The 121,896-nt window shown below is 38.7% G+C and overlaps 1 protein-coding gene across 2 annotated transcripts; it reads right to left on the minus strand.

Moving 5' to 3' along the window:
* Positions 1-2,348: 2,348 nt before the first annotated feature.
* TGFBR3 (transforming growth factor beta receptor 3) lies at positions 2,349-111,121 on the minus strand. Of its 2 annotated transcripts, none has more exons than XM_065741474.1 (17): positions 110,945-111,121; positions 98,503-98,675; positions 69,151-69,335; positions 50,893-51,030; positions 38,824-39,007; positions 33,087-33,255; positions 30,693-30,840; positions 25,846-26,035; positions 24,429-24,736; positions 23,499-23,648; positions 21,653-21,784; positions 21,208-21,384; positions 17,171-17,470; positions 16,014-16,131; positions 11,841-11,876; positions 9,630-9,737; positions 2,349-3,480 (listed from the first exon to the last, which is right to left on the minus strand). In XM_065741474.1, exons 2-17 carry the CDS (start codon positions 98,561-98,563, stop codon positions 3,362-3,364), a joined length of 2,523 nt encoding a protein of 840 aa, XP_065597546.1. In that variant the 5' UTR covers positions 98,564-98,675; positions 110,945-111,121; the 3' UTR covers positions 2,349-3,361. The 2 variants fall into 2 exon arrangements, with proteins under 2 accessions (XP_065597546.1, XP_065597536.1); XM_065741464.1 differs by having other exon boundaries at positions 24,429-24,739; positions 110,945-111,120.
* Between the last annotated feature and the right edge of the window lie 10,775 nt (positions 111,122-121,896).

Consider the following 121,896-nt stretch of genomic DNA (forward strand, 5'->3'; position numbering starts at 1 on the left):
CTGTGTGTAGAACTGGTAGGTACATGGCTGCAAAATATTGTTAACTCTGTGAACATCCCCATGAATGACAAACAACAACATGGCAGAGCAGTCACCTCACAGGAAGGGCTGTCAGCACAGCCAAGAGTACAGTCTTCTTGTGAAGCATGAGGTAGATATACGTAACAGAAAGAATGGTACATACAACAAATGGTTAGAAAAAGGCAGGGGAAAGTTTACAATCATCAACATCTACAGACATTTTGGAAAATCCATTTCCATGCAGAAAATGCTACAAAAACATTCTAACACATAAAGCTCTGACTTCTTGAAACATGGATATAGTAATGTCCAACACCAAATGCTGTAACAGGTTAGTGATTAGGCAGCGAATGCCACAACAAGCAGTATGCTTTGGAGTTTAAGAATGTTACTAATAGCTTTCAGAGAAAAGGTGTCCCTTTTAAACCCAGTCCTCCCATTCTTGCATAAGAAGTTCCTTCAGAGTAAATTTGATTACACTAAAAGTTACCACTGTGTTGAGAGCCAGCATGCAGCCAGCCCCTCAAAACCCTGCTTTAATGGCCTGTGCTGGGACATCAGTGGTACAGAGGTGGCTCTCCACAGCAGGCAGACATTTGCCACGTGAAATTCAGTACGACAAGCCCAGGTTCTATGGACTTGGGAAATGAGTGTCTCTGTAGTTACACATTCAGATAGCCTGCCACACCAAATACAGAAACTTGCAGTAGATACGAATGGCTGCTATAAAAGCAGAGCTTACAGGTGTATCAGTACTCTGAATCACAGGCAACTTAACAGCTGCTGGAAAGTACTATACATTTTTTGTAATAAAGCTATTGGAACATTCATTTCTCTCTCTCGAATCAGAAATGCCTCTTCCATCTTCTAAAGAATTATATTTATTTTTGGTAATCTCCAATAGCCAATTAATTCAGATTGATTAAAGTTTCTGAATTAAACAGCTAAGTACACCCAGTTCAGTTAATTAAAATATTTGAAATAGAAGCCAATAAACTGAATCTTTGAACTTAATATATTTTTGGTTTATCCAACAGTAAATATAAATCTCTACATCATTTTAAAATTAGAGTTTTTTTTTTTATAAAAACATTGTTAATGCAGCACATTTCTCTCAAAAATATAAAAGTCATCTATTTTACATAGAAGTTTTTAACCCATCCCACTCAACAACCAAATCTAATAACTTCTTATGAGAAACTACTTAATAAAATATCTGAAGGAAAGGGTTAAAATGGGGAAAGAATTTACAGAGTACGTAAATTTCACAGTAACTGAAATTAAACATTTCATATAGAGTAGCTTACATTTATCTAAAACATTTAAATATATCTTTATACACAAATTTAATGTAGTAAAATATAGCTATGATTGAATTTAAAGACTCTAGTCTTCTCTGAAGACATCTTTAAAGACTTTACACATAGAATATGCTTTTACAATACATTCTGCTGAAGGTTAGGCAAAGCGCTTTCTTTTCGACCACACAGGTAGCACCCTCATCCTCCTGACACCTCAGAACCAATCCTGCACACCCTGTGCATGGGTACAACCACACTTGCATGACAATTCCTGCTGGTGTTTCCAGGACTACTCATTGGCCTAGTAACACAAATCAGTCTTCACATGTGTAACTCTATGCACTGGACGTCTCTATTGACTCTGAGAGTATCAGTAAGCTGTAGAGCTGAGCATGTTTATGCACTACCAAGATGATGCATGTAGCTACCCATAGGCATAAATGTTTGCAGGATTAGTAACAAATCTGATTCAAATAGAGCAATACTCTTCTACCCAACTCTGGGCGCTTAACATCCATTGCATATCTTGCACTTTGACCGCCCTGGCATCAGCAAGGCACAAGTGTAGAATCAGCAAAAGAAATCTGCAGCTCAGACTTCAGAGCAGACTATCACTCTAGTGTAATGAATTCCCTTCTCCTCTTGCAAAACACAGGTAATCTTTACCAAAATCAGTGAAAGTTACTCATCCTATTTTTAGAGGAAAACAATGCTCATTATTCCATAAAGGAGAAAGATCAGTAGGACACATTAAAATTAAAAAGTGGCAACATAACAGTCAAAAAATCACACAAAAATTACACACTGTTTCTTCTCATTTGGCATCTAGTCAAAGGTCAGGCTGTGGCAATAAACTAAAAAAAAAATCCTCAGATAATTAGTACCTTTTTCCACTACTTTGGGACTGTTGAATTGTAATCTTCATATAATGATTTGGCACAAACAACTGCACACACATCTTAAGAGAAAAGCTTAGTTTCATAGGTGGCATTTTACAAAAACAATAGGCTCTACTGCACGTTCTCTTATTTCAAGGGGAATTTGGGGGGAGCTAAAGGAGTAGAACAGCCACCTTTTTTTTAATCTCCTCTACCTACCCATTACAAACTGTAGAGCCAATTGTTTCAGATATAATCAATTTTATGTTTTACCCACGGAAGGCATGCTGAGCTAATTTTGCAGTTGCTGAATTAACAAGTTTGGACCTAAATATTCAGACACACATCTATTTGTATAAGGACACTGCCATTAAATGGACACACACATTTATACTAGTGCACAAGAACATTATTTGTCTCAATGTTTGTGTGTGTTTGTATTTGGTATAGTAGATTAAAGAACATCTCTTATTAAAGAGCTTTGGCCTGAAAAACAGGAAAGGGAATGTTAGAGTGTGCTCTTCTCCAAAAACCAAATCAACGTGTATTAAAACAGAAATAATTGGAACAAACCTGAAGCTGCAAACACAACAGAAAAGCAAATGAGATGCTGTAGCTGTAAGCTTAACAAGACAAAGGTTACCCATAAGTTGCTAACATAGCTGTAGTAATAAAATGTTATTAACCGAAGAGTTTTGACCTTGAGGCTTTCTTGCTTACACAAATAGAAATCTTTTGACCTAAGATAATTTTTGTTCTGCTTATCTTTTTGAAACCCCTTAATGAATACCTTGTGTCAATAAGAAGGTTTAGGGAAAGAAAACGTCATAACAGACAAAGCAGCATTTTTCCAAACTGGCAAAGATTTCACATTGAGGGCCCAGAGACCCCTAGAACAGATTGCAGTACTATAACATTAGTAGCTTTGTCACATGTAGCACAACACGCTGTAGATCCAAAAGGCTGTGCTTACCCATGTACACACACACATAGTGGCTTCCACAGAAGAAAATAAGTCTTCTTTTGTGTGTGTAGAACAAGCTATCCTCACTTTTTCATAAAGGAACCAAACTTGGAGCTTTAAAATGCTGATGTCAACAATACACAGTCATCTGAACCTCTGCACTCCTCTGCTGATCCTCAGTGCTGCTCTCCCCACAGTTAGGTTGCACTGCTGCTGGAACAAGGGGTGCTCTGTGTGCTGCCGATGCTGTGTGCTGCGCTGCTGTTCTCAGAGGCTGGTGGGGATGTAGGGACCTGCCGTCTTCCAGCTGTTTCTCCTGAGGGAAAAAGGAGAGGAAAAAAGGAGATGGGAGGAGAGAAACGGAGAATGTTAGTTGTCATAGAAAATATTCCATTCCTTCCTAGTTTTTCCTCTGGTGGTTTTTTTCTCCATACAACTAATGCTTTGGGTGTCAGACCCCAAAGTACTGCTGAAAATGTGACTGTACTTTGTTACCTTAGTATCACTATGCACATGGGGAACATAGTATTGCTGTTTTCTTGATCACTGTAAAAGCAGCAAATTGAAATGACCAAAATGGACAGTGTCCACCTTCTGTCACCAGCCATCACTCAAGTGTGTCTCATTACGTGATTCAGGCAACTTCATAGCTTTTTCTGTTCCACGGAGAAAGGCTGGTGAAATGCAGACTTTTGTTCCAACGCACATTTGCTATATCTGAGAAGCTGGAGCTAAAGACAAAGTTCATCAGTCAGCAGGATACCACATATCCTGAGACGTGATCCATTTTCTTAGTGTAGGAAAACAACAGGCTATGCTGCAATCTTGACTTGATGTACTCCGAATGTAACATGTAGGAAGTTCCCTTACAACTGCCACAGTATGTGCAGCACTTACAACTCAGTGAGAACAAGCCTCACCGCTTCTTGTAAATTGTTTATTGACAATAAATTAAAAGCCTATTGTTAACTGGATTGCCAAATCAAGCACTCAGGAGTTAAAGCCAGATTTACGACTCCTGGTAAAACCTAGATTTTGTCTGCTGTCTTCATGTCCCTTCTGCACATGTGGTAGGGATCCTCTGGAAGAAATCCAGCTCTTACTGGATTGTATCATAAAGTAAATGCCCAAAACATCACATTGAGGTCACATAGGAAATCATAAATAATATTTAAAAAAAAAAGCCCCAGTTATTTATTTTAAAGTTTCAGTGCTCACTATTGCAACCTCATTTGTAGCAGTATTGCAAAACAGCCTCTTCAGAACAGATGTGAAAATGAAGTTTATGTGATTTACACTGTCACTGCATGGAACTAGATCTTTAAGGTCCCTTCCAACCTGAGCCATTTTGTGACTCTATAATCATAGACTGGAGATTAAGTCTGAGATCTCAGCACAGTCACAGAGAAATCATTGCCACATGAAGCCATGGAACAACCCATGGCAACTAACAGACACAGCCACCCTCTCAGCGAAGGCGCAAGAAGGAACAGTTTTGCAGGATCATGGGCAGAAATAATCAGGAAGAGCCAAAGGCTGGTGGAACTCCTGCGTCATGAGTTGAGGGGGACTGCAGAGCTGCTGCCAAATGCCTTGCTGGAGGTTATCTGATCCCATGGGCTAGGTCTGCCAGTAGCTGGAGAAAGGTAGAGTCCAATTCTTTCCTGCTCAGAGCAAGCACTTCAGTGACAGGGTCACAGAGCAGGGACAGGCTCTCCTGTAGATGCCTCATGGCATGCTCCATGCCCAGCTTCTAGCATCCTGTGCTCCTCAGGAAGGGACCCAGGAGACTGTGTGTGCTTAACATGTTGCATCTCAGGCCAAAGCCAACAGACTTGCACCAGATAAAGAAAACATACTTCTGCTGGCTGCAGGGTCCTCAGAGCCTACTCTGAACAAGGGAGGTCTGAGGATTTCTCACAGCAGAGACTGCAAGTGTTCTTTGTAATGGGAATTGCTGGGGTCACTGCATGCTTGTGCTGCAGCCACAGCTGTAAGCCCAGGCACAGCTCCGGAGCACACAGAGCTGCCCTGCATCCCGCTTCTCTCTTGGGATAGGGAAAGAAGAAGGGACAGAAAAAAAACAAATCAACTAAGCCACTAAAACTCATTGCCCAGGAGGCCAAACAAATGCTGAGTAGAGCCTTGACTTTTGTGAGTGGATTCTGTTCTCCACAGTGTAAGAAATATTCACATAGCTCATCAGCAAAATGCAGACTTCTGCTTACAGGCAACAAGTCAGAATCCAGCCCCAGCCATCTGCACATAAAATGTGTTTCACCTCTAACTTGCATTAGAAACAGCTTTATAACTCATCAGAATAAGCTGTATCAAATCAGTGCTTTGTGTTACCATACTGTAAAGACTTTCATAAGCCTCGTTTGGAAAGCTTCCCCCTCCTAGCTGCTCTCCTCTCCTCCAGTTGTTTGTGCATGAGACCTCCTTCCTTGATACAAAAGGATATATTTACAGAGGCAGCAATAAACAAACTGCCTTTCACTAAGACAAAATAAGTGAAGGAAAAACATCAGAAGGCAGCAGAGGGCTAACCCCAGCTGGCAGCACAGGAGGACGCAGCTCCGGCCGGGCTCCCCTAGTGGGGCCCCTGCCTCCCCCCCGCTGTCACCCACTTACAAACCGCAGTTACACGGCTCTGCGTCAGTGTGTCAGAGCAATCTGGATGTATTTAACCAGAAATTCATTTATAAGCTAAACGTGTGTTGTTTTCTTTACAGAAAAGTGACAGGCACCACGTGAGTCTGTGCAATCCCTACGGCACTACCTGCTCCTTTCAGTTCATCTTGGAAGCGTCCTAAAGGCACTTCCCTTCAGTTTGGGATGGCAGCCCGTCCCTCACTGGCATCCCCCACTGGAATTCAATTTCCTCCTCAGTGCCATCTCTAGAGCATTATTGGCAGCTCGCACGTACCCCAATCAGCTGTGGAATAAATTTTCAAGGACTGAAGAAAAGAAACTTTGTCACTGTGCTGTTACAAACACAGACCAGCAACTGTACATGGACTGGCTGATTTTTCCTACATCTTATTTCCTAAACACCCAGCAAAGCTGCAACACAGTATTTTTAAAGAATATTCATGAAATGGACTTAAAAGAAATGTAAATTATTGCTTAAGAGGCATTTCCCATCTGTCGTCTTGTAAACAGATTAATGTATCCAACATTACTGAACCAGGACTACTCAAAATGGACATGTCTATTGACAGTAAACAAGCTTTTACTCATCCGAGCGCGACAACATGCACTTTATTATTCACACTTAGGAAAGCTGCCAGTTGTACTCCCTGTCCAGGAAGTCTGAATGTTTGCTTTTCTATCTCCATTTGCCAAATATAATTGGTTGCTATGTCAGTTTATTTTAAATCAGATCCCATTAAAAAAAAAAAAGAGAAGTGGGGGAGGCTTTTAACTTCTCAGATTTTGGAACATTCTATCCTTTCAACTTGCAGCACTGTCTGAAGCAGAAAAAAGCACTTCCTTAGAGAATGAAGTGATTGACATTCTCTGTAACAGCTTTCTGTTTACACCTTTAAGCAGCCTCGCTAACTCAGATTTATGCATGTGCTTTCCTTAACACAGCCAATTATTCCTTTTAAGACAGACACTTAATATTTTCATAGCTAATTCTGAAAGGTTTCTGAAATTAAGACACTGCAAGAATTTTTGTTTCTTCATTTAATTGTAGCAAATCTCTGCTGCTTTCCCTTTGTTCTTAAGCCCTCTCCAGTCATATTGCTGTCAGCTGATTTTCATGGCCTTTAATCAACTGGACAAAGGATCAAAAGTAGGGAGCCCCTTTTGCAGAAGGTAGGCTAAAATACCTCCTCCAAGGTTATAATGATAGCTTCTCTCTTCTCCTCTCTTACTACCTGTTTACCTTAGGACAACTGTACTCTGCAATGAATTGTTTCAGAAAGCCTGGCACAATTTTAAAGCACAATTTTGATGCTTTTGGAAGAAATCTTTTATTTTTTAATCACTGAAAACAGCAAAAGTCCTAAATGAGAGAAAAACAAAACATAATTCCTGCTCAATATTTTGAGATTAAATTCTACTTATTTTTAGTTCTTTTTTTGTTGGCAACTGAAGTTTTGATGGTAACAGCCAATACAAATGAATAAAGGAGCTCACACATACAAAGCTTTCTCCATGCTACAATGTGTCTGCCAATAGAGCCATAGTGGTGAAATCTATCAGCAAACCTTATTATTGGCAAACTGGCATTCTCCATCAGTAGCAGCTTTTCCCTGTTCTCTGGGTATCACTAAAATACACAATTTTGATGTTAGCTCTTTTTCCAATTTTTGGAATAAATAACAGGTTAGAATAGAAATGTAGTGTTACTTGCAACAAAAGATGAGAAGATTTTTCAAAGAACAATACAACAGAGTGTGAATTCTGTAACAGCAAAAGACGGCCACTCCATAGATGATATTTAGATAACTTTTTTTTCCTCCTTATTTTCATAAGTCTGCAGTTGTTTCTCAGGTGTTTCCACTGTAGCTGGATTATCTCGTCTGTCACAGCAGTTGTCCTCTAAGAGACAGTTCCTGCCAGAGCCTCCACTGTACTCTGCTGAAGTTCTGCTTTGTAGATACAAGTTGTTAGTTGTGGAAAATTTCTGTGTGCAGGAAAGTGGGCTCACTTTCAAAATCCAACCCAGATAACTTCCTAGATAATTTTCGCATCTTACTGCTGCATTTCTCTGATGTGATGAGTTACAGTGTATCCTTCCTTTTTTTTTTTTTTCTTCTTCTAAGTATTTTTTTTCTCTTAGTCAGGCCTTTTTCTCCACTTATTTTCATCTCTTAAACACAAAGCCAGAGCAGCTGTCTTCTTCTCTACTTTTACATGGTAACTATGACTGATGTACTTTGTTAATGTAATAGTTTTAATGGGATTGGTCCAAGTCTTGCTGTTACTGAAGGATTATCACTGCTTCGGAGTTTTCTGTTATTACTGACACATAACATGTGTCTACAGTTGATTCTGTATATGAACAGAATCTCAACTTCCACAAACACAGAACCAACTATGTTAATTTAACAACTGTTTTACTGTTTTTGTTAGTAAGTGTTGCCTATTTGGAAATTACCTATTTACCCATCAAAATTACATTTACATTTCTTGCATAATGTTACATTAGTATAAGGGGCAGGGTAATACTGTTTATACTTATGATCCCAGCATTTACAGTTTCCATATTTGCCTCTGAATTCCAAAGAAGTTTCATGCACAGCTGATGCATTGGGAAGTATTAAAATGCTTATATAAAGTTGTTGCACTGTCAACTGGAAATAAAACAGATTTTTTCCAAATCAACATAAGCTCCTGGGTCATAATATTTACAGCAGCACTGACCCAACAGGGCCGGATTCTTAAACTTATGTAGTTTCCATAAGGTTTTAAATGCAGAGAAAAACCCACAGTACCCTGTAACGTGCTATGGGATGATCCTAGGGCTCCAGAGCTGCACAGTTTTGGAATAAATGACCTCACATTCTCCCCCCACCTCCCAGAGATCTTGGCAGACTCTTGCAGTGTCAAAAATGGAAGTAGCTGAGAGTCCAGCAGGCTATAGAGATCCTGAGATACTCAATAATCCACAAGCAGTCAAGGTCACACACCCCAAAGCAAGCCCTTATCTCTGTCCAGCCTCTGTCCACATCAAGTCATGAAACAGACAGCTCCCTAAACAAACTCTGCTTCTTATGGTGTTGGATTTCTGATAACTCACTATAGTACAGAAAAAAGTGAGAGAAAGAGACACTAAGAGGTACATCAATTTCAGGCACATTTTTGGTTGCTTGCTTGGGTTAAACTAAATGAGATTACCCACGACTTCTACCATCTTGTGCAACAACTGATGAGCAATAAATGGCCAAGGCAAAATTTCTATGTAACCAAGAGAAACATTTTAAGCCTAGTCATATTCAGAAAACGTCAAAGCAAGTAAGGCATTCTTCCAGACATTTAGCCCACTGGTCACATCACATCCTGAGTCACAGAAATCTAATTTAGTAACTTAAAAAATAAAAACAACACTAATAAATCAGAAAAAGTAGTATGCAAACCAAAAGAGAAACATTAACGGATATACTAATTAATTTGAAACACAGAGATGCTACTAATGATAATGCACAACCCAGGAAAACTCAGTTTTACTCTCAAGATCCCAGGTCAAGACTCACATTTAAGATATTTTTAAAAATTTAAAATATTTCCATAATACATAACATCTCCTATTAAGGCAGGGCAGGTACCCATCTGTTCATTAATATCAACAGGTTCCTGCAAGGAACTGCCCACAGAGAACAGCGAGTGAGAAACAAGGGCAAGATGGCTATTTGCTAGCTCCCTTCCCCTCCCTCACTGCAAGGACTCACACCACACTACGTTTCCTGCATCATGATCTACACAGAAGTCACTAACAACACTTATGCTTACCTGTGTGAGAGTAGATGAACCACAGTGCCCCTGTTAGCAGGGCTCCAATTACAAATGCTGCAAAGGCAATGCCCACGACGGTCAGGGTGTCCAAGCCATACAACACAGCTAAAAAGCAAACACACACAAAAAGGGCTTTTAATGTTGCCAGTGACAAACAGTGTTTAACAACACTTACTCTTCAACTTTCATGGAAAAAGTTGTTTAGTTTTTATTTTAGTTTAAGTTCATAGATAATTAAGCACCATTTTAAGGAACAGTGCAGCGGATTAGCATCAAGGAAATAAAAACGATGCTGTTGGAGACTGGCTTCATTCCAACTGCTCTACATCACAAAGCAAAGCTTCAGCTCTGCACACCCAAATGTGGAACACATTGCAAAAATTAAGCATTTTCAGTTGGCTCTTAATAAGTTACTTTCAATGAAATATCCTTTTATCTTAAAAATGTGTTTCACAGAGGCAGAGATTTTTCAGCAAAAGATTATTTTAATTAAAATGCCCTAATATTCAAGCAAACTTTTCCCAACATCTCCTGCAAGTTCAGTCTGAATTCTAGGTGGAGAACGGAACTGCTGTTAAGAGGAAAGAGATGCCAACAAAAAGTCAGCAAAAACATAAATAGAAACAATTGAAAAGATTGCCAGATGTGAAAAACAATAACTGAAATTAATTCCAGAACACAGAAATAGAACACTACCCCCACCACACACACAAGATCACTTTCTAGGGGAGAGGCAATTCTGTAGTACCATTCCAAGGGTAACAGCATCTGTTTCCTTGATACAGTGCCCCAGAGCTGAACATCAAAAAAGCTTCCAGCTTTCATCTTTTTCTTTTTGGTTATTAGAAATGTTTCAAAAACACTCTTTAATCAGCCATTTGGGGGAAATCTTCTCTTACAAGATGGATTACTAGTTTCAGTATTTTTTAATGTCTCCCAGTACACGAAATGGCTTAGGCCAACAAATAACATTTCACTGACTAAAGCTGGCTAGGAAATGAAATGACTAGATCTTCTCAGTAGTATCCTTCAGGAGAATTCCACTTCTTAAAACACAACCAGCACCCTCACTTTAGAAATAACCACACACGTTCCTGCATTCAACAGATATTCTCACAGACATCCCTCAGCTCCTGAGATCCTCAGGGCCATTTCCATTCAATGTCATCTCCAGCAGTTTCTGTTGGCAAGGGCCTTCAGAATCCAGTCTGGGCACCTGTGACCAAGTCTGCATGTGCAAAACTAGATGGATAGTGGCTTAGAAGGCTTTTCTCCCATTTCTAATATGGGACTATTTTTTTTCTCCCATTTCTAATATGGGACTATTTCTCATTCCTTCATCTGTACTTGGTCTTTTTTAAATGCAAAACAGAAAAGAACCTCCTCAGCTGAGCTGTTCTTTTTCCATAAGGCACCAGCCCCATATACTTTCCTCTGAGAAGACATAGTGAAGATGAGAAAGTCATCTAGAGGCTAATGCAGTAGAATCATAATTTTTCATTACCTTTGTTAGAGTAAATTCAGTCCCAAAGCTAAGAGGACAAAAATAGAGGGGGGAAAAAAACACCTTCTTTGCACTTCCTCTTCTAATTTCCCCTCTTCTCCATTCATTCCTGATTTTAGCTGCAAATCACCTTCACCTTCCTGTTTATTCTTGCCCCCTAGTGCTGCTTCTCTCCTTTTCTCCCTCTCCAGGGTCAGTCATTGACCACAGCGAAAAATAAAATTCATTATATCAAGACAGCAGGGCAAAAACAAATAAATGAACCCACATCAACTCAGTGATCTCATCTAGAGCATGAGTTACAATTGCTGGTGCCATAGTAATTGAAGATGCCAGCAATTGCAGTGCAATGTAGGAGTGAGGCTTGCAATACAATACAGGAGCTCCTTAAGATGGTATTGCTGTTGAAACTCTTGTATTGGGAAGCAGTAGCCTTGGCAGAGATGGGGGAAATAACACACACATTGGCAAATAAGTCATAAGTCCAAGCAGTGTTTTCCCAAATCCAGTTTTCACATATACATACAATTACAGCCCTTCTCTCTAAAGATCAGTGGGAATGCCTTTAGCAGCACCTAGCAGAACTCTCTCCTGTCCCAGAATTTAACAAACTCACCCACAAACACATCATTCAGAAAGCTTGAAGATAATTTTCTTAGACAAAAGTTTAAGGCTTTAAAGAAATAGGTTGATGAGTTACTTACATGGCTGCCTCACGTTTGATTTTGGAAGAGAAGAATCTGTTTTAAAACAAATAAAAAAATTAGAAAGTTTTACACAGAGCCTCCAAACTATGAAAGTAAACTTCAGGATCTGATCAGGCAGAAATAATTAACTGCAATCTTTAAAACCAAAAACTTTGGGAAAACCAGTCCAAATCTTGCTCAGCCTAGAAAAATTCCATTCATATATTACCATTCCTCAGAGAAACATCATAGCATGAACTACATTCACGCAACGTGTGATTTGCTGGCAAGTATGTTACAACTTCCCACCCAGATATCATCAGTGCTAACCTGCAGTAAGTCTAATAACTCGTATGAGGAGCTCTTAAATGAGCACAGATTACAAGGGCTGTCCTAAAGCCATTGCTTTCATCTGGCTACTGACCAGTCACAAACATGAGACACCAGCATGCTAAATCACCAAAACCAAACCAGAACAACAAATGGCTATCATCTCTGAAGGAAAAATCACTATTGTGGCATAATATACATTTGTCCATCCAAACTGCATGAATACATGTTGATTCATGCATTGGCCTAATTCCTAGTAGGTATTCTGTTTTGAACACTGTTTTTTTTTTTTGTTTGTTTGTTTTTTTAGTGGTGGTGGGTTGTCTGGTTTGGTTTAAATACATACAAGAAGTCAAAGATCATAGCTATTAAACTAAAGTTATTATTCTTGGCATTATCATCATTGTTATCAGCATGTAGCAGAAAGAGATTAAGTAAATACACATTAAGAAATGAAGAATTCTCTCTTCTTTTGCTTAACTGTCTCCTCTTATCTTTCTCCAAGAATGCCACCTCAAGCAGAAGAGCCAGAGATTCTGGCTTCAGATCTATGTCTTTGTTTGGTTAGCTGCAGAGTTTGCTTCTGTACTGCCCAGTAACCTAGGGATCTTATATAAATTCTGGCAATATTTGAGAATATTCAGTGCAATAGTGCAAAACGATTTGTTAAGACAGTGCCCCAGTACTTATTTTTATATCTTCAGGGACCAAAAAGTAAAACAAGTGCATTTGCAACATAAACACAGTGGTGCAAAAAAAAACTGAAAATAAATGTTATTTGTTTAAAGTGTTCATAAACCAAGAGAGTTTTCCTAGCTTCTTAAACTCAAGCAGCAGTACTAAACTGACAGCAATATCCTATAAGGGCATTACACTCTCAGACACGTGTGCCTACAGTATCCAAATAGCATTTTATCCTTAAACTACATTACATTCAGTTGTTCTAATGCATGGTTATCTCCTTCAGCCACTCTCAGCAGGATAGTAAGAAACAGGTGGAACAGTAGTAGGAAACAGGTGAGAGAAGAGGGCTTGGGGAAGCTTTTCCACACATAACTGAATGTAACATTTTGGAGGAAGGCTGGACTGAAACCAGGGAGCAATCCACAGTACAAACATGGCTAAAGGCACTATCTGTCTAAATACTCTACTGGCCCCAAGTGCCAACAACATGCCTTCCAAGATAAGAGGAGAATTAATTTTCCACATACGTTCTATCATTGGCCTCCATACAAAGAATATAAAGGCCCCTAATCAATAAAAGGCCATGTAGCTCACTATCAGTTCCCCCTACTGATTCAGTTTTTTCATGTTATTTTAATGTGGGTTGCTCAGAGCAACATGGGAGCAGTGGGAATCCTTGAAGTCCAGAGAAAGCAGCTACTGGCTTTTAAACACTTATGATGCTCTATACTTTTTCAGAACAGAGGCACCTGTTAGCTGTTCAGCTTGACTTCCTTTTGCTGAAATAACAATCTGAAGTTTCAGAAATTTGAATAATGAATTTGGTAGACTATTTCAACAGAAGGGCAAATATTTCCAAGAATTTAAATGGCTACAGCTATGTGCATTTCACTGAATTGGGACAGGGATGACACATATGGAAAGAACATGACATGAAGCTTTTAGACACTTCCACTGAGATCCACCGTAACAGTGTATGTAACTGAGCCTGTATAAAACAGTAATAATACTAGTAAGGGAGAAACAATTAGTCTCATACAGATAAGACAGTTGGGATTTCTATCAGGATCAATGACAGTCGTAAGATCTGAAGAAAAAAATAAACTAAACATTACAAAGGTAAGACTTTTGAAATTACAAGTACATGACTCCTTCACTTGGCTTACAGAGCAGCTGCAATACTGGTTATGGTCTACAACAATGAAAGCTGACCTGTTCATGTGAAAAATAATTATGAACACCACCTCTGAGATGTAAATTCCTCTGTTCAGTAATGCAATGTGATTTATTCTGCAAATCTTACTTAGATGCATCGGTCTGTACTTTTAGAAAGGCGTCATTTGATTCACTGCTGAACAACTGCATACCAACAAAGCCGCGTTGTTAATGTGCCACTTTGTATTACGTCTGAAAGCTGTGACATGCTGGGGGAGATTTCCATGGAACATCCCACAATTAGACTAAATCACCCACGATGCAACAAAATACTCTATCACATCGTTGTCTTGCAACTAATCTTTATAAATTTAGCTCTTCTTTGCACACTAAGACCTTGTGCCTCTCACAAAGGCAACATTCTCAGCGCAGTCCTAGATGAGAGCTGCACACAATGCTCCACACATCAGAAGGGCAAGAGAGCTCAGAGTATAAGTCCGTTTATTGAAAGATGAACTTCAGTTAGGGGATTTACTCATCTCCAATAGAAAACCAAATGAAAAAACATGAGCTCTGTAAAAAGGAAGAGCACAGAATCAGGCCCAAAGTAGAGATTTAAGCTGTGTCACATCGACAAATCTATTACTTCCTTTTAATTCACTGTGGATTTTACCTGTATTAACAAGAAACTTGTAAAATAAATCATTAGCTGTCCTTTAAAGTTAAATAGAAACATTCGTTCCTTAAGTTCCATAGCAATGCTGTACTATAAATTCTTTGAAAACTAAAAATCTCACACTGTACAATGGAGGTTAAAAGACTTCTCATCCCCATCCTTAGACATGACCTGAAAAGCATTCAAAAATTTCAAGTGGCCTTTGTACACAATTGTAAGATTTTGATATGGACATAAAGCTACTAGAGCTTACTAATTAAACTGCCATGCTTATACAAAAGGAAAAGATAATGCACGTACATCTTCTCCTTCTATGAATACATCAAATCATGACTGATGCTGTTGTCAGAGGGATTCATCAAGAAATTTCAAACTAAATGAAACTGGAAGTAGTTCTCAGTTTCTGTTACTTTAGAAAAGCACAGGGCATATCCTTAAGCTAGAGTATATTCTCACGATGCCATTTTTGTCAGCTGAGCACTGCTGTTTCACAAAACTAGAGCTCCTCAGAGGTTCCAAACTGTCTGTAGATAGATACAGCTTTCACTAACATGAATTAGAGAACTTCTCTACTAGATACGGGTGCAGAACTGAGTTTAGTTCACTTGTATTTGCTACCCTTCAGATTAAAGCAAATCTTTACATTAAGGTACTAAAACCATGCTTATTATTTCTAAAATATGACAGACACACACACAAAAAAATCTATCATATTAGAGATGCATGCTGCTCGGAACTATGTAGGTTTAGGATGGGAAAATTATCTTTCAGTTTTCTTGTACTTGAAAGAGACATTAAAGATAAGCAACAACAAGTTGCTCCAACAATTAAACCAAAAGCAGTAATAAAATTACTCCATGAAAGATGTGAATGCTTATCAAAAACCTCCACTGAAATAAACGTACCTGAAGTGTATAAAAAGGGAGTTGCATAAAAGCTCATCTTTTTCTCTTTATTGTCCAACAATCTAATAAGTTTCTTTCCAGTGGCCACCCACTTGCTTTACAAACTTACTGGGCTTTAGCATTCTCAAAACTTTGTAATTCTACTGCTGTTATTCCTAGATACATACTTATAGACACAATAAAGAAGTGGTACAGCAGGGGACAGATTACTGCCATTGACCTCTGAGCAACAAGAAGTTGCTGGAAACACTAGTGGGCAACAAATTGCCATGATGAATTCTGCCAGGGAAAAGTCTAAACAAATAACAAGTTACTGACCCTGTACTACCACAAGATGCTTCATTCTTGGAGTACTTTTCTTTTAACCCCATTTCAAATGGCTATATATAACACAATATAATATATACAGTTTTATTAAACAAGTGAAGCCCATTTTCACACCTTCTGATTTTCCCTCATGAGTTATTACAAGAGGCTTGGTGAAGGTTTTTTTGTTGTGCATCATGGCCAAGATCATATCCACATTCAGAGAAGTACAAGCTTCATCAGGAGGAACACACTGCAGATGGAAAGAACAGTGAGTGAGGTCAGAGTTGCTCAAACATCAGTGTCTGTCAGTCCAGCTCTGCCAGCTGCACAGTTGTTTCCTTATAAGTTTTATCAAATACTGTTTACTAAAAAACATAGGAGAACTTCCAAAAAATATCTGCATGACATACAGGCAAAAATAATCCTTCAGAGAGCTTCAGGATGCAACCTCTGCATTCACTAAGAATCCTCCAAGGCTTCTAAGTGTTATTATTTTATTTCTAGAGTGTTATTATTGAAGTTCAGTTGTAGTAATTATTTTTCTTTAGGATAACATTTTATAAAAACAGTTTAAAAAACTGTAGCTATAAATACATACTGCCCAGTAATGACAAATAATATTTAAAACATATATTTTGAGGGCAGTCTGCAGAAGTCATCAAAAATAAATATGAATTCAAAGTTCTTGGAATACATTCTCTGGTAATGAATTTAAACCATAATCATTACTCATAAAGCAAAATTTGGTGATTATCTTCTGTAAAATTTCAGACAGAATGCGAATTTTATTTAGAATCAGTAAAGTAGTGCAGGACTGTTTGCTGTAAAAACACATGAGATGATGTAGTACCGAAATGTAGCAGACATACTGGTACTGAGTTACTTTCTACCCAAGCTGTACTGAGATAAGCTTATCTCACAATTCATGAAAGGACAGTCAAACACACTTGCAAGATTACCGAGTATCACACGTGGGTTTGGAAGTTAAAGCTACCATTGTCTGCCATGATGTTATGTGAGATCAATAGCAAAGATAAATCTGAACCAATTGAATAATGAAAAGCAATTTCCATTTATCCCACAGAATGAGATTTAAATAGAATCTGTAATTTTGTGGTCAAAACATATAGCATCATAACTCAAAATATTCAACCAAGAAATTTCATGTTCATTATATAAATCCAATGGAAATCCATTTAGTCTCTTCAGATTAAAGTTCAGATTTAAAAAAAACGCACAGCTTATTTTTACCAAAATCATAAGTTTAGACTTTAAGAGAAAATACTGACCTTAGGCAGTCTTTGTGTATCTTTGTCCTTATTTGTACACAAAGTTAACTCACAGTGAAGAAAGAGCAGTGAAATGTTGAATATTGGTTTAAACACAAAACTAAATCTTTTTCTATCCTTCTGTGCATGTGCTATTGGGAAGTTCAACTTCTCAGTGCTGTAGAATTTAACAGATTCATCCTTAGGACAAATATTTTCTATAATAGTGTAATCAGACATTCTATCTGGATTTGAAAATGGGGAAACAAAGCATGTTTGAATGGCAAAGCCTAAGGATCTGTCAGCTTTAGTCACAGACACCTGCAATAAAAAGAAAGACACAGTAAGTTCTCCAAAATGACATTTTTAGTTCATGTTTCATTCTTATTTTTGACATTTGTTTAAAGTAATGATCCAGATCCACTTTCCAGTTGAACTGTTTCAAAAGCTAAATGTTAAGAGTAGGCTGTCACACAGAGAGAGAAAAATCTATGGTTTCAAAACTAGCAGCTTTTTAATAGCATTACCCTGCATAACAACAGCAATTCCCCATCTTCAAAATAAAATTAAAAAAAAAAAAACAACAGCAAAAAACAAACAAACAAACAGTCCAGGCAAGATCACAGAATTGCAGGCATTGGAAGGATGAAGTTGACTACAACTACACATAGTGCTGCTTCCCTTAAAGCCAGACAGATCATGAGAACTCTATGAAAGGCAATTACTAATCATATGTCTTTATTGAAAGCTTTACTGATGACCAAAAATAAAATAAAATAAAATAAAATAAAATAAATAATAAATAAAAATAAAAATAAAATAAAATAGGAAAAAGAATAAAGAAAAATAAGAAAAAAAAGGAAGGAAAAAATGAAAGAAAAAGGAAAAAAGGAAAAATAAAAAGAGAAATTAAAAAAAAAAAAAGTAACACAAAGAAAGCCACACACAACAGAGAACCCAGCTTCAGCCAAGAGAGGAATGCAGAGGCAGCGTTGAGGTCAAGGTCTGACATGAAGGTGGCATTCCAGGACTGTGGGGTTGTCAACAGTTTGTGGGATGGTTGGGCCCGATACCGTGACAATTGAGGCAGGGGACTCACAGGCCCACACCCCAGGGAAGGGGAAGGGGGAAAGGGAAAAAAGGAGAAGGGAGATGGGCCTAAGAACAGAACAGTGGCAACGATCTGAGGAGGAAAGCTAATTTACTAAATAAGATATCAGAAAGCAAAATAACACAATATAATTGGAAATGAGGCTAATGGATCAAATAAAATGAGCAAGAGAGAGAGTGTCTGATAAACCGAAGGCCTTACGCTAACGCTGAAGGCGGAAGGCTGCAACAAACACCCACTGCTGAGCTCGGTCCCAAAGGGAAGAGAGAGTCCTGTGACTGCAGACAGTTTTTATCTTTCCCTCTGAGCGTAAATATGTAAAAATACAAAGCATCGCACAGTCCTCTGGGGAATGTAGTAGTTCCCTTCTGAGACAGGTACACCCAGAACTATCAATCATCCATGCAGCTAGAACATTAACTCTTTAACTCCCAATACACTACATGATGTCATGATGTGGAATACCAATAATAAAACAAAAATCCTAAAACCATAACATTCCACACCCCTTATTCAACATCATTACATCATGCTTAATATATACACAGAAACAATTAAATGCAACAGGTGTGACACACTAATCATTGCAGGTGCAATTGTTTTACTGATGTGCTCAACAGATTTTGAGAAACCTTTTCCCAAGTAGCATATTTTGTCATTGTCACGAAGCTCTAGAGCTTCATAGATTCCAGTTGAGGCACCACTGGGAACAGCAGCTCTGAACAGACCCTTGTTGGTGTAGAGGTCCACCTCAATCATGGGATTTCCATGAGAATCAAAGATTTCATGGACTTGGATCTTGTGACACGCGTGACACACGTAACAGGAGTGTGGACAGTCTACTATGAAGCCTTAATTTATGGTCAAGTATGAGTCTGAAATCAATATTCTTTCATGAAAAATAAGTAAAACGACCAACTTGCAGGGCACTGACATGCCTCAGTTGAACTGGATAGAGACAACAAATAGACAGAATTATAAGGAAATAAAAATGGAGTTTGTAACAATTGAAGCATGCTACTCTTAATAAATAACAGGACCACTTAACACAATGTGATGAAAACAGTTCCACAACTAATAATTTTCTCCTTAGAAATAAGAAATGTGCACGTAATTCTTATGTGCTACAAGAATATTTAAGAAAGCCTTCCAAATTTTCCAGTGGTCTATACAGAAATTTATGGACATTAAGCTGTGCAGTGAAGAATGGCATTTCCCTTTTTCCACCAAGCGAGCAATATCAAAGATGAAAGGATGGGCTGAAGCACCTAAACAGGAGAGATCATCTCATAAAAAGAACAAGTGGATGGTATTAACTAGTTAAAAAAAGTCATGATGACAAGGAGGACAAGCATATTACAGGGTTCTGAAACAACATGGTGTAAATAAAAAGATGCACAGTATCTCAAGGAAGCAAAAAGAATCAGACTAGGAAGGTGAGACCAAGATAAGGTAAGAAAATGAAATCTGTGGAAAAAAATCCCAAAATATTTAGGCTCCAACAAAGAACTCTGAGCAGAGAAGGAAAAGACAGAGGGAGTTCTTACAGATTAAGGCCTAAATAATTAACTGATCAAAGATAGTGGGGAGTTCCATTTGCTTTTTTAATAACAACAACAACAACGTAAAAAAATCTGTCAGAAATGAAATTACAGAACTCTAAAACTGATATCAATTTTCCATTGTGCAAGAAGGAGAAACATAAAAAAAGAAGGGTTTTTGCCAGGACAGGTGGTGAAGAAATCAGCACATCTGTCTGAATAAACAGCTCCAGAACCAGATCAGTTCCAGGAGCTAGGAGCCAAAGGGATTCATCCCAGATTGCTGAAGGAAGCAGAAGGTTTTATCCAAATGAAAAAATATATATATATCATGTCTTCCATGAACATATTCTTAACTGATGAGGATATACCTTCTTTTTGTTTCAGCTGTCTTAAGTACTTTTCACTATCACATTGTTTAAAGTCTTTTCCACAGAGAACAGTCAACTAAACATCCACAGAACACACAAAATAAACTACCACCAACTAAACATCACAAATATCATTCCCAGGTCTATTTGCTAAGAATCTCTGATGAGAGTGTTAGAGACAAGTATATCTGTTTAAAGAAAGCTTCAGATGTAATGCACTTCAATTTAACTCTGAGGGTATGATAAAGGCAAAGCTTCTGTGGTACTCTTTCCACTGTTTAGATGGTATTTTACTCTCAAAAAAAAGTAAGAGAAAATGGAAAAAAAACCCAACCCAACAAAAAACAAAGACCTTCACAGACTATCGGCTGTTCAGCCACCCTTAACTGAACAGAAGTTTTAAAAGAAAAAGGAAGCAGAAAACTACTCAAGTAACTGATACTACAATGCAGTAGGAGCTGAGAGGAAACAAGAATCTGGAGCTCTGGTACCACATTCACACTTCTGTTTCCACCATGCAGTGCCCTGGTGCTGTACCATACTACAAAGATTCAAACTCATTTAAAATAACTACTTTGGGATGAATCACAGAATCCTTATGACCTTTCTCTGAAGAAGTAGAAACCTCTTAGCTGGGTAGAGAATGAGAAAGACTCACCATACACTGGAACAGTGATTACAACTACTTATGTTAAATGAGCCACTATGCTTATGGTTGCTGACTTTGATGGGGTTATTTATTTTGTACCCTTAGATGCCAAGTGTTAGCACAAGAAAACAGGTGTTTGTAAGTACACCAGAGACAGATCAGAGTCTGTATTAACTTTGTAACTTGAGAACATTAGCATGTAAAAACAGAAACTCACAACCATTTTTTTGCACATCTTGTATATGAGGTTCAACCACATTACCTAATAAAATGAACCACAAAGTCATCAACAAAACATGCCAGATCAGAGCAAAAACTTAAGAGACTGCTTTTAGGTTCTGCTTAGTAAAGCAGATATGAAAAGAATGGTCCCGTACTTAAATTACCTCTACATATATTGGCCCATTTTCAGCAACAGAGAAGAGTCCTTGGGAGGGAGCAAGGAACAGATCTGTTTTGTAGAGCTCCATGTTGAAAGTCACATTGGTGATGTGTGGTTCATGAGGCCAGAACATGGCAGGATTAAAAAAGTCTTTCTCTGGTTGACGCAGAGTGCAATTAAACTGAAATTACAAAAAAAAGATAAAACAAAAGTACAAATGCATCCTGAGTTAGAAGTGGTAGCAGGGTAAGCACAAATTTGAGTATGCAGTAATGCTCTTCCCACACTTGTTTTACTTAGTACAACCCTTCAGCAGGGTCACAGGAAATTGAAGTGGGAGAAAAGTGGTAAAGACAAGTTAATTGCTATATTTTTAATGTAATTTCTGTGAACTGTCTATTACAACAGGTTTTTCTCAGTTGCCAGGTGCAAATCCAAGAGTAACGTACCGCTATTTCAGGCCAGCTTGAGAAAGTAACATCTCCCTCATCAGCATCCCCTGGAAATCCATTATCACCTGATTCCATATCATCATCATCAAAGCTGCTGCCTTCGGCTGGTGATGATAGCTGAATGACAATCTGCACGTAATGTATTGCAAATGCATAAAATTAGATGATAATTGAGCACTCCCTCTTTACAGTTATTATTTTCTTCTCTCTTCAAAACAATGTGAAAGCCAAAAGAAGAGCACCAGCTTAAAATATGGTGAAAGAACATCCTACACACTCAGCACAAAACTGTTTAAAACACATAGGGTATGTTTAGTGAAAGCCCTTCAGTTTATTTCCAGAATTCAGAAACAGCAAAGACATAAAACATGCTGGCCTGGATGCTGGCATCTAAATGAGCATTCCAGTATTTCCATTCTATTTCTGGCATGTCTATAACCAACACTAATTAGGAAAAAAGCTTTCTAAAGTGATTTTTCACAACTCACTGTTTTCCTTGAAGCACACATGAAAAAAGATCACTGCAAGTATTAGGGTTATTAAAGGCTTTTCTGTCATTTGCACTTTTATTTTTTGAGATGCATACCCAAATAAATTATGTCTTTTTTTTTTTTTTTAATTTGAATTTCTACACACTCTTCTGCTCCTCCTTAGCACACTTTTCCATTTCCTCACTTGACAATTCCAGCTTTCTTTTTAGCAGTGTTCTGCACTCTGCTAATAACATACACCCTGGAACTTCACAGCTCATCCCTGTGCCTCTAAGACTTCATATTTGTTTTCCTGGACACAGAGCAACCACTAAGAAGTGACATATCCTCTTTGAGACTCCACTGGTACCATGCACGATTCTGATTTTAACCAAGCAACGAAGGCTCTTGAAAGTCATGATGGAGAAAGGAGAGAAGCAGTAAATATCCATTTCAGTTTGGGCCACAACAGAATATAATACAGGAACAATGACAGTTCTTAGCTCTTGACATGTGCTATTCTACAGGTTGGAGACGTTTCAATCTGCAGTCTCATTTTAGGACTTTTCATATGTTAGGCACTGCAGATCTGCCAGTTTTAGTCAGGCAAGGTCAGATCAGATTGCCTTAGCAGTGTTTGGGTTGGACCACAGGCTTTCCATTATTTGCCAAAGATATGCACTGGAAAGCTCAGCAAGAGAAATGTGTCATTACTTCCCAACCCAGATCAGTCGCAACATTTTTAATGTCATACGCTGAGACAGCGTGGAAGTGGTAGAATTTAAGGGGGCACCTCAACATCATCACTCACATAAAAAACACTCAGAGCTTCTTCATCATGTACATCAACAGAGAGCAAATATGAATCCAAAATACAAGAGAGAAGAATGCACTCTGTTCCTCATTTTTGAAAGCCTTTTCACTCACTATTCTGAAAGGAAAAAAATATCTCAAATAATTTAGTGTGTGAGTTAAATAGTATTGCTCTCTGCAATCACAGAACTTCATTCTTATCCCTTCTTAGAGCAACATACCTACTTCTTAAGCGTGGGTATCTCTAACTGCACAGGGAAAGCAGATGTAACTTCTCCAAGACTGGTACAGATGGTTCCCAAAGTTCAGCCATGTAATTTTGTAAAAGCATGCAACTTCAATTCCTTTTTCCTATGGGATACTATCTCACCACAAGGTCAGATGGAACGTATAGCCTTCATACATTCTTCAATGCAGGGACCGTAGCTACAACTAGGTTTGAGCTCAACAGGAAAAGGTCAGGATGCCTCCTTCCTGCTAAGGCTAAAAGCTAACTACAGTGGCTTCCTTGTATCACTATGTCGTGCAGCAGAGAAGGCTCCACTTTGTAAAATACTCACAGAGTTAAAATAAACAATCTTGTCCAAGATATATGATGTCCGAGTCCCACATTTGTTCGGCAAAGACTCCAGAATGAAATGGGTACCATTCATCCTGGCTTTGCAAGAGTGATCCAGCAATGAGAGTTCAGTCCTTGTGTAGCCGCTTGCCTAGAACAAAGATGCTTTGTAAATGGCTGCAACCTCTGCTGAAATTGTGTTAGACCCTTGCTTAAAGTACAGCTCAGAATCCTTTTCATGACTACTGATAAGAGGAAATGAAGTTAATTGTACTGACATCCACGGAAGGTCAACCTCAAAATGTTGTTATACTTGACAGACAGGGAATAAGTGTAACATGGAACAAAGGAAACAACAGGTTCATTATTAATCTACTGACAGAAACTCTATTTGGTCTCAAACTAAAAATGCTTTAGTCTGTATCAATCTATTTTCCACAATGCAAATGGGCTCAAGCAACCTATCAGCTGGTAGATGGTGAAGACAAAATAAAATACCGCATAATGGGTAATAGCAGACTATATCGTTTCACCCTCTAGCTCTCCATTCCCTTAGCTGCCTCTTCACAGGTCTATTCAGATCTTACACAGTTATCAAAAGCAGTTTCTTCATACTTTGGAAATTAAAAACTGATCAATGGTTGAATACAGTAGTTTTCTACAGCACAATTCTGTGAAGTTGTAATCAGAAATCCCTCTACAAACTACTGTATTACTGAGAAGAGGAAACAAGACCCAGAGTTATGGCAAAGAATAGGTTCAGTACAGTTTCCCCATCAGAGTACTGGGGAGGGGGTGTGACATGGGGAGGTGAGGAGGATGGAAATTGCTGTGGATCTTAGACTACTTATTTTTCAATCAAAATACAAATATAAAAAATGGTCTGATCAAAAAAGTCTGCCCAAATTTGAGGATAAGAGACCACACTTACCTGCAGAGAGTCTTTTTCTACAGCCACTGTCATAACTTTGTCATCACACTTTATTGACAGGGCTACATCAGCACTGCCTTGAACTTCTTCAGGTTCTTTGTGTTTTGAGAGGGAATGCTCGAAGTCATGATTAATTAACGTGTCCACTGAATCCCTGGATGGGAAAATTCCTTCTCCCCCTGTGTCGTGTCCTCCTCTATTAATGTGAAAAGGAAATGTCAGGCCATCGCTTAATGCGGGATTCTTTGCACCATGCAGCAACTCTGTAAGCTCTGGAGGAGGAGAATGGTCTTCTTCATCATTCATCTCTTCTAAAGGTAGAAAAAAAAGTTCATTTTTATTAGGTATTTTTCCTGAAAGTATTCAGAACTGCAGTACTTTCATGTAAAAAAAAACAAAATCCAGAAAGGAGTTTCTGAAAGACATCCAACATCCTTCGTATTTTGTTAGCCACAATTCCTCCACTAGGTATATTTATTCTCTAGAAATATACTTCACTAATAGTTAAAAACAGTCTTTGAATGGGCCTCATTGTATGCAAAAGGCCACCACAAGCAAAAAGAAAAAACCATACCCCAAAAATACTCTAATTCAGTGCTGCTAAAGTTATCAGTCAGTCCTATGAGCCTATGAAATTCTTCTGTTACCTGAAAACACAAATTCCACTGTTGTGGAACTACTTATATAACCAGAGTGAAGTTTAATTAGAGTTAACTTTAAGATGAGGAAATGAGAACACTTTATCTTCTGGCTTGCAGGCTATACTGCTCAGGATTGAAATCTCAACACCTCATCCAAGTAAATAATTATCTGGAAACCAGGAGAGTGGTAAGTGATAAAATTTACATGAATATAAACTTTATCAAAAAAGGGTATTTTTAGGGCCATAAATTCAGAAACATCACCAAAGGACATGCAACTCTACTAGGCTAAATAATTTTTTTTAATGGTTGCATTTCTTCAATTTGCTCAGACTTTTCTGGTAACCAAGATTTTTCACTCCACAATTTAAATGTTCTTTTAGTTGTCTGAAGAAACACATTCATATTTTTGATAAAAATCAAAACTGCACATATTATCAAATAAAAGATGCAGTTGATGAAGTCTCATTCCAATGAACACCAAGTATTGTCAAGCTTCTGAATTGAACAAAGTATAACCATTTAATTCCACCAGCACTTTAAGACATAACACAATTTGTCTGGAATTTTCTAATCAAGAAAACACAGATTTATTTATTTCACTTTTAAATGAGTGTTTACACATACAACCAGCATGCTTTGCAATGAGCAGTGAAAACAGTACAATCCACAACTACAATGGTCCAAAAAATGAGAAAGGATTTTTTGAAGCATCACACACCTGGGAAGACAGTGCTTATTTCTTCTATATGATAAAAGTCCATCTCCAAGCTCACCTGTATGTTCAAGTTGCAGATGAAATCTGTTAGCAACAGGGGCTTTTGTATAGGAAGTAACTGGACTATATTTATGGTCATACGCCCACTTGATCAAACTCTCGTGTGACGAAGGAATATCGGGTATTACTGATTTACTCATAATCATGGATCGTTCTGCTTCCTTTCCAAAACCAATACTATTCGATGTCTGCAAACAAAGAAAAGCACGGTTCATTACTTACCATTTAAGGATACTTAACATGGATTAGGGACAGTGATTTCATATTTTGTTGAGAATTTTTTTTCTCTTAGTAATAGCAAATTGAGATCACCTAGGTAATAAAATAAACTACCACCTTAAAAAGAGAACAGCTGCACACATGGAAAAAGTTTTCTTGTCCAAATAAGCAAGTTGAAAGGATATATGACAAGTATCTCTATCTGTCAAAGGGGTAGATAGAAAATATTCACTGATATTACATTTCAATTTTTTTTTTTTAAAGTGCTTGGCACCTTACTTTTAAATACACATTCCCACAAAGCTAAAGGTACATGAATTTATTTTTACATTTACAGTTTTATTATTATCACTGTAACAATTCCATTATGAACTATATAACTAGCTGAAAATACTCAGAACAGGAAAGGGCATGATGACCCACACAACAATTCCTCCAATTTGACTGAACTGCTTTTTCTATACTTAGATAAAATCTTGCAATGTACAGCACACTTTCAATTTCCATGCCTTATTATATTCTCCATCATAGAGGCTGTACATTATTTATCTTTAGCTCTCTCCTTCATTTCCTTCTAATGACCCAGCTCCACATTCTTTAAACACTCAAAACTTAACAGAAGTTAAAGGGAAGTTTAGGTGCACAGTTTCTGGTTGAGGATACTGTTACACCAGTTGTCAAAGACCAGTAAAGGCACTGAAGAGAAGAAACAAAAAGGAAGCAATGAGTACCCTAATTTCAGTAACTTATTACTGTTCTGGGTCAAATAATATTTTATTTTCCAATAGATACAAATCTGGATATGATTTATCACACATTTTCATATTACCTCACAGCTTCAACCAGCTGGAATTACTATGCCATCCCAATGTTGCTGGATCTCCCTCTCTACTTTCCTCGTTTTTGTTTTTTTTTTTTTTTTTTGTCAAAATGAGAAAATGAGACAGCTGAACAAATATTATCCAAGAACTTTTCTGTCCTATCTGGCACCTGACCATTTTCAGGGCTTGTTTATACCTCTCCATGGCACAGTGCGCCTGTAAAAGTTCAGTCTTGCTGTCACAGTGTTATTCGTGACAGTGACACAAGGGAAACCAAGAAAGGAGAGAGAAAAAACCTGCACTGTCAGTGGCCACGCGGCCACCCGAGCAGAGCCTTGCGCTCCGGGGTGAGGGAACGGAGGGAAGAGATGGGTCTACAAAAAAAACCGGCACGATTTGTGAAGGAACGGTAACTTTACTAAATCTAATAAAATCGAGCAATTGAGAGAGAGAGAAAAGTTTCCAAACCAAAACTGAGAGCTTACGTTGGGGAGGAGCTGTAGGGAAAGCACACGTGCTGAACCTCCGCCGGCAGCCGAGAGAGAGCGGCCCGGCGTCCGGTGCGGGGCTCCAACCTCGGCCGCTCCGCAACAGCATTAACTCCTTAACTGCCTGCATGATGTTCTCATGTGGAATACCGGTATCGAAACCACAAACCCACAACACTTGCATCAACAAAATGCAACAAAACCAAGCACAAAGGCTTCCAGAAATACCTTCCTTCATGTGCCTGCCCTGTCAACACCCTTGCACAGTGCAGGTCATCAACGCGGAGCCACCTAGAAAGCTATTCCAAATGGAGAGATCCTTACAGAATCTGGCAGGCAGTCTTCCTTATTTAAATAACAATTCCACCAAGCTGGAATCTTCAGAGATTTATTATTCTGAGCTTTTTACCTCTTTCACTCTTGCCCCCCCCCCCCCCCCCCAGTACATATAGAACTGGTCAAATCTTTCTGCAATTTCACTTCTTTGTCCACTGTACAATCTATGGCTGTGTAAGAAGACACCCCCTCTGAAGGGAGCAACATGAAGTGCAGATAGCCCAGCAAGCAAAGAAACTGAAGCTGATGTAAGGACATAAGGCTGCAAACGGGATCTGAAAACAGCCCATGAAAAATACACTGCACATATACTATATGCAATTATTTTACCTAGACATTTCACTCTTTACTCAATTTAGTGTCCATCAATTTTCAAGAAGCATGGCAAGCTGGGAAATGATAAATGATCATTTCTTATCTATGAATCTGGACTTTAACCCACACTCTCGGGGCTGAGACAGCGCAGCATTAACCTTTCACTCTCAGTTTGCCAATCCCCTCAAGACTCATACTGAGGGCAAGATGTTAGGAAAATCGAAGTGCATGGAACCTATTCAACTAATAAAAAAGAACATTGTGAAACATTACCTAATTGTTTAGTAATGTTTCTGCGTATTGTCTAAATTTGGGCTTGGAAAGGCCTTTAGCTTAACAGAAATACGAACAGATCCTAAATACTCGATGTACATGCTTTTTGATAATAAGGAGTTGTTTAGTTCCCTCCCCTATATAAAGCAGAATAAACACATTTGGAAAATTAGTGATCCATGGATGAAGCAGGAAACATTCACAAATCCTAACACAAACATACAGGCTGTAACATACTGTCATTTTCATATATTGTATTACTTTATCGGGGATATTATTATTCTTTATCATATATTGTATTACTTTTATCTACTTTTATACTTAGATCAGCTAAGTAAAACAGTATTTTTGCCACTCATTGGAGAATTTTTTCACTTATACTTTTTATTTACACTTCCAATAATTATTAATGGTGAACTTGAAGAAAACATACTAATATTTCTTTATTATTCTCAATAAAATTACAGCATTTTAGATGTTTTAAAATCCCCTAAAAATATTCTCTCTGAAAATTCATATCTACAAAGAGGTAGCTTCATGGCTTTGAAACGTGTCACTGAAGTGAACTAGTGCACAATTCTCTACCCTGTGAAAGAACTATTTAGTCTAAATATACAACGGTGAATTTTATGCAATAATCTAGAATAAAACTTTCAAGTGCAATATTATTTTTTGATTTTCTGTTTACAAATGTGCTAATCTTGAGCGACTACCTTTGATCTTACTCTTTTAGGACCTACTAGAGCAGCCCTATCTGTCCATGAGATCAAGATGTGCCAGGGATCAGAAGGAGATTTCATTATCAACACCAGAAAGTCTTTTCAGACAATTTCCTAAGCAGCACCATCATTTGTTTCCTTTTAAATCTCTCACTCTTAAAACCAAAGATCAAATCTTAAATGTAATGAGTGGTAAGCAGATTTATGAGGGCTGCTCTGAAAGTAATGCCTCCTATTTTGTGTTGTTGGCTCACAAAGTCAGAGATGGATGTTGGTAGTATGGCAGCAGTGGCCGAACCTTCCCAACAATATTCTGTTACAGTTTGTTGCCATGCAACAGAAGGCAGCAGAGGAGCAGCATGACAGAATGGCATGTAACATGGAAGTATATATGAAGCAAAGGTGTATCACTGAATTCCTCCATGCAGAAAAAATGGCACCCAGTGACATTCACTGCCACTTGCTGAACATTTATGGAGACCAAACAGTGGATGTGAGAACAGTGAGGTGGTGAGTGATGCATTTCAGCAGTGGTGATAGCAACAGTAGGTCACCTCTACTGGCAATGTGTATGAGCATGGCATGGAGGCTATTGTTCATTGCTGGTGAAAACACATAGCTAATGGTGATGATATGCTGAAAAGAAGTGCTTTGTAGCTCAGAATTTGCTCTAATAGTGGTATTGTGTTGTTTGTATCTGTTGTATATGGAAATAAATAGGAGGCATTACTTTCAAAGAGACATATGTAGATCGAACAGCCTTTGGACCCTCTCAGTATTGACCTGCATGCATTCAACAGAGAAAACTACCAAATAAATTCTTACAAACATAAATAGCTAGAGTTTGACAATGCATCTTAGTTATTGCCAAACTGTTAATCAATAGGGCACTGACTGGTCCTGAGCCAACATTAAGCTCAACTTTACAATGCACTTAACTGACTACTTAAGAAAGAAATAAACCCAATCTAACTTTAATCTAGTTTTGTTTTTTTTTTTTTGGAGAAGTGTATTTTCTTAGTAGAAACAACGCTGAGTCACAGAGCCTGTGCCAAAAACCATTCTGAATTGGAGCTTCCAATTATGTATAAGTATGGTTTCAAATGCTCAGCTTTACAGACCCTGGTTTTAAATTTCATAAAACCCATTATTTGTGGTCAGAGCAGAGTTGAGGTCAATTTGACCAAACACTGGCTAGGGACAGAAATACTGGCAGAGAAGAAGGCTAGAGTCCACTAAAATCACAAGTGTAAGGTGCAAAGCAGTTTCCACTTCTAAGGCAACATGGGTGTGTGACTTCTATCTAGAATTATCCATTCTGCTTTCACAGGCATCTTTCCAACTTCTTAGATGAACCTGTAGATCCACTCACCAAAGTAACAGCAAAAAAGGAGATGAAGATTCAACTCAATGTGGACAATACTTCAACAGAAATCAAGAAAACAGACTCTAAATTCTTGCATTATCTACTTGGCTTCTGGGATATGTTGGTCAGTATGTAAAAGAGGAAAAAAATACATACAGTTTCTATACTTACCCTTTGAAACATTCATTTGCATCAGTAGCTAAGAATACATTCAAAAATCAATATGAACTAGTAGTATATCACATTCTAATGGATTCTATACTGTTGATGCATAATAGCTCTCAAAAAATAAGGGTGCAATAACTTACAATGACTTCCAGCTTTCCTTGGACATCATGTGACTTGATAACCCAGTTGACCGATTTTTTACACTTAAGGATAAGTACCACATTTCTGTCAAGTTTGGCGCCTGGTTGAGATGGTTTAATGTCAACGATTATATCCACCTGGAAGGCACTGAGTGTGGAAAATAGAGAGAAAGTAAGACCAGAGTGCCAGAAATTTCCAGCTATCAACCTTCTTCCAAATCCATCATGTTTCCACTGTCTGGCCAGCTGATTAAAATGCTGGAGGTTATCCCAGACAACACAACATGTGCAAAACAGATTGTTATTCCATATACTCTTAAATGATTTTGCATAGCAATAGATACAAGTATTTTTTAGACAAATTTTTTTGTTTGTGTCTTTGTTCAGAAGAAGCATGCTACTGATTTCAACTATTATTTAATTTAGAGCAGGTTAGTTATATGACAAGCAGTTTGCTTTACACTCTTATTTTGCTGCAACAGTGCCTAAACATAGCTTTAGTTTCCACTGGGTATAACTGTATTAAAGTTCAAAATAGTATCTTAAAAAAGCAAAGAGACTAGCAAGTTAATACCAAAAAACACACAAATACTGTATCAGGCAATGTCTCTGTCTATGCAGTTAATCATGGAAATTACTTTGCTTAGTATGCGCATGTGTTGAGGAATTAAGCCATCCTATTTAGTTTCAAATACTTCTGGATATATAGTTTAAAAAGACGAGAAAACAGATGTAGAGCCTTCTGATCACTGGAAAATAGATGAACACTATCCAGATTTTCAAGACTTCAGTACAGTAAGTAGAGCAATAGCATTTCATCATGCAAAATATTAATTCGACATAAAAATCTTTACTTTCAGATCACCTTACGGGAACATACATCTAAGAATGTGCTCATCTCCAAATATAAAGTTTCAACTAATACTCTGCATTGAGACTTTATATCTTGGGATCTATTATTTCATATCGTGTAGCTTTACACACACTCAACTCAGCTTCTGTGCAAATAGACTTTGTAAAGATAGCTGTGGAACTAACTATGAAGCAAGCAGAAATTTAACATACTTGTTGTCTTTTTTAATACTGTAACACTTAAATATTTTGCAGTGTTATCATCTAAAAAAAACAATTCCTATAGTGCACTCTCAGCCAACACCAAACGCTCAGAGGAATAGAAAGAGGGCCTTCATCACTCTGTAACACTGGAAGAAACTTATGGCAATGATGCTGCAAACTAACACCACGATTCAAAATAGGGCCACTACCCACTGCCACACACAGGCAAACCATTTAGACTTAACTACTTGCCTTTTATCACCTCAGATTGCTAGGCAAGAGAGTATTTTCAGGCTCTGAGTTCAGCATCGTGCAATGAAATCATTAATCTCCTTCCACCTCTGTCTCCCTGTGTGATTTCCTGATTAGGAATGGGAAATGTAATGCATGAGGAGCAGAAGTGGACAATACTGGAAAGCCAAAGTCTGCAGAAAGCAGATGGCATTTTAATTCTACCTCATCTCTGATGAAATTGTGCTTTTCTTCTTGCAGAACTAAGTTTCATAGCAAATTTCTGTTCTAGCAACAATTCTAAGCACTCATGAAGAGCTCTTTCAGGTGTGATTATCTGAAGCAAACACCATTCATATGAACATGTTCCCACTATGATCCAAAAAAGACAGGCAAAGGATGAACGCTTTGACCATCTTACTTCCCAAGTTTACAGTACTTTTGACAATTTAGATAACTGTAATAACATATTCAAAGAGCTATGTAATTTTCCCTAACTACTTATAAACCTTTTAAAAATCAGTGGACTGTGGTCAATCCTTTTTCTTACAGATTATCAAACTATGCCTTAATGTCAACCAGAAATGTTACAGAAAACATTGCTATGATTCTGCAGAACTGTGGCACACTTACCACAGACCACACATCACTTGTGACCTCTAGATCACTGTTTAGGAATCAGCACCCTTGGTCTGCTGTTAGCCATCAATGCCTATGACAGGAAAAGATTACTTAAATTCCTCTCTACCTCCCCGTTCAGCAGATTTATTGTAATCCCTGTCAGACTCTGTTCTTATTTGTACTTCCTTGTTTGTTTCATTGAAAAATATCAACTGATTGAGCAAGACTTCTGTCCACAGGAGGAGGGCAGAGTAAAATCCATTAACACTGCATTACAGTCTCATCCAGAAAAATCCTTGAATCATGAAGCAGAATCCAGAGCCTTTACATGGTAAAGAACTATTTTCTACTTAAGGCAAAGTAGTAAGGTCCAAGCTCTTCCTGTAATGATGAAATGACTGAAATGGCTACTTTCATTTGAATTCCAATATAAAAGTGAAATATCTAGCTGTGATTTCGGATTTGATACTTTTCATGATACATTACCTGTATGGATTGGAATTTGGAGTGATTAACTCAATGATGTGAACTTCCCTTTCTTGGACCAAGTTAGACATTAGGCACCCCTCCGCTCTTTTTGGTTGGAGGTATCCCGCAAGGTAATTTAAAGAGAGAAAATTCTTTTCTATGTTGCATGTGGGAGGAAAAACTTGATCTGAAGAAAAAAAAGAAAAGAAAGCATAAGTAGCTTCATTCACAGTTATCAACTTACATTCATATATGTACAGCATCTACTTCAATGCAGCACTGTATTTTATGATGTAGATCTCCAGCACAAGAGGTACATCCACTACCCATCTCAAGTACTTTGAAGAAATCATCATAAAGTTGAAAGGGAGATAACTGTTGCAAAAATACAGCACTCCTCTGATGTAAAATACATACTTTTAAACTACAGATTTAAATATTTAATGAACTCCCTTCCTTCGCCCCCCCCAAAAAAACCAAAAATAATACTGTAGGAAAGTACATGAACATTTTCCAAAAATGAATAACATATTTAATTTGCTTCTCTCATATTTCTTTTGAAATTAACTCAGATAGAACTTATGTGTTAAATCCTCCCTTTACAATTTTTTTGTTATTGAAAAAACTTGCCATATTTAAAAGATCACAGAAAATATATTCCATTTCCATATTCAGAATATTTTCCTATATTTTGTGTAGTCAGAATCAGCTTTGTATAGAAATATCACAGTTCTCTTGTGCACAAAAAATTGAATATAGCAAGAAAAGGACGAAATAAATGATTGATAGAATACACATAACTGAAGTGAGGGAATCCTAGAGTTAACTGTTTTAACGGTTTAGCTGATCATGTGCATAAATTTCTGTACAAAATCAAACAAAAAAAAAATAGTCACTCAGTATGAAGTCCTCATCCGCAGCCTGGATTGCTGCACTCCAAGAAGCAGCATATATAAATAATTTATTTCTGAGATAGCTTTACATATGAATTACCATAATGCACAGAAGGACTAAGTATCATTCTCAAGACAAAGTCTTATAGGAACAGAATTCCAAACTGTTGCTACTTCAATCTCTGCTTTACAAAGAAGGCTTTCCTACTGAGATCAACAGCACAACAGAAAAAAGAATTAAAATAACATAGAATATTATGCATATAAAGCTGTGGACAAACTCCTAGAAACTGAGTGGAGACCACTGTTTGCATTTGCTTCCTAAATCAGTGCTGAAATGTTATCCCTGAAGTGTATTTGCATGTGGCACACAACTTTTCAGAGAGCTCAGAGATTCCTGTGACCCCAGCTATAGTGGAAACAATTAGGAGAATTTCTTCTCCTGATCTTACACAAAGCCGCCTTTGAATATTAACCTTGTTGCCTTCTGTACAGAACCCGTCAAAGCTGCATGAGGCAGTAACTCCTCATACTGTGCAAGCAAAGCCCTCCTCCAACATCTGGTGTGTGCCCTGCCAGATTAGCCTTGAATGCAGCTGCACTCCTGCCAACTCCTCCCACAACAGCACAGAATGGAAAGTGATCCCAAATGATCTACACTAAGCCTGAACTTATATATATGTACATACTTGCACACAGATAACATGTATTTGCTTCTCAGTTGCCATGCTACAACACAGTTAAACCCATAAAGCATTAACCTCTAAGCAGCATGTGGGTAATCACCACACATGCTACCACTGGCCATGGCACAGCACTCCTGCTCCCAGCCCTTCCCTGCCGCGTCGGCACAGCTCAGGGAACTGCTGCTCTCGCCGCTAGCACCGATGCTCCCCAGCCTGGGCCCCCGCTCCTCACACGCCTTTCTTCTGTGCTCATTTTAACTCTGTCAGTAGATGCTTGATATACACATTCACTTCTCCCCATCTTAACCAAAACGCATTTACTCTTGTCAACCAGTGACCAAGATTTGGGCTGTAAGAGAAAGGGAGATTCATTTCTTCTTTCTTTAGTCACCACACATTTTATTCTTCTTTTTCTTCCTTCCGGAGCTGCTTGCTTACTTTAAAAAGGTGCTTCACATGTCTGCACTTAAACTGATTAGAACAGTCCCCATGAGTCCATGTAGAAGCCCTAGGCCTCCCTCATCTCCCCAGACACCAAAGTGAGGCACCCCTGGCATAGCACCAGGAGAGCTGCAGGCCTGCAAGCTGGGGAGCCCTGCTTGCCACAGGTGTGCAGCCCTGCCTCTGCCCCCAGCTGCAGGCTGCTCCCAGGAACAGCACTGCACAATGGAGCTGGAGTTCCTGTGGGCGACACCCAGTTTCAAAGAGGACAGACAGTGTCTATTCTCTTCTATACACTTTAGGTGACACACGCAGGTTCTTGGCTAAACTGGATAAAACTTGAATACCCAGCTTTAACTCAGGAGATTTTTGTGCAAATGAGAGCTGTTAATCAGGTGTCACTCTCCAAGACATGCACTCTTCGCAGCAGCAGCTTAATTCAGCAATAAAAATCCCATCCAAGCAGGACTCACCTTTCAAAACTCTAAGCTAGGGATGAGCAAGGTATCTGGGATTTTCCCCTACCACTCCAATGCAGGGCTTTTTCAGGAGCATTTTACAGTTCACTAGCCCTTAGCGCTATAGAGATCAGCACATCAACTTTGAAGTGGTACCATGTTATAAAAAAAGGAAAGGACTGCAGTCTTTGCAGGGAGAGCGGAAGCTCTTAGCAGCACTCACCATGAAGTGGTGAGCTGGAGCAATAGCAGGACAAACCACAGGACTGAGCACAAATCTACAGAAGTAAGCCCAGCAATTCTGCACAGGGCACCAACTCAACAACAGGACTGAAGCTCCAGCTTCTGCCAGGACAGGAGCACAGTGTTATGTCATAAACAGAATGTGACTTTTTCATACCTGTTATTGTTGTAGATGATTCTTTGTTTAGAAATATGTTGAAAATAAGCTACCCTCCATGCTAGCACACCTAGGCTAGCACACCTGCCCTGGATTTAAATTGGTGACACCAGAAACATTAGGTAACATTTAGCTAGCCAACTGATATGTCTACCTCACATGTATAGTTAAATCTTATTGAGGCACAAGGAACTATACTGGCTTCTCTTATACAGAAAAATATGCTCTAACATCACTTCTACTGTGCACAGTCCAGCCTTCTAGGATCTGATAACAATTATCACAAATATCACTTTGTCCTCTCTTTTATCACAAAAGTCCAGCTGACCATGACACAGCTACTTTGTGGGCCTCCCGGCTCATAACCCTCATTCTGGCCTGTTCAAGTTTCCACTGTGCTCACCACCCCTGCAGAGCTGGATCAGCCACACTCAGGCTCTAGATGGGTGGAATCAATAAAATACAGGTATGCCTGGCCCCAACTCAGTTTTGACAGGCTTCCACACTCAGATGCCTTTCACTCATAGCTTCAAAACTGATTTAAGAGACTCATGCCAGAGGCATCACTTTTATTCTATGAAAGATCATCCTCCAGATTTTTTTCCTCCAGCTTGAATTTTCTTTCCTTTGTATTCAGCTAGAGTACCAACTTCTAAAATGTTAGGTCTTCCAGTTTCGGATTTTTCTAACTTGAATAAAGATGAAATGGCAGTAATCAGTTAATTTTCTACATTAGAAAGTATGTGTCAGCTGTGTAGCTATGAATGACTTCATGCAGCCTCTTATAAATCATGAGTAACACTAGCTGTGAATTCAGATTGACAACTGAGGGTACCTGACTGCATAGCGTGATTTTCATAGGAAAAGCCTGAGCTGTCCATCAGCATACACTGTGGTTTGTAGAATTCACTGATTCTATTGTTCACTCTGCAGAGAAGCAGATCAGGTCCACGTCCCACGTGTTTTTCATAGAACTTCTTGCATGACTGCTGCAGTTCAAGAACCGACCCTCTCCCTATCCAGGAAAACACATGCATGATCTCTCCACATCACCCCCCACCCCTTTAATTCTGCCAAGAATTCAAGTCTAAATCAAATATGATTACAGTTGAACTAGTTTGTAGGAGCCTTCTCAGAAACTTATGTTGGTTGCTTGCCAAGTTACATTTTGTGTACTTAACTCCTAATTAAGCTGTGCTTAAATATATTCTAAACATGATGCAAAGCTCTCATATTTAGCTGTTGAGTTTGACCAGAGGTGTGCAAAACAAACAATTTTATCTGTTTTTTGACATACCTAATTATTTTGACATACCTAATTAAATGCTTATCTCTGTAACACAGAGACCACTACTCCCAAATGTGTGTTCCAAGAGGACTCCAATAACCTAATAAATGTTATTTCTGACATTAAAATACAAGACCAGTGCCAAGCAGAAAAAAAACCACGCAGGGGAATCCTGCACAAATCCAGCAGGTTTTCGGTAAAACCAACACAGCCATGCTCTGATTTGGGGGAACAAGCCTCACGCTTCAGGAAATCTAATGATCATATGCAGGTGTTTTTTCCACAGAAGACATTAGATTTTTTTTTTCCTGGTAGCTGAGTAGTATCACTTAGCAGGAGTTTCTTGAGAAATATTGCTCAAGTGCTACTTTGTTAAACAATCTGCTGGTGCTGGTCAAGCTGAGTCCCCCAGTACCTTTTGGCTGTTGTTAAAGTGTTGGACTGATTTATAGTATTTCAAAACAGCTGGATCTCTAGCTGCAGTGCAAAGAACACCCCCACTTCATATTGTTTTTGGTTTAGCCTCGACTTGAATGACATCTTCAAAGAACTAAAACAACACTGTACAGGCCTTTAAGTAATGAACACTGAAATCCTATGATGTTCGTTCCATGCCTGCAAATAAAGCAAATGTCACCCCCATCATCTTGTACTTTAAAGGAAAGTTCCTTAAAGGAAAGTTCCTTTTGCTGATAAATTCCTTTCGCTATCTATATATGTTCCAGAAAACAAATTTGAATAAAGATAATTGAATAAAGATAAGTAGTTTATAAAACTCTCCTTAACTGACAGCCTTATTCCAAGATCACAGTGAAGTGAAGAGCTGTGGCTGCTGGGTTATCCATGGCTTAAGAGCAGCTCAGTATCTTGCAGAAGATACCTTTAGCATGGTAATGTAACCATGAGCCAGAAAATACTGCACAGGCTCATATTTTTATATTTTTCTGATATTGTTCAGTTGCACAGCTACAGCCAAAGACCCACTCCAGTGTGGGGCACTGGAGTACTTTCCCAGCTTCCTTTAGCCCAGCTCACAGGGATAGAAAATCTTGTTCCTTAGGGTAAAAATACATAAAGACATAATACCAGACTGAGGTGACTTATCTCCATGAGAAAGCAATAATTCTTCGCTCAAAATAGTCTGGATCCTAATACAAGGGAATAAGAAAAATAGAAGAGAACTCAGGTATTTCTAGAAATAGCCCTCTTCCTTAGGTTCTCAACTTTAGTCTTGTACTTGAATGCATCCAAACAATTGCCATGAGTAGTATATTCCTTTTAAAACGTGAGTATTTGATTCTTTTAAGATTATGGCCAATGATCTTGTGCCTGCATTTATAAAAATGCATAAAATTATGGCACCAAAATCCATTGAAAGATGACTAAACCTAAGGTCTGTTAGATTTGATTTCATTTCTCTGCCTCAACCCTTTCATAATGTCTCTCTTTGGAAAATGAGAGGTTTGTTTAATGATCAAAATAAAGAAAACCATGAAATACTACTACAACGAAATTTATTCTCAAGATGGAGAAGTTCCAAGTGTTCTGTTGAGTTTTTTTTTCCCCTGTTTTCTTTTTGTTTGTTTTACCTTCTCCTACTTTAATATAGATGTTTCTTGATATTTTGAGTTCAGTGAAAGATGTAACTGCTCCATATTCCTTCTGGGCCCACTGTAACAGATGTTCATTTCTCTCAGGAAGATTCTTTTCTTCCATTTCTGCTGACAAAGAGAAATTTCCCTTCTCAAACCAAACAATGGAACCTGAAGACACCTGATGGAAATAAAAACATAATTTCAATGTGGTACATTTATCTATACAGACAGACAGCCTATTTAAGCAACACACTCTGGCACATCCAAATGCATGTTTACAGCTTGCAACTTCATGCCAAAATTTCATACATTTTTCCATTAGCATAATGATTATTAGCAGAGATTATTTATTTTAATGTAGCTGTTTTAAACACCACAGTGTTTCCAACCTATCAACTTGGCTGTAATGCACATGGCAGTTGAATTACAGCGTCTCTGAACCACACTCAGATGTTGGGCTACTGACAGAAGTAGTTTAATAATGCTGCATGTGGAAGATGAATAGGAGAAGGGGAGGACTGGAAGACAACAGGGAACAACAGAGAACAGGTAACTGAAGGGAGAGAAGTATGTGAAGCTCAACAAACCTGGGAACTACTGAAGTAGTTTCCAAATCAGAAAGAACATGAGTTCAAGCTCAGTGAAAAGACCAATGGAGAGACGCAGTAAGAAAAGAAACAGGCTATGGAAATATTCACTGTTGCTTCATTTAGAATAAGAAAAGAAATATGATCTAGAATGTAAAGCAGACGATTTGCATCTTTAGAAAAATCATTATAAATAGGTTGCATTAACTTTGACCAGAAAAACTAAAACAGTGCTTAAAATCGTCAAAATGTGGAGTATATATATGTCTTGTACCTCAGCACAAGTCACACAGAAGCCTGGAAGTAGAAAATATCCCAGCGTTAATATATATTGCTGCAACATAATGGCTTTCTTGTAAACTTTATTTCTTTGTCAAAAGAAGTCTAATTACTTCCCTGAATTCAAAACAGTGCTGATCAAAAGAGTGAAAAACATACTGCAACAATTTCCAATGCCTTCTGAGTATTATTTACATGCTATAGCAGGATAATGGTGACAAGTACCCTTCTAAGCTTTCAAACAATTTATCAATAGCAATTATTTAAACAGATCATCTGAAGCCAAGCTCCAGTTAGATAAAATTACCTAACAGCAACCAACCATTACAATCTCTGTATATATTTGTTGACTTCACAGCACTATTTTGAGATGTATGTGCTAAACAAGTTGATATAGAACAAGTATTTGTCTAAGTAGACATAAATTACGCCCTTGGCATGTGCAAAGAATTTCAAAAGTTCTTCCCCATGCTTCCAGCCATTATGCTGGCATTTATTATCCACGTATCACACTCTGCTCAAAAGAAGAACCAGAACAGCAAAGTTTAAACTAATATTTGTTCCAATTCTGAAAGATTTTCCTTAGTTGTTTTTCATATGACTATCAGAACGCATTTCCCTTAAATTAGTCTTTATTTTGTGTAATACGGAATCTACCACACTTCCCAAATAAGAAAGCAGACTGTAACATAAGAGAAAACCTAGATCTTTCTAGGAAATTTTCCTAAAATACTAGGATAAGTCAGCAACACATTTAGTTTTAAAAAGTAGCACTTAGCAAATAGTATTCACTTCATAATTCCATTACTTAGAAGCAGTTATACCATGAACTGGCTTTCATGGAGAATATAATGATTCTAACACTGGATTTCATAGCGTGCCCAGTCTTACAGGACACAGACCTCACTGTCAGCTCGATACAGGTCATGCAGAGACATCCTACACAGCACCACTTAACTATGCTGTCTTTTCTATCCAAACACACAAGACATCTTTGTAGTGCTCTGGCCTAAAAAATAAAATTCCCTGTGCATAAAAATTGCTGGAATTAATTAAGAATTTCATCAGTTATTTTACAAAAAAATTCCTACAGTGCATCTAAGAATGACAGTAATTCATTTTCATTTACACTATTTCATACTGGCCCTGGTATTTTTCATGGTCAGTATCAAAGAAAAGAATCATCAGTGTAATCTTTTAAGACATTTGAGGAAAAGTTCAGGAGGAAAATATTAATACTTCTAGAATATTGTCTAAAGAAATGTATTTGCTTGCAATAATGCATTTTCACTGTATCTTCTACTTAGGATTTGAAATATTTAAGTGCCTCTTAGCAACAGGTTTTTCCTCAAAGCTCTCAATTCTCCATTTATTTCATTAAATTTATTTATTATTTATTTAATTAAAACTTGAAAACATTCAGCATAATTCTGGGGCAAGACAAATTGTCTTCCTGCAAGACAAATCCTATCAATGAACCCCCAGATTTCTGTTTTACTAGGGAGAAAGTGAGAGAAAAAAAGCAGTATCACCAAGGTGTCTTGGCACAAACATCCACAACTAATAATCAGATAGTGAACATCTTTATATAGACACGAAGCTTACCATTGTTTGTTTTTTAATCACATACTGAAGTCAAGTAGAAATAGTGGTTTCAGTATTACATTTTTAAAAGAAGTGCACAGTTCTGCTGTTCCTGCCAATGTCAAGATTTTTACTACATGGACCTAAGGCAAGGTTAAGTGGGCCAAGCACGTTATTTTTTCTGGAAAGAATTCAACAAGGTCTTCCAAAAAAGGCGACCATCACTGTTTCAACACCTGCCTTGAACATTAACTACTTACTCTTCAGAACAAACCGAAAGCAGCCCTCTTGGAAGTACTTTGGGCATGGAAGCCAGAGCATTCAAACCAAAGAATGTTTTACACGCTTAGAAATATGACAACAATTTTAACGTGAGCACTCATTATCCAGCCTAATGGGTGATTAAGAAACTGCAGCCACGTTCACTCTTATCTTCTGACTTCACCTCCTTCAGTGGTTTCAGAGGTTATGGAGTGGAAAAAGTGCCCCAGCTCTATCTCTTCCTGTTGTTGTCCAGGCATTAAAGATGACTGCAAGAGAAACATCTCCTGTTGCTGAGGTCATCTACACACCTTGCCACATTTCTGAGGCTAAATGAGCAACTTCCAAGTCTGATGTGGAAAATCAGTTTGCAGGCCCAAAACACTGTCCACAGACAGCAGTATTCCACAGCAAGGAACACAGTTCAAAAGGCTCTGCAGTCAGCAGGAACAAGGATCAATTGCAGCACCTTGCAATTTGCTACCAAAATCTGAGCTTTCTATCAAGCAATAAAACATATTTATGAACCTACTTTGATTACACATACTGATACCTAGATATAACTTGGTGGTCCCCAGTTCTGACCAATGGGAGAAAGAGTAATTTTCTTTGCACTGTACAGAGGCAAGAAAACTTCAAGGATGTCTCATCTTGGAAAAAAAAATCCTTTAAGTGTCTCCGAAGAAAACTTTCCAGTCTCACAAAAATTGTTCTTGCAGTGCTGCCAAGGCACCTTGGGACATCATCTACCTGGCATAAGTGCCAAATTGCACAAGTTACTGCTCGTCGGAAGGAACACCTCAGAACCTGCTGTAAGTCATCTCACTGGTAAGCATGTGCACTACAGCCACTCAAAACAGTGACTTCTGTTTCTTATTTTACTTATTTCCTTCTCTCTTTAAAGTTTTGTTGCTTTTTTTTTCTTTTCTTTGAACCTGATCCATTGGGGATATATATATATTGTTTGCTTTATGACATTTTAAGTATTTAATGTAACTGTAACTCAGAACACCCAAGTAGGAAGCAAGCTCATAACTTAGCCTTGAGAAGAGGCAGGCACCTTTGGAAACTGACTCCCAATACACAGTTAAGTGTCCACAGCATGAACCAACCCCTCCCCTCACAGCAACATCCACTCACCAAGAACCCTCCAGTACAATTATCCAACAAAGCCATCCATAATGGGGCAAACAAATCAGCAGAAGAAAAGCAGCACCCTTCATGTCTCTAGATAGTGTCAGACCTATGGCAGAACATGTCAGAGAGGAGTAAATCTACTCAGAGTAGAAGTAAAAATCTTGACCAGACTTTCATAGCAGTCTACACAAAGTCAGGACTCAGTTTTTTCTTTTGATAACATACTATGACAGACTCCAAACCCCTTACAGAGAAAAAGCAAAGCCACAAATGGAGAAATGTCAGGTACTCTGAAACTCAAAAAATATTACCTTCATTGCTCAAAAAATCAGCATGCAGCATACAATAATCACAAAGGGAGCTGCTTTTGAAATAAGACAACATAAAGCATGTCTATCAGCTTTGCATTATTCCCTACAAACTTCAGAGATAAGATGCTTTCAGATAGCAGTATTTTTTTTCATTTTTGGTTTAGTGTTCTCATGACCACTTACAATCATGACAAAGTTTCACTCCCATTTCTCACTGTTTTTAAAACAAATGTGAAAGAATCAGCCTTATCTTATCTGCAGACTTTAATTCTGCTTCTGCAGGGATGTTGAGTCCACCAACTATCAAAGAACCTGATAGGAATTAAGGCTCCTCAACACTTCCTCAGGATGAATGCAGAACCTTGTGGGATAACTCTGGCACATTTATATGCATCTGGAAAGAAAATCTAGAAATTTTCCATCTAAGTTGAAACCATATCAAAGCAAGTGCAACTTTTGAAACCACCATGGGAAGAACCATGATAAAAATGAAAAAAATGACACGAAGGTGAAATCTGTCCCCAGAGTTTAGGGCTCAGCAGGAGTTTAACATATACAGGTTCACTTACCTCACAGTAATCTAACACCATCTTAATAGGTTCAACACATTGAGTTGATCTGAACAAAATAATGTACCAGAAGCTTTTTCAGGGATTTTGTTTCAAGACAGATTAAATCTAGCAGAAGGAGAGAAAGGGTGAATTCAATCATATCTAGGCAACTGCAGCTATAGTTTCCACTGGAATCAGTGACTCAATAACAACCTGTTGTGATTTATTATCTCTGTGTCACTAACACCAGTAGTCTGCCAAAATGTGCTGCTTGCTTCTGTTAACTTCCACTAGCAAAACCCCCATCAACTGGAGCAAGTGAGGACAGGAAGAAACTGTGACAATACAGGAGAGACAAAAATGAGCACAGGAATCTGGCTCCAGACACTTCAGCCCATTGCAGAAAGGGTCCACTACAATCTCCAGAAGCCAGAATGTTATTTCTTTCCTCGGTCTTGCAACTTGATTTTTCATAAAACCCAAGATGAACACAAAGCCTTTGTTGAAGCAGCAACTCGTGAAGACAGCCCAGCCTTGAAGCTTAATGAAACAGCAGGAAATGAAGCCTGAGTTTTGAAAAATGGCTTAAATCACCTGGGCCATGAGAGAATCTAATAGGAGCTGTGATAGCATTAGCAAACCAAGCTCCAAAAAAGAACTGGGCCTGACCATCCCATGAAAGGAGGAACTAAGGCATAAAGACTTGCATAGCTTCATCTGGTATCTACCAGCAACTTGGGAATTTTGAAATATTTTTTCCCAGATGAAAGTGCTTTACGCTGAAAGCAAAAGATACTTCCGTGTTGTAAAGAAGTCCCCTGTTTTGGGACATCATGCTACCACATACAGACTTATTTGCCATGAACTACACCTAGCTTTATAAGTTAATAATATTCATTCTCTTCTCTAACCTTTCATGAAGTAAGTTTGAATCAAAACAATCCAGGTATTTAAAGATGCTTCACTAGGGCTATGGTGCTCTTTCACCCTCCACTTTACTGAATGCACACAATGCATCACTGTTAAGTACGTATTAAGCGCTCTGTCATTTTCTGCTATCTCTACTTCTTACAAAACCCTTCCAGTTGATTGCCAAGAACAGCTCTTATATGTAGCCTCTGAAATTTCTAGGAGTAAAACAGTTACACAGACTAGAAAAGCAGGATTTTGTCAGGAGGTGAATCAAGCCAAATGAGAAAGTCTCTAAGGCATTCTACTATTGTGACAAACATAATAAAAGTTACTGTTTACAAAACACTGCTTTTAATTAGACACTTAATGTTATTTTCACATTCTTTCAAAAAAAGCACGGAAATGGTATGGGAAGGGGGAATATGAACTCTGCCAAGTGGAAAAGGGTAACTATGGGATTATTTCCTGCTTCTAAGTAGAACTATGAAGATTTAAACAAAAAACAAATACAGGATTCTATAGAAATGCAACCGTCCTTATAAATTTCTCTTCACACTGTCACAACACCGAAAATCTACAGCATTTTATTTTGAATAGTGAAAGGTCACTGTTTATTCTAAATTTATCACTAGTCATGCACTTCTTATCCTTTCTCACTCTTCTAGCAGAGCACTCTGTTCGCATCTGGGTCTGTTTAGCAAGTGATTGGAAACTTAGTCTCCTGATTTCCCGTTAAATACTAGGCACAGGAAAACAAATAGCACTTGTTTTTCAGAGCGTTTTGTCAGTCATCCAAAATCTAGTGCAAACCATAGAGCAGCTTGTGGTTTGGTGGCAGGGACCCAAAATATGTGAACCATATTTTCACGAAGTGAAAGGAATAAACTAGCTATTGGCTGAAGAAATAAGAACATCCTTTTTCTTCTTCTTAGAAATACACAAATGACTAATAATTAAATTCATCATTCTATCACTTATTTTTCTTTACAGCTTTTTCTTTTCTTCTTCTCAAATATCAAGACAAAATCACATGATGTGGTTTTACATTTATTATTACTACTGTTGCTTCTTCCATTTTACCAATTTCTTGTCAGGTTATTCACTTCTTAAGTGCTTTTGCATCTGTAACTCTTATTCAGCCAATTACCTGAATACCTAACAGAGGAAGAGCTGAAGCAGCGCATCCTTAACCAAATAATATAAGCACTACTAAAGTAGATAGTTAAGAATTTTGGGGGGGAGGAGGAGGAGGTGGGAAATCTAACAGCAATTTCTCTCAGGAAAGCAAAAAGGATTGGGGTCCATTTTTTTTGCATTTAATTCTGATTAGTTTCACTTGCCCAATAAAGACATTCCTATGCTATAAAGGCAATTCAGAAAGCTAACAAATCTGAAGAGAGAAATCACTAGTGAGCAGCATCTGCAAAACCCTCATTCTGGGCAGCTTCATAAACTTTCTGGTTTTCTGCCAAGACATGTTCTTAATAAACTGCTTTTAGGGAAGGAGTAAAATAATGACTTCAGGGGAAGAGAGGAAATTATTTTGTTATATAGAAATTTAAGTGTGGTGGTGGGAAAAGTCTGGTTGGGTTTTTCTGCAAAATTGGCCTGTAAAAGGATCAAAGAAGTATTTTCTGCAGGTGCTGCCTAACTTACATAAAATTGAGATCTGTTGTAATCTAGCCAGGCTAATCTCTGGTAAAGATGTACCCTCTCTCTCGCTGTCTCTTTCCGGTACAATTCTGATGTTACTTCCTAGTGAAAAGCAGCATTTAGCACAAGTGCTAAATATTCCCTTTGCTGAACTAAACAGACCTTCCATCTGTGTGCTGCTCTTTCTAGAGGGGGCTGATGGTCCACCAGCCCAGGAACTCTCCAGCCAGAAAGTGCCCAATCCTCAGGCATGTATTTCTGTGACACGTAAGAATATCCAATCATATTAATATGACTAGATACATCAGTAGTCAAAGTGGTGATTTTCAGTGACTTAGGTCAGGCAGTCACACCGTTTAGGTGTTCCCAGATTGAAATACCATGATAATTAGGTAGGTTAATTTTCAGCATGATGAGAATAAACTCAGGACCTACTGTACTAAAATCACAGTTATTTTGCTGGCACCACCTATTTAACCCATCAAGATATATATATAACTCACACAGACTCTTTGAAAATAATCTTGTCTAAGCCAGATGTAACCTTAACACTGTACTACACAGTCACCATGTAATCACTTTCTCTAACTCATGCAGAAATTTGCCCTTTTTGACACTCCCACAGCTTCAACAACCTATCTCCATCCTTCTGCTTTCTCCCAGGTAACCTGAGAGAACTCAGCTGCAACAGGGGAAAACAGCTCAGAAGAAGCATCTGTTATCTAATTTAAATAGTGTTTTTTTTTTTCATTTTTATTTTTAAGCATGTAAAGCAAAAAAGAATTATCTGTAGTTTACAAGAACACTTGTGCACTAAAACATGGCTATTAGTTTTCACGCCTGACCTCTTTATCTTGCACAGCACAGAAATATTATGTACACCAGAGAAACAGCATTACAGTTCTATAATCATTACTGCATCACTTTTGACTTGAGAATACAAAACACGTATATTTTAATACTTCTTTTTTCTGCCTCTCCTCCTTATGATTAAGCATATGAATAACTGCCTTTTGACTCTCAGTATAGAGAATTACCACGTGAGTAACTCAGCTGAATGAAATTCAAGGCAGTTCAGAGGGGATTCAAGAATTGCATTTATATTGATTTACAAATGAACCTACCAGGAAAATTATTGATATCTTATGTTAAATTTTATTGAGATGCCAACATTTTTTCTTAGGGCTATTCACTAATGTTCTGACTGGTTCACAGAGGCGGAATGCAGCACAATAACTACACAAAGGCAATGGACAAGTAAAGTCCTTTAAGCACCATCCCAGGGGCCTTCCTCCCAACTACTGTAACCATCACTGTGCTTCCATTCATTGCATTGTTTTGGGAAAAAAAAAACAACAACAAAAGAATCTACAAAGTACTTTGTACTTTTCTCTACACTTCAACCATGTGCCTGGAGGCCAGATTTTCTCTACCATTCATTTAAATTTCTTCCTAATGGAGGACCTGACCCAAGACAGCAATCCAAGCTTTAGTCAGGCCGAACTCCAGCCTGACTCAGTACTACTACTGTATGCTTTCTTGGTCTTCTGGATATATGCTGACACAAGCTTTTAAATCTCTTCATTTTTCTCCATATATACATATAGAGAGATAATAATAAAGTAAATAATAAATAATAAAATAAATTTTAAAAACAATCAGCAATCTGAGACCACTTACCTTTGTTGTTGTCAATCTATCCTATTGCAGTGGAAACTCAAACAATGAACTCACAAACTAAGGGAAGCAGAGTATCTTACTAACAAGGATACCAAGAATATGCCGTCATAGTTCTACTCTGCTGCAACAGAAATATTGTTTAACCTCAGTGTATATTATTTTCTCCACCTGTACAAGGCTACTAACAGCATTTCACAGACTGCTTTATTATCTGCTCATTTCCTAGAGTTATCTTCCTTTTAAGAAATAGCTTTTGACCTTATAATATACCTTGTGTATTTATTTATTCAAATAACTTCTCTGAAATGACTTAAACTTTATTAGGATGCTATACAGGGACAAATCTAACAGCTGGTTAATTGTAAGAAATAAACAGCCAGGACTTGGCTCCAGGAGTGTTTTCCTTACCACTAACAAGTCCCAGAAGTTGCCAATTAAACATTTTTACTTAACTACCTAGACTCAAAACAATAAAACAGTGCAATTCACAATTTACATACAGTATATTAATAAAATTGTGAATGAACACATTGTATGAAATGTCTGAAAGAGAGGCTGGAAAGACAATGATTACCCTGCCTCAGGCTTCCATAGAGACAGACACAATAGTTATGACACTCCTATGGTATGCATGACACACATTCCTGTTTTGAGCATAGAATTCACAGACATCAAAACATTTTTATATTTGAAATCCTTTATGATTCAAAATACTGTTTTCTGGCTTGTAAACATAAGGAGAACGAACAAGACATAACTGCAGAAGTACATGTATAAGCCAAGTATCTTCAAACAAGATGGGTCAGTGAAGCCAGTTCTGCACCCTATGCTCCTTACAGCTCTCATTTACACACTTAAGCTTAATTCTCTGGAACTTATTGAGGGGTCAGGTAAGGAGGAAGGGAGAGTAGAAGAGGTATGTCCATCTGCTCCATAACTCACTTGGAAATACCTGGAAATAAAAACCCCTGATTCTGCAAGGAGGCAGGTGGCTTCTTCAGGTCAGAAGCTGCACTAGTGACAGCAGTATGGCATGGCCTAACACAGATCAGCAGCTCTGCTGCCAAACTAGAGCTGATCTATTTCTTTCAGGGGTGGTACATGTGTTCACAAGTTGATTTTTCACCATTTCCCATAGTTTCCTGTGCAACATGATTCTGTGTAGTCTTATTTTTTTAAAGCAACATACAGACAAAACAATACAGATAAAAAAACATTTTTGAGCAGAGTGGAACTGTGAAACTAGGAAATTAACCTATTACCACAGGTTAAGTTGTTCAGCCAGCTAACACAAGTCATAACTACTGAGAAATTGATATACAAGGAATAAAAAAGTTGATGAGTCCCTGGTAAGAAATTCAAATAAACTTATAATGTCTTTTTTTGGCACAAATCACAACGGCTGCTGCTTATGTTTTCGAGACTGTTTTTGTTTTCAGGTCTGTTTTGAGTCAGAAGAGATTGAAGCACTTTTCTGAAGCAAACACTTGGCTAATCAAACAGTTTTGGCAGCTAAGGCCTTAGGCACATTCCTATTGTTCTCGTGCCTTACTGCAGGCTGCCGAGCCAAGCAAAGCAAGCCCAGCACAGTCACAGTCTGAGCACTGGCATGGTCTGCTGTGCAGAAATTGATGGCTCTCAGCACAGTCTCTTCAATTCCAAAGTCAAGGCAAGGCAAAAGAAGAAGGAAAATACTGAAGAGAGAAGAGAGGGCTGAAAACAGATTAGCTGAGATGTAATGAAAGTGATAATATAGTAACAGCAGGAGGAGATAAAAACTAAACTGAAGATATGACTAAGTCTAGATTAACTGGTGAAAGGTGCTGTTTCTTTCGGACAGAGGAAGAATGAGGACTCTAATACTGCTGTTCATCAACATCTTCAGTCATTTTCTTAGCAGATCTGAACTGTACTGGTTCTATTAAAGGCATATACAATGAACAGTAAACAACAAGATAACAGTTAAGAGTCTCTAAAATGTTAATGAGAAAAACTGAGATTGAGAACACCTTTAAAATACAACATTCTTTTGTTTGTTTAGAACATCTGTCAGTAATGAATAGCACTGGAATCAGGATGGAGTAGTAAAATACTAAAGGTCTTCCTACTGTTGTACCTTGATGGAAGGAAAAAGAAATCAATCCCAGAAAAACTTTTGGTGTCCTGTGAACTTGTTGGTGTCACCATTATACCAAGACAACAGAGACAAGTGACCCTTCACAGTGTGCTAACTGCTGCAGCACAGGGCATCTTTCCCTTCTACTGATGCACAGTGACACCACTGAGTTTTCTCCCATCAGGTACAGCAGAAGCAGTCAGCTATGCTGGAGGAGCAAAACTGAACCCTATAAGGACATAGCTAAAAATAATCAAGTTTAGTTCTGCAATTAGAATTGAATATAGTAAAAGCTGCAACTTTAATAACGACAACTCATGATTAGACATGATGTCACACATTAAAAATTCAATCCAAACAACTTGTCTGTTTCACTACAAATAGCAAACTTGAATGTCCTGGCAAACTGTACGGACATGATTTACAAATACTAGGTAATATTTGGATCCTACATTACAAGCAGCGCTCCAGTCCTTCTGAGAAATAAAGATGACTTCATTCTAGGCTTAGATGGTCATTTCAGTAGACCAAGCTTCATTAGAAGCAAACATATCTTGAACTCAATACATACAAATTTTTGTTTGTTCAAAGACCACACAACTGGCACTCCCCCCTAACATTTCCCACTGCTTTGAGGGCTTTTTGCACTGTATTATCAAACTTCTAATCAGGACATGCAATCCACTATAACCTCACAACTTCTTGAACTGGAATTGCTGCTGGTGTTAATAACTACCTGATATGCAGATTATAAAAAGCAATTTTGGTTTCTTTTACTTGAGTTCGTGTAACAGGTAATTGGGTACTTTTTCCAAACTGCTTTGCCCTACCACCTAACTGTTCCCCGGAGCCTGATATTGAAACTTGACCTCCTGTTAACTTGCTTTTTTTTATGTATGTTTAAAAATTTTCCAAATGAATGCCATTAACTTTATGTCTTGTGTGACTAAGAGCTATGATACAGAGCAGGCCAGAGGACTGTGTATACTTACAAAGAAAACTCTCCGGATTCCAGGTGCCAGTCTTTCTGTTTTTAGCTTCCAGACCAGAGGCAAAGGTGAGTTGAGAAGAAACACCAAAGGTTTCTGGTGAATATGCACTGATGAAATTGGAGTCAAGTGTAATGTGACCTACAGAGAAATAAAGAAATACATGAGTGCTGTGTTACAAGTTTTGAAACAATGAATCAGAGGTCACTTTTATTATACATCAGGGCTCCCAACGTTCAGACCTTCTGACCCAAGAAGGACTAATCTACTTTCCAAAAAATGTCAGTCAACAAGAGTACAGATAAAATAAAGAATGAAATAGTTAACATTTCTGCTCTATGCTTCCAAAGCACTGCTAAAGTGTTTAAGAAAACCTTGGCAAATGCTGATGAAAAATAGCTTACGCTAAAGGTCAAACCACTAAGTTGAGAGCTGAAGAACAAGGAGATAAAAAGAACAGCAAAGAAAACTCCAATTTCTGATGGTAGCCTACAAAGCTGGCTTAAGAGTACAAAACCTCATCTATTTATGCTATTAGGGCATAACTCTAACCTGCAAAATAAATAAAACTAAACAAACAAAACAGAAGAAACAAATCCAGAAAAACAATCTAGCAGAACACCAGCTTATGGAAGGAATTCACAAAGAAATACTTGCATACTCAAGAAAGAAAATGCTTATTATCATCATGGAAAAAAAACAGTACATGGTTGTCATGGTTTTATGATTTTTGTTATCGGTATTCCACATCATAAAATCATTCAAGACATTGGGAGCTAAAGAGTTAATGCTCCAGTTCCATGCACTGCTAGATTTCCAGGTACCTGATTCTCAGAAGAGAAGAACTAGATACCCCAGGACAACTTTGCATTCCCATTTTTCACTCAGAGGGAAAGATAAAACTGCACACAATTCCAAGAATGCCTCTTTTTGCTGTTCATTGGCAGTGGGAGCTTTCTAGCCACCTCACCTTCAGCTTTAGAGTAAGGCCTTTGGTTTTGGACACTCTCTCATTTTATATGATTAATTAACAAATTTCAATTATATTGTAATATACTGTGTCATTTTGTATTCCAATACCTCACTTAGTAAATTGGTTTTCCTCCAGAGAACATTGCTGCTACTTTGTTTTTAGGCCCATCTCCCTATGCTTTCCCTTTTCTCCCCACCCCATTTGTTGCAGAACCAGGCTGAAGCAGCCTGTAAACGACTGACAGTTTTTGGTGGAGAATGTGGGCAGGTCTGAACTGAATCTGAATAAGAATATGGTAGTTCAGAATGAGTTTTGTCTCCTGCTAGAGAAACTGAATGTATTGTTTATTTCATTACTCTTACACGGTGGTAAATATCAGTTTACTATTAGCGTAAAAGCAGATTTGTGTAACTAGAGGGAAGCTAGAAACCAACTGAGTATGCCTACCATTGCTTAAAACATAAAAAAATAAAAGATGGTAAAATCTCATTTCAAGTGGTTGAACCTACACATCTGTTCTAAAGAAATTTGTTCTTTCCAGGACAAAGTGCACGCTGGGCAACACTGAATGACTGAAGAAAGGCTGAGCAACTCCACTTCCCAAGGAAATGCAGCCACATCTCCAAGCACTTGATCTCTCACTACAGGTGGCCTATTTGTATTTACGCATTTCCAGAAGAAAGCATAAAGTACCACAGATTACTTCGTGTTCCAAGGACAGCATTTCCTTCCATTTTCAGCTTCAAAAGAATAAAATAGCTCCTTTTAGGAAACTGCAGGACGTTACCACTGTGAATGGTAGCAGAGAATGACACAGACTTCAGATACCACGCAGCCATGATCTTAGTTATGAAAACTGTTTTACAGTATCACGCTATGAAGTCAAAATAATTCAGTTAGATGAAAAAAAAAAGAAAAAAATCTTTGTTTTTTAAAAGGTTCCCACTTGGTTGCTCCATCTAGAAATGGAAAGAGCTAATAGTAGAAAAAGTTGTTTAGAACTATTAGCTATTAAATTCACTGCTATTAAAAAGCTTTCATTAATTCTTGTGGTTTTTCAGCTGTAATCACGGCTAATTAGCGTTAAGCTGTTTAAACTATTAAACATAATTACCTAGTTCTGGGGTTATGTAATACAGTTTTCTTACAAAGCAATACAAATATTGTAATCTAAATTTACCAAAGCAGTCAAATTTTATCTTTTGCAGTCCTTATCTGGCAAACAAGTTCATATTGTAGTCTGATATCTTTTTCAGTTCCAAAGGGCATAAAGTCTATCTGACTGTAAACTCTACAAACTTGAACCTGCCAACAAAAGAAGTCTCCTACACTAAATGCTGTGAATATTGCATTTGTCCAATCTTACTTTATCTATCCATAGCCACATTTTCACAACCAAACAGTAACTGGCTTCTTCTGATCCCAAACTAACCACGGGCTAATGTAAATGTTAATGAAGTGAGTTGTAACATAGGTTTCTGTACTTAAATAACCAAGAAAATAAAAACATCAACAATTTCCTGACATTGGTCAGTTGGGGCACACAGCTTAGGTTTGCACACTGCTTGTGTTTTTCTTAGAACACCGGTTTAATTAAAAGAAGACACTTCTATAGACAGTTTCAAAATTGCTGCTATTTAAAATCTCTAATATTTATTAAAAACAAATGATTATAAGAAACAACACACTGAACACTTCATCTCAGACATAGACCAAATCCTTTGGGTAATTAGAAAATGGAGAAGTATCTCTATTTCAATTGATGTCAGACAGGTTTATCCAAAGCCAGCATCTACCAGACAAGACAGATGTTTTAGACTTCATGAAGATTTCTGCCTGTTACTTTGGTGATGTGAGAGAGCACAAAGAGAAATCATACCTGAGTAAATCGGACTCTTTGCAACTGGATCTACTGTTAGATTTCCTAGTTGCTATTACAAGTATGTATATAATGCATACATACATGATTACATCCACCTATGAGAATACAGTATCTATGGAAATAAAGCTCTCCAGAACTAGTGGTGTATTTATGAATGCCGTTGGCTGGATCTGTTACATAAGTTCTGTCTCATAATGAATTTTTCCTGCATTTCTGCATGAAAAGTGCAGGCTGATCCATAAGAAAAGCTGTAAGACATTAATCCAAAAATTAATTTTTCATAAGCAAATCAAGTGGTTTTGTGAAAAGAATCTGCATAAATAGGATTTTGCATTACTGCACTCCTCATTTTGCTCATGAGCACGACAGCAAATACATAATGTGGAATTCATACCCGTAGCTCCAGATTTGGCAGTTAATACAGTTCACATGCACACCTTCTGTGCAGCTTCTGTCACTACATCCCTTGGCAAAGACTTTCCCTGTCTACCTCTTGGAGTCCTCAGCACCAGTGCAGCTTTACCAGACTAAAAAAATCCCGCAGTGCTGCTCAACCTCTGCTCAGGACCATCATGGTCATTTCTAGCACCTGGGCAGCCCTGTCTGAATGCAACTATTCCCAATGAAAAGACCTACAGAAGTAGTTCTCATGGTTTAACCAAAAAGTCATTTCTGTTAGGGTGCCTCCCCTGTCCATCTAGGAATCCATATATCAGCTGTATTTGACACGATGCTCCACTTCTCCTAGCCACATTTTCCTCCTTTCTCATCTTAGTTTCTGAGCTCTTCTTTTTCAAACGTCTAGACAGTTCATAGCACCATCTAAACACTGCACACATTAACAGAAAGGTACTGGATATTTCCAAACCACCAACAAAATGTTTCTAATTAATAGCAGAAGAGCTAACTACAAAGTTTTCCCTTACTTTTTAGCATTTTCATAGGCAGAACTTATACTATTAAATAATCACATGAAGGATTTCCCCAATGGGGCTTCTAGGCAATGCTGTGTGTGCTCAGCTCGGTACAGCTACATACAAAGACAAGGTGCAAAATGCTGAACCCATTAATAAACACAATGGTAAAACATACTTTTCTGAACCTCCCACAGAAGCTTATTATTATTTAAAATGATGGATCGGTAGAGATATTCTCCATGCACTCTTGTAAGCTCTCACACAGTTACAAAATACACACATTTTGTGCTTCTCAGGAGCATACTACCTCAGTATCTCAAATAGCTCTAGAAGAGCAGTTTGATCAGGCAATACCAAGAGAAAACTAAACCAGCATCATTAAGTGTAGTAAAGCACCCAGTCCATTTAACAACCAGCTGCTGCCGCTCTGACCACGTTGTCTTTAAAATACATGAAGGAACAGCATTAACCAAGCAGAGCAGCATAACAACAGTACAGGGAAAAAAGCCACTGTGGCCCAACATGTTCCTTGCTGCTTGTGAAGGGCTCAATTGAGTACTGAGGTGGTATATAGCAGCATGGTCCCCACGCAGCCAGTGCTAGGCCAGACTTTATGGGCATGTGGCCACCACTGCATGTTTCAGCAAGGTTCAGGTACAGGAGCTGTTTGCAAAGCAAAGCTGCTCTTTCCTGACTCAGGTCTGTTCTTCCCTGTTCCCTTTTGCTTACAAATCACTCCTTCAAATAAGTGACTACTTTGCGAAGAAAACAACAACTTAGGTCATAGGTATAAAAATAAAAAATTAAAAATTAAACTAAGGCTACTCTACAAACATCTATAACAAAATCTACCAACGCATTAAGTTACAAACGATACATTTGCATACAAACAAGGAAGGATGCAACTATGACTAGAAAATAAGCCACAGAGCAGCTCTGCCTTTCTTTTAGAACGAACCTTTCAATATTATTTTATGAAAGCTATTTTATAAAAACACTTCAAAAGGATATAGCATTCACTGGCACCACGTCTACTGGACAGAAGCTGGCATTACTCAGCCAGCTCACAATCATCACTACTGTCTGTCGACAGTTTGCAAAGTTCCTTTAAGGTCTCCACAGATCCATGTGATAGCAGCAAGGTTAGGGCGGCTGCAGCAGCTCTGTCTCCCCAGAGATCACAGTTTCATGGATGGCTGAGTATCACCACAGCAACCAACTGCAAAAACAGTCTATGGGCTCCTGCCCCACTACTCTGCTAAAGCAATTTGTAGTATGTGAAATGCAAGGGCACAAAAGTTGAAAACTGATCAAAGTAAACACTGCTGCTAAAAAGTACCATTTTGTTTTGCTGACTTCAAGGTATCAAATCACAGACTGTGTTTTGTTCTCAAAGATTAAAGTCAAGAGCCAAGGATTTGCAAGGATGAATTAACTATTCCAGCGTGAAGTCCTTAGGATAAATCCATTGCTCTTTTTCCAAAACAGCCACCGTCAATTTGTGCTAATAAACCAGGACAAAACATTCTGTGTTGGACTGAACTACGCTGCCCAGGCTAGGACAGCTGTTTCGTAAGACAGAAGAGGAGAATGAATTTTAACTCACAGATCATGGTCATGGAAACAGGTTTTCTGACTTACTAGTGACACCCTGAAGATGGATTTATGACAACTTAATGCTGAGCTGCAGAGATGAAGTTAATTAGTACAAAGCAGACAAGAAAAGAAAATGGATTTTTTTAAATGTTCACCACCATTACAAGTTTTTTCAATCTAATACTTACAGAAAAAACTACTCTAAATTTAAAGAAAAAATACAAAGAAGCTTACCTTCACAGTTCATTAGCAAGACAGTATACACTACCCGCTTTATATTGGTATATATTTAAGTATATATAATATAGAGTATAAATATATTAGTGAAAACTAATATAGATTATAATTAGAAAACTATTCACTATACCATTCACTATAAGATGTTTAGACATTCTTCTGAAATTCACTTGAAAAATTTTATTGCCAATATATTGCTGTAAAAAAAGTGCAGTAAAAGATTAAACCACAAACCCACCTCCAATGGTGAGATCTGGTACGGTGCCATTTCTAAACACTTTTTATCAATTGCTTTGGGAAGAATCTCCGGGACATTTTAATTTTTCATTTTCAAGACTAAAGTAAAGAAAGTAAAGTAAAGCTGTACTCTTCACACAGGGACTAAGAGTTCAAAACAAAACATGTATTTTATCAATTTATTGGTATTTTTGCTATGTTCCTTAAATATTGTGTTACAAAATTGACATCAAGCCAGCTATAGTAGATTGCACTGAACAGCCTTCAGGAGCCAATGGTTTCTGGGAGAGAGACTGCATATTTTTCCAGGAAATACAAACTATGTTCATATGGAATTATCACTGAAGGATATTTTGCCTTTGCCACAGCCTTTGCCAGAGAGACACCACGCTTTCCTCTCTGTCAGGCCAGAAATAAAGAGATGCTGCTGCTCAAGCAGCACTACCACAAAGCAAGCACACAACAACCCCACACAACCACATGGTGAGCAACGTAGTGATGCCAGGAGAGAGCAGGGTTGATTTTATTTTACCCCAAATGCATGGTTGTAAATGGATTGGCATTGCCCGAATCTTCTCATCCACATTCTACAGAGACAATCAGATCAAGTGAACTGCAGTTTTAGTTCAGATGTGAAAATCATGGGAAAGATTCACCCTGGCACAATTCCACTGCAGCTCATGGCATTAAGCCAGAGATGATGTGGTCCCACACATTACCTAGTAAAAAAAAAAAGCATACTATTGTGCAATCTGCTGACCCTTTTGGTCTAACACTCAGATGGGAATACTGGACTCCAACAAAGAGAGAGGGCAGGAGAACAAAAAGGCCAACACAGATAACCCAAGTGATTTAGGGCCCACTGCACACTCTTCATTAGGAATTATTTTTTCAAAGGATTCTGATGATATCACAGTAAGAAGAGTACATTAGAGCACATTACAGCACAGTGGCATGCTGTATGGCATCAACATATTGCTCAGTACCTGGCAAACATGTCATCTGTTCATAACTGACCTTGTATCACACCAGTAACCTCACAAGTACAGGGGTAAATTACTATTCTGGTAAACTTTGCCTGTAAATGAAGACTCTGAAAAGCCCATCCAGAAAGCAATGAAGCTCATACAGTGTCAGAAAGTTATGACACAGGGACGTTACAAATAACACTTATAATTTTCTAAAAACATTGGATCATTTCTGACCACAGCTCACTCACATAATTTATTGTCGGACAAGAATGTAGCCAGTTAATTTCTAATGTTCTAAAGCTGTTATTTTAAGCAGGAGCTGCCAAATGTAATCATGTTATATTAGATGTTAATCATTTGTGCAAATATGTAATAGTCAAAAAATTAGAACCAAAGCTGTCAGTTACTGAAGTTCTATTCATATTAGCAAATGGTATTGCTTAAACAGTGCAGGAATAACAAAACAGGAATAACAAAACAGAAAAAAAGGAAAGTTAGTTTATATAAGAAAAGCTATTTCAGAACACAAAGGGTAATAAGTCATACATAAACCAGTACAACTACTTCAACAATTTTAAAATTTGAACCCAGTGTACAGACGGGCTTTCAGTAGGGATTGTACATACATGTAAACAGTCTACCTGAATTTCCTTTACCTGAATTACACAAGATCCAGTTTTCCCCATAGATATATATATCTCAAAACAGTTTTTATGTCTTTGATATCTCAGGTATTGTATGGTTTAGAGAAACAGATATCTCCTGAAAAATTAACGTTCCAAAACCTTCTGGCTGCATCACATGGAGCAGTCTCTGTGCAAACATCTCTGTGCTGTCAGCCGAATTTAATCTCCAGATGCGATCCCCATCTTCAGCACCTGCAGAGCACGGGCTGCTTCTAGCAACCAGTCCTGCAGTGCAATGGAAAGCCCACGCCCAGCTTTGTGAGGCTGGGACCACTGCACCCATTTCTCCTTTGACCCAAATTAGATGCTCAGACTCCCAAAGATTAAGCGAAACCATTTGTGCCATCTGCCCTTCCACATAGCCGTCAAGCTTCCCAGCACTTGAGACCAAAAACATGACAACTCACTCAGCTTTGCATAAATCAGTAGATGTCAATACTGTTCACATGCTGTATAATGAATCCCAAGGGGAAATTTCTCCTTTTATACATCTTGTGGGAAAATTTCTTTTTGTCTTTATATATGGTTAAGGGCACAAGATCCATTTCTGCAGCTCTTGAGTACAGTATCTGCCCTACTGTTGTCCTATTCACAAAATGGTATCACATCAGACTTGCAAGTTTTATTTTTAACAGTTAAGATAGAAGGCTCATGGGAAAAGGATACATCTCCCCAGACAACATTCTGCTCGGTACTTATGTGTACATGCATTGCATATCTAAGCTTTTTGGTGAATCACCTGAGCTGCAAGGTAAGTTAGATAGCATACTCCTCTCCCCCCATCCCTAAGCTATTATCACATACTTGTGTCTTCAGATTAACATTGCCTAGTGTCCTGAAAAAAAAAAGCAGAGGGCATGGAAGGGCTAACATGTTTGAGACTTTATAAGCACAAAATGTAAAAGCAGATCTTGTTCCAAGGGAAGTGTTTCTTACATTGAAAAATAAGATCACTATGTTCAAACAGAACCATTTTCCTTAAAGGCATTTGAGGTACTCTGAGAAAATCTACACAGACTCTTCAGGTAGACAGAAGTCCCTGCTGCCTGCATTTTTAGCAACTTAGATATGCATGAGCCACTCAGCTAGAAACTACGAGGCTGCATTGATGGACCACTGCAGTACTGATGTGCCTCACCTGTCCTTGGGTCTCATTAGTCATAGATCAGCTCAAACTAATCCTGGTTCAGAGACCCAGTGTGGGCACAACCTCACATCTTACAGGCTCTGACTGTAGACACAGAAAGTTCATCTCAACTGCAAAACACCATGTAAATTTAACATAGTACATGGTGATCTGAGAACATCATGGTGAAACTTGAATCTGAACACTGGGTTTCCAAATTTGAGAGTAAATCCTGAACAGATGAACACGTTACTTTCTGCTTTTCCAAAAGCTGCAGGTAGAGAAGAGGCTGAGGCAAGGAGACTTCACAAAGCAGGAAAAGATTGCTTGCAATACATGCAAAAAATATGATGGAAGACTGCAGGACAAGGGGTTACTCCATTTGACAGCCTCTGCATGTAAGAGGCTTTGCTCCTCAAAGTTTTCAGACCACACATTGATCCAGATGAGTGGAAAACAGAAACACCATTCTGCAGGTGTCTTTTAGAAAGGCACAGTCAAATAGAGAAGTGTAAAATAAGGAGTTCACATCTTTACTGGACATAAGACAAAATTCTTCCTCTCCAAGCCTAGGGAGAGAACAGTAGGCACACGCATAAGGAAGAAACTGAAAAGGTAAGCAGCAGCAGCACCAGATTTAGGAAACAGATTTATTCACTTTACTGTCACTAACCTATCAGCCTGAGTAAAAGGTGTTGCAAGAGTGTATGTAATACTTAATTTCCATTACATTTGTGAGTGAAAGCACAAAGAAAACTGTCTTCAGAAGATTCAACAATCACAGTCAATACATTGTCTTCTCTATTCCCCTACCATCAGGTAGGTCTTCATTCTGTCCAGTTTTTTTCTGTTCTCAAACTTCAAAAAAAACAAACAAACAAAAAAAACCCCATAGCTTTTACTCTGTACAAGCAAAATAGTATTGGGGAATACTTCAGAGAATGAAACTACACCGAGTGCTTGAAAAAAAGCCCTGAGGAACCAGAATTTCTCAGTCTAATCAGTTCTCCCATATATGTAAGACTGCTCAAATTTGTACACGCTTGCAAAATCAAAGCCATGAACACCTGAAAAAACCCTCCAGAAGAATTAGTGAGGCTGTTGCACAAGACATTTCATGCACAGTGACACCACTGTGAGCATTTCTTATCTGTATGGTCTCGCTGATTCTTCCTTGAAAAGAAATTCAATTAAGAAAACACTGCCTTGCTTTCCATCTAGCAGTGTAAAAATGGATTGCAGCTTCCCGGTTGCATGAGTTTTCCATATAGCTCCAGGTGTCTATTTTAGAGTCTATTTTATCCCATTCTAAGTATCCTTTGAAAGCCAAATAAGCACTGGAGGCAACAATGCATGTCCTAACGGCCTATTCTGAAATAAAAAAAAAAAGCAAGTTCTCCCATGCTTCTCTGCTAAACAGCAGCACAGCATAACATTTCCCAAAGGGCCTTAAAATTTCACTTGAGCACTTGCATGCTCTAATAGAATGCCACCGCTGCCACACTTAGCTTATATTACACAAGCACCAATCATAAAAATGTTTCCATCTTTTAAATTGACAAAACAACTGCTAAAGGGACACTGTGAACTATAAACCACCTATAATTCTTTCATACTTTTTAAAGCAACCTAAATTTCATCTATTTATACCTCTTGGTGGTGCTATTTTCGCATCTTCTCCTTGAAATAAGTTTTACCACTGTGGAAGTGCTCTGTTTATGTTTTATATGGAAAATGAGAAACTCGTCTGGAGAAACAAAAACTTGAGTGCATGAAAAGCATTAGTAAAAGCACAATCTGTGTACATTAAAAAAAAGTCAATTAAAATGTTTTTTCCTCTTCTCACACCTTCCCACCACAGATTTTACTTTCTCAACTGATCTAGGAAAGTAAACATGAAGCACTACATGCTGCACACAATTTATTAATTCCCTGCTGCTGGGAACAAAGAAAGAGCAACTCAATCGATTCCAACTCTAGCGTCAAACAGATACTCCAGAGAACATAAATTCAGCCACTCATGGCAAGTACTGATTCAGCATCTCCCTCATACACACACACATGCCCAAAGCCAGACTGGAGCCTGTCCATCAAGTTTGTGATATAAATGGATGTCTGGAAATGCTATCACTTCCAGAACTATCTTTTCTTGGTAAAGTAACTATAGACAAAGAAGTAATTTATAAATATTCCAAGCCACAACAGATAGAAAGAAGTCTTAAGGAGGGAACTAGAGATCAAGAACTTGATTCACATTTTACGATCAAAATCACAACACATACAATGTGCTTCTACACATGTGAGAAGTAGAGAGGAAGGAATACCAGTAAGCCCTGTAAAGTTAAGGTTGAGGCAGCTGTCCAGTTCTCCCTACAATCCTGAAACTGCAAAGCTGCATCTGAGGGCGCACAGAGGAAAACAATCTGAGGGCACACAGCAGAGGAAAACAAACGTCAATAAGACTGACTTCCAGCTTCTAACAGGCCATTTCAAGGTCAGCAAAACCAAAAACTCAAAGCAATCAGAAAAGTCATTCTGACATTTTTCCTTTGAACCCTTTAGCCTCTTGAGGTGGGCCTTGGCATTACTTCACACACTGTTCCAAGAAGCTCCATGAAACAGAATAGGTCTCATTTTCCAAGCTAGAAAAACAATCCCATTTCTTGAATCAGAAAACACCAAGAGTTTGCACAGCACCTTCCAAGTTGTGCAAAGTCACTGTTGTCTCTTTAAGAGTAGTCAGGCACCAGGCATGGCTCCTGCAGGACAGCAACTCTGCACAAACAGCCTCTTCTGGCAGACACAGAACTTCCTCTGGCAGTTTTGGTGGGCAGAGCATGAAATGATTGCCAGATTCAGTGACCAGCAATTCCCGGGCTGACTGAAAACAACCCACAGCAACTGCAGGCCAGGGCAAAAATAAATAAATAAATAAAATAAGAAAAAAAAAAGCCACATAAAAGGATTTTAGGATTTAATGCAAGCACATGTGTTAAAGTGCTAACAAAGAAAAGAGGGTTGTGAGCCTTCTCTGAATGAAGGTGTCTTTTGTTTTTTAAGACGTGGCAACACTGTGTCCACTAGGCAAGGCAATTAAGATACCAGTTTCACTGAAGAGTATCAGCTGCAAAGAAGCGGCAGCTTTGGCAGACATGGCATCACCTGAGAAAGGCAAGAACAGCAACAGCTCTGGGGAGCTTGCCACCATTATTGTTCGGCTTCAGCAGTTCCATGTTTGGGTCCACTTCCTCATCAGCCCAATGTCACAGTGAGTACACTGCACTGAGACACCACCTCCCCATCCACCAACTGAGACCTCCACACAGCACTCCTGGCTCCTGCCCTGTGCTGCCCTCTTCACAGCCTTGCTCCTTTCTGACTGCAATACACATGAACCACACAAAGCTTTCAGAATGAAGTCCAAACAAACAAGAGTTTCCTTGGATAACCAGCTTCCTTGCACTGATCACTGCTACAGCCATCAGAGACAGAATATGTACAAGCATAGTGTGCAGGGATAGCGGTACCAATATTTGGCCAGAGTCCCACGGCACCGGGCAAAAAGAGGTGCCTTTGCTGACCTACAGCAATGATGGAGAGTTCAGGAAGCTGAAATGCACACAAACACAGGGCGTAGGCAAGCTGAGTCAGGCCAGGAGTCAAGAGAAGCCCTTGGCAGCACTGACCTCCATGACATTGTGAGCCACAGATCATCAAGGAACAAGCAGTAACAGGGTGAAAAGGATGCTGCTGATCCGGATGGCCTCAGCGTCACAAGATAGCTGGCCTGTATTTCTGAGACTGAAGCCAAAAGTTGTAGAAAACCAGAATGTTATGCAACCGCTCAGAGCTAGAGAAGGACCTTACAATGTTGAAGGTGGTCCAAAAAAATGTGCAGAACAAAAGCAAATACCGCTTCTTGCAGGTAGAAGATATACAACCTCACTAAATACCTTGACAGCTGTGAAAGCTGCTGTGAGCAGTCTGGCAAACACACCACAGTAAAACTAAGTCAAGCCCAGGAGGCACAGAGCAGGATCTTCTCAAATGGCAAAAGTCACTTCCCAAGTTAGTCTGGGATCTGTCAACTTTCAGTACTGAACCAGCTAGATAGACGACCATAGGTGTTAGACTCTTTCATGAAAGACTCCCTTTTGTTGGTTGACCTGCAAAGCTAAATGAGCTCAGCCCAGACCCTCACCAAACTTCCTCCATGCTGTAATCTTCTCTTTAGGATTTTCTTTCTCATGTTTGAAACAAGGTGCTTTACTTCTAAAGTTACTCTTCCTCTCATCTAAGTCTCAACTCTGACTTCTCCATCCCCAGAGAAACTGAACATCTCTTTTTCCACCTCTTCCTACCCGCCAGACAGTCTGGGCAGCACCACTCCTCTCTCAGGCCATCTCACTGTAGGTATTCCATTCCATGCCTGCTTCATAACCCCATGTATCTTTGCACTTCCTCTTGCTGTGTTTGCTGTCATAGTTAGATATTCTTTATCACAGCAAAGCAAAGCAGAAAATGGAGAGGTATACTCAGCCAATGCCCTTGCAGTGCTGAGGTCTTTTGCAGAAACACAGGCACAGTGTTTTGTGTTTATCTATGAAAGTTTCTTCTAGAACAGGAAGTATTTTTCTTCAAAACAAAGGCCTCTGGCCTACAAGAGCCACCAAACATGCCCAAATGCAGCAGCAGAAGCTTCACACTGTACCACAGCTAATGAGCATAGGGCAGATGGAAGCAGCATGGCAAACCAAGCAACGTGCCCTGTATTTCCCAGCCTGAATTCTGTACCACATACTCTGATCAGCTTACCAGAAATATCACATCTGTATAGCCAGGTGATATGGCAGTGCACAAACACAGCATTAATGGTGATAGTGAAAACTGTGGTCTAGTTTAATCTCACAGGAGTAAAACAACTTTCTTATATCTCTGCCTTATGACTCAGTATGAGTTTCGGTATTGCAGAGGATAATAGTCCAATTCTTTCAATTTGGAAGAGTACAAATGAGAATTGAATTAGGAAGAAGAGGTTGTCAGAAAGTTTTTAAGTCCATGCTGCCAAGTGCTTCAAAAATTCAAATAAAATCAGCCCATCATTTTGACAGTTTCAGAGTATTTGGTCACACTAATGCTGAGAGCTCAGCACTAAAAAGCACAGTAGAAAAGAAATTCAGTTTTACTGTGTCTGAGATATTAAGTCTAAAACACCCATTGACATTTGATTGCCACTAAATCAAAACCTGTTTTATAGAAATGCATTTTTAGAAGAAGAAATAAGCATAAGGTGAAATGAAAGAGATGACTGAGTAGCACAAACTCTGTTAACTACCCTGTCAAATAACAAACCTTGAATTCCCTTCCTGTGTTATTGCCAAGAATTCAAGGCCTGGGTGATATCCCCTTCATTAGAGCTCTTTCTCAAGGCCGCCCTCAGATCTCTGGGTGCCTGAGCATGAAACAAATATTTCCACCAATACAGCCATGGCACACAGTTATTGTCTAATTTGAGTAATCTAAGGAACCTTGCTTTGAAAGTCATAAAAATAAAACCTAAAGCCCAGAGGACAGAAATAATCACAATCTATTAATCATGCAGGGAGAGAAATGAAAGTTAAGAAGTACTACCAAGAGGAAGTGTGAAAAAGGGAACAAGGTGATTTATCCAAGCATTTGAAATTAAGAGAATTACCATGAAAGTTGTAACACCAAAATAATGTTTGCCCTGCTGTTTCTGCAGAGACTGCCACTCTGGGAATGAGAACACTCTCAACACTGAGAAGAAAGTCTGGAATTACTACAACCTCCAAAGTGTTAATCACAATTATAAAAATAAAGACGATTCCTTGCTTTTCCTGCCTTCATCTCACATAACACATGTTAAACATCTGTATCAGGCATAACATCTTAAAGCTATTGAGGATGAGGATGTCAAGAAAACAATAGTGAATCTGTTGCCAGGAATTCTGATTCCGTGTAGTCACATGTATTCAAATCCTAAGTACTCACATGAGAATAATTTTACATTCCCCTGCTCCGCCTTTAACTATTTCAGTTATGACTGCATGCCTGAAGCAGATCAGGAAAACTCAACAGACTTTGAATAAAATAATGTCAGTTGATATTCTTATAAGAATAAAAAGAATCCCACATTAATTTAAGACTTGATAACATATTTGTTTAATAAGTGACTTTAATCTTAAAAGTTTTTCTACGCATTTCTTTTCTGGTGTAAATTGCTAGAAACACAGCTGCCTTCAAAAACAACAACTCTATCTCAGAATGAATAGCCTCATGTAAAAGCAAGCTCTTCCGAAAACTAGGAAACTTGAGCAGTAGAGACACCAAAAGCCACGGAGAAAGTTCCTGTAAGTGTTCAGCAGTTCTGGCTTTCAGCTGAGCCCCAGGTCAGTAGAGAAATGCACACATGCACTCATTTCCCCAGGAATATTTGATCGAATAAAATAAACAAAGAAGGCTTGCATTTTTCATGCCAAGCTCAATAAAAACAGTTGTGGCTATTACATGCACCCGTATTCTATTTCCTATGATAAAGCACAGCCAATATGAAGTGCCATAAAAGACATATCTAAGAAATACTCCGAAAAGAGTGAAACTTTCAGGTTTTTTTCTCGAAGAAAATGTCTTGACAGTCTCAGTAAACAAGACATTATATTGACCAAGATTAACAAAGTAAAATACAAATAAATTCCTTGGAGATCAGAGAGATGATTGCAGCATTTCATTATATAACCTTATATTTACAGGATGTCAGCCATAACCTGAAAGTGCTAAGTTATCACTTTAGATTTGCACTTGCACTCTTAGGGTCTAGCTATTTCTTTTTCTGCTTCCAGGGAAGAAAAAAGCAGCCAAACTTTACTAATCATTAAGAATAGAAGTCTTCACATGTTCTTCACACAGAGGAACATGTTCCTCCATCATGCCCCTCCCCCTACATCAGCCACCCTTCCTAAGTTTAAGTTTGGGAATGTTTGTTTTCTGTCTATTGTACACAAGTGCTAAGAAAGTTAAATTAACTAAACACATATGCTGCACATTCAAGAGAACAAGGATGACTTTGCAAGTTTAATGCATGAATTGTCTAAAGAATTTGCTATAGGAAATTCACACTCCTTCCAGGATGTAAGAGGCGTGTAATTCCACAGCATCTAGCACAGGACAGGTTCAAAACAACCCAGCCCCACTTCTCCCCTAAAGCAAGCCCTCAACTTAAGAGACTTTCAGACCTCGCATTCCATGTTACCAGCACTTCAGGCAACTGCCGAATGAATGACTAATTTATTTAAAATAATTTTGATGCTGCAGATTCTAGCTAGTGTACTGTAAAAGCAAACAAAAAAAAAAACCACCTATCTTTATGCTGGAGCATATTAGCTATACCATATAACATCTTTCTACCTTCGCTATCAGTATTTGCAGGCAACAGGAAAAACCTCATCTGGTAAGTGAAATTAATTTAACTTCAGGTGATGGGAAATTCTACTTCAAGACAAAAATGGAAAAGGTATTCACTTTTTGTTTTCAGACTCTGATCCTACAAATAGAATCTGATCTTTTGAAGTTGTGTACACTCTCTTGTGCTGCACTGTCACCAGCAAGCCCTGCTGGAACTTCCCATTCATTTTCACAGCATTGATCTCTGAGCACTGCAACTGGAAAACAGTTGGGAGGAGGTGGCTAAGGGCTACAAATTGTGGAATATATTCTATACCCATCACTTTAGTACACCAGAGAAGTATACAGAAAAGACAGTTTGAGCCAACTGCTTTCATAACATAAGTATGTTAGAACAGGCACACGCAGTGTCCTTCCGCTAGACAATAACAAATCTTTATGCAAAGCCAAACTTTTAAATCTTCTACCATTCTGTCAAGACAATTAGTACTAGCACAGCCTGCAGCCTTGTGTGTATGTGACTCTACTTCATGCTGTGCGTGCACAACTGCAGAAACCGCGCTGCCACGCAATTCATGCTAAGAGTATCAAAACATGGTAACATTTAGTTTCGTGCAAATTTAAGCCTTGCAGTTGATTCATTCTGGCCCCTTGGAAGATGTGAACTCCAGCTGTATTGTATTTCATCTCACATTAGGGCACCCTTTGGTCACTAAGAAGTTACAGTGAACACTGTCAGGTTCCTACAGCAAGGGCACTCTTCTACGTATTTTCAGCAGAACTTGTGATTACCTTGTGAGACCTACACATCAGAGTAAATTTGTCTAAAACTTGCCAATCAATTTAAGAGTTCCTGGGTGACAAGAGAGGCACTGAAAAATGCACAGGAGAACTACATGAAGCTTTTTAGTTTCCATAAGAAACTCCATTGCACTGATTTCAACTTCAAACAGTTTTTCATTCCCAAAAAGCTGCCTGAAAAAAGGTAGGTATAGTCATTCACAACAACCCAGTGCCTTAAAAACTTTAAGACAACAACAACAAAGTCTCTACTCCTCATTCTCAGATTTGCAAAAAATTATTTTTCTATTCATTCTATGACAGTTGAACTGAAGTAGATGGACATTTTTTATTAAGGGCAACCAATAAAATGCCTGTTGAATTAAACAATAAATTCTTTTTTTTTTTTTAATTATACACCAGACCTTTCGGGGAGTATAAATGCCAAAAATGTATACAACAGCTGAAGTTCCACAGATGTATGCAGTGAACACTGAGCTAAATACTGTACAAACCCAACAAGGCCACTATTGAAGTCAGAGGAAAGACTGATTACGGCCAAGAGTATCTGCCTGAATTGAACACACTATAAAAGATTTCACTTACAAGTTCTTCCAGAACCGATTTAGACTGTCTTTTGCTAAGCTTCCATATCATGGAGCACCTTTCATCACTAATTCTACTAATTGTGTACACACAAGCTGCTCTCACGGGAAACAGTGCTCAGGATTTGTGTGTGTATAATAACTGCAGGAACATGAAGTAAGAAACTCAGCTGTTGTGGCATACAGTGTTTTCTTTTTACTTCAGCACTTGGTTTTGATAGTAAACAACAGTACTACAGAAGTTAACATCAAAAATTTTCTTCTCTTGCTGTTGCTTCCAGAGCAGCTGAAGTTCTAGCCAGTCTCTCCAAGTGCAATGTATATAAATAAGTAATTGGACTGTACTTAAGAACTATCACAGTCAGCAACACTTGCCATCTGCTCAGCATTCCCCACTCAGTGAAGCACTAAGGATGTATTACAGGGCTAAAAGGAATCTGAACTTCAGTATTTGTTTATAGTGGTCATGGCAAAGATCCAAAGGCATTCATGTTAATTTACAACACATTTAGGTAAATTATGTGGCTTTGAAGACAGCCAATTCTGCAAAGGCCCCTTGTAGATCCCAATCTGTTTCTTATTTCCTTTGCCCACCCCACTAGCTTTTTAAACTATACTTCGTGGTCGTGAAAGGTGATGGAGAGAATGACTGGGTATGGAAGTGGTTTACTCTTATGACATGCAAAGCATATGTGGACCATATCAGTGCAAACAGCACGTGCTTCTTCTTATAGTCTAGATATTCACAATTCAGAAAATAAACTTAGAACAATTCATTTGCAGACACACTTTTAGTCATAGATCTGGAAGAAAACAATTACTTCTTTACCTCTCTTTCATGATGGTCAAGACCTTCCTCAGGATTTCTGAGATTGAGAACATGCACCTCTTGTGGTAGGCCTGTTGTGCCTCGGCTTGCACAGCCAGATAAGACTGTGAAACTCTCCAGTAAAGCATGGACTGGGTGCGAATTGTTAACAGGAGATAGCACACACTCACTCCTTGGCACAGGACCTGCAAGGGAAGAGACAGATGTGCATCATTTAGAGAAAAAAAAGCAATTCATAGATTACATTTGTCGAATAATGAAGTCCCTTTTGGTCACAAAACCAGTGGGAACACGAACAGAGATATCAAGTTCATTACCCATGTTATGAACAAATTTTAATTTAGCATATTCTCCTGAATATGCAAAATTGTGATTTTATTTCTCTCTCTGAAAATCTAAACTTAAAATACATTCTTTAAAATTGTTGTCATTATCAGAAAGGAAATTAAGGGAGGGGAAAAAAAAAAAAAGATGACAAAAATTCCCTGAAGGAGAAAAAAAGCAGTTATGGTGGTTAAGAGGAATTGGTTAGTCTTAGATACAAATTATTTGTTTATGCCAAACACTGTTATCTCCAAACACTGAAAAATGGAACTATGTATAACTTTTCATTGTTATATAATCTCTAGTACAATGTAATTCCAGCAGGAAGGATTTGGGCAAGTTGCATTTGTTGCTTTTGAAGCACTGCTGATTTATGGTGAACATCCTTCGAATACACTGGACAAAACAGATGCTTATCACATGATAAAATGTTTGTTTACTGAGCCTATTTTGTGTCTGACAGCAATTATCTACACTGATAACAGATATCTAGTCCAAAACAGAGTGTACGCCCTTTTAAATAATCACCAGAGCATGACACAGTGCTGTACTCTTGTATAGTATGTGAGACAGTGCGATGTGATACAGTAAGATAGAGCAAAAGCTGAAACATACAGAGCAGTTTACATTTGAACTATATCTCAGGAAACTGAAGCAAGACAAATATTTATGAAAAGCAGCCTTGCTTTTCCAAAATGGCTCAAACACACCCCTGACAGTTACAGATACAGTATGTTTTGGATTCAGGAGGTCACAGGAGAACGACAATTGGCTTAACCCCTAATCTGCACCAGTCAGACAAGAATTAGACAAACTGGTCAGCTCAGAAGTTGCACCATATAAAGGAGAACCATAAAGCAGAACCCCGTTTTCTCCGGCTGGCATACAACTACAATTAAAGTAAAATGTTTCTTTAAAAAAAATATATATATATTATTAGTAACGGCAATAGAAAGTTCACAGTAAAATAAAATCCTCAAGTGATCAAATAGCAGAGCTCTTTCTGTTTCTGTGAAGTCTACATCCAGCTATCTAGCTAGCATTAGATAATGTTTAAAAGAGAAACGTTTAAATGCACCTTAAAAGAGCTTTTTAGAAAAAGCAAGGCTGCTGAGAACAGTGATATTTCTGCAGCACCTTGGGTTATGCATGCCTTGTCCTGCAGAAGGGGCCACTCCTGAGTCCCATTGGTGCATGCTGTATCCTGCCAGCTCCCAAAAAACAGGAGCAGTTGTTAAAGACAGTGCTCCAGGCATAAATTACAGATGCCTGTGCTTGGGGTGCAGAAGATAAACAAATTTCCTGCTCTCTGTATGAGGAGCTTGGTCTTAGCACTGACTGTTTGTGTGGGGGATTGCAGGTTTGTCTTTTTATTCTCTTTTAAGAATAAGCATGTAAGATGAGAGCAGTCCAAGCAATGACATTCAGTTAAAAAAAAAATAAAAATAAAACAGACTATTGCTATTTGTTAACAGTTGAAGAAACATTCAGAGATTTGTAATAGAAGTATTACCAGCAACAAGGACACATTTTCCTGATGTACAAATGCAGATCAATTAGCCCAACCACTGATGCACAAGTCCTGCAGCAGAACAAGTTATTAAACAGTCCGGACATAAAAAAGAATTTCTAAATATGTGCATTTCTTGGTCTAGGGAACACACTGAGAGCCAAGAAGCAGTTGTGTTTTGAATTGCCTTTCTTGCAGACCAGCATGGAGTTGACATTTGTAAAGATGCTTCAACCACAACAGAGGAAAAAAAAGGGAAAGAGAAAATTTACATAAATATAAACACACCAAAAAAGAAAGAATAGCAGCATGGGGGAGAGGTTCAAGAAAAGTAAGGGGCAAGATAGTAGCCTCTATGAAAAGGACAGAGAGATTAGAAGGTCTGGAACAGGAATAAAAACCTGTAAGACTTGGAACAGGATGGAAATGGAGCTGCTGACAAAAAACACACACTTTACTTTGCAAAGGTTCAGGAGAATAAGCTAATACCTCCCTCTTGGCATTTGATCCCTTTCTGACTAGTACACATACCAAACCTCCACCCCAGCTGGTCTTTATTCAATATACATTTACCACACTAGAGGAGGTTATGTGGATTCTTCCCCATCTCTGCAGGGCTCATCTACACGAAGATGACAGCAACCAATAAGAACAGGTGTGAATTTACATGGCCCTGAGCTTTCTGTAATGTCCTCCCTCTCTGGCATTCCCAGGCACACACTAAGCAAGCGATCTGCATGGCAGGCTGCTCTCTTTGCAAAATGGAAACACTCACAGAGGGAGTAGCAGCTCACATCCTGGATAACCACGTGCAGCAGGGCTTATCTACACAATGACAGGCAGACGGAGGCATGCCCACACTGCCTGTGCTCCATCCAAGCTGGAGGTGAGCCAGAAATCCTGCAGAACACTTGTAACCCTGCTGGCAGCTCACCCGAGCAGCATACCAGCCCTTGCAGGGCTGGCTGCCCTACGTCCCCGGCCACACGAGCATGGCCCCATGACTCCCGCACACAAGTTGGCTCCAGGCCTGCCAGCATAGGGCAGGCCTCAATGCATGACAGACACAACAGGCCTCCTCAGCAGACAAACAGCATGCCCAACACTGAGAACTACCCACCATCACTGCAACAAAGTGGTCACCTTACCTCCAGGCCCCTAAATGATCTCCTAACCTTCTTGCATGTCCTCCTCCCTTCCCCTTTGCACCTTTGAGCAATTATACTTCCAGCGCTGCCACTATATGCATGTGTCAACATTTTCTCTTTGATTCTCTGTGACTTCTGTCAGCTCAGTACACCATTCCCTTAAATCACAGTTTGTCTGAGTAGTTATGTGTAAGAAACCAACATTTCTGGAAAGGAGACGGGGCAAAGGCAGATAATTTCTTCCAACAGAGATGCTTTCAGTCCATTTTAGTTAGCAAACAAAAGGCAGCCACTGAAAGTTGAACCAGAGATCAGAATGGCTACTGAAGTCTAGCTCCACTGTATTCCAACCACATACGCTGTCAGATTATCCAAGTACAGGAATTTATGGTGGGGTAAGTAAGAGAGGCTTACACTAGACACTGCATTTCTCCTAAGTTTTGCATAGATGCTTGTGTAGCAACGTCACAGATCCACACTCTTTCTGGGATCTTCCTAGGAGCTCAAAATTCAGGAATGTTCTCTTAAATGTGCTGGCAGTAGTGCTGTATCACAAAGTCCACCAACGCTCAGTCTGTACATGATGTGAGTCAGGTTTTTCTGCCACCTTCCCTCCATTTATGCCTTATCTTAGTCTCTTTTTACAATGCTGCCTGAGCTACCTGCTCACCACTCAGTAACATTTCTTTCCATCACTACCTACTGCATCAGCAGGTCTTCTCTCATGACAGTCCAAGGCACTGTCACTGTAGCAGGAGCTCTCTTTTCTCCAAATTAACTGCTGCCACTCTTCTTGGCTCCTCTCATACCCCTCCTGCTGATCTTCCCCTTGTCCTCCTGCCACACCACTTTCCTATGGCTAGAAAGCTACTTAATTCATTTTCTCTAGTTTGCAAGACTACAAGCAAGATTTATTTCTTGTTCTCCTGAGAATACAATGTAATGTGCAGTCATCATTTGCCTTTTGTTGGACTACATATTTATTCAATCAACGTATTCAGTTAGTAAATCCTGGCTCTTATAGCAATTACACATTAATTGCTTAATGCCTGCAAAGTCTTTTGAAGAAGGAAAGCAGGTTAGGTAGTTTTATAAGAACTAATTACTGAAAATGTGCTTTATGATGGCAAATATTAGTGAATTTAGAGTTTTAGGGAACTGTTCAGTATTATTTTCCACTTCCAATTAATAAGACTTTTAAGAAAATCTTAATGCAGAGCCAACCTTGTTAGATATGAACATCTGGAATGTATTCAAAACAGTTTCAACATTCTTGTTTCCCATATGATCTGTGTTACTAATGAGTAACATGTGCTCCAAGAAAGTAGCAGAAAAGGGAGTGAATACTACATAGGGGAGTACACAGTAAGTAGCAAAGGGGGATGATACAACCTAAAACTAGCTTAGAGCTATGATGGATTTTATTCAAAGAAATTACATTAGCATTTATTATGTATATTTCCATGGAGATTTCTATATTGTTGTCAGTTAAAAAGCGTGATCAGTTCCTGAATATAACACGAATCTCTGCTGTGGGTTCAAGAGCACATTAGCATGGCGGCCATATATCACGCAAGAGAACGCAAGACACACCAATGGGATATAACACTCTTCAGTAGAACTAGAGGTTTAACCTAATTAATTTTTGAATGTGGCTATAACACATCTAGTCATTATAAATAAAGACAAAAAATCCAAATCCAGACTTGAGAAACACCAGGGATTTCTGTGCTGTCAGGTACAGAGCAATATAAATTACTGTAGATCCAGCTAGAAAATCATCACATTTAACATTGAAAAGTGGCCTCCTTAGAGGAGGCCAGCTATTAGAGCAGTGATTTCAGTATGCCCAAATGCCAGACTTCCACAGAAGCTCTTTTGGAGAAGGTTAATTGAAGGGCATTTCTTACATTAACTAGTCACAATGACAACTGGGATAAGGAGGAAAGAGACAGGATCCTCAAACCTAGTTTTGAATGACAGCAAAGTTCTGAAAAACAAGAGGATTAAAAGTCATTTTCTCTGGAACTGAAAAGCTTAAAATTAATTGCAGTGCACCTAAGCAGGCTTAGTAATAACCTCTTATTAAAACCATTACCAGTAATTTCTGAAAGATACAGCTGCACAGATGAAGCACCACTATTCTATATGAAGTTATGTTAACACCTACACATCCTTTTTCCTCATAAGGGATTCTTCACTGAGGTATCTTTGATACAAAAAAAAAAAAAAATACACAAGGATTGACGCAAACAAGAATTTGCAAGTGTAAATACAACCTGAACCTCCCACACACAACCTCACATCTTCTCTCAAGAGTCCAAGATGATTCTGTTTTCACACCACATATTAAGGGCTGAGGAACTACTAGAAAGACTCATCATTCACCCCAAAACCTTCCAGTAGAGCTGGAGAATACATTGAAAAACGATTAATTGCTGGTAAGTTGAATAGTACCACAAGACAAAAAACTAATGAGAGTCCCATCTCAACAAGTGATATCTCTCTTAGGATCAATAGAATTACTGGTCATGGAAGTGGCCCCATTTACCACTATCTCATTTGCTAAATATCCAGTGAAGCCTTGACATTCAGTTGAGTTGCTTAAAGAGTCTTAATATATATATATATATATATATATATATAAAAGATATATATATAATATATATATATATTAAGACATATATATATATATATATATATATATATGTCTATATATATAGACATAGTACTGAAAACACAAAGACAGTATAGCTGTTGTACACAAAGCTTGATACCTTCACATACTTAGTTTTCAGGGAGTCTTTTTATTGCCATATCTAGTGTTGTCTTCTTGTAAGAAAATAAGAAAAAAAGGTATTTTTGATGGTAGAACAACTTTTGACTGCATTACATACAAGAGCAAATAGGAAAGGTTTAAAATTACAAGGGAAAGGTTCATGGACAAACTGTGGCCATTTTGAAAGAATAAAAATCAAAAGAAAAAAGAACTGCAAATGGGTTAGTAGAGGGTCCCAAAAACCTCAGGCTCCACATGTATCTATTTATATTAGTGAGCTATAAAACTTGAACGGAGAAGATAAGTATATTGTTAAGAAATATTCAATACAGATGGCAACATTTGGTTGTAGATAGAGTTAAAAATGTACAAATATTAAAAATGTGCAAGAACAGAGGTTCCCTATTCCAATGCCCAAAGTCTGCTAATGTTCCATTTCATGCACTCATGTTCTTTCTCTCTTCCTCCAAGGGAAAAAGACCTATCTTCTGGAAGATAATATTCCAACTTAACACTGAATTCTACTGTAAAAGCTACATGCAATCAGGACTCTCTATGTGCTCTCAACAGTTCTAATCAACAGTTATCACTCCAGAATTAAGACCCATTTCACTATCACCAATTCTGTTCCAGATAAATGCTACATATGGACCCAACTATTTTGCCATTTCAATATATCAACATATTAAATTACCCTATCTGCAATGTATATTGATCTTTTATTTTCCTGCTGTTCATGCATAACAAATATCTAGAAAATCAAGCCTATCTAGTGTCTTCTGTCTGACCATTCCCAGTCACTTAGATCTACAGATGAACGGTCCCATACCATTTTGGGGTTGCAGTTATGTTTGGTATACGCTCCAATAGCTGTTTTTTCTTCTCTTATGCCTCTCTAGAAAATGTAATGGAAAAAATCTCCATTTCCATTGTTCCTGAGCACTGGTAAAAGCGTGAGGCTCATCTCTGCTGAATCAGAGGTGACCAAGCATCACTTGCTACATGCATGGTTCTCATATTTTTTCACTGATGTAAAATTTTTAATTATGTCTTATAAGCAGTGAAAACTTTCTTCCACTTTCTTACAAACAAATATCTAACAACATTTTGTACTTATCAGGATGTAAAATTAATGCACATTAAATTGGAGAAGTTAACTATCTAATCAAACTCAACTTCTGTAGCAATGTACTGCTACTTACAAAAGTAGAATTATACCTAAATACTCAAAGTATTTCAATTTATGAAAAATTGAAACAGTCAAATCTATAAAGCAAAACTCACTTTGATAACTGCACAAGCAAGGCAATGCTAACTGATGTCAAATAGTCAGTACCTTGTTTACTAAATAAAACCCCAGGTGTCTAAATAAGACACGTATTAAGCTAAGTAAACAGAAAATGCAAAGATTGAGAAGTCTATTTGGTTTAACATCTGCTAATCACAATTTTAAGACATTCCAGCGCATGAGACAATCTCAGAAAGCAAACATCTGTACCTATAAAACAAAGAAGCCTTTCAAAGCAGATGTACTGCAACACAAAGTATTGCTTTATCAAAGAGCTGCATTTTTCATAACTTCTGCTGCACTTATTCCCAACCAAAGGTACTGACAGAGGCCTAACTTCTTGAGATTTGCCACAAAACATGGCTTACTGGACTACTTCTCTAGTATTTTTCTACACTTAATGCATACACACATGTACACATACTCGCTTTCATCCCTTCACTCAAATATTTGGAAAACACACCTCTCATGTAAGAGCATCTTCTAACCTGTATAAACAGAACAGCATGAATGCGTTGACATTCACTTAAATAAACCTTGGAATTATATCTTCTATTTTCCATACCAAATCAGTCCACCACTTTTGCAGTCCACCACTTTTTCAGATAGAGTTGCTGAGTTTCTCCTGTAATTATCCTCAAGCAGCAGTAAAGAGACAAGCTCCCATCAACTGGTCTAAAATACAAATATAGGTGATACTCTTACATACTCAGGTCCTATGGAGCACCTATCTTTTCTCAACAGCTGCAAAAATTAATCAAAGGCATGGTTTCCCTCCAGACATGCCTGCATTTTAGAAAAGCCTGAATTTCATCAATACTTGTATCAAGATATAAAACCTGAACTGCCAGAAAATATTTCATCTTAACAGGCTGAAAAATCAAATGTAGTATTCAGTTTTACCCCTTATAATTAAGTTATCTCCAGAGCCATTATTATAAAAAGATGAAGAAATGAGTAAAAAAAAAACCCAACATTTCTAGCATTCCTTGCTCATTATTCCAAACAACATGTAACGTTTTGTTGTGAAAGTCTCTTTCCCCAGAGATAGCCCATAAACTGTCACAGATTTATTCCTTCTTACTGTATAAAGGATAGGAAGTTGCATGGAAACAATGAATGGAAGTACTTTTTTTTTTTTTAAATCAGACAACGACAGGAAGCATTTGGCTTGGTTTACATTAGAGCTCCATATTGAGGCCAAAAGGAAAAACAAAACAAAAAAAAAAAGGAAAACACCTATAAAGATTAAATGCCTGCTTAGAGCAAAAACAGGGTTCAAAACCACTATATTTTTAATAAATGGTATAGGAACTCTTCCAACCATCCTACTCACACTGCTATTGCTACTGTATTACTGAAAATGAATAAATTAAACATAACAGAGAAAGAAATTCCAGACTTCATAAAGTCAGCTTCAAGAAAAAGAATCTTACTTTCATGATCAGACACACAGGAATTCATGCATCATCAGATACTATGCACAAACACACAAGAAATTCTAGATCAGACCTCAGTAGTTCAGGCCTATCCAAGCAAATGAGTCTCTCTCAGCAAAACGTTACCTATTTAAATTGCAGATATATACTTCAGTTCTTTGTATGCTCTTGAACACTTTTGAAAACACTGATACAAGTTCTGATGATTTTCAAACCAAGACAAATGTTGAATAATGTAGAAACTGACAATAAAATTCAAGCCATTACCATGGGCTGCAGTCTTGCTTTGATACCATATCATGAAGAGGAGCAGAAGAATTACCTTTTTGTGATGAACCAGCGACCAATATAATTTGGTATCTCATCGCAGGAAGCATCCATAGGTAGAGACAAAGGTATCAAAATACATAATAATAGCAAGTTAATATGTTCTACAATCTTACTATGAAGGTGAGGAAGGATTTTGGTTTGTTTGTTTTGTTTTCTTCTTTAAATTCAGACCAAAACCTTGTGATAGTTTTTCAGAAACCCAAGTGGTCACACACATCAACCCTATCAGCTTCAATTTGGAACTATATACACAGCTCTTCTTTTGCCCCAAAACATGAGGCACTATGTTGGTTGTCTAAGAGACGATACAATGCAGTGAAATGAGCCTATTACATCCAAAGCCTTATCTGATGGTTGATGAGATCCACCTCAAGGATATCAGGAAAGATTAAAGAAGGGCCTCAGAAACAGCAAATACCAAAGGGAAGAAAAGAAAAACAAAAAACACATAGGCTGGGGGAAAGACTGCTCCAAAACTTAAAGAGCACCAGTCCTTTCCTAATTAAAAATAACAAGACTGTGAGTTCAGTTGAAGGCTGAATTCCTACAGCTGACCCTTAAAGGATGTGTTCAGTATTGCTAAACGTCTCACTGCACAAACCTTGAAAACTGATCCATGTCATGATGTTAAGGAAAACAAATCCTCCTCTCCTCAAAATACTTAAAAGTTTCTTTCTCTTATTGGAGGGAAAACATATTAATAGATAAATAAATAATTAAAAGCACAAGAGCAACTGAAACTTGCAGCTGCATTTTGTGTTTAAAACAGAAGCACCCTTAAAGCAGAGATACAAACTGTCATAAAGTTACCACAGTCTGTTACCCTTGCAGTCTAATCCCCATAAGTCATCACTTTTTAACCATGTGATCACAAACTGCGTTGGCTGATTGCAGCCATGGTGGCCCTCAAAGATCAGCAAAACCATGAAAACTCTTCAAGACAGCAAACAGCAGGGATCTGGCTTAGTATATTCAAAAGCACACAAAACAGCAAACTTCAGACACCCATGGAAAAGGATGACCCTAACACAATTTTAATAATGAAGAATAGGGCGTGTGCTTGCACATGCTGTACAGTTACTGTCATCTTTTATAACTACTTCTAATTTGTGCTTGAAATTCAAAAATCTAATCTACTGTACATTTCCTTAAGGTGAAAATTTAGAAGACAGACACTAAAAAACAATTTAAAAAAGCAACTGTCTGCAAAAATCCAGAACATGGACATTTCTTTGCGCCCCAGACATGTGAGCCCTCACACCACACATCCCATGGGCACAGCAGCTTGGCTGCAAACAAGGTAAAGTGGGAGGCTGAGGCAGCAGCTGAACACCAGGAACTGGAGCAGGGGTATGAGCTGAGTCATGCTGGGAAGCACAGGCCCTGGTACAGGACGGCCAGCTGATGGGTGGCAAATGCTGGACTTGGCATCCAGGTGCAGATAAACGAGGAAGGCTCTGCACCTCACATACACAGGATGCTCTTCCACTTGCATAGGATGACAGGGAAAGACTCTAATGAGAAATCACTCATGGGATGGCAGATCTGACAAATCTATACGTACACAGCTACCAGTGTACAGAGGAATGCAAAACCACTGAAACTTAATGCTATAGGTTTATGAGACATGATGAACCATCCAACATCTCACCATAGTCAAAACCAGCATGTCTCATTCATTCCATCTCTTCTTCCCACCAACACTTCCCAGCTACCTTATGCCCATTTTGATGGTCAGACCTGTTTCCCCCATGCGCTGATTTAATGAACAAAAAAATTAAAGGAAACTAACCTAGCAATAAAGAGACTAAGCAGGTTTCTGTTGGGTTGTAATGCACTGAATGGCAGGGAGGAAGGCTCAAAGAACACATAGGCTGGCTTCCACTCCCGGGTGGGAGGCTGGTCTGCAGCCCTGGGCCACATGCAGAAAGGGCTGTCCTGTCTGGGCAGCAGGCATTCAAGCCAGTACACTTGAAGGTACCCACAAAACCACAGACTGAATGCAAAAAAGACCATCCTAGAAAGAGATACTGTTTTTTTTAGAAGATCTGCTGACTGGGCAAATACATTTTCCCCACAGTCCATGATCAGTACAAGCAACACACAACACCACTGTCAGAAGCCCCCACGCATTTTCACTTTGCAGTTTTGACTCAATTTAAATGGAGAATACAATTAACAACAGCTTAGCACGTGCCCTGATTACTAAACAGGCTTCATGCAAAGGATTGCTAAGGTATATAATATATATTCTCCATAGCTATCACACCAATGTTTTCAATTAAATTATAGTGCAAATGAGAGCAGTCAAAAGTCATATAATGGTGTTTGTTCCACTTTTAAAAAGCACACAGGAGACTTCTGGTTTTGAGCATGAAAGCTTTTCCTGAAGTGATGCTGTGCACTTCCCTCAGCATTACTAAACCTACTCTCTATGACAGCTGGACTTTGTAGTCATGTCCCAAGGCCGCTACTGCTCCCCACCCCAGCATTCCTGCAAGCTCACTGTTAGCATCTCAGGCAGACAGCAGGCTGAGGCTGCCACCTCCTTCAGTGGTAACCACAGCACCTTTCAGCATGTCCCTCTCCTCCTCCTCATTTCCTGCCTTAAGTTCCTGGAAACAGCTTACAGTTACACGGCAAAGATCATCTTAGATGTAGCAGTAATAGACCAGAAGTGGGATGTAGCAGTAATAGACCAGAAGTGGGAGAAGTCTGAAGTTGGAGTGGTTTTAGTCTTTCAGTAAATGAATATTTTGTAACTGCAGTCATTGAGATATTTTGGATCCCATGGTACAGTCCTTCTGATACCATAAAATTACTTACTCCTGTTGAAGAAGCCAAACAAACTATATTCAGACTATATCTTTTTGAGGAGACAGAAAACACCGTCAGATCCCTTCATCTCATCAGCCCCCAGACAAAGCTGGTTCTACCTGCAGCTTTCAGGGTGGCAGGAAGAAGGCAGACACTATTAAAAATAAGCTAAAAAAGAGGATCAGACAGTTACAATTACTGTTCTGATTAAACAGAATGTGAGTCAAACCTGTTTGATTCACAGATTTTAATTACCACATTACAGCAGTCTTTAATATGACAAAATTGATGATTTTGAGAAGATGCAGATTTTACAACTACCACATGTCTCTGTATCTGCACATCGCCTGCATCCCTTCTGCCTGACTGCCTGTAGGATAATGCTAAAGTGACCACAGCCTGCCAGATACTGGCAGCACAGACAGCAGCCTGCAGCACACAGAGGCAGTCAGTCACAGACAACATAAACGCAGACCAGAAAGTCTCAATCATCAGCACAGAATCAAAATGACAAAAGTCACATCCATTTCCACTCTTTGTTTTACAGCACAAGATGATTTAATACAGTTTGTTTGGTATAATATCTAAGTGCATGTTGTTTTGGCTTTGTTTGTTTTGTTTTTTTTTTCTTCTGATATTCTATAAATGATTTTCTATAAAGCTATCAATATTCAGACAAATAAATAGATCTGCTCTTAAAGCCAACTGTTTTTGGATCAGCGTTAAGTAAAGTAGACTGTCTTTGTGTTTTCCTTCCAAAATGGGAAGAAGCTGAACCTTGTCCTCTAATAAGGCTGACTCAACAGGATGAGTGGAATACAAGCAAAGAGGTCAAGTGACCTCTGAAATCCCTCTTCTGATCCTCCACACGAAGGGGCTACCAGAAGTCACAGCAGCAATACCTGAGCATTAACAAGCTCAGTGCTTGCACCACACTCTGATAACAGGCTCTGTGTAAAATGGGATGTTACTTATTAAACACAGTTCCTAAGCTAATACTCAAGTGTGAAAAACAACCAACCCTCCACTAGTCCACAAGCCATTTCATCAGAATTCAGCACTGCCATAATAACAGTTATCTTAAAACAAGATGCTCTGAACCAAAAAAAGACAGATCGATCTATAAGCCTACAAGAAGCATTTTTCAGTGTGGTTTCTTTCAGTGATTCAGGGATCTGAAACTTCTGAAATGTTTCACTCCGGCAAAACAAATGTAGGTTTTCTAAATGTGTAACTATCATTTAAAGGGCAACTTTGCATGCAAGACAAATGGTTTGCACTAGCGTGACACCACGAACACATTTTCCCCTTTTATAATCTGTTAACATTACTACCATTAATTTATAAGCCAAAGAAATTTAGCAGTTCAAAGAGTGAGTTTGTCCTTAGGCAAATAACTCAGTGGCTTTTAAATGACAGCTCAAATCAACTCTACTTAGCTAACACAGTATGTTCTCTTTGAATACTTTATGTGAAAAAGACCACTTCACAGTTAATCACAGCTTACCACAACATAAATAAATAAATAATCCACGACCAAAAAACAGGCATAATGGAAAAGAAACTGAAGATGGGAATATGAAACCATACAATGCCTGGCCAGAGTTCTGCAGTAGTTTGTGAGTCTTGGGCCCTGCCTGGTCTTCTACTCCCTTAACATAGCAGAATAGCCACAAAATACAAAACCACAACAAATGGGAAGCGACAGACTCACTAATTACTGAAATCAAAACCTCAGTATGATTTAAGGAAAATCCTAACTGGGAAGTTATTCCTTAACAGTTACCAGGAAAAAGACAAAGAGACACACCGTTCCTCTTCTTCCAAATGTCTTCCTTCTTTTCTCCCCACTCAAATCTTCTTTTTACTTCCTTGAGCTACTACAAAAAAAAAATTAATGAATGCAAATTTATCGATTCATATCATCTTCAACACCCTGTTGCATGTTCAAGCAACTCTGCCAGTCCTTGTTTTCTACTTTTTTTCATGATAATCTTTTTAGAGTGGGCATCGCTTGGGCCTTAGCAAAAGGATATCCATTTTGTCTCTTGATTTGTGAGCATCCAAACACAGATATTTCTATCTGCATAAACCTCATGCGTCACCGGATCATCTCAACAGAAGTCCACACTGCAGGAAGATAAGTGTGACACGTTTTAACAGACAAGTGTTATCTCATTTGACCAGAGACTACACCATATGAAACCAATTACAGGATTTAAAGAATAAAAACAATTATATGCATCAAAAAATGCTTAGAAAGCATCCTGAAGCTTTACTCTAGTATTCAACTCAAGAAACTTCTGTCTTAAGGATTCTCTCTTGCCACCTTAATACTGAGTTTCAGGCCCCTTGTTATGCCTAGTGCAGTAGAACTCAGAGAAAGCAACTACCGGTATTACAACAGTAAAACCTATTTTTTCTTACATTAAGTTATCTGCAAATTAAACTGTATTTTTTTTTTTTTTACTTAAAAACTAATTAGGAGATCGTATAAGAATTTCAATATTTCTTTCCCTGTTCTAAACTGTGAGATTCCTTGGGGAGTTTGTTTTTCTCTTTTTTTTTTTTTAATGGGAAGTCCATGTTTGGGGTAGTACACACTGTCAACATCAAGTCAAACAAACAGCTGAAGGTCAGTACCCAGTTGGTGCTCATTATCTTACTATATAGCCTAATGCTGTAATGTGTTTTCTTCCAGGATGTGATAATTAGCTTTGTGTTCTTTTGTTTTTCCACAAAAACGTGGAGATACCGGAATCTTTTAAGGAAACAGTGAATCATTCTGGAAGGCTGTGTGCAGTAAGAGTTGAAGTTACAACCCTTCCTAGAACTTAGAACTTAATGGCCTCAACTTCACAAAGGAAATCTGCTCTCTTGGATCTTGCTTTTAGGAAAACAGCTCCAAGAGTACTACACCAATAAACTGGAATTCTCTGCTGAGGAACATCTCAACATACACATTCAGAAAATGAAAATTCATTCTAAATAAGCCACAAAATCCACAGGAAGACCACGTGTTTTCCTTTCCGCAGAGGATTAAAATAACGGCAATATACTTGCAGCTTAATCAAGTTAAGGCCAACAAGTATGTGTACTGTAACTCAGCCAAGTGCTGAAATCATTACCTTAAACCCAGCATATACGCTGAACACTTTAGCAGCACACACTGCCTTCAACTCCCATTGAAATCTGTGGATCCTTGTGGGGATGCTGGGGTTTTATTATCTCACAAGGTCAAGCTCTTAGTCCTTAATCAGGCAACAATCCAGATGAGGTCTGTGGGAGATTTGCCAGAGGAAAGACTAAATGGAGAGTGAGAAAGGATGACTCTAAACAACTTGGGAGCAGATCTTTATACAGAACAGAGAGCACACATATTGTGTGCCTGATTCATAGGGAGTAATCTGGCTCATGCAGATGGCAGCCACATGCAAAAAGATTTGGCCATATATATCCTACACTCAATCGTTGATGAGAAAAAGCAACACCACTGGATGGTTTTCATTATCTAAAACATGAATTTTGATGGAAATTTCCCAGCACTGAGATTTTTGAAAATCAACACAATATCATAAAAGAGTTCAGTTGTAAAATGAAACATTAATTGCCCTTCCTGATGTTCTTCTCTGCCCTCCACTAGAAATGAAATAAACCCCTACAGGAAACAAACAAACAAAAAAACCCATCATTCTCAATGAGCAGGTAATTTTCTTCAATTGAGCAATCTCTCTCAAGAGACCATTTGCTGTATCAGTCAGGTACCTTGAACAAAATCTCTAACGTCTCTTTCCTTCTCCCTTGTGGTAAAGCTTTGTTTAAGAAGTCCCTTAACAAATGCCACCGCTCAATCTTCTACCTAGGAAAAAATCAAGTCCTGCTTCTTGAGTCTTCTTCTTCCCACCCAAAATACAAAAAAAAAAATTCATTTTACTCTCATCATTCCTTCCTCTTTTAAGTGCATGTTCACTGTTCTGTGCTCTGTATAGTTCTGACAAGGACATCAGAGAAATACAGACGTGGTTCTGCAAGAGTTAACAGCCTACATTTTGTTAATGCACCAACCATCTGCTGGTTAACTGTAACCAAAAAGAGCATGCACATAGGCAGTTCACTGTTAAACACATTTGCAAAACTATTAATAATTTGAAAATAATCCAAGTCCAGGATATGAGTACAGCAAATACTCCCAGGCCAGCATCAGATACAGGAGAACTGAGATGGCCTCTGTAAGAAATCACAATAGCTCTTCACCTCATTTAATATTACTGGCTTTTACTTTGTTGTCATCTTTAAAAAAGGAAACTGGGGAAAGGATGCCCAACATTAACAGCCTGTATAAGGCACATACTGAAATGTCACTGCTGTCTGAGAGAAGAATCTCAGAGCTCAAGTTTCATAGAAACTTTAAATGCTCACATGCACATCTAAAACAATTACAGAATTGTGTCACAGAACACTAAGAGATGGAAAGAACCTCTGGAAATCACCTAGTCCAACTCCATGCTAAAGCAGGTTGCCTTCATAAGACCACACAGGCGCTGAAATCCAACTTGCTCTAAGGTAAGAGTTTGACATGTGTCCCACAACTTGCCTGAAGAAGATCGAGCACCCTCAGCACGGCCAGCAGAGGGGGACACAGAGAGGATCTCAGGGATGATGGGCAGTGCCAACCGTCATCTTTTGCAGTAGAAAAACCTTCAGATTCTTTCAGAACAGCCAAACAAGACAAAAACAGGCAGACTGCATTCTGTCACACTGGCCACAGAATAATAGCTTAGCTCTAAAGGAGTAAGGATGCTTATGCTGCAGGCTCACAGGAACTTTCTTGCCACGTTACTTCCCTGGAACTAGATACTTCAGTGAGTCTTTTCCCTTTCAACAAGGTACATAACAGCCCTGCACATGGCGTAGCAAGAAATCTTACAGCAAAACTTTTGAAGTGACTTGGCACCACGACACTAACTTATGTTTTCAAGTACGATCAGTAAAGTACAGCATTATTTGGAAAACAGTCACTATCCTGGAACTTACTAGATGTAAAATAGCTTTGCAGTGGAGTCAGCAGGCTGTGGGGCCTCACATGTGTTTTGTATGCTTTGAAACAGTCCCCAAGAAAGAATATTAAATGAGATGAGTAATTTATCTTCCCGCCAGACACAAGACACACATAAAAGCTGTCACTGAGTCAGAACATGGTGGTGGCAGTTTGTACCATAATATTTGTTCTACTGGAATTGGTAAGAGTCTGAAGGTGACCCTTGCTATGTATCTCACACATCCAGATTATTATTTTTAAATTATTAGAATTACTTTTGTAGAAGAAAGTAACATTTAAACGACCCCTTTAAATGGATCCTTAAGTAGTACTATTTTTATTCTGAGGAACAAACAAGAGCTTGTGACAGTCTAACTCAACAGAAGTTGGAAATTAAATAAAAGTAATTTAATACAAATGAAAGCAAAGAAAGGATCCAACACAGGACCTGGTGAAGTCACTGCAATTCTTCTCACACTGTTCAACAGGAAAGAGAAGAGCTCAGCTGTTTCAGACTTCTACTGGCTAACGCTGCAGCACAACACACTGAAAAGACACTGAGTTTGAAGGATACCAGCTCAGAGTTTTGACAAGGACTGCTGCCTTTCCATAATTCAGCAGTTTTAAAAGGAAAAGCATGCAAATGTCAATGCTATCGGTGGTACAATGGTGCATTTCCTTTCCATAATGCGTCATATTTCTTTGTTTTAAATGATGTTAAGTTGGCAAATTCTTCCTACAGATACAGTTGCACTGGTTACATGAATTTTAAAAAAGCATTTGTCAGTTTTACTTGTACTTTTAGGATAGGTGGTGTAGCTATGCCAGCTATAGCCTTTTGTTGCCGCATGCTCCATTTTTGACAGGGAATGTTTTACTTAAGGGTTGATGTTTAACTACCACCAGGTGAACCACAGATCAAAAGACTTCAGCAAAACTCTGATACCACACTTCTGTAAGAGAAAATTCAGTTCTGATCTAGTACAAACATGAGCTGCTATAGAAAAGGGAGGCCCCCCTGCCCTGGCCACCCACCCGGTCAAGGGTGCTCCTGTGTTTGCTCTAGTGATCATGATGGTGCAGGGAAAACAAACCACTCCTCTGCAGCTTCAGAAGATCTCACATGAGCAATGGGAGCCAGGCTGAAACTTGTTCTTCCTATAAGCAATCCAGCGGTAAAACTTACATCCACTCCCATGAAGTTAAGACCCACCATTTTATTAAAATTTCATAAGATTCATGGTAATTTTTGATCACAGGCAATCTTAATGTTACATCACAGCAAGAAAAATTACTTGGTCAAGTTTAAGCTCAACCGCATAACTGCTTGGCAAAGATATATATATATATATATACATATATATATTCCTGTGAATCAACTGAGAACCAACATCAATATTTTCTATTGGGCCCCAATGACTTTGGGATACAAACAACTGAAGAGTCATCACAATATGTGATTTCAGTGAGGTTAATACAAACCAAACTCATAGCAAGAGAAAAACAAGGCAGCCCAGTTCAGTAGTCTCACTGCTCTAAGCCCTACTACCAGCATCACAAAATTGGTTGGAAAAGAACAAAGATTTCCTTGTGTACAAACTAACTTTTCTTTGGATAATAAGGCTACAGTAACAAAAACTCAGAAATAAAGCATAGAACTGTATTCTCAATTACCAGTTCTTTAACCGCATTTAGTTCCAAAAGTAATGCCTCCTATTTGTACCCATGGAAACTACAATAAATACAAAGAGCATAATAACAATGTTTGACAGAGCAAATTTTCAGCTATGAAACACTTTTCCAACACAGTCATCACCATTAATTATGCATCTTCAACAGCAGTGAACAAAAGTCTGCATGCTGCACTCATAAACAAGCTCATAAAATCATTCAGTGTCAATGGGTGACATTCTTTTCTGCAGAGAGGAATCCAGTGACACACCTTTGCTTCCATCTGCACTTCCATATGAGATGCCATTTTGACAGAGTGCCCCTCTGCTGTCATCTGTCACATGGCAACAAAATGTAATGGAACATTGGTGGGAAGGCCAAACCTCCACTGTCATACCAATATTCATCTCTGACCTTGTAGGCTAACATCATAAAACAGCAGGCATTACTTTCAGAGCAGCCCTTATACAATCATTAGCAGTTTAATTAATCACCTAAGACAGATGACTACAGTTTTCATTCACCATAAACGCACAGAAAGACCACAGATAATCCACAAATATAACTTGCATATAAAAATTGTTCATATTAAAAACTTCCAGGTTAGCTGCATTACTGCATTTAAACATTGTTTGAGATCATCCAGGAGATTAGAAGGATGGTTGTTTAAAAAATCTGTAATAGTTGCTGTATGTATATGTTAGGGATTTTACAAAGGCATCAAATACTAATTAGTGTTGGGATCACATTAAACAAAAAAAAAAAAAGACATCTTGGATACATTCAGTCAGTTACTTGACACAGGAGGAAGAGCATACTCCAAGGAAGAGAGAAAGAGAGCATAGTACACATAGCAGTCAGTGTCCCACTGAAAGGAAGTCATTACATGAGTCACCTTGCTTACAACTACAGCCCTTGCACAGCAGGTTTCCACTAAACATCTCTAATTGTACTGGTGATGTACAGCACAGAGAATCTAACTAGAAGTAGATAAGAAGAAAGCCAACAGATCTATGTATCACAAATAGAGGAAAAATATCAAAGGACTTCCAACTAGGCCAGCTGTGTTCTTACTGCTTCAGGACACAAACTCTAGGATTAACTCTATAAATGAAGAAGATCTGTGCTACACTGCTCTAAACTGTGCTGCAATGTCATCCTAGAGTCATAATGTCATATGCCCATATCTGTAGCAGACACCTACTGGCTGGTTTAGAAAGATTAAAGGATAGAAGATGAGGCAACTGTACAGGAAACTATGATTTGAATGTGATCTTTCCTGTTGCAGTAGCTCATAAACTGTAAAAGAGTCATCTGAATCCTCTGAGAAGTATTCCAGCAAGGAACCTCACTAATGAGCACAGGGATGTCAACATACAGGCTGGCATTGAGTAGTAATACAGAAAAATAATCACATTCCTTCTACTGAATTGAACATCTCTGCTTTCAAAAATAAATGAAAGCAACTGGATCAGGGAGAGAAGTTAGGTACCAGAACTGGAGTGACTGAATTAATTCAGTCGACTACATCAAAACAAAGTTTTATCTATTGTGCTGATGAATCCAGACCACTAGGCCAAAACACATTGATTTCTTGGTCAAAAAATGTTCCCTAATAAACCCAAATTTCATTCTACTTTTTCAGTTGAGCAATCTCATCAAGTCACAGACATACATAAGCACTTGACCTATAAAACCATCTCAAGTGCATTATTATTTCTCTAGAGAGAGGGAAACTATATTCTAGGACTCCTTGAAGCCAGGAAAAAAAAAGTTAGCAATTTCTTTACCTGAAATCTCAGACAGATTTAGGCTGAATACTTTTATACAGTCATTCTATGATGATGAAGCAACAGAAAAATTAGCTGGTTAAAGGTTTTTTCCTACGTATAGGAAGATTTTAACAACACAATAACGCAGCTCAATGCTCAGAACAGTTTCATTAGAATTCTTTTCTCCTGAATCACACCAGTAAAATTAAAGTTCAGCCTGGTATTCATAAGTACTGACTTACTCATAGGCTTCTTGCTACAAATGTAGCTTTGAGATGCTGTAAAAGTAACAAAAACCAAGACATCCATAATTTTCATTTTTAAAATGATTTTACTTGAAATCGACCATTGCAGATTGCCTTAAACATCATTTTACTTTGTGCACAAAACCACTCACAAGATCCAACTTAGCTAATTAAAAAAAAAAACAAAAAAAACTAGAACATTTACCAGACACAGAAAAGTTTTTATTTTTTCTGCTATTGTTATGAAACATTCCCTATTCTGAGTATTTCAGTAATATGGTTGGGTTTTTTGTTATTCGTTATTTTAGTTTTGCTTTTGCCTGTTGTAGAAAGTATTGCTAATGTACTGCTAAGAAACATTTGAGAAGCATTTACTTGTGTTACAGCTTAGGCAATTGCAATCTTTTCTTTTAAATAATTTCTTCAGAGTTCTTCTTATGATGCATATTTTAGCTCTCCTACTTCCACCTATGATGATATACGTTATCAGAAAGAGCAAGCACTGGGAGAAGCAAAGCACAACGTGGCCACAAGCACTTAGCTCAGTAAGAAAAACAGCTACTACTGGCCTAGTTCCAGAAAGCAGCTGAGACAAGTAATATCCAAGGTAATCTCTAAAGAGCTTTCGAGCTTTCTTGCCATTTTTCTCAAATAGTTATAACTTTCTCAGCTTAAAAGTGAAGATATCCCACAGAACTAGTTACAGCTTTGAATTCATTTGTGCAATGAAAGGAAATTTTGTTATTGATCTAGCATTTCAAAGCAGGAAGTATGGAAAACTAGCAACCTTTTAAAGAATATGTAGATAACAAACCATCTCCAAAGAGTTAAGTGCCTTAACACAAGAAACTGTAGCCGCATACTGAATTTCTAACACGTAACTCAGACTACACATGGATGTCCTACCTGCTGTTGCAATCTTTCCTCTAATGATGCAATAGTCACATTTCACCTGAAAATCCTTTTGCCTTCAGCAAAGCAAGAGAGGTCTCATTTCCCCCATCCACTTGATTTACGTGTGATTGGTTCTATTTCCCATAAGAATTATTTATTTTCTTTTTAAATAAAAGTTGGAATGGCAGGAGAAGAAGAAAGAAAAAAAGCAGCAGCTCAGGCAGTTAAGACACTCCTCAGAATATTATAACTAATTTATGGCTTGCCAAAACTTCAACCAGCTTGCTCCTTATCTGAGATCAGAGAGAACTTTTGTAGTTCAGCATCCATTAGTCTGAATATAAGCAAGAAAGGCAAAAATTTTGACATAACTTTAAATAAAGCCTTTGTGATTTCCATGCTTCCAAAAAAGGGCATGGGGAGGTTTTGAAGAATTAATAAGATAACTGCAGTTGGGACCAATGTGATCCAAGCACTTGAAAGCTATGACGTTAGTCCTCCAAACAGTCCTGCATGGAAGAAGACAAGGCAAAACACATCTGTTTTATGTATCAGGAGACCAAGACTGGGAGATGAAATAACTCATGGCAAGATCACAGAGAAAGTCACTAATCCAACTATAACTCTTTCATCTTCAGTCAAGTGCCAGGGCTTGCAGATGACTCCTATGCCCTCAGTTCACCCGTGGCCATCAAAACTAGGGTCTGTACAAGAAACATGACACAGCCAGCAGCCCAGCAATCACAGCCCCTGCCCACGGCCAAGGACAGGCTGTAGCAGGAGGGAATCACTCTGACCACCTACAGTTCACTCCTCACCCCGCCCTCTCCCAAGGGTCCTGCAGACACAGGCATTTGCATTTAGTCACCACAGAGGATGAACAGATGCACACCAAATCACACAGGTCAGCTGTATGTTGGCTATGTGAAAAGCACACGTCAGTCCTAGGGCAGAGAAGGCTCTACCTCAGCCCTCAGCCAGGGCCTGCACAGGCACTACCCTGAGCCATGGTAGAACCGTTAACCAAAGTATCAAAAGCAGGCCAAAAATTGCTACGATATTTCAACAGGCTGGTCATGTTCCCACAGCTTCATCACAGAAACATAGAGAAAGCCATACAGCATCCGCACAGTGATGCCCTTTGCTATCCACCCTATGAGTAACTGCATGAAACCTCACTCTTTCAAGCTCTGAGGACAAGCAGGCAGCCTGCACACCAAAAGTACCAGACATCCACAGCAAGGCCACACCGAGGGCACAGAAAGGCAGCCAAAACTACAGAGTACTGCGGCCTCAGTCACATCTGCTTGCTACCCAGAAGCCAGAATTTTAGCGAGCAGTTGTCTGCTCTGTGCTGCTTTAGTCACAGCTTCTTTGGAGACATTAAAGCTGTTTCAAAATCATGTCAGTGTAACTGAAAGGAAAGCAGAGCTCCTGTAAGTAACTACAAACTTCTGGGGGAGTTGGACACAGCATCCCAGCCTATGCATGTCAAGACGCTAACATGCAAGAAGTACAAAAATCAATTATTAACCTGCTCTACTTAAACAAAAATTAATAAATAGTAATAATAAACATACAGGGAAAAGGAGAGGGGAACAGACAACAAACAAGAACTGTTCCAGAGTCAAGTAAAACTTGCTGAAGACATAAATAGCAACAAGCCTCAAAGATGTTTCCACAGCTTACTGTGGAATTGCTCTGTGTGCTCCTCCACACACTGCTTCCAATAATAAAGGAATAAATATATTCTCAGTTTTGTTCTTTTCATCTCTGACAGTTAAAATCCCCTTTTTATTAAATGCCTATTAGTAAGTCCCACAGTGTTGCAGCTGCCAAATAAGGGAACAATAGTTTCACCTTTTACAAAGTACGCTTAGAGGCAGAAAGAAAAGTACACTGTGCTTGAAGCAGTGTACACACAATTATTAAAAACCTTTGCTTTTGTCACCTGGGATCAAAATTTATCCTTGATGAAATTCCACTGACAGAGATCAAGCTTACACCAAAGATGAATCCAACCCAGAGCCTCCAGGTAACAAAACACTGTACAACCTCTGTGCTTATTTTTTTTCTATTCCAAATTCATCTCGTCTCTGACTTATATAGCCTGAGGAATTTCAGTTCCTCTTACTGCCATTAGCTCCAGAGAAAGAATGTATTTCTTTTCTGTGGAACAGAATATACCTGGTCCTTACATTTTTTCTATACTATAGGAAACCAGTACAGAAACAACTGTATTGACACATGCAAATACAATTAAATGGAAAAGCATATCAAAGAGAACTTGTTCTAGAAACTCAAATTTTCCACGTTAAAGTAACAACCATTTTTGTAACAGCATATGCTCCATTTTCTGTTGTGACACCTAGGATCAGACTGGGGAATGCTGGTTTTTGGAGGCACTAAAGTCCTTGAAGCCTAATTTTTCCTGTCTTGTGTCCACAGATAGATATCTGTTGTTTGATGTTTGTACATGTCCTGCTTAGTCCAAATTACAGAAGTTATATTATTCTACAGCAAAGGAAACGACCAAGCACAAAAAAAAAAAAGGTAAGCAGATTCAAGAAACTATGGGGTGAATAATGTTAAAGCCAGCTCAGAAGAATTTTAAAACATATGAAAGAAAAGAAAAACAATTTAGGAATTAACACATACTAGCTAGAAGGTAAGGAATTAGGTATGTTCCAGTGTACGTAATGCTGCACTAAAGACACGAAGGGTTCAGGAAATTTCTGTATCTCTCTTTGGTATACATGTTTTAGTTAACTAATAAGCCCTTTTCATTTTGTCATAGAGATTAAGGGGTTGTGTTATTTTTTTTAAGACAAATGACAAATGGAGAAGGTAAAACAGCATTAACAAGTGCCTATAGTAGAGAAAAGGATATTTAAAGATCTACAAGCAAAATCCCAATTCCCTTCAGAAAACAGAAGAATTATTTTTAGCATACTATTTATAAAATTACTATGTGCTGCTTACAACTTTTGAAGACCAGTTTCTCATAAATGAGACATAATAAATCTGCTTTGAAAGATGAGGATTAATGTCATTCAACATACCACACCTTAAAATTTCCTTATGACTGTTTTTCATCAGTTGAATACAATTAATGCTCAGCAATGCTACCATTTGCCTGCATCTGTATAATTCAAGTATGCATTAAGGGCTTGGTATTTCTTTGAATTCCTTCGGCATCATCCAGTATCAGTTTTATTCAAAGAATCAGACATTTACATTTATTTACAAATGCTCGTTTCAGCAAAGCACTTAGAAATACACTGAGTTATTTTGATGAATCAGGACCTACAACCCCTCCATGTGGGTACAGTGTTCTGAAATTCAACTGTTTATAGCTTCGAGTCCCGCTGATAAAGGAAAAATGCAGTCTGCTGAGTTCCAGCAGTTCTGAGGCTGCAGTACAACTCTGTTCAAAAATATACAGCCTTTCTTTGTATCCAGATACTTCAAGTTCTCCAGAAATTTGTTTTCTTGTACTAGTTAAGTTTAAGCCACACATAAATGGCACCAGATCTGATTCACTTGAGAGACAGACAGATCACATTAAGAAACTAATGTACACAGGAGTAGATTAGTAGGTGGTTTCTAATTAGCATTTCTCAGAACTCAGTGATGTTTTCTCCTTTAAGGAGCACAGCTGCTCCTTTCTGGCCCAATACAAGGCATCCAGCCCTTCCAGCCCTGCTGGTGCACAGTGTGGCAGTGGCACAGGTACAGCACAAGCCAGGTGGCACACAAACCACCCACTGCTCTCTGAGCATACGCGTGTTTAAACACTTAGAGTCCAACTTCCCTAGAAGGCTTGCTCATCCAGACAGTTGAGTGGCAGAAATTACTGGGTGATGTTTCAAGGAAGGCAGGGGTTGGTTGTAGTAATAACAAACCGAAGGAAGAGGGAAATGGACAGTAAAATCCTTATGCATCTGAAAGTCAAAACTAGTCTGTGCTGTACTTTAATAATTTAAGAGTCAACCTCTGTTCTCATCCTCTAACCAAAATTTAAACAAAAAATCCCCACACCTCTGGCAACAAATATTTTTAGGGAAAATAAAAATCAGTACCTTACAGCTGGGAAATATGCAGCAAACATTGTCTAAAGGGGAAGGAAATTTGTGTGACTCCCATTTTCTTTCAATCATGTCCTTCACCTTAGAGTGGAAGGACTTACTATTGTACTTTGAAGGCTCCTATATTGCTTTCACAGTGCTCAAGGTCAAGGGAAATTCCTCTAAAAGGAAAAAAAAAAGAAAGAAAAGATGCCGTGGCAGGGTCTGTTTCTTCTTATTGTTGTGCTTGTTAATACAGCACCCATCACCATCATACCTAGGGAGTACAGATTCAAGAGATCAGCATACAAGCAAATAGCCTTTTTGACAATGAAGCACGCATGCTCTGAACACAAGACTGCCCATAGGAACAAGCACATGAGGACATAAAAATAAGTGAAGGTAACAATATAGTAGAGAAGGAGGGAATAGAGTTATAAAAAGAAAACCATAAAGGCAGATGTAATATGAGAAGGAAAATCTTTAAGTTTCATATAATAGAGGACAGATAAGTTCTTCAACATATATCCATTTACAACTCAACTCCTACAGGCTCTCCAGTGGCCTAACCACAACAGCGTCACAAGGACAGACATATCTACAAGGTAAGCATAGGTAACACCAAACATTAGGTGGACCAAAGGAGTGAGAAAACAGCTGTATGGTGAAATTTTGGTCATGTCAGATACCATGGCTGCACTGCTTTGTCCACAGCAGGGACACTTTGCACTGCCCAAAAATCTACCTCAGGCAGATCTGCAGTCTGCATCACTCTTATGTTGCCTAGCTGTTTACAATGGAACAGGTCAAGAAAGAAAAAAAGAGGTCCAAATAAAAAAAATGCTCTTTGTAGAAGCTATATTGTTGAATGTCTGGCCCTCAGGCTCTAGGACAGGTACACTTTCAGCTTCTCTTCTTATCAAGACACCAAGCACCCAACAACACAAACTTACCATTAAGTGAATGTTTCAGTCTTTGATCTAAGCTACATTAGAACTGCATATTTTTACTCCCAAGACTACAAAGCTAGAATTGCTTACGAGGTTACACATGGCTGCAGCATATGCAGTTCTAAGAGTCTAGGTGAAGTTTCTACCACAGGTTGCCTGATCTTTGTTAAGCACGCTTCTAATTCCTTCAGACAGGCAGATAGTTTGCCAGCAATTCTCCCCATCATCCTGCTCTGGACTTTCCATTGGGAAGAAAAATCGCACAGAAGTCTAAGTTTTCCTCACAGTATTTTTCTGTACAATTGAAGCAGCAGAAATATGAGACTATGAGAAATCAGCACACAGGGTGGAAGTAAAACAGATTCATTTAAGCATTTAAATACAAACGACTCAGAAGTAAGAGGAAGTAGAGAAAAAACATTATTTGCATATTTATATAAACCACTTCCAATTGAAAAAATCAGTGAAGTGTATTCCTTAATCGATTAGCATGAAGAACATGCAGCCTCATAGCTCAGGTCTGAACATGCATCTTTGTGCATCATGACATCTAACTCAGTTTTTTGGCTGTTTTTCCCCATTATATGTACGTTTAACACAGAGATACTTGAAAAAGCAAAACAAAAAGCAACGGAGATCTTTCTAGAAGATTGACTGTATCTGAAAAGATAACACTGAAAACTGGGAAACAAAATCTACAACATCAGTGGAGGACTAACAAAAGGAAAGTCTGATCTCCTGTATCACCTTCACTACTTAAGAAATAAAGAGGAAGCTGGAAAAAGGCTCAACATATAAAAATCAACACCCCAGGGAGGTGGCATGCTGCCCCCTGCCTCCCCCAGGCTTCACCACAGGCATGCAGGGATTTTATTTATACTTCTCAGTGTTATTTATATTTCTTAGTTTTATTTGTACAACGGTAAGTACTAGTTTGTTAATTATTCAGGCTTGGTAAGGGAGAGTTCTGTGCTCTGGTGATTAACAGCCAAACCTGTGGTACCTGGCCATCACACTGACAATAGCTCAGTCATTTACCACTGCTTTTTCCACACCCATGACTGAAACACATTGCTGTACAGGCTTGCTGCCTGTCCCTATTCCACTTATAAATACAAATTCCCACGTTTACTTCTGTAATTGTAAAGTTTAATTGTTTATATTAACAGGACTTGATGACTACTAACAGAAAAACATTGCAAAAGCTCTCTTTAAATAACCTTCACAGAGTTACTCCTCCTCAGTTGTAACAGTATTTGCTTTATCTCAGTCTATCCCCCTCCTTCAGCACAATACATCAGTTCCTAATTGCTTGCATCCTACTGTAATCATGGTACATTTTAAATAACACTCATCTTGCTCATTAAAAATCTGTTGCAAAAATAAAAAGCACAGAACAAAACCAAATCCCACTGAGCAGTCAAAGACATAAACCATGACAGCAGTACTCCCCACTATACTCTCCCTAACCAACTTACCCCACTACTCCCTTCTTTTATTCTCTTATTCCCATTGTGGATAATGGGAAGGATCTCCAGAACAGAACCAACTTGGATGCTAGCCCTGCTCAGGGCAGGGGGCTGGACTGTGCTTCCAGAGGTTCTTTACAGCCAGGAGCACTCATTTTCTGAACATGCATCTAAACAGATCCATGGCAATTTTGATTTTGAAATAGCTGTCAATGTAGGAAAATATAAAACTTCGAAGTAAAACCAAAAAGAAACATAGAAGATTGCAAAAGAAATGGTAAGGTTTCTATACGCTGGATGACTCATAGTAGTACTGTACTTGATAGCACCTTTACATTAGTGTTTTTAATTCAAGCTGGCATTAAGCAATCTCAACAATAAAATGGAACTGTGGTTGTCATTAACTAGAATACAGTTTTTATTTTCTACACTGGTATTTTCTCTTTAAGTAGATTTTTCATGAATTGACAATGATTCAGAGTCACACTAAGTAATCCCTCCTGAGCCAAGATCAGCATTCATACCCTCAGCTCAGGCCACAGACATTGACACGCCCTGTATTGCTAAAAGTTCATCTGTAATGAAGCCATTGCAAAATGTTAACATCATGTGCTATTAAATAATCAAAGTTACTAATGTTGGATGGATGCCTTCAGGAGGTCAGCCCCAGAGAAAGTCCCGCAAGGTTTGAGGGCTTGGAACAACATAAATTTCCATGCTGATGGTGAAAGGAAGCTAAATTGTAACATATTTAATAGCTCAGCCACATCACTACTAACGCTGGTCATCTTTTCCACAATGAGGACATCTCAGATTTAGAAAGCCATCTGTCCACTGTCCACTTTTCCCACTATCTCATTTCAACTGACTATATATCCACTTGGCTGCTTCTCCAGCAGCCCATACTGTATGCAAACTGGACACATAAGAGGCTTCCCCTTGTAACCACAGGAAGAACTTTGACAAACAAACATAAGAAGAATCACTTCAGCACTTGAAGAAACTTCAATATAATCTTGGTACTTGAAGTCTACAGATCTTTCTCATTTATATCTCACAAGTTATTGCAACACACAGTCATAAAAACCCCTGCTGAGGATGAGATGTGCAGCAGGCACAATCCTCAATCAGCGATGCATCTTCCTAGACTACAAGGCCTCCAATAACAATGGCAACTTTTAATAAAAAGGTCTTCATTATCACCACTGACAATTAACTTCACAACAGATCAGACAACTGTCAGGAGTGACACACATTAAGCTTATCCCATAGGAGAAGAAAGATGGCTTCAGTGCTCTATTACAATATCCTTCAGGCTTACTTGTCTGGAATTTTTGACTGACTTCTTTCTATAAGCTAAACGATCATAGTTTAATTATAGATTGGAGACCTCGAAGGAAGCACTAAGCTGGTATGTAAGTCACTACTACAGGTACTGAATGGTTTTAATTGGGAAGATAGCTGCATGATAACTCTTATAGAAACAGCATTTCTCACACCATCATGCTAGCTGGCCTACATTTTTCCAGTGTTAAAGCCAACTTTTGATCAGTAATTCTGAATATATACAATAAGTTACACTGAATGCATGATTTACATAACACCACCTACCTGCAGCTGCAAAACACAAAAACATCAAAGCAAACACTGGAGTCACACAACTTGAAGACATTTTTGCAAGCACTGTCTTCTTAAATCAGCTCTTTCTGTAGGTCTTCATGTAGATTTGCTTCCTTTGAAAACTGTGGCGTGCTTTGAATCAAATCTTCCAGACTTCTAATTGCCTACAGAAAGAAGGAAAAAAAACCAATATAAATACAGCTAACAGGAATGTTGCTAGCTATTTAAGATTATCTCTCCAAGAAGAGAAATAGAATGCTCTCTCTCAAAGGAGTATTGGAGTAGAGTTCATATTGCCAGACAGCCTGTGCAGTGGTAGTCTAGTACTCTTTCCCCTCTGTACTTCAGCACTTCTTGGCAGTCATTGTTCTTCAACATCATGCACTGTGCAAATAGCAATCTTCTTGGAAGTGAAAACCCAGAGTTCCTTTTGTCAACTAATAACCAAGTCCTTCTGAAGCCTGGAAACAGTTTTCAAACTCAGACAAGTTTATTTTAACTATTCAAACTCCCTGGGATAATTAAATATTCATTCATTTATCTGCTGCTACCTTTATTGCCACCAAAAAGAAATGTTTCATGCGTGCATTAGCTGGTTTATAAGTGATGTGATAAATTTTATTCAGATATCAACATAATATATTCTGAAATCTTTTCAAGACCGGTTGACGTTAACATTTCCTTATATTCAAAGAGATTTCATGATTTGATGTACCAGATCATTAAAAAAATTAAAAAAAAAATCCACTTTGAATGTTCTGAGCAAATAAGTGACAGTACAATGGATACTACTTGCAAACACCAGAAAACAGTAAAAACTTCAGATCAAATGCACACCACCTGCTTGTAATGGGGAAACAAATGTAATACATACAACATTCTATTCCACTTTTTTTTTTTTAAATCTATCTCCAGCAATCTAGATGTCTAGAACGAGGCCATGGGCCAAGTAGGTAGGCAATGAGAACGCTGATATCACATTAATAAAATAAAGAAGCAAATTATATGAGATTTTAACAGGAAACACAAGGCATAAGCAAGGTATCCATCATAACACAGCTTCGTGCAGTCTGCTCTCAAACTTTGTGTTCCCTCAATGAAGCAGATTGACTTGCATTTACTAAGAGTTTTTAGCTTACTCTGGGGAAAACAAGTTTACAGCAGACTATGAAAAGGAACATTCATTCCTTTGCACGATGAAAAGACCTGTGTATCTTCAAGGAAATAAATAAATATGGAGAAGGATGAACACACACAAGCAATACTGGAGACCAAAAAGAGCTCAAAACAGGAAAACCTCAGAAAATCACTGCTTCCCTGGACAATTTACAGGGCTTGTAAAACATATTCATCCTGAACCTACTGGAAGCAATCTGTGAGTTTCCAGATACCTCCCTCTTGTTACACGTGAGCACATGCACCAAGAATGTAAGGTTACACAGCTAAACTCATCAGTCCACAAGGAAAACTGAACTTCATGGTAAATTAAGGGCAACCTTTAATATAGGGAAATAAATTGTCAACAGGAGTGTTGAACAATCCTTTAAACACAGTAGCTTTGAACATGAAGATCCAAATCAAACAAGTTTAATGCCAAAATGGCAAGCCATAAGGAATTTGTGGCTAATACTGGACATTGTTTGGGAAGTCAAATATGAGCTGGAATCATTTGTTGCTACTTCCCTAGATGAAGGGAAACCTAGATGTACTCAGTGAGAATATTTGGTTGTTAATTCAACTTTTAAATGGTGCCATAAAGACAAATGATAAACACAGCACATCAAAAGGCTTCTAGCCATGTTCCCTTTGCGGGCTCAATGATCCTTGCAGGTCTCTTCCAACTCAGGATAAGTCTATGACTCTATAAAGATCATCACAACATGCTGAAAGAACGAACAGGCAATGAATGAGCATTCTGAAATGAAACGGTTACATGTCAGTAGTTCAACACTGAACAAAAGGGAAACCAAAAAGAGCAACTTGAGGACATTCACTTGATAACACATTAAATAGGAACACGTACATTACTTAGATAACTGCCATCAGAACAAACCCCTCAATCTTCAGTGAAAATTTTATAAAGTACGCAGTTATGCAGAAATGGGGAGGACAGAGAAAGAAATAGTTCAAGCTATGTTGCTAAGAACAACTGAGCATCCTATTCTATAGAGACCATCTACCTAGGTACGTTAAAATAACATGTTTGGATTCAGATTTTATTCAGGACAGGTATCTAAAAAGGGGGAGAGAATACATACATACCTCCATCCTCAAGTGGAAATGAATGTTTTATCCCTGCTGCAACCCACTGACCAAAACATTTGTAACTCAGCTGACAGTGTACAAACCAAAAGCCCTAAGCTTCTCTTTGATTCTAGCAGGTCAAAGGCTGAAATAATGGAAAATTAAATGAAAATTGGAAAGATCTTCCTGAAGAATGGGTTCATTTGCTCGTAAATTCACAGAATTAAAAAGGAAAATTTCATCCCTTGAGAGACAATCTGAAAGGGCTACAAACTGACAGCAATTTTCATGAATTTAGGAACTCCCAGCTACACAGATGTCTGAAATAAAGCAAGTTAAGTCAAGTGAAGACAAGAATGTGATTAATAATTAACTTAAGAACAAACTTAGAAAGAATGTCAATTATCAGTACTTTGGAAAACGTGATTGTCAACCTGTGTGACTTTAAGTCACAGGTCCTCAACAGCTAGCTCAGCAGTTTCTAAAAGAGTACTTAAAAGCAAAGAAAGAAAGAAAGAAAAAGGCATCACAGAATAAGATGGAGCATCGGTTTGCCATGCACATTTTATATCCTTTTTTACTGGAAGCAATGTGTGCTCACAGCCCACAGAGCCAATCGTATTCTGTGTCACACCAAAAGCAGTGTGAGCAGTAGGCCAAGAGAAGAGATCCTTCCCCTCTGCTTTAATACACCTCGAGGACTGCATTCAGTTCTGAGATCCCCATCAAAAGGAGGACATGGAGCTACTGAAACAGGTCCAGAGGAGGGCCATGAAGATGCTCAGAGGACTGGAGCACCTGACTCGTGAAGCCTGGCTTAGAGAGCCCATAGAAGGTTCCACAGAGAACTTACAGTGAGCAGAAATGTGTGCTTTAGTGCAAAACATGTCATATTTTACAACAGTGTGAAACCTCCTGTAGCCAAAGAATATGTGAAACCTGCAAACTAGGAAAAGCTGGTGCAGTCCATTGAATGGTGGGATATTTCCTTTGAAACAAGAGAAGAAAGCTGTGCAAAAGGATTGGGAGCCTAAACTATTTATCCAAGAAATAAACAGAACTCTTAGTTAATTTGAGATTCAAAATAAATTTCCAAGAGAACCATCTTTTCCTTTGGGGTATATCTGGGTAGCTATTTTTGCAACTGAGGTCATGAAAGGGGATATTAAAAGTATAATCAAAAAGTTCTGATGAGGAAGTGGAAGAAGATGACATGAGAGCATCTGGATTACTAAACATACTATTTTAATCCCTACATTCTAAACTACTATGAGCTGAAGAAAGGTGGACAAAAATGGGCATCTGCATCTGGAGTCACTGAAGACTCACAGACAAAAGCTTAGCCTGATAGGAACATTTTTTTTGCTGGGGTAGAGGCCACTAATCCTGATAAAAATGAGGGCCTAGACACCACAAAAGGGCTGCTTCACTGAAAAGTATCATTTTGCAGATGCAATCAGGAATTAGTGCTATTAAGAACATCAGGAAAAACCTTAAAGGAAGATTTTATTGGGTCTTAAAGACAACTGGGGAAAAGGAGGGGAGAAAACATATGGCAAAGCAGGGAAGGGACAAGAAGAGGAGGAAATATGAAGGACTACAGTATGTCCAGCAGAACTGCAATGAATAAGGCTTTGCTGAGAATTCCTATCTTCTGTGGACTTTTTAAAGACATCCTTGGAACTAGAAATTTCCCTTTGATGCTACAACGTGACCAAAGAATTCAGAAGTTGAAAGCAGGCTGTATCCCCTCAAAAAATACCATTTTCTTAAGGATTTCCCAGCCCCCACTGGTAGGAGAAACCAGAACCTAACGCTCTGTGGACCAGGACTTCATTGTAACTGCCAAACTTGGTTCCTATTGCTTTACATTTCCCTTTTCATCTCTGTTCCTTTAACCTTTTCCCTAATAGCCACCATTTCTCTAATCACCACCTCCTTCCACATAGTTCTCCCCAGTCCTTAACACTACCATCCTCCTTGTCTAATCTTTTCCTTTACTGCTTGAAGAATAACTTCCACTTCCTCTCCTCTTTATCCACACAGACTCTTCTATTTCTGTTTTCTTTCTATGCATGATGCCAGAGGCGACACAGCTCTCTACAAATGCTTCTGTGCCAAAGCAAACCAGAAATCTTTCTCTACACCACGTCGGAAGTCCCACCAAAGTGAATGGGGATGCTTGAGTGAAGCCAGCAGGATCTGTCCCTTTGTGTTGTTTTGCCATAGCAACGTGAACCCAAGTTTCTAGGCTATCCAAGAAGGCCTTCACAGCCAAAGCTTTTTCACTTTTTGTTTGTTTGTTTTACACATGGCAACCATTTCGTTTATTTAACCAGTTTCTCTCCCACTTGCCCATGCTGGCTCACCACGTGAGTGCAAGAAACACATACATTCCATGCATAAGTAATAAAAGGCAATCATTTGTAATCAAGTACGCCTATGCTCAACAAAAATTTCACAGACCGTTAACTACACAAGCAGCTCTATAAACTTAGGGATAGAGCAGTTTTGGAAGAGTTTATTTATAACTCCATTTCTATTAAGTATGCATTGTAGCAGATTCCTTTTTTATTAGATGACGTTTATCCTCTGTCAATTCTGTGTGATTTGTACACGCACAGGTTGGAAAGCTGACTAATAGGGTTAGCAAATATTAATGTGGGATTGAAAGTTTCTATGTATTTTTAATGCCTCTGTCCAAAGCATATACATAAAGTTCCACCATTGAGAACTGAATACAGTAACTCACTCATAAACTATTAAGGGGATAGATTCTGTTTTAGAAACATCAAAGTAGTTTCATTTTCAGGGAATATATGAATAGTAATAAAACCAAAAATCCTGACATATCAAAAGCCCAGGGAAAAAGTAACTCTGATGTCCTGCAGTTCACATGCCTCTGTACTTGTAATGGGACATTTCAACAAGTCACTGTTAAAGGCTATGGGAACTGGACAAGTGCCAAGGGAAGATATTTTATGCCATTTAGCAATTGTGCCCCTCTGTTCTGAGGGGCTTTTCTTTTAAGGTTAAATTTATTTATCTTCATTTTAATGTATTACAATGTATCCTGCTAAACTACAGGAAGCCACAAAATATACACAAATCAGTTCATAAAACATGTGAAACTATTTCACCTTTTAGCAACATGTTACTTAAGTTGGCTTTGTTACCTGCTACATATATTGCCCACAGCTGCCAGGAGGCTCCATGTCAGACAGCAGTGCCTATTCTCAGTATGATTTCATAACTAATTTTCCCTACAGCTTCCCAGCATTTTCTTAACCAGCTGATCTGAATTGCTGTGAGTTTAGATCATAAAAGTAAAAGTCCTGAAGCCAAACAACATGGAAGCATGAGCTAAATAATCACTGCACAGCACAAAAGTGAAAGACAGTTTATACTAACAGGATAAAAATCAATCTTCTGTATGTTCCCAGGACTTCCCTTCCCTCAAACCCAGTGAGGCATGCAACTGAACCTTTATGGGCTCAGGGGCAAGGCTGTACTTAAAATGTAAACAAGAGAATAGCCTCTTGCAGGATCAGGATGTAGGAAGGTTTCAATAGGTGGAAGGGAAGGAAATGCACTCAGGCGTCGTTTTTTAGTGGAAGGAGTACACAAGATTCTTCCTCAAGGAGACTACAGCACAGATTCCCTCTTAACAAAAGCAGAAATTCCTAGAGATTACTGAAACCCTATGGAAGGAAGAGCACATGGCACAGGAGACAGAGCTTAATAGCAAAGCAAACATCCTATGTGTAACTTAAGCAGTGAATCAGAACTTCTCTACTTTCACACAGAGACTACATGGACATCCTACATCAGAGGATCCCTAAAAGGAGCAGAGATAAGCTGGGAGGCTGAGCAGCTGTTACAAGATAGTGGCTCAAGCAACCTGGAACCTAATACCAGCTTCAGTCACATATTTTCCACGCAACTCACAGAAAGCCTCATCTTCACATGCAAATGAGTCATAACAGCATCTCTGCATGGCCGCAGCACCCCTCCATTATCTACCTGGAAAGATAAGACTATTTCAGGTAGCACTGCTTCTGTCTTCCGGAAAAGACCTCACTGTTCTTACCAGGGAACACCAGCAATAAAATTATATGATGTTTTCCTGACAAACATTCAGGCAGTAGAAACAGCAAAAAAGCTTCTTGAAACTGTATATACGTAAAGACAGGATTCAAGTTGCAAAGGCAGCCCAAAAAATCTGAAAGCATACACCTGAATGAAACTCAGGTTCCCAGGAACAAAACTAGCAATATCTCACAACCACCAACAGCAACCAGGCTTCTGTTTGTTAAATGGAGATTGGTTACTGCTTCTGGAAATCTTACTCTAAAACTAAAACATTGCTGTTGCTGCATAGCAGTCTTCAGGATAAAGAAGATCAAGAACTGCATGAAACAAATCTCTATAACTTTCCCCTTTCATGGTTGAATGTCTTTGGCTTAATTATTATTATTTTTTTAATGGTTTCTAATTGGAAACAGAATGGGTTTCCTGGCACTGGACTATCTTACTCTTCACAAATGCAGTAGCAGCCAACAACCTCACACAAATTTCATTAATCTTAAGTTTTATTTGGCTCAGTTTCTAATTGCGCACCTAAACTAAAAAGTTAACAGCTCTAATGCACCTATTCAGGCCAACATGGCCCCAGGTACACATCTCCCTGCAGCTCTGCCACAGAAAGGAACCACAGCAGGTCAGAAAGTTATCAACACAGCATGGCTGCTTCTCCTCGTGGTAAGAGATTTCAGCAACCAAGTCCCTCAAGGAATGTCTGATGCAATTATTTTTTCAAGACTAATCTGCAAAACCGTAGAACTGTGTCGAGAACTACTGCTAGATGCAGCCTCCCTACCAGCAACAGCTAAATCAATCTCTGATTTTAGATCTTGAAATTACCTCTGTACATTTAGAGAAGTGGTTTTCAAACTGCAGTCTACATTATATTATTTTTAATACATTAAGATGCAAGAAATTGTCCAAGCTAATTGTGAGACAAAGGGATGACAGCAAAGAACAAGACTACGATATTGAGCATGCATTTGGTACGTAAGGATGCAGGTCTTCCTTGGGGGAAAGAATGGTGGTCATCAAACTTAAAAATGCTGAAAAGCAGTGCAGAGCAATGGAATAGGGTGACACAAATAAGCCTTCCCCTCTGCCATAGTCATAAGATACAACAAGATGTAAATGAGCAGCTTAAAATATTAACTAGTGGGTATGTTGAAACTAACCACATTCATCATCAAAACCTCATTTTGAAGGGAAAGCAATAAATCAAGAGAACTGTGTTTTGAAATCTGCGCTCTAAAACAAGGTGCACATGAGAAAGCGGGTAAATTTATGGTGTTTCTCCAGGCTGCTCTACAACAACCAAAGACAAACATTTGTCAGAAGCTAACCATCAGCCACTAAATTTGCAGATACATGTCTGTAAGATAGGAAAGTTCCTTCACACAAACAGGGAAGACCACAAAGTTCTGCACAGTTAAAAGAATGAGTCAAAAGGAGCTTCCCTTTATGTAGGAGTAACCTAACCTCTCACTAATTGTCTGCCAAAGACGTGTAATTTAATTTGTTTGGCAGAGAAACATGTTCAGGCTGAGGCAAAATCTTTTTTCCATAAAGACTATCGTTTACGAGTGCTGCAAGGATTTGTTTCAACAAGGATCCATATCACTGGCATATTCCACTGAGAATGCACACATACTCCCACATAATTTTTACCATGCAGAATTTCCTATCTTTCATTACTACATTTACACACAGAGACTGCAAAAAGCTTTGAACAGAAGATTTGGGATGCAGAAGGCCACAACAAATTCCTAAATTCATATAAATAAATAATCTGCAAACCTTTTATGCAAAAGAAAATCATGGCATCTCATCTCCAGAGTGAATCAAACCCCCATCCCATAAGAACTCAGAAGAGCTGATCATCTTAAAAAGATGAGGGGGAGTTCATCTGCCGCATAGCGCAAGCTGCACATACAAGAGGAGTGACTTGGTCCACTAATTCAAAAGTCTTAATATGAGAAAAAGTCATGCTTTTCAAATCCTGCAACAGCTGTTTTGTCGATCAGAATGCTATTTTGCTTCACTCAAACCACTGTCAAAACCTAAGAACACAAGTACAGCCTCAATGATACGAGACTACCACAGTTCTCAATCGCAGCGTGCCACATGCAGCTATAGCCTAATGAATTACTTCCATGAATCTAAGACAAGAAAGGACATACAGTTCTTCAGTCCACTTCCAGCTTCTTGGCAAAGAACCATGTTTTCAGCAGATCTGCACTGCATAGTTGGCTCCCTTGATAGTCAGAGACCTTTTGTTATTATTTGTTTTTACCATCCCTGACTCAAACAATAAAACTACAGCAATTTCCAACAGAAATGCCAACACTTAGAAAGAAAATCAGAGTCTAAGTGAATTCCACCCCTCCCCAAATCACCTTCTATATTACAGTCCCTACTGCCTTCCATGCAGAGCAGCCCATACATTCAGGTATATAATTAACCTGTTTCCCTGTTTCAAACTCATGACCCACAGATAAGCTTTTCTCCCAGAACATAAACAGGTTTCTTGCAAGGTCATAGCTAAGCTTATTTGAAAGAGTGGACCTTTCCAGCTGACCTCCAAAAATTTTACAATAGCCTGCAACAGCATAAAAATAAATCCCAAGTTGGTCAACTACTCTATTAAAATTAGATAAGCTATTAAAAAGAAGTGTTTAACAGCACAATTCAATTTCTTAACAACCAACAGCTATAACTCAAGTTGAGGAACTATTTAAAGTATGAATATGAATGAGCAGCTTTTGCATTTCTCCTCAATAAATTCATAATTTTACCACAAATGCATCACAAATCAGTAGATTTTGCCAGACAGTTTCTTGTAAGCCGTACATATTCAACAATATAACAAAATATCAAATGTTCTCTGCCAAACTGGATAAAGTTGACCATTTGGATATATAAGCTCAAAGGATGTATTTTCAAAAATCTACTCTGTCGGGAAAGAAACTGAAAGATACAGGATATATACTGACTAAGCAGCAGTTTTGAAGTCCCTCTTTCAACAGCTTTCCAAACTGTGTAAATCTGTTTCATTTTGGCTATCGTAGAGTTAATCGTTGCTGTCATAGCACAAGAAAAGCTGCTCTACTGGATGACTGCCAACTCATGAAAATGAGAATCTGCAGTTATGGACAGAGCAGTTCCAATTGCATTACTTCTCTGCTAGTACATTTTTATGGCAAAACACGCTTCTATTCATGAAGTGGCTAGAAACTTGCATACCGCTGTTCATCACCACAAACACTGCTGCTGCAGAAGTAATGCTTATTTATAATACACTAATATTTTGTGGAATTAGACTGAAAGTAACATGACTGTAAAGACATTTGCAATCTCTATCCCACAGAATAGTTGCAGATATCAATTGCCTATAACTTGGTAACATGTATCTTAAATGTTAACAGAATATTATTATAGGTATCAGATAAAAGCACTGTAATTTAAATTTGGCAAAGCTCTTGTGCCATTTTAAGTAACATTAAAGCAGAAATCTCACAATGACTTTATATATTTCAGCATCTCACAGCACAGGGGAGAAAGTTTTGCGATTCCCTAATAATCAGAGCAAAAATAATGTGTGACAGATCACCAGTGAAGCTTAACACAGACCTTCAGTATCTGGCAACATGGGATACTGCTCCTAAAGAAGAACATGTGACCACTGGAATATCTATATACCTGGTGGCTAAAACACTAGGGAGGAAAACAACCATGAATGGCACAGTGTTCAGTCAGTGCCACTCCAGAACCAGGTAAACACATACCCAGAGGAACTCACCTCTTCCCATAAAGGTGATTGGGACCATTCATTCTAATGGGACTGTATTTCATCTCCATTTACTCTAAGGCTTAAGGCTATGAGTATGCAATGCTTTCCAGATACTGTGGTCTTGGAGCAAACCTGTTACTCCACAGCAGATACTTCCAGGCATGTTGTTACCCTACCTACAGTATTAGTTGACCTTTGTAAAAACAAGCTATTCACGGATTCGTAAAACCTAAGAGAACACTTATAACATTTTCTTTTATGGAAACCATAAGTATTGGGAATAGTTTCTTGTAAGAATAACAGCTTTTATGCCATTCAACTTCAGTTCCACTGGGGCTATCTCACTGTCTGAAGCTTTGTGGGATTATTCAATATCATTTCTCATTTTCACTTAACTCACTTCAAACATCTTGAAAGAAAATTTCCACTTAAAGAAATCTCTCAGATCTTAGTTCTCAATTATACAGTAAAATCCACTCAGAAGACTGAGATAGTTACCAGAGCAAACTAACAGGCATGTATACAAAAATAATGCATTTATTCTAATGCTTATTTTTTTTCCAGTAAATGGATATTCATCTTTTAAAGAAATACTATCAAAGGCATAGGCCCAAATTTTTAACAAACTGCAGCTGTGGTATGAAAAGACTTCAGAGACAGTGTTGTGTGTTCCCCCTGCTGGTTAGCAATTAACTTCAGAGCACTGTTCCTAGAGGTAGCCACCAAGATGTTATGGCACCATGAAATGTTCGGCACGTCAGAGAAATAAAAATCAGAACTTACTTGATGAAAGAAATCCCATCTATTGGGAGGTATCACTCATACAGCACCCAGATGAGGCTCTGCACATGCACCCAAAGCTGAAACGTGCACAGGAACCAAACAAGACCTCCCCAGAGGGAGAAAGAAGGGCAGAAGAGGAAAAATTTTGAAGTGCCACTTCAAGCTCAGCAAGGTTGGACTCAGCAAACAACTGGGGGAAGCAAGCTGCAGAGTAAAGGGCTCTTCACTGAAGGAAGCCAGCAGCCAACTCTCCCTGACTCTGCAGCCAGCAGCTGCCCACATGGCCACAGCACCAGGTCCTAGAAAGATGAGCTCCTCCTGGGCTGGCAGCCCCACCAGCTTCCACAGGCTGACTGGGGAAATTTGCACAAACCTGCATCTGCTACAAACACTTCACTAACACTTTTGTTGGGATCGCTTTGGCAGGACACCTGCACAGCACTAAGACCCAGCTACCAACTCATGTTGTCCCTGAGATCCATGGAAAAAGTGCAGACTGCGCAGGAAATAAAGTATTCCTGGCAAGAAGCAGTAAACAAATAGATCCACACTTTGGAATTTGTTGTATTTACAGCAGCTTCAAGGTCTGTCCTGTGCAAGGCTCCAGCAGCAGCCTGGGGTCACAGCACAGTCCCCATGCTGGGAGCCTCCCTGCAGAGCTGGATCGGCCTGCACGCCCCAACCCAACAGTGCCAAATCACTCGGCCTGGTGTAAATGCAGGGTGCTCAGATAAGTACCTGTGGGAGAATGACATCGTCCAAGTCTTCTTCCTTTGCACTGATCACAAAATGTTATTAACCTTATCTTAAAAGTTTCCAGTAAAACTGATCTGGGGTGATGATCAGATGTGCAAAAAATACTACGTGACAGCAACTAACTTACAACAGCTACAGTGTAACATAACTGAGTGACACACGCGGTTACATCCCCAGCACCCAGGGAAGGCACAACCCTGCAGGCAGCTACACATGGAAACGTAAAAGGACAAAACGCACCATCTTCAATAATGCCAGTAGCAACTTTTTCCAAGTAGTAAGAGCTTGTGAAAGTGAGGAAGACCAAGAAGTAGCCTGGGCACACCTGGTGGGAGAGAGGCACACAGAGGTGCTCAGAGGCCACAACAGGACACACATCCCACGGGCCAGCAGCTCCACGTCGAAAGCACGCTGAAGCCACACCACGCCAACTCGCACACCGCCTTCACGCCTCTCGTGTCACCACCGCACCCGCACCAGCTCGATGCTGCATTCCTATAGCGCTGAGCTCGGTACGCGGGGCAGCACCGACCCCAAAGAGGACAGCCCTAACGCCCCCCCCCCCGCACACCGCTCCCGGTGTCACCTGTAAAGCACCGACGGACCCGACCACGGCTCCACGCGTCCCGCTGTCGGGACCCGACGTCCACGGGCCGGCAGCCGCTGCCGCCCGGCCTCGCCCTCAGGCCTCGTCCCCCGCAGTCCCGCGGACCGGCCGCCCTAACCACGGTCCCGACCCCGCGGGTGAGACGCGGACCGCCGCCCGCACGCACGTACCTGGCAGGGGCTCCGTCCACGCCGCGTCCCGCGGGGCAGGCGCGCAACTGCGCGGCTACGCCATGGGCAGCGCGGCGCCGGCCGGGAACGGAACCGAACCGGACGGGACCCTCGCCGAGGCCGACCCAGCGCCGGCCGCTGCTGCCCGGCCAACGGCGCGAGGGAGGAGGAGAAGGAGGAGGCGAAAGAGGAGGCGCGCAGCCGCCCGGCCGGCCCCCAGCCCGCGAGTAACCCCATGGCGGCAGCGCCGCGCACACGGCGGGGCGGGCCGGGCCGGGCGGGGCCGCGCCGTCATTGGACGCGGGGCGGGGACTGCGCCGTGACGGCCCCGACGGCGCTCCCGCCCCCGGGGTCCATTCGCCGCGCGGACGCAGCCGGGCCCCGCGCCGCACCTGAGCGGCGTTCGGCTGCACCTGCGCTCCGCGACGCGGCGGGTCTGCGCTCAAGAAGTGCCCTTCACTTCGTGCCGGAATACAGTAGGACACGTCCTGTACTGCACACACTCCTCGGCTTAGCTCCAGTTTCGACAGAGCATTGTCCGAGGCCCGACGGCTCTTAGGAGCTGCACCGAGCCCCGGTCCGCTTGTCCGAATGAGCGGCTCCAACGTTCAGGGGAGGACAGGCAGAGATACAGCAAGTCAGAGTTTCAGAACGCTTCGCCAAAATTTCCCAGGTTCAGCCTGCTATCAGAATACTGGGGGTGATCGCTATGGCGCTGCGTGACCTCACTAAGGGCTGCAAGAGTTCAGACAACTTATCCAATCTTGAAATGCCAATTCACAACCCAGAATAGCCCACTGCCACCTGTACTTACTGCTGACTTCCCCTCTGGAAGAACCTTGCAGAGCCCCACCATACCTACCTAGAGTCTGCAAGCAGCTTGGTCCTGAGAGGTGCTGGACACGAGTACTGAGTGCCTCATGGAGACAAAGCCTCAAAATGTTGGCATTAACTGATGCCTTCAGCATGTAAACCAAAAGTTGCTATAGTAAGCATTTGGTTTGTCAGAAATATCTCAGTAAGCTGCTTTATAAAACTTGAAGAAACAAGCAAAGGCTGCTTTTGGCAGCCTAGACCCACTTATACCACTTTTGATTTATTTTAAAGTGTTTGAAAAGTTGCACATGTCAGAGCATGACATAATCCCCTATTACTCCAAGTCTGTTTGTCAGATGCAAAATCTTTGCAAGAGATAGAGGTGGGGGAAGTCCCTTCAGTAAAGAAACTACTTTTTTTTTTTTTTACTTTCTTTTACTGAGCATCCATGAAATTGAGGCTTTATACTACTTCACTGACAGCTGAAAAACTTCAAGACTTCCCAAGACACACTCAACACTGATTTGTAGTTATAAGCTTCCATGTAACTAGCTGATGTATATGAAGTTCAGTGACTTAAGATATGCAGTACTTTTCATACAAGTACAGATGGCTGTTAAGGTTTAGCTGACTGAGGAACATAATGATTGGCTTCAACAATACTTTATATATAATACTTCATGAAAGAACAAACAGAAAACACCTGATTTCTCATTAAAATCAAGTTAATTCCTCTCATTTTTTAATGTTAAGCTGTAGAGAACACTGATATATGTAATTCAAATTCTTCCTTACTTTTTAAACATTTGCTGCTCTAGTGATTCACTTTTCCACAGCAGTATTATTTCACTTGCAGCTAAATCCAACAATGCAATGGATTATCCTTAGTAAGATACATGTAAAGCTGTGGCAGATCACTTTTGCAAGATGTTTACAGAGTGCTGAAGATTTTAGCTTAAGTAAATGCCAATCCTTATCTTAAGGCTGTGCCCCAAGTTAACACTCGGTTTCAATGTCTCTTTCTCTATTTTTAAGACAGTCATTCTGAGTCATTACTACTAAATGCTTTTATTTGCTTAGACCCATAAAATTCATTAGGAATGTTTCTATGAGTAACAACTACTTGTGCTACTCACAAAAAAACTGAAGACCAACTTCTATTACATCCTGACATTATGGTCATAAAAAAATCTAACCCACTCTGAAAAGTCAGATTAATTCACATCACCCAAACCAGAATCAGTATCAGTACCCTGAAATGACATCCTATGTGAACTAACTAATCTTTTCTAGGGACAGGCCTTATTAGCATGGATACAATTCTGTTATTTTGTTTGGATCCTTATAATCCAATACTGCATACACACTGTATATGCTGACCTTTGTCACATTTACCACTGATTCAGCAAATAACTTTCAGCACACAATTTCAAGCAGACACTGCTGAAGAGCATACACTTATAAATCAATGCTTATTCATTTAACTGAAGCCACATCATTCAGTTTCTTATGAAATCAAATTTCACATAAACTAACATTTTTTTAATGCACTGAAGTTTTTTTAAACACATGGAGTTAACAACAAAATTGGAGTTAGCTTGTTCTCAAAGCCTTGCCATACTAAAAACCCTTTACTGCTCATGTAATTCCTGAAATTTAAGGAACTCAGAATCCTCTTTGACTTCTGTAACCATTCTGGACTGTGACTTTGAGATTAAATGTCTAGCTAGGGACTACATCATTGGTACAATACTGAATATGCCTCCTGCTAACAAACATTCTTTTAATGAATCCACCACCACAAGCAGAAGCATATTTGAAGCAGATACTTCAGGATGTAAGCATTTGATGATCCTTCACATATTTATAGTGATATTTGCAGCACTTCCTCCACCAAAGGAAATAGAGGGTATAACAGCTTAACAGTCTCTCAAATTGATTTGAGAGACTCTAATTCTGAAGGCAGAGATTTCCATTAACAAACAACTAAGTATGAAAATATTTTCCTGTCAAAGTATTTCAAGATCACAGAAGTGGTTGACAGACATTAGTAAGAACTAACTCCTCCTTATGGGTAATTTTATGACTTCACCCATACAACTTTTCATATGAAGGTTCAATTAACAAAATTAAGCCATCTAAAGCCACTTAGGAAATAACTCATTAATACCAACTAGTGAGGTTAAAACTCTGCATTCCTTACAGAACGGATCCTGCATTCCTTGAACACCTAAAACTTCTGCCAAAGTTAAGTAAACGTTAGTGTTGTACTGTGAGGCCTGTCTATACTTGAAAGTTGCTTTGGATTAAGGCAAGGAACGAATTTCAAGTGCTATAGCAAATCTGGCAACATTCCAAACAAAAGCAAGTCATATACTACCAAACCTGGAAGGTACTGTGGATTTTGAGCTCAACATTGAAGTTACAAATCTAATTTAAATAACACATTCCTGAAGATTTAGTTTAATAAAAAAGGGGAAAAAAAGCACAAAGAAACCCTGTGGTGTGACTAACAATCCCTTGTGTGCCTCCTACTCTTACCTGCACACCACACACTGACTCCTCTGCAGCCAGCAACCCTCTTCAGCTGTCTCTGATACGCCCCTTATTCTCCATCCAACATTTTTCTGATGTTTATAGGCCCTCAACATAACAAGTGCAAGCACAACAGAGCAGAAGAGAGAGAAACAGAGACTGTATGAGAGAAGGAAAAAAAATAAAAATCAAAGAAGAAAAATGTGAAAGCAGCGTACCTCCACTGCTCAACTGCCTCTTTCTGGCTGGATTCCAGATTGCATTTTGTCTGTTCAGAGCCTCATGCAAAATGCAATCAAATAGGCAGAAGTCAATAGGCGATTTTAATCCCTTCATTTCTGGACAATTCTCTTTAGATTTGATCACAGAACACCTAGAATTTAAGAGAAAAAAATACTAAGTAAGATATATACAAAATTTCTGATTGAAGCATGCATATTCACCTCTGCAAATAACTAAAGCATAGAATTACACTTATAACTAAAATTGGAGTTGTGGTCTTCAGGGGTCTCAAATTCTATTCTGAGCTTGCGATTTAACTCCACATTATGGATGGAATTCTTTGCAGCCAAGATGCAAATGTCACAGACTAAAATCTTCTCATGTATACAATGGCATAACTATTTTTCTTTATGTTGTAAACACAGGGTGCCAAAGATTTCACTGAAAAATGAACAAGACAAACCTGTTTCCTAGAGAGCTAACAAATAAGCAAAGGTAAGTGAAAGAAAGAAATGCACAACAAAGTGAGCAATCACTGAAGTTTGATGTATTGTAGCCAGACTGTATAACTAATATTTTTTCTGTAGCCCTTTTCAACTTTTGTTCATTTGTTTCTCTCTTTTTCTTGTCTTCCCAGTCTGATCTGATTGCAAACGCACATCTCACTGTGTCGTGACACAGAAATGGAAAGAGGTTCAAGCACGGAGAGCACCACAGATGAAGTAGAGAAATAAATAATAAAAATTACAAAGCCAAGCATGGAGAAATGCAGACATTTTTAAAATTAAATTTCATCCAGCATGGAAAAAAAGCTGTTCAAGCTGTACTTCAATTCTATTTCAGTACAGATGTTTAGAATCTAACTACAACTTTAAAAAAAATAGAAAATATTCCATGTGAATAAAAAAAAGTAGCAAGTTGTTGTTTTACTAAATAAAGCTATCATTTTGTTAGCTGTTCTGCAGAGGGTCTTAAGGACGAGGATATTGTGAAACTGGTCATTTAAAATATCTGGAGCCCAAAAGAGGCAGTGACATTTTTAAAGTGGAAAAATTAAGTAAGTACATACTCTGCTTCCAAAAGTGCTCCCCCAGAATGGAAAGTCACCCAGTTAAACACGTTGTCTGTATGAACTTAAACATCAACCTGTAACAAAATTTCTAGGTTTGCCAATCAGAATAACATATTGCATAGGCTGCAACTCATTCAGTTGAGCTCCAGAACTTCAAGGAAGGAATTCCACACTGCCACTCTATGGCTACAGTTAGAACTGCGAGGAAAAAAATATTTATTTATTTTCTTTCGGAAATTATGAAGACTACTACAAAATAAACACGTAAAAATACTTAACTTTATACTTTCCTGTGTGGTTTTCAGTTTAAATCTGTCTAGAGTTATGAATTCATGTAAAATCATTTCCTTCACATATACTGTACTGCTTCTGCTCTTCCAGAGGACATTCTTCTACCTTTTTTTTTTTTTTTTTAAAATAAGCATTCAAGTCTTTCTTACAAGTATTGGGCCTCTTCTTTTTCCATGTGATTTGTAGTGCATTAACTTTTTTTATTTTTTATTTTTGCTTTAGACTGCTTATATGCTGGATAGATGTTCATTCTCCCCCATGTGTTAGCTTGTCGTCCTTGGAAGAAGAATAACAAATGTGCCAGGGAATGTGACCTATCCATTTTAACTGTCCTTCATTGAGTCTGAGTGGAGATGTAACACAAGTGCATACATATAATTCCCGAAGGGTTTATACTTAAATTTGACACATGATTTGCTGCTGGAAGACTTTCATGTCATACATAGATTCATTAAGTATCAATTATTTAGAGCAGATGTATGTGAACTGCTATCAAAATTCACTCTTTGTTCCCATTCACACATAGAAAAATAACTTTGTATTTGGCTTTTTTATTCTCATATACACAAAAAGATCAAGAGATCTTGAGAAAACAGAAGAAATAAAAACAACCAAACTCCCTTACAATCTTCCCAGAGCTTTGTAAATGGGGTAGAAAGAATGATCTTATCTCAACATTGAAATGCTTGCAAAGCCACAGCAAGCAGACAGCAAGGCAAGTTCTGTACCTGGGAGCCTGAGTTCCAAAGAAGAGTATAAGGCATCCAGAACAATTTCAGGGGAATATGCATCACTTCAAACACATCTCTTGACTATACTAGTGTCAGGGATGCTTGTGGAGAAAGATAATCTTTCAATATATGGGCTGAAAGCACCATGAAATAAATGAACCAATAACATCAATCATAGAACAGACCTGAACTCCAAGATTTGTGAAATATCTGTTCAGAAGCAGTCCAAAGTACCTCCTAGCTAGCTGTAGCTTCATGAATATTCCCCACTAAAGGGCCAAACACAAACTTCAGTGATTTTCACAGCTGCTTCCTGTAATCCACCAACATCTCCCTTGCACAACCTAACAGTGACAACCCTTACCAGATATCTGAATTATTTGTTCCATAGAACTGCTAGCGTCAAATGTGAAGGTGACAGTGAGCTGAAGGACAAACTAAATACCTCAGAACCAGAATCCCCCCAGGGTTATCACGTTGGCTTTACTTAAAAGCAGGAACAACCCAAACCCAGCTCTATCTCAGGACAGTGAACCTTCTGTACAAAACAGGTTGTTTACAGTCAGCTTGTATCTACTGGATCATTAGAAGTTTATCAGACAGATAAAATTACATACTCAGTGCTGTTGAAAGCAGCAGTCAAAGAGAAGAAAAAAAGGAAATCAAGGTAAAGTTATACTTTTCACAGAGAACACAAACTTACATAGCCAATAGAATTATTTAGATTTTCATTTTTGGTGTTGTCTTAAGGACTTGTTTTATCCTGAAGACCAGAAGTCCCATCCATTTTTTCTGAGGTACTTACACAATGACATGGTAGGGACCTAACACTGCAATATGGACTTGCAAGAGGTTTCCAAGCTTACACTGAGGTATTTATATTTTCCTGTACTAGCCAAAAATGTACCCAAAATACTGAACCAGGACCAAGTACAAGAGACCAAGACTACTAAGAAACATTGTGTGCTTGCACTTTCTTTTCAACACTTAGTTAAACTTGCTCTTCCCAAAAAACAAAGACAAAAAAAAATTGAAATAATGTGCATATTTTTTAGAGATACAGAGAAAAAAAAAACTTACCTTCCCTAGAAGACATACTGATACAGTCAAATATAGATAGACAGGAAAAATCTTTAAGCCTGTCTGTCAGACTATCACATATTTGCATGGTTTTTTAGGTATTAGATGTCAATATATTTTGATATCAAGAATTAACAGAAACAGAACAGTTAACTACCCTGAAAACTGCTCCTAATGAGCGAACCACAGTACTATCACTGAGGGTGAGAAAGGCCTCATGCTAAAGAATACTAGCTAGCTACCATCTGCCTCATCACATCACTTTCAAAATGAGCAATAATTAACTCCAGAAGGAGAGACAAGAACAGATCTGAATAAACACATTAGAAAAAATGGCTGTGATCAGACTCCATGTGTATCTCCAGTAAAAAATAGTGCAATACAAGAGAAAGGGGGCAAGAGAAGAAAAGCTATGTCTTGAGTCTCTGATAAAAGGGTGACTTCCAACCAATTCCAGCACAGACTGCACACCCACTGGAACACAATAGGTGTGCTTCTGGGTTGTGGTTTAATTCCACCCAAAAGGAACCCTACTTGTGTACTGAGACTTGCTTCATCATGTAACCCAAAACACCATAGGGGGAACAGCCAGAAAGTCTGCTTCCAAAGCCTGCTCCTGGTTCAAAGCAAAATCACAGAAACACAGAACTGTAGGGGTCAGGAAGGGGCCTCTACAGATCATCTAGTCCATACCCCCTGTAACTCAAAGGACACAATCCTCGTCTAACAGGTCTATAATCACTCAAACAGATAAGAAAAGCTTACAGACAAGATAACTGTGGGGCAATGACAACACTAACGATTACTACCTGAAAAAGAGAGCCATCCAACACCATTCCAAGATACTCTTGCTCACTCTCTGCCTCAGGGGGGTCATGCCTGTCTCCCTGTTTTGACTTCATGTGTTGTCTAGGCTTTGCACAGGCCTTCTGCTAGGGAGAACTCTACCAGATGTTAACTTTGAGAGATTGTAGAATCTTTTCTTCCCAGTCCTTTTTCTCCTCTTCAACAAAGCACAAGTGATGTTCCCAGAACAGCTGGAACCTTACACACCCATACGCATATACGTGATGCAGGTATGCCAGAGGAGATAACGCCTTCTACTTAAACACACTTCAGAAACAGTTTTACTTTCACCACAGTAAAGACAGTCAACTGCAGTCATACTTCAGTGTATGGGATAGAATTCTGATCCCTGCAGAGAACACAAAATAATTCTTTGTGTCTAAAGCTTCCAAGTCAGAAATATAAAAGTTAGCAACATCTCTAATGCAAAAGAGATAACAAAAGGTAATTTCTCTACAGTCACATGATAAATACCACTTCTATTCATGATAAAACAGATTCATTCAGCATAGCTGTGAGAATACCTTTTCTTCCTTTTACTTTTTCAAAGGAAAGAAAAAGAGCAGTATCAGGGATACAGAACTCCTACAGCAGTTTGTGACACTGTAACATGATGGAAAGCACAGCAATGACAGCAGAGTAGCAAAGTCCCAGGCTGCAACAAATGAGATCTTGCTCAAATACAACAGCTACAGGAACAGAAACAAAGGAAAAAAGATGTTTACCCACAGAACACCTCAGGTAAACAAGGATCTCCAGTGAGATGCCCTTGCATCCAATGCCAATCCTTAAATGAGGTCTTGGAAGGGGTGGATCCTGGCTCCACCCCTTCTGGTCACTCAGGTACACTGCATGCAAATGAGCTCCCCTGGGTTGGCTCCGCCTTCCCACCAGGTGCTCCATCACTGCTTCAGGCTGTGACAGTATTTCTGCTACAGACAGTATACTACACCATCCTTACAGCAGAAAGGCCAACGTAGCATCTGTTAGATCAAGTTAGCAAAAGGTAGACAAAACACACAACTGAGCTGCTCTCTTTTGCAATCACAAGAAACATAGTTGATGTTTAAAAGCAATTCCCATCCTAAATAGTACCACTAAAGATTCTGTTGGTTTTTATGTATTTATTCTGCTTCTGTGGCTAAAAATAAAAAATAAAAGTCCAAACCAACATATTCTGTAGTTTAGTACAATTCTCCTTCTAGTTTTTTAAATACTGCTGATAACATGGTCTTGGGTAACTACTAGCATATCATTAACTATGCCTGTATGTACATTTCTTACTGTAACGCATAGGGGCATAAACTGCGGAACAGTCTTAGCTCATATTTGTTTTCCCTGTGCATCCACACATGTGGTGAACAGCTGTACAAGCTGTAAAATTGTCTTTACACATTGCACATGTTTTTGAATATAATATGCATGTACATATATGAAGTCCTAAAGCAAAATAACACACTGTTCCTTCTTACATTATTTTTGTAAATATTTGTATTGTTTTGTTTGTTTTTTAATAAAGACAAACATTTTCTGCTTAGCTTCCTCTTACAAAATAACAGCAGTTAATTATTCAGAATTACAGGTTTACCAGTTCTTAATGTGAGCAACTACCTCCACTATGGCACAAAATCAAATGCTGTCAAAATCAAATCTTCAAAGCAACTGTTACTATGCTATTGTGAGCAGCTCCACTGCAATAAAACATAGAAATGAAAATGTAAATTGTTACTTGTATATACATTTTTCTCCAGGGTGCTATAAGCAAAAATTGAAAACAGCTGAAATTGTGTCACCCTTCTAGAAAGTAAATATTGCTAATATGAATCTGATGTGTTAAAGGGTGGGGGGAAGCTCCAGAGACTAACATTCCCTTCGTTAATGTTCTACCACCAAATTAAAGAAAGGTGGGGTGATTTCCCCAACTCTAGGGAGAGCTTAGTTTTCTGAACACAGCTAAAACAATTCCCAGTGAGCTATCTTATCTGCAAAGCTCATGAAAAATATCTGAAGAGTAAATGGTTAGCATCTGGAATGGACCACACTGCATGAAGTAACAGTTATTTCATAAGAGATTTCCCATGGTAGATATTCCCGAACCCAAGTATGAGGTCTTCACTCCCTCCCACACCCACCACAAATGATATCAGTTTAAATGTTGTGCTATACTATTAATACACTTAGGGAAATTTCAAATAACTAAGTATATACAGCCAAGTACAGTAAAACGATACAGTAAAACTATACCTAAAAATATTTAAGGACAGCTCCATTTAATGAGAAACACCTCCTTTTGCTTCCATCTTTCATCTGCCAACAAATGCACATATTGCCTATGTGGTTTATCACAGACTAAAAAGGAAAGTGACACACAAACCACTGTTATATTTAGCTATGTAAATCTGAGCAATGCTTTTGTTCAGTTTGTTTCTTTCTGCTTTCCTACTGCCCTGCTACTAACATCTGAAATGCTTCCAGAGAATGCTCATTTTTCCAAACATTTGTAAAACTACTTTTTTTTTTTAATTTATTTTGACCAGCTACAAAAAGCAGAAACGTGCTTTCACTTGGGTTTTAATGTTGGCAGGTACAAAGAAAGATGTAGTCAATTGTGCATAGAAATTGTCTGCAGGCAGGTCTTTCACATTCGTTTACCACACATTTTCCACATGCTGTAAAACTAGTCAGATTAAACTTAAATATTCTCCTTTCAATTTAATTGGCAGAAAAATATTTTCATCTGATTTATGGGTCTGACAAGACAGCTTATAAAATATTGTCAGATAATTAGAGATATTTCACAAAATGTTTTCATTGCAATATATTATGATGACATTCTTCTCTCCTTTTTCTGTATGGTGCAGGTCAAACAAATTTTTACAACTTAGTTTTAACTTTGCTACCTTCAGTATTAACTTGTATTTGTTCTGCAGATTATTCTGATGCTCTGATTAAGGGTATCATCTTCCCCATTATTGCCAGTGACATTTTCAGGGAACTTTATCAGCGGCTCACATCTTCATCAAGCCTCGGTTCAATAGACTACTGATGTGTTTACCAGTAAGTTAGTAAGATGTTCCATTCTGAGTTAATGAAATTGCTAGTGTGTCTTGACTTCAGTTGTGTTAACAAAAGCCCATCTACGTGGAGAGATACAAGTTGGAACCCCTCACTATTTCATTCTACATGAGCTCAAATCTCCTATTGGTACTAACAAACAAATGCTAGCCAAAGATCAACATTCAAACAAAGATGAGAATCAGACCAAAATCAGCTGAGGTGAAAAGTACACACTGCTTTGTAGGATATGGCATTATTCAGCTGACATGCCTGTCCTTTTAGCTCTACATACTGGGACAAGT

This window comes from Cyrtonyx montezumae, unplaced genomic scaffold (assembly GCF_038088225.1).
Source record: "Cyrtonyx montezumae isolate F1298 unplaced genomic scaffold, pur_monq_1.0 scaffold_1, whole genome shotgun sequence".
NCBI lineage: Eukaryota > Metazoa > Chordata > Aves > Galliformes > Odontophoridae > Cyrtonyx > Cyrtonyx montezumae.

What these genes read in the sequence shown, in the direction of transcription:
- TGFBR3 (XM_065741464.1), bottom strand. Translation starts at nt 98,563, where the DNA reads ATGTCTTCAAGTTGTGTGACTCCAGTGTTTGCTTTGATGTTTTTGTGT. An exon ending in AGATTGTTTATTTTAACTCT is followed by an intron (nt 21,785 to 23,498) that starts GTGAGTATTTTA and finishes CATTACGTGCAG; the next exon opens with ATTGTCATTCAGCTATCATC. An exon ending in TCATGAGGGAAAATCAGAAG is followed by an intron (nt 11,877 to 16,013) that starts GTGTGAAAATGG and finishes GTTTTAAAACAG; the next exon opens with ATTCTTCTCTTCCAAAATCA.